The 144,179-nt window shown below is 44.8% G+C and overlaps 1 pseudogene; it reads left to right on the top strand.

Moving 5' to 3' along the window:
* Positions 1-32,399: 32,399 nt before the first annotated feature.
* Positions 32,400-137,825, top strand: LOC144820073 (uncharacterized; annotated as a pseudogene).
* Positions 137,826-144,179: the final 6,354 nt, after the last annotated feature.

The following is a 144,179-nucleotide window of genomic DNA, read 5'->3' as shown; positions in this document are numbered from 1 at the left end:
TTTTACCCCTCCAGTAAAACGAGGCATGGAATGGAATGGAATGAGAATTTGTAGAGCGCGATGGCTACCCAGGGGCGTCCCAGCGCTATAGAAAACTGGTTAGTTGAGCAGAGGAGGGGGGAGTGTGGGGAGCGTGGGGAGCAGAAGGGATTAAGTGGGGGTTTTATTTGAAGAGACAAGTTTTTAGCAGTTTTCGAAAGGTAAGCAAGTTGGGTTCTGATCTGATTGAGAGGGGGAGGGAATTCCAGATCTTAGCCAGGTTGTAGGAGAGCGAGCGGCCTCCACATTTAGCTCTTCTTATGCGTGGTACAAAGGTGAGGTAAGAGGTCGCGGATCTGAGGGGCCGAGAAGGATGATAGGCTACTACCAGATGCTGGTTTATGGCGGGGCCCGTTCCCCAGTAGGAGCGGTGTGCAACGCACATGCTCTTGAAATCTATCCTAGCTCGCACAGGGAGCCAATGGAGGTCCTTCAATCTGGCTTTGACTGAGGAGCGGCGGGGGAGGTTCAGCAGGATTCTTGCCGCGCAGTTTTGAACGACTTGTAATTTGGTGAGGGTGGACTGTGGGGCACCAAGATATAGGGCGTTGCCGCAGTCGAGACCTGACAAGATTAGTCCTTGGACCATAATCCATCTTGAGTGAAACGGGAGAAGGGGGAGAATCTTTGGAAGTAATCTCATCAGCCCAAAGCAGGTGGCGGCAAGTTTGGTGGCTTGATGGTTGACGGTGAGGTTTTGATCGAGCCAGATGCCTAGGCTCTTAATTTGGTCTTTGGGTTGAGGGGGGCTGCCTAAACAGAGGGGCCAGATGGTATCAATGGATTTTGTGATGTTATTTCCAAGTAGCATTACCTCTGTTTTATCCCCGTTAAGTTTTAAACAGGAGTCTGACATCCAGGTCGCGACAGCTTTCAGGCATTTATGTAGGCTGTGGTGAGAGTTGAGAGGGGGGTCCAGCGCCACCACCAGCTGGGTGTCGTCCGCGTAGGTGACAATTTTCACCCCGAAGGGGGGGACGACATCAGCTAGAGGACGGAGGTAAACATTAAAAAGGGTTGGACTCAGGGAGGAACCCTGAGGCACTCCACAATTAAGCAGTTTACTCGAGGAGGTGAACTCTTTTCCGAATACCCGGAAGGATCTATCTGTGAGGAATGATTCTATCCAGGTAAGCGCTGTTCCTGACACTCCTATCATAGCAAGCCGGTGGAGTAGAATGCTATGATTTACAGTGTCGAAGGCGGCACTCAGGTCAAGTAGGACGATGGCCGTGGAGCTGCCACCGTCCAGGATCCTTCTTGCCTCCTCCGTCACTGCGATCAGGGCAGTCTCAGTTCCATGGCGAGGCCTAAAGCCCGTCTGGGTAGGGTCCAGTATATTGTTAGTTTCTAGGAAGTCTGTTAAAACTGAGTTGACGTGATTCTCAAGAAGTTTGCTGAGCCAAGGCAAGAGGGAGATGGGACGGTAATTGGAAGGGTTGGACTGGTCGAGGTTGTTTTTTTTTTAATAGAGCTTTGACCATAGCTCTCTTCCATAGGAGCGGGACAATGCCAGTATCGAGGGAGGAATTGAGCAAGTCTCGAATGGTGGGTGATATCTGGTTAATTATTTGAGTGAGAGCCCTAGGAGGAGCTGGGTCAACAGGTGATCCTGATTTGACTAGTCTCATTAGCTTTTCTAGGGTGGTTTTGTCAAGACCTGGAAAGTTATTAAGGGCACTAAGTGGGACTGTCGTAGGATCTGTGATGGTGAGGTCACTGGGCGAGATGGCAGAGGGGGGAAAGGAGGCGCAGATGATTTCTATTTTATGATGGAAAAACTTTGCTATGTCCTCACAATGAGTCTGAGTGTTATTGTGAGCATTGGGACTCCAGAGAGTTGCAGGAGAGATTTAGCAATGCGGTAAATCTCTTTGGGTTTAGACGCTGCATTACTTATCTTTTGTTCAAAGTATGTGGCTTGAGTTCGTTTGATATCTGCTTTGTAATTTTTAATAGCTGCTCTATAACTAACTTGATCTGCTAGGCAGTAGTCAAGGCGCCATTTTCTCTCCAAACGTTTGCAGGCACGTTTTTTCTCCCGGAGATCGTTTGTGTACCATGGGGATGTTGGATTGCCCCGCTTGGGATGGATGTTTCTCAGTGGGAGCACGAGGTCCAGGGAATTGGTGATCCATCTGTTGTAATTATCGTTACCCTGAATAGGGTTGGATAAGTTGGGAGGTATTGTGCACTGTAGGGAGGTTTGCCATTCCGGTAGGGGAATTTTTTGCCAGTTTCGTGACTGCTGAGTCGCCGGGAGTTTGGGGTAGGAGTGATTGGGAAGGGTCCAGGTAAATGGGATAAGAAAATGGTCAGACCAGGGCAATGGGGAAGGGTTTTTGGCGAGAAGGTTGGGGCAGTTACTGAAAATGGGGTCTAGAAGATGTCCTTTTTGGTGTGTGGGCCCGAGGACAAGTTGGTGTAAATCCAGGGCTTGTAGGCCAGATATAAGTTCTCTAGCGGAGGGGTCGGTCTGATCATCCAAGTGGATGTTAATGTCGCCCAGAATTGTATAGTTGGCTGAGCTGAGTGCCAGGTTTGCGACTGTCAGCGCAAGATTTGAGAGAAATAGGCCTTGGGGTCCTGGCGGGCGGTATATGAGCATACCGGAAAAAGTATGAGTGGGGCTGAATTTTATAGAAAAGGGAAGACATTCACTGTCTGGGAGATGCACCGGGGTACTAGTTACATCATAGTCTGCTTTATGAATTACTGCAAGGCCACCTCCAATTCCTTTTTTCCGGTCGAGGCGGAGTATTTGATATCCAGGCGTAAGAGCTTGCACCAGATCAGGTCCTGAGTGCTCCTGCAGCCACGTCTCTGTGGCAAAGAGGATATCTGGGTTAGTTTCCTCTAGTAATATATGTATTTCTGTGGAGTGTTTGGGAAGTGAACGGCAATTGAGCAGAAGCATGGAGTAAGTTGTGGGTTTCATAGGGTGGTGAGGGGCGAGATGAAAGCCACAGCTGCTGCATGCAGAATGATTTATTGTAGGATCCCATGCGAGGAGGCAGGGTGGCTGGAGTTGGTTCCTTTGCCGTAGGGAGTGCGAGCTATAGACGATAGGCTGGCTCGGTGGCTGGGCAGGGGAGATGGCCCCTGGCCACGTGCGGTCGCGGACGGGCGCAGACGGGCTTCCCTTTGGCGCGCCTTCGGCGCGCAAACGTCGCGCCCGCTGCGCTTCCGGAAAATGCTCATATTTTATGCAGCCTCGGGTGGGGGTTGTGGGGGCGTGGCCTCGAAAGTGGGCGTGGCCTCCGGTCTTTGGCGAGGTGGCGCCAAGAAGTGTTGAGAATAGCGGACTGCAACAGCGTCAACTCGGCTGCTTAGGACCCTCGTTCCCAGATGAGTAAGCATTTAAAAACACAAGTATAAGTGACACAGAAATATTTTTTTTAAATAGAGCACGCTCCTGGCTTCCGCCTCAGGAGCACAACAACCAGCATCAGGAAGAAGAGGAGAAGTCACTATGTGGCCATTCTGTTTTTAAATAGGCGTTAGAGCCCCCCAGAATGCAGAGTTACGGCCAGCAGGTGATGCTAGAGGATGACAATGTGTCTGCGAAATGGCATGGTCAAGGAGAGATGATATGGAGCCATTTACCATCTATGTTATGGCAACTAAGTGGGAGAGTAGGAACAGATGTGATCACATATGACTCTAATTCACATAGAAAAATGGAGTTGTTAAAATCAAAAAGGTATAGAATGAATGTCATATAGACATGGCTACTGCTCAGTATAGTGTGGAGAGGACCATGAAAAACAACTTTTACCAAGGAGCACAATAAATTAGATCAAGATATGTAAAGTTGTGTAAGGTGCACAACATTGGGGTTGTAAGCTATATGGATGTTGCACACACATTGACCATATGCACCTCTTACTATCAGGAAACAGAATTTACCTAATTAAAGTGATGGTACTGCTGGAGCAGTAGTGAGGAAGAATTGTGGACAAATTGGGGGTATAGAAAGAACACCTAAGTAGAGGGTTTTCTGGTGGCAGAAATAATTCCTCAGTATAAGGCAGGAAGAAAAATAGGACTGTGTAAGAAGGTGGAGTATTAGGAAGTGATGCTGGTTAAACTTCACTATGCAATACTCTCATTGGTTTCACAATAATTAATCCTTAGCTTAACCTTGGAAGGGGGGCAAAGAGCAGTCAGGCTTTACTAGAGGAACATGATTTAAGGATCTCAGAGTAATAACATGGATGATAAGCAATTGGCTCAACCTGAAAGAAATTCAACATCAATTTAAAAAAATATATATATATAGTGTAAATTAAGACACCAAGGCAAAGTTACTCATATAAGTATAATGGAAAGCATGGATTTTAGAAGCAATATTGAATCAGTGCAAATCAGTACTGCACTAGTGACAATAGGTCACTTATAGGTCAATTTGTTTTGAGTGTAAATGTGACATGGGTCCCAGGACTAACCCAATAATGGCAGTTCAATTTTAGCTGGCTTGAGAATCCCAGGGTGCAGAGTTGTCCTGACTTTCTTTGAAGTTGAAGATGTAGCTGTAGCAAAAGCTAGTTTTAATGCTAACAAGGTGCTCGTGGATAACAGGATGCAAAATATTAACAACAAAGCCATTGCTGATGTCAGCTTAAGGTTTTGTGGAGTTCCTGTGAGATGCAGCATTGAGTAAAGGTGGTTGTTATCATTAAAGTGACCAAAAACCTTGCCTGCAGTAAGGACCACAGAAAATTATTTTGATATCTGGAGGTCCAGGGGAACAAAGTATCCACCTGACATTTCATGGAGGTCAGGACTACATTTCCTACAAATCACTGGACCATATACATTGGAGTGATCACTCGGAGGGCCCGATGCCCAATGATTCTTTGGTTTCAGCATGTTAATTTTACCTCCTTTTGCAGGGTTCTAGTGCCTCTAGTACAGGGCAGTCTAGTGATGCCATTGCCTCTGTCTTGAGTAACCAAGCTTTGATCCAGGACAAGTCATGGTTGTGCAGTTCCAGGAAAACAGCCTCCGCCGCGGCCATCTTTTATGCTAAGGTACTGGGTCCACCCGTTATCCCAGAGATCTTTCATATATAATCATTTAGCTTCAGTAGAAGGGGTTAGGCAACTCTGTCTTTTAACATGATAGGGTTTTTCATGGTATATGGTTATTGACCTTGCTCTTTGACCGAACCACAGCACCTTTGGTGAGACAGCTATTTCCCTCCACCTCCCCCAGCACCTTGAGACCCTTATGTGTGAGTAGTTTACAAGACACCTGATTGATTGATATCTAGTTTCAATATTCCCAAACACAAGAGAGAAAGCATGCAGTGTCTGCATCCCATAAACACATGCATCATCACAACATAGTGATCATGCAGCCTTCTTGTTAAATGGTGCATATCCCACAATGCACAAATTCAGCACAGTTGAGTCAAAATGTGATATCATACCACAAGCAGGGGGGACATGCCTTCAACAGTACAGTGCATGGACTGCGCATATCAGGAATGTGTCACCATAATGTTGTGCTACATGTCTTGTCTATGTACCATACTCACAGAAGTAAAAAGTCCCTGTAAAGAAGTATGACAAGTCAAGTATGAAACCAAGTTAAAATAGCAATTTAGCACCAAACAATGTCTAATTGATAGATGGCACCATCAACCCTTAGCTCAAAATGCACTCCTTTACTCTCAAGTGCACACATGTATCCTTCCTAAAACTGCATTCTACATTAGTCCTGGTATGACCTGCCTTTTACACATTAATGTGCATGTAAACAAGCATGTTGTAAAAGTAAAAAGTGTCAGTGAACAAATATGCAGCCATGTCTATTATCTTCTACACACAAACCCCAGCAGCAAAAAATCTGAAATAGGACAGCATGTATCATCCATGGGAGCATCTGCGTGCAATATACCCAAACACACATCACTCTGCCAATCGCACATAATGTGATGTGGGGCTGGGGTGATAGGGCCTGAGTAACACTATTAAGTATGTGGAAATCCACAGTCCTGAAATCTAGGCCCACTTACACACTACACATGGTGTCAACAACGAGGGTAATATGTGTTGTTACTGTCTGTTCAGCCTGCAACAGCAATAGAAAGTCACGCTGTACCAGTCTCACTACAGTTAAGCCAACAGGAGGGCAGTAAGCAATGCATGCATGGAACAACATGCCCAAAGCCATGCACACAAAAGAAATCGCAATAGCCAACGTAATTTGGGTGTACATGTGAACTGCATTGAGCAGCACACATACAAACAGCATTTGGCCAATCATTGCAAATGTGCCTGAAGGGGTCCCTCCTCATACATAAACATTCTTACACTAAACTCATGCACATGTGTACTACCCAGCAAAGCTGCCTTTCTGTGAGCCAAACTGACAAGGCAAGTGACAGCGCATGATGAAATGTATGCCTGCATCATAAACATGTTAACACGGTGCAGTCCACAGTCACTGAAGTGGCTGAGTGTGGAGTTCACCCTCAGAGGAGCAGCTCACACACTGTCACTTCCTTGTGTTCATACAACCTCTGGTGTAAGAAATACATCTGCTGGCCAACAATGCACTAGTGTCCCAACTGTGACCAAGGCTCATATTTCCTCAAGATTGCAACATCTCAGTATTTGAAATGCACATAAGTGAAAGCATCACTGGGTGAAAGGGATAAGTGGTAGTAAAACCAAAGCTGTACCATACCTGCAACACAACATGCATCCATTACGATTTCATCACTCATGGCAAATAAGGCATACTTCCCTGCCCATATCATGTGACACGTCACATCAACCCAGATCACACCAGTGGGATAGCTGTAATCGTGGCACAACAACAATCATGTTGCATTGCCAACAGCAAGGTGTGGAACTACCTTGACCACTTACTGTGAAAAGCGGGGAGACGACTAACACCGGAACGAATATCTGTAATTACTAACATGTCTGTACCTCGTACTCAACGTGATGTTCGTGCTTTTCTTGGCATAACCTCTTACTGTCGCCAATGGATTCCTAACTATTCACTTCTCTCTAAACCCTTGTTGTATTTGACCACCAAAGATGTGCATGAACCCCTACCCTGGACGGATGAATGTCAAGAAGCCTTTAATTCTTTGAAATCTGCTTTGTGTTCTGCACCTGTCCTAGGTACCCCAGATTACCGAAAACCTTTTACGCTCTACGTGCACAAGGTATACGGTTGCTCCCTTTCAGTATTAACACAGGATTTCGGTGGGAAATAGAGACCATGTGCTTTCTTTTCATCAGTATTAGACATGGTTGCCCAAGCCCTTCCCAGTTGTCTGAGGGCCACTGCGGCAGTAGCGGTGGCCATCCGGCAATCTGAGGGTATTGTTTTAAATACGGAACTTACAGTCCTGGTACCACATGCAGTAGACATTCTGTTAAATAGAACTAAGACCCAGCACTTTACGAGTGCTCGCTTGACAGGATATGAATTAACATTGTTTGCACCACACATTACAATCAAAAGATGTGCTACATTGAATCCAGCCACACTATTGCCTCTCCCTTCCGACGCTGAAACAAATGATGTTCACGACTGTATATTTAGAACTGAGGAAGAAACTAAAGGTCGCGTAGACCTTACTGACACCCCCTTACCAGAACCCCAGGGAGAATTGTATGTGGATGGTTCTTGCTTTAAATTACCAGATGGTACGGCCACAGCTGCATATGCATTACAACCTTAAAAACGGTGGTAGAAACCGCTAGGATTTCACATCACTCAGCCCAGGTAGCTGAACAAATAGTACTACTACGAGCCTGTGAGATTAGTAATGGTTTAAAGGTAAATATTTACACAGACAGCCAGTATGCCTTTGATGTCGCCCATAGCTTTGGGAGGCTGTGGAGGGAGAGGGGTTTCTTTACTACACATGGCCAGAAAATTCAACATGGTCCTTTAATCGATCGCTTATTGCATGCCCTGACTTTACCAGATAAGGTTGCCATTATTAAATGTAGCGCTCATAAAAAAATCATTGATTCTGCAGGAAAGGGAAATGCATATGTTGACTCGGTAGCAAAAGAAACCGCACAAACTAAAATGACTCCCATGTTCCCTAGTGACTCAGCCCGGTGGGTGGCAGAAACATCTGTGTTTGATAATACCATTGAGAGCATGAAAGAATTGCAGAAGGAAGCCACGATAGATGAGACACAGAAGTGGGAACAAGAAGTGGGACAATTGGATAAAAAAGAATGTTGGGTAGATCGAACAGAGAAACAGCGTTGGTTACTCCCCAATGCATTGGTATATGCTGTAGTGACCATGGCCCATGGTCCAGCACACATAGGAGCGAAAGGTATTTGTGCAGTGTTGGATCCAGTCTGGAATAATCCCAACATTCCTAAAACAGCAGTACATGTGGTCAAGTACTGCACAGTGTGTTTACGTTATAATTTGGGTGGTAGAGAGACTGTCCTGAGTGGAAACTTTGCCCCCCCATCTTTACCCTTTGAAGTGCTTCAGTTTGATTATATAGAGATGGAACGAGTAAATAATCTAAAATATGTACTAGTGGTGGTTTGTGCATTCAGTAAATGGGTCAAAGCCTACCCCACTAAGGAAGCCACCGCAGTGGCTACTGCTAAGGCTCTGATTAAGGAGTATTTTCCCCGCTTTTGTTTGCCCCAAATTATCTGGTCTGATAATGGCTCACACTTCAATGCTTCCCTGGTCCGGAGTGTTTGTGATGGATTACAAATCAGGCAGAAGTTTCATGCAGCCAGACATCCTCAGTCGGCAGGCCTAGTTGAAAAATATAATGGCATACTGAGGCTAAAAATGGCTAAGATCTGTGCTAGTACAGGATTAAAATGGCCCGATGCCCTACCCTTGGCTCTGTTGTCTGTAAGAACCACCCCACACACACGAACCAGTTTATCCCCTTATGAGGTGGTTTTTGGTAGACCTGCCAATGTGTGGGGAGTCCCAAGGCCCAGATCCTTGAGAGATATTGACTATCCTTTGATGACAGATAATCTATATGCATTGACTAAAGATTTACGTTTGATTCATCAACAGGTATCCAAAACATTGCGGCCGCTACCAGAGGGTCCAGGTCATCGGTTGGAACCCGGCCAGTGGGTCCTAGTGAGGAACTATCAACGGAAATCAAGTTTGGAACCGAAATGGTCTGACCCCTACCAGATCATACTGGCTACGAGGTCGGCGGTGACGGTGCATGGGCGCAAACACTGGATTCATGTGTCCCATCTGAGGCGCCTTCCGCTTCCTTTACCTTTTGATTTGCAAAACCGTGAAGGAATTCCTAGCCAAGAAGGAGAGTCGCTACAGAGCTTTGTGCCCTTTTCTGAAGCTCGAGAGAAGAGGCAGGCAAGCGAAGCATTGCCCACAGGTGACCTGGTGGCGGCTCGAACGGCGGAGGTCGTTGTTTCTGATATATCATTGGGATCAAACGCATCTCATGTTCCTGCAGCTGAGTTGTTTTCTGACCAGGAGCAACCTGGCCGTTGTAGGTACGACCTGCGGCCCCGAAAACAGTGCGGTACCCCAGTTTTCCGTGGGAAAAGATAGGGAAAGACTTCGTTTGGAAAACATTAGATAGTTCTACTGGGGTACTGAGCGAGACACTGGACTGAACTCGTTGAGAGCTTGGAACACTGTGCTGAGTAGCTCTGTTCAGAAAGAAGGACTGAGTTGGGGGCCGCGGTTGTTCTCTCAGACAAAGGAGATACTTTTCTTTTTCCATCTGACGAATGAAGAGAGTCTGCCCGTGAGGCTCCGGAACGGACACGGGAGGAAGATCTCCTCTGGTGGCGTCGGTGCTTTGTGGATACAAGGTAGTTGTTGGACTTGTAGAGAGGGACCGAGTTATATCTGGACTTATAGAGAGTATGTTTCCTTTTGCTCGATTTGCGATGGAGGATGAAAGGCCTTTGGCCCCTCGTCGATATGTGGATAATATGCATTTATTTTCTGGATGGTCCACCAGAGTGAAGGTGGCATTCGTTGTTTTTATTGTTATTATTATAATTATTATGATGTGTATATTCGTATACTTAGAATTTCAGCACCCAGCACAGAAATTGTTAGGAACTACTGTTGCCCCGGAAGAGCATCTTTTCTATACTTTGCCCCCTCACAAGGCTCGTCACAGAGAAACACATATAAAAAATGCCTTTATAGAAATGTTGCATCAGACACACACTACTACGAACAAAACGAATTGTTGGGTGTGTGGGTTACTCCCTTCTGTTATGCATCAGCATGAATTGTTTATCTCTCTACTGGTGTGTTATTTAGCGAGTTGTGAAGCCTGGTTCCAGTTGTTATCCTTAATGTATTCACATTATGTAGCTGAACCGAAAATTTATACTGAAAAAGATTATGAAGCCATTTTAAAGTACATAGAAAAACATCAAGGATTTGATGCAGCAGGAAATGGGGTAGAGGGTTCTTTGGACCCTAATGCTTGCATGAACGTGTGTACAGATTACAAGAATGTTACATGGCTAATGGAAGAAATGCAGGATTTTGAACTCTTTAATGAAACCATGTATAAGGCCTTACCGATTCCCATTATTAATACTACTTCACCCTTTTGTATACAGGGGAGGGGACATATTAAGGTAGGAAAGAGCAAATGTAATTACACCTACACTTTACAGATATATAGTACCCCACCTATGATCACTCCACCCGATGTATATTTCGTTTGTGGGGAGAATGCATATACATGGCTTCCCTGGGGATGGGCCGGAAGTTGCTATCTTTCATTTCTCTACCCCCCATGTACATTGCTCCGCCCGATTATTGTCAAACTCATGAGTTAGTGCACTAAGAAGCAGTAGTTAGCCGAAATGTTTGAAGCTACGACACTGATAGTACTGACCAAACAGATACCTACCTACAACAATTCGAAGACTTTAGTAAGGGCCTTGTCCCTTTCTGGGGACCTATATTTAATAGCCGCAGCATTCGACGCTTGTCTCGAATAGTCGAGAATGTGGTTCAGACCACTACTGGGATTTTGACTAATATCACTGTAGAGCTTGCTGCGACGAGGCTTGTTTCGCTCCAGAACCGGATGGTTCTTGACGTCATCCTCGCAGATAGGGGAGGAGCCTGTCGAGTGATCGGCAGCTCTTGCTGCGTGTTTATTCCAGATTCGGCCCCTACCATTTATTTAGCTATACAGAAACTACATCGTTTAGCAAGTCAAGCCCATGTGGATAGCGGTACCTGGTCCCATAGTAGCTGGTTTTGGGGTCTGTTAGCCACCTGGGGTTGGAAATTATTCATAGTCCTAGCCGGAGCTTTTGGAGTAATATTCACGTGCTGCCTATGTCTTCAGTGTGGCCCGGCTTTCTGCTCGTTTTGTGCAGACAGAATGACATCTGCTTTAAATTTTAAGTAAAGGTCGAGAAGCAGATGATCCGAAAGGAAGTATCAGATCTCATGCAGATTGATGAGGGAATTTTTGTAGAATAGTATTGGCTATAGTAGGCCAAAAGGGCCGTCTGATGGGATTTAATTTTCGATACCATGCATTATTGGCCTAATATATCCAATGTAACCTCGTAATTATATAATCACGTAGAAAGATACATTATAAACCGTAATTGCACTTTTGATTCGCTTGTTCCTATTGATATAACTAGAGCCAGTTTGTTTCGTTTCCTTGTGTGCCCGTGCTGTTTCTCTGAAATCACGTGATCACCCTTGCTGCTCGAAACCATGATGGCGGCTAGGCCGATTACTATGATTGTTAGCTGGTAGCTCAGGGAGACTCAAGGTCACATCTGCCTTTCTTGTGGGATGCGCACATTCTAGCAGAGCCCGTTCCTGTACTCCCCAGGCTACAGATAGACACGGAGGCACCTCATTGACCTGCCCCCGGAATAGCTTAGGCCCAGGCTACTAGCAATCAATTGTGCCTAATATGGGTATTCCTCTTGGCTTACTGACAAATTGTATCTTTCCTTGTAGGGTGTCATCTTGAACACATGAAACGTATATATGCTTTGTGTTTTGAACATGTAGTCAGTCTCCTCTGCGCACCTCCGAGGGTCCTGTAGACTGAGGCTCCCCTGCCAGGGCTTGTATTTTCTGAATAAACGATTGAACCTGCTCAATTGCCGACTGAATTATTAATACTAATATATGTATGCGGGCTATTGGTAAGTATAGTCCACTGGGATTAATTTTGGATCCTTCAGTACATAAAAAAAACTTTTTTTTTTAAATTACATGTTGTAACTTTCATGTGTGCTGCATGAGGTCCCGCCCCTCTCGCCACCGCAACTTCACAATAGGTGATGTTGTGGTGGCAATCGGGACAAACGTTGTTTAACCCACATTTTATACTCCGCTATATATCTTAAAAAGCAGGGCTGTACACCACAAACAGTTACAACACATTCCCCAAAGTAAGGCCCCTTAAAGTAAGAATAGTAATTGTGTTTTAATGGGGAATGAGTAGTAACAAATAGCAGTGTTAAGCACCCTCCACCCCCCAGAGTCCCTGGGGACCCGCAACAGGCCCCCAATGTCAAACACTGCATGCCGTTCCGTGGCAGTATTGCCATCACAGAAAGGCATGTCCCTGCCTGCATAGTAATACGGATGGCGGTGTCCAACAGACACCACCACCATATTAAACCCATTTCCGCCTGGTCAACTCGTTGACCGGGCGGAAAAGCGGCGGACTGACTTTTCATCTGCCGCAGTCCTCCCCACCATAGTCATATGGCCGAGGGAATTGGCTGGCGGGCGGGGTAGGATCACAGGAGGATTGCCACCGCCATGTGGGCAGTGGCGATCCGCCTGTGATCCTAATGGGCCCCTTAGTTGGGGCCATCTTTGCTAGGTGGTGGTGAATGCGCCATTTGTATCCTTGGCTTAAAGCTATGCCCTGGAAATTTTGGAAAGCTGGTATTTAGCAGACATATAATAGTACTGTGCTGACCTGTGTCTGATCCCGCACAGCCTGAACAACACTACGTCCTTGTGCATGATCTGGCCCACTTGCACAGTCATCTCAGTTAAGGATGTACATGCAGTCCATGTCTGGTCATATTCATCACCAACACCACTCACATGTCTCCTCTCCTGTCTGTATGCTGTGGAATCCCTATGCATGTGCTGTAGTGACAGAACACATTGATATTTCTTGCATGGGTATTCCTGACTGGGGATGTGCAAAGTTACATCAGGAAGACATATGCATTATTCCATCTTCACTTACTAATTTGTACACCCTTCACACTTCCACGAAACACCATCTCACTGGAGTCAAGGTACATCTAATACACACCCATACTGCATACTTCTAAGTACATGATTTGAGCCAGACATTCATCACATCTCACATTGACAATATTCAATGGGTGAACTCACCAGTGGTGTGTGGGTCCCTGAAGGTGTCAATATCCCCCTGTGTTATGAGTGGTCTTCCAGCTGTGAGACATAAAACAAAACGTGTGTTGGTAACAGACGAAAATTCACACATGCATTCATCACCAGCAATGCCATGCTTTATAACTGTACTGTTGCAGTTCATGTTGCATTCATTATTGTGTCTAGTTTGCCTGTTATTCCCACAAGACATGATAATGCAGAGTTAGGCCAAACAAGATAATCAGGCTTGCACATTCACATATTTTGCACAGACGACTTGTGTGACACATTCCCAAGGCACCGTTTCTCCAAACAACATTGTGTTCTCCATGTTCTTTTGACAATAGCATAGCTGGAGATCACACATGGGTGTGCCACAACTATTGATGGTGTATGACACTCTGGAGATGTCCTATGATAAAAGTAGAAATGTTCATATCTAACATAACGTTACTTTAAATCTAGGTACAAGTGCAGCATATATAGGAGGCAGCACCAATAGTAAAGGTCAGGGAAAACCTGATCCTAACCTGGCAAAACCAGGAATAAAAGCATTATTCCTCATCCTTTTTAGGTCTCATGCCTAGCGGTGAAGTGCGCAGCAGTGCACGCACAGAGCGAGACATTTAGTAGGTGAAAAACAGGGTTTCAGCACTGATCTAGGAATCGCACAAGCTTGTGCCTGTGCTTTTCCTTTTGTGCGACGCGATTGGCCTTTTTGCATGCGTGTTTTTTATCAACAGAGCACGCAATAGGCCAAAGGCAGGCACATTGCTCCGCCTACCGCCTATTGGTGTCTGTTACGTGCACCGGCCATCGTGTGATTTCAATTATCGTGGCAAGACACGGACGCGACAATTGAAACCACATGGCTCGCATTGGCGCGTGTGCGTGCACCACTAGCGGGCTTCTTTTTTGGATCTATTATATACGGAAGCAACGAAATTAAAGAATGAAAGAGAGGTGGGCTGCTCGCACACACCACTTGTTTCCTTTAGCTGTTGCTAATTATTTTTTGGTATGGTATAGTGTTTGACGTTTCCAAGCTCATCCGCATTCCGTGCTGAATTACGCAGTGTGTCTTGGGAAGAGAGGGGTGCATCGCACAGGTACCAGGGCAATGTTATCAGTACTTGGCTTTCGCTTTAGAACAGGATTCTGGGAGTTATAATCCATGTAGGTTAAAGAGAAGCGATGGCACAGACTGGCCTGAAAACAAGGGTTTCGGAAAGTAAAGCGGACAGTGCCCTGGAAGGGGTGAGAGCTGATCATTGAAACCTGAGAGGCTGAGTGACCCCGGAAGTGGGGCTCAGGGTTGCGGCATTAACAGCATGCATTGAGCCTAGAGGCAAACAAATCATAGGAGTTGGCATCTTACCTGGGACAGTGTCAGCCTCTTCTCTGGGGAGTTCTGGATCACCAGCGCGATCATGGCCAGGTAGGAGTATGGGGGCTTGGCATGGCGCCGGTATTTCTTCTTCCGTTTGACCTGCACCCCCGGGGGTGTCCCTTTAAGCATCCTCTCCCCCTCTCCCCGGGTCTCCTCGGTATCCAGGAACTCCATTGGTGCCTGGTCCACTCCATTGCACAAGGTGTGGGGGGAGCCCCGGGCCTCTGGGGGGAAGGGAAGTCCGGGATAGGTCCCCTTGGGCACGCTGGGGTCCCTGCCCTGGGCTGCTACTGCCCCATGATACCCGGATGCTGCTGGCGCCCGGGCGTACTTCTGGGCCCAGGGCGCTAGGCCTCTGCTGGGCTCTTGATGCAGTTCTGGGCCCAGGAAACTATAGTCCCGATTCGGCCAGGATGCCAGGGACCGGTGCTGTTGCTTGCGCTAGGATGCTAGGTGTTACGCCTCTCATGGCTTCATGGCACTATGCATCTGCTACAATTTGCTACAATTTGCTGCAGGGTGCTGGGTTACTGTTTGCTCCAGGGTGTCACGTCTTTGCAGGTCCCCGTGCTGCTGGCTTCATGTCGCTAACCTTCTGCAACTACTGCTTTATCCAGGGTGCGGCGCCACTGCAGGTCCCGGTGCTGCTGGCTTCATGGTGCTAGCTATCTGCTACTGTTTTCTCCATGGTGAGTGGTCACAACGTGGTGCGGGGTGCTAATCCCCTGCAGGGTCGAAGGGATGCTTGTAACACTGCTGCTTAGTCCAGGACCGAGCCCTTGCTGCTGAGGCCAGGCCTGTGCTGCTCCATGTTGCTGGGGCGCTTGATAGCGCTGCTGCTGAGTCCAGTGCTAAGCTTTTGCCGCTGGCATTTCAAGCTAGGCTTCAGCTGCTGGTAATCCGGGTTGCCTGGCCCCTACTATGGTTGGCCTCTCAGTCGTCCAGGCTGCTCGAGACCTGTTTCAGGTCTCGGTCCTGCCTCACCGAAGGTTGGGTGGTGCTTGCTAAGGATGTTGGGATATGTTAAAGGAAGCTCCCTCATGCTGCTGCACCCCCAGGGCTTTGTTATGCTAATGACCCCACAACTGGAATCATAGATTGGTCACAAGAAGGGGTGGGGGGCTTGTTGGAAAAACAACGCCTTTGGATCTGGAAAGCGCCGTGATGGCCAGGTTAAGCGCCGGGCATCATGCGTCTTGATTGGAGGAGGGGTGGAGCAGCTCAGACAGATGCTCCAGGCCTCTCTGTGGACAGGGCAAACACCAAGGGAAACAACACACACTGTTTGTGTCGAGGTAGAACAACATGAAAATAAAGGCAAACAAAGGGTGCAGGCAGCAGATTACACCACAAATCCGGGATCTGGGGGGATTTTCCCAGGGATTTGGGAAGGGGGTGCAAATACATGAAGGGGTGCCCTGCAGGGGGTCTCCATCTTGTTTTTGCTGGCATTAGCATGACCTTCTCTTAGTAGAAAGGACTCTGCCTCTCATCAGAAGTCAGGCTAGGCCTGGGGGTGCCTGGAAACCCTCCCTGGAAGAAAGAACCCCTGGGTGGGGGTGGTGAGGAGGCACAGTAACCTGGCATAAATGGAGAGGGCGGTCAAGAAACCTCTGAATAGATCTACAATAATCATGAATACTTAGTGGTTCCGTGAAGATAAACTTTAGTTTAGGTTTCTGACCTACTTTTATTTGCCACATCGATGTATTCTGGGACTTGTAATTTATTCACAGCCATTAGAGTTTCAGACCTGCATGCAGTGAGTTGTGGCAGCAGCGACTTCGTGACATGGAATTAACCTACAGTGCCCTGAAACCCCTACTAGAACGTAGGCACTATCTAAACAGATTGAGTAAGAATGCTGCAGGACATGTTTATCAGCAGTGTCCTAATATCAAAATAATTCCCCCTGAACACCACATACAAAGTGTCATTCATTGCTTGTAACATTTTCAAAATGCAATTGTATAAAATCCCGTATTGCACTGCGAACTGTGAAACATGGTTCACTGCACAATACTGCTTTCAACGTCATAATGACAGGCCTAAAACCACTTTACAGGGGTTTTCCGTTACCTGTGCTTCTCGAATTATGCTGCACGGAATACAAAATACACCTGCAAACGCAATACAAAAAACAAACAGAAGGAAAAAAGCTGGGTTCATTATCTGACCCGTGGCTTGTAAAATACAGTAAAGGCCGGGCAAGTCACAGAGGGTCACTGCAGCGATTCGGGACCCAGGGCCAGCAGCTGTCACCCCTAAATCCTGAACAAATGGGCGCTGTGTTATCTGGAAAAGGCGACAGCTCTCGAGAAATGTCACACTGCAGCGTCGAGGGAGGCTGGCGAGAGGGAGGCTGACAGGGGTGACTGATGGAATGAAGGAGGGAGAAGAGGCGGTAATTAATTATACCACTCTCCTGCAGGTCACTGTCCTTCCTAAAATTACCACTACTTTACAATGCTCATTTACAATAAACCTTATTTCTGCATTTAAATTGAATGGATGATTCCAAAGTCGATACACTGGCACGAAGTAATTTAATACCGTAAAAACCATTAAATAAAGCGCTTTAAAAAACAAATGATGGTCCAAATTGCTGTATAAACCACTTTTTATATTGTTTGTGGTTACCTTTCTTCAAGTAGCTGCTGTGTGTAATATCTTACTAACTGGCACACGGTAGTGACATAGCGGTGACGTGTATATATTTAAATTCATGTAGGTCATCTTGGTTGGTCAACTGAGGTGCCCCAAAGCAGGGTGTCGCACCTTATACAAGCCCCGTTTCTTACCCAGCAGCATGCTGTGATTCTTATGCCATACTTCTAGCTGTAAAGATAAAACTACGATTCCCAGAATGCTGTTTGCTAATAGCCAGTAATGGCGGGCGGTGTTTCATCAGACTGCTGAGTGCCTCATGTTGTGACAGATGTGATTAAGATCCTGGGGGGCCCCATGTCCTACCATCGTTCCTCAAAACATTATTTTGAGAGCTTAGCACATGACAAACTGGCTCTAAGCAGGTGCTGCGATCCAAAGGCTGACCGTTGACCTTTTCGGTTCAACTGGATGTATATGTCCAGCAACATTTTCTGCATTGTTAGAACAACTCAACAGCATGACTAGCAATTAAACAAGTATTTGCAATGCAATAGGTCTCGTTTAGTATTAGCACACTTTTTTTTTGCTAGTGTAGGCAACTTCCGGACCATCTGAAGAGTTATCAGTGGCCGGGCACCTTACAATTTCATCTCAATAAAAGATGCACACATTTTATTTTTCAAACAAGATGGCACTGCGTATTTCAAACAAGATGGCACTGCGTATTGAGTAGTTACATCTAGGTAGATGCGTCACTTTGTAAACCCCTGCGCCACATTATACCTGCGCCAGGTAAAATGTATGCAAGGGGGGCGTATTGACGCAAGGAAGGGTCGTAGAAGTGAAGCAGTGAAATCTATGAGATTTCACTGCATCACTTTTAGGACGCCGTTGCGTCAAAATCTTGCACCTGCCTCACAGCAGGCGTAAGACTGACGCAGGCCCCATGTGAAAGGACGCATTGCTGGAGTCGCGTCACTTTTGTGATACACTCCAGAAATGCGTCACTTTTGCGCTTACAGATACGTCAGAAATACTGTCGTATCTGTAACTCCTTGCGATATGATGCGTCATACATTAAATATGACGCATCAGGAATATCGCAAGGGGTGCGCACTGAGAAGTGACGCATCGCTGCTTTCACACAGTGATGCGTCATTTCTCATAAATGAGGCCCCTGGTATTTTGTGACATTCTTTAGGTGTGCCCGGTTGCTGAGTAATGTGTCAGCAGTATTGAGCTTGGGCGTTGTGATTTACATGGAAGTATTGGTGTGAGTTCGGCAGTGTGGGCATGTGTTTGCATGTGTGATGTGCTATGTGTGACTGTGGTGCTGGCTGAGGTAGTGGTGTTATGTGGGGAGGCAATATCACTGGTTTGCAATGGTGGAAGTGATTGTGTGTGTGTCAATGGGTACCATGAGTGCTTATGTAACTTGTGCTCTGTGTGACAGTGGGACTGTGTGAGGCAGTGATGCTGTGTGGGGGATTGAGTGGCAGTGGTGGAGGTAGATCTCTGTGTGTTTTTGTCAATGGTGCAGTGTACGACAGTGGTAGTGCGGTGGCAGTGGTGGAAGTGGCTCTGGGTGTGGCTTCAGCTCGCTTGTCTCCTAGGCTGACTCATTCTCATCCTCTCCCCTGCTTCTTATTTGACGGAGCGTGCCTTTTAACTCTCCTGCTGGCTTGTCTTCTTCGGTGCCTGCTCCTTTGCCCTGCTTATTATTCTGGTGAATGTGCTTTTTAACAACTTCGAGAAGGGCTTGCACACAGCTGCGGCTCGCTCGTCTCCTTGGGTGGCTCCTCTCAGTATGACCAGCATAAAGGAGCAAACTAGCTTGATGCCATGTGACTTCTTATATATTTGTAGCACTCGTGAAATTGTACGCTTGGCATTTTGGCAATAATTTGGAAGTGAGATGGGAGTTCGAGTATGTAACAGGTAGCAGCGGTGCAAGCTTCGTTCTCGTGCGCGCGAGGACACCGAAGAGGAAATAGCATTGTAAGCATTGCACGCGCACACAGAACAAGTCGGTCACACACAGCTACAATGCAAACACCTCTTCACCCTACCCCCCACACACAGCTAAAATGCAAATACCTGTTCACCCCACCCCCCACGATAATGCGTACAGCACATCTAACAGCAGTAGTGAAAGCTTCAGAGCCACTGATGCACTAGCTACAACTAAGGCAGCAGCAAAGGTGTTGCAAGCTTCACCTTCTAACACAGATTAAGTACAGCACGAATAACTGCAGTGCAATCACTCAACCGCACTTCAATCATTCCTCCCCTAACATACAGGATAACGTGCAGTATAGATACAGCGCCAGCGTCATTCACACAGAGGTAGTTGTGCAGCGCGCAGCTCTCTCAATAGAGGGGCTTAATTTGACCCTGTGTTAGCCGGTACGCTAATAAATAAAACATATAGAAGTATAATAAAATGCGGGTAATAAACACAGCAGAGCTGGTCTGAATTCCCAAAAAGTTAGAAGCACAGATGTTTTGATACCAAATTCTGCTTTTTTAATCCCTCGCGTATTACAGAGACATCTTCAGTAGACCCCCAGTACCCTCCACCAAGGCATGCACACCAAAATCCCAGCTGCCAGTCCGACCATGTTTTCCGGTGGTGGTGATGCTGTTTTTGAAGTAGATCACCGATGAGCAGTGAGTGTTTGGACACAAGTGGCGATGCTGTTTTACAGAGAGTAAGAAGGAGCATGTGGGTATGTTTTTAAAAAAATGTATTAGCGGTGTGCTTTATTGTTTTTTCTCCACTCTAATTCATTTAAATTCTGATGGTGCATAATTGCTAATATATACTGTATACTTTTTAGAAAATAAAAACATTATAAAAAAGTATTTCATTTACAATAATAATAGCTCTAAACATTGTTACTGCAAGACCTATTGCATTGTAAATGCGTGTTGTTTTTTCCAGGTGTGCTGCCTTGTGCGGCACACAAGGAATAAGCAAGATGCCTTGGATTGTTTATGTAAAGTAAGGTTACCCTTCATGTACATGAACAATCTTTGCCCTACACACTGACAACCTTGCACTATGGTGCAAGTTTGCCAGCGTTAGCACTACACTGCCACATACTGCGCCAGCGCTGGTAGAAACGCAAGCCTTCACCATGTGCTGGTAAACATGGTGCAGCGTTTTGATTCTGAAGTGGAAAAGTTAGGTGTGAAGACATGACATCTATTGCTTCTCTCCGCCACTTTCTTGTACACATTCCCCATTGTGTTACAGACAGCATTTTTTATTTGTAACAAAAGTTTTCATTGAACTATTTAGAGGTTGTACTTACCACCTTGGTGGTCCAACATGTCACCCTCACGGCCAACGCAATCCTGCCATCAATGCCTCTATTGTCGGACAGTCCTCTCCACACCAAAGACCCACAGCATCTGGCCCCTCACATGATCCCACCTCACATTCCTCACATGTACCTCATAGCCCTGCAGGACCCGACCCCACTTTCAATCATCAAGGGCAGGTAGTACTTCAGGAGCCAGAGGGAGCCCCCCCAATCCACCTCCGACATCCTGCCCTCTTTATCTACACCCACCATTTCCTAGCACACACCTAAACCCATCCTAAAAAATAAAACCCAAATATGTACACCAACAAATATTAAGAATGTAACACACCCCTTGGATAAACACCCGACAAGATTTAGTACAATACGCAAAAAACACATAAGGACAAGTACAATGGACTTCACAGGGACATCAAGGACAGTTCACAGGACACAACCACACTCTCAAATCCAAATTCAGTAGCACAGAACACCAAACACCTCCAACACTCTCCACAGTCACATGAAGTATACTCAAAAGAGAAAGTGAAAGTGCATACTACTCCTCCAGGCAAGAGGATGCATCATGACATCACTTCCTGTGTGTTTGTGGCTAGTTTTTTAGGTCGAGCCTGTCCCATTCCACAGGAATGGATAGGGGAGAATTTTAGTATTGCATCAGGAAAGCTAAACCAGCCGGCGGATTTCCACAAGTGCCTGTGATCGTGAACGCACATCCGCCTGCTGGTTTAGCTTTCCTAGTGCAACTCCGTCACTTCAAAGGGATCCGCTCCACCCCCTGCTGCACGCGCTTTCCATCCAGCGCGGCATTACGGCCACTTATCAAAGCCGGCATTCTTCCCTGCAGCGACCATCTGGCTCGCCTCTCGACTCCTCCCTCCTGGCTCCTGCGCATCTTCATTTATTACCTCTCAGTAAACAAGCTTCAAAGGGGCTGCTATCATCATTCACACCTCCCGTGCTTAGCAGGCAGAACGGTGCCCATTTTCCTTGCATACCACGCTAAATTGATAAAAGAAACGCTTTATAATGAGCTGTTTACTTTCGTTTCATGGTGGAACAAAGCCAGGTGAGCCGTATCATACTATCATACTATCAAACTACCTCAAATTTTGGAGGGGAGTCAAGGCTTGGCTTTTTAATCAGTAGCATCCACAATATTTTAATCTTCCTAGTTCAGTCAAATAGATCCAAGGCACCGGGAAACCCTCAGGGTAGCTGTTGCGCTATATAAATGTAATAAATAAATAAATAAAAATATCATACCTCACTGATAACTATCGTCTATTATAGCGAACAACACCAGGTTCAACTTGTGACTTCAGGCGCTACACGCATCTTTGCAGGGTGTGTGCACAACCTAACGCTATTTTTTGTAGCTACCATTACGAGTATTATTGGGTATTACGACCCTGTCTACGTGCCTTGAAGTAGCATCCTGATGGCTTAAGGCGCTTGCTCACAAGTCCGCACTCAATTCACTCTCTTATCTTCTCCTTCCTGCTGCCCAGGCTCCGCATTTCACCCATTGAAATAACTTTAGAGCAGCATAAAAGGGTATACAAACAAAGTAATCAAACTAAACAGAACATAAATTCTTAACTAAATGTGGCATATACATGGATAATATATGGAACGTATGTAAGCATAACATACCATATGTAGAGTGCAGAGTGCAGATTTAGAGTGCAGAGTGCAGATTCAGTGTGCAGAGTGCAGATTCAGAGTGCAGAGTGCAGATTCAGAGTGCAGAGTGCAGATTCAGAGTTCAAAGTGCAGAGTGCAGAATGCAGATTCAGAGTGCAGAGTGCAGATTCAGAGTACAGATTCAGAGTACAGAGTGCAGATTCAGAGTGCAGATTGTGAGTGCAGATTCAGAGTGCAGAGTGCAGATTCAGAGTGCAGGTGCAGAGTGCAAGTGCAGATTCAGAGTGCAGATTCAGAGTGCAGAGTGCAGATTCAGAGTGCAGAGTGCAGATTCAGAGTGCAGAGTGCAGATTCAGAGTGCAGATTCAGAGTGCAGAGTGAAGATTCAGAGTGCAGAGTGCAGAGTGCAGATTCAGAGTGCAGAGTTAGAGTGCAGAGTGCAGATTTAGAGTGCAGATTGTGAGTGCAGAGTGCAGATTGTGAGTGCAGAGTGCAGATTGTCAGTGCAGATTGCAGATTGTGAGCGCAGAGTGTAGAGTGCAGATTGGGAGTGCAGAGTGCAGATTGTGAGTGCAGATTGTGAGTGCAGAGTGCAGATTGTGAGTGCAGATTGTGAGTGCAGATTGTGAGTGTAGAGTGTGAGTGCAGAGTGCAGATTGTGAGTGCAGAGTGCAGATTGTGAGTGCAGAGTGCAGATTCAGAGTGCAGATCCAGAGTGCAGATTGTGAGTGCAGAGTGCAGATTGTGAGTGCAGAGAGCAGATTCAGAGTGCAGAGTGCAGATTCAGAGTGCAGAGTGCAGATTCAGAGTGCAGAGTGCAGATTCAGAGTGCAGATTCAGAGTGCAGAGTGCAGATTCAGAGTGCAGAGTGCAGATTCAGAGTGCAGATTCAGAGTGCAATGCAGAATGCAGATTCAGAGTGCAGAGGTAGAGTGCAGAGTGCAGATTTAGAGTGCAGATTGTGAGTTCAGAGTGCAGATTTAGAGTGCAGATTTAGAGTGCAGATTGTGAGTGCAGAGTGCTGATTTAGACTGCAGATTCAGAGTGCAGATTCAGAGTGCAAGTGCAGAGTGCGGATTCAGAGTGCAGAGTTAGAGTGCAGATTTAGAGAGCAGATTGTGGGTGTAGAGTGCAGCGTGCAGATTTAGAGTGCAGATTGTGAGTGCAGAGTGCAGATTCAGAGTGCAAAGTGCAGAATCAGAGAGCAGAGTGCAGATTCAGAGTGCAGAGTGCAGATTCAGAGTGCAGATTCAGAGTGCAGAGTGCAGATTCAGAGTGCAGAGTGCAGATTCAGAGTGCAGATTCAGAGTGCAAGTGCAGATTCAGAGTGCAGAGTTAGAGTGCAGAGTGCAGATTGTGAGTGCAGAGTGCAGATTTAGAGTGCAGATTGTGAGTCCAGAGTGCTGATTTAGAGTGGAGAGTGCAGATTCAGAGTGCAGATTCAGAGTGCAAGTGCAGAGTGCAGGTTCAGAGTGCAGAGTTAGAGTGCAATTTTAGAGTGCAGAGTGCAGCGTGCAGATTTAGAGTGCAGATTGTGAGTGCAGAGTGCAGATTTAGAGTGCAGAGTGCAGATTCATAGTGCAGAGTACAGATTCAGAGTACAGATTCAGAGTGCAGAGTGAAGATTCAGAGTGCAGAGTGCAGATTCAGAGTGCAGGTGCAAAGTGCAAGTGCAGATTCAGAGTGCAGATTCAGAGTGCAGAGTGCAGATTCAGAGTGCAGAGTGCAGATTCAGAGTGCAGAGTGCAGATTCAGAGTGCAGATTCAGAGTGCAGAGTGAAGATTCAGAGTGCAGAGTGCAGAGTGCAGATTCAGAGTGCAGAGTTAGAGTGCAGAGTGCAGATTTAGAGTGCAGATTGTGAGTGCAGAGTGCAGATTGTGAGTGCAGAGTGCAGATTGTCAGTGCAGATTGCAGATTGTGAGTGCAGAGTGTAGAGTGCAGATTGTGAGTGCAGAGTGCAGATTGTGAGTGCAGATTGTGAGTGCAGAGTGCAGATTGTGAGTGCAGATTGTGAGTGCAGATTGTGAGTGTAGAGTGTGAGTGCAGAGTGCAGAGTGCAGATTGTGAGTGCAGATTCAGAGTGCAGATTCAGAGTGCAGATTGTGAGTGCAGAGTGCAGATTGTGAGTGCAGAGTGCAGATTCAGAGTGCAGAGTGCAGATTCAGAGTGCAGATTGTGAGTGCAGAGTGCAAATTGTGAGTGCAGAGTGCAGATTCAGAGTGCAAAGTGCAGAATCAGAGAGCAGAGTGCAGATTCAGAGTGCAGAGTGCAGATTCAGAGTGCAGATTCAGAGTGCAGAGTGCAGATTCAGAGTGCAGAGTGCAGATTCAGAGTGCAGATTCAGAGTGCAAGTGCAGATTCAGAGTGCAGAGTTAGAGTGCAGAGTGCAGATTGTGAGTGCAGAGTGCAGATTTAGAGTGCAGATTGTGAGTCCAGAGTGCTGATTTAGAGTGGAGAGTGCAGATTCAGAGTGCAGATTCAGAGTGCAAGTGCAGAGTGCAGGTTCAGAGTGCAGAGTTAGAGTGCAATTTTAGAGTGCAGAGTGCAGCGTGCAGATTTAGAGTGCAGATTGTGAGTGCAGAGTGCAGATTTAGAGTGCAGAGTGCAGATTCATAGTGCAGAGTACAGATTCAGAGTACAGATTCAGAGTGCAGAGTGAAGATTCAGAGTGCAGAGTGCAGATTCAGAGTGCAGGTGCAAAGTGCAAGTGCAGATTCAGAGTGCAGATTCAGAGTGCAGAGTGCAGATTCAGAGTGCAGAGTGCAGATTCAGAGTGCAGAGTGCAGATTCAGAGTGCAGATTCAGAGTGCAGAGTGAAGATTCAGAGTGCAGAGTGCAGAGTGCAGATTCAGAGTGCAGAGTTAGAGTGCAGAGTGCAGATTTAGAGTGCAGATTGTGAGTGCAGAGTGCAGATTGTGAGTGCAGAGTGCAGATTGTCAGTGCAGATTGCAGATTGTGAGTGCAGAGTGTAGAGTGCAGATTGTGAGTGCAGAGTGCAGATTGTGAGTGCAGATTGTGAGTGCAGAGTGCAGATTGTGAGTGCAGATTGTGAGTGCAGATTGTGAGTGTAGAGTGTGAGTGCAGAGTGCAGAGTGCAGATTGTGAGTGCAGATTCAGAGTGCAGATTCAGAGTGCAGATTGTGAGTGCAGAGTGCAGATTGTGAGTGCAGAGTGCAGATTCAGAGTGCAGAGTGCAGATTCAGAGTGCAGATTGTGAGTGCAGAGTGCAAATTGTGAGTGCAGAGTGCAGATTCAGAGTGCAGAGTGCAGATTCAGAGTGCAGATTCAGAGTGCAGAGTGCAGATTCAGAGTGCAGGGTGCAGATTCAGAGTGCAGATTCAGAGTGCAAGTGCAGAGTGCAGATTCAGAGTGCAGAGGTAGAGTGCAGAGTGCAGATTTAGAGTGCAGATTGTGAGTTCAGAGTGCAGATTTAGAGTGCAGATTTAGAGTGCAGATTGTGAGTGCAGAGTGCTGATTTAGACTGCAGATTCAGAGTGCAGATTCAGAGTGCAAGTGCAGAGTGCAGATTCAGAGTGCAGAGTTAGAGTGCAGATTTAGAGAGCAGATTGTGAGTGCAGAGTGCAGCGTGCAGATTTAGAGTGCAGATTGTGAGTGCAGAGTGCAGATTCAAAGTGCAAAGTGCAGAATCAGAGTGCAGAGTGCAGATTCAGAGTGCAGAGTGCAGATTCAGAGTGCAGATTCAGAGTGCAGAGTGCAGATTCAGAGTGCAGAGTGCAGATTCAGAGTGCAAGTGCAGATTCAGAGTGCAGAGTTAGAGTGCAGAGTGCAGATTGTGAGTGCAGAGTGCAGAGTGCAGATTGTGAGTGCAGAGTGCAGATTCAGAGTGCAGATTGTGAGTGCGGAGTGCAGATTGTGAGTGCAGAGTGCAGATTCAGAGTGCAGAGTGCAGATTCAGAGTGCAGAGTGCAGATTCAGAGTGCAGATTCAGAGTGCAAGTGCAGAGTGCAGATTCAGAGTGCAGAGGTAGAGTGCAGAGTGCAGATTTAGAGTGCAGATTGTGAGTTCAGAGTGCAGATTTAGAGTGCAGATTTAGAGTGCAGATTGTGAGTGCAGAGTGCTGATTTAGACTGCAGATTCAGAGTGCAGATTCAGAGTGCATATTCAGAGTGCAGAGTTAGAGTGCAGATTTAGAGAGCAGATTGTGAGTGCAGAGTGCAGCGTGCAGATTTAGAGTGCAGATTGTGAGTGCAAAGTGCAGATTCAAAGTGCAAAGTGCAGAATCAGAGTGCAGAGTGCAGATTCAGAGTGCAGAGTGCAGATTCAGAGTGCAGATTCAGAGTGCAAGTGCAGAGTGCAGATTCAGAGTGCAGAGGTAGAGTGCAGAGTGCAGATTTAGAGTGCAGATTGTGAGTTCAGAGTGCAGATTTAGAGTGCAGATTGTGAGTGCAGAGTGCTGATTTAGACTGCAGATTCAGAGTGCAGATTCAGAGTGCAAGTGCAGAGTGCAGATTCAGAGTGCAGAGTTAGAGTGCAGATTTAGAGAGCAGATTGTGAGTGCAGAGTGCAGCGTGCAGATTTAGAGTGCAGATTGTGAGTGCAGAGTGCAGATTCAAAGTGCAAAGTGCAGAATCAGAGTGCAGAGTGCAGATTCAGAGTGCAGATTCAGAGTGCAGAGTGCAGATTCAGAGTGCAGAGTGCAGATTCAGAGTGCAAGTGCAGATTCAGAGTGCAGAGTTAGAGTGCAGAGTGCAGATTGTGAGTGCAGAGTGCAGAGTGCAGATTGTGAGTGCAGAGTGCAGATTCAGAGTGCAGATTGTGAGTGCGGAGTGCAGATTGTGAGTGCAGAGTGCAGATTCAGAGTGCAGAGTGCAGATTCCGAGTGCAGAGTGCAGATTCAGAGTGCAGAGTGCAGATTCAGAGTGCAGATTCAGAGTGCAAGTGCAGAGTGCAGATTCAGAGTGCAGAGGTAGAGTGCAGAGTGCAGATTTAGAGTGCAGATTGTGAGTTCAGAGTGCAGATTTAGAGTGCAGATTTAGAGTGCAGATTATGAGTGCAGAGTGCTGATTTAGACTGCAGATTCAGAGTGCAGATTCAGAGTGCATATTCAGAGTGCAGAGTTAGAGTGCAGATTTAGAGAGCAGATTGTGAGTGCAGAGTGCAGCGTGCAGATTTAGAGTGCAGAGTGTGAGTGCAAAGTGTAGATTCAAAGTGCAAAGTGCAGAATCAGAGTGCAGAGTGCAGATTCAGAGTGCAGAGTGCAGATTCAGAGTGCAGATTCAGAGTGCAGAGTGCAGATTCAGAGTGTAGAGTGCAGATTCAGAGTGCAGATTCAGAGTGCAAGTGCAGATTCAGAGTGCAGAGTTAGAGTGCAGAGTGCAGATTGGGAGTGCAGAGTGCAGATTTAGAGTGCAGATTGTGAGTCCAGAGTGCTGATTTAGAGTGGAGAGTGCAGATTCAGAGTGTAGATTCAGAGTGCAAGTGCAGAGTGCAGGTTCAGAGTGCAGAGTTAGAGTGCAATTTTAGAGTGCAGAGTGCAGCGTGCAGATTTAGAGTGCAGATTGTGAGTGCAGAGTGCAGATTTAGAGTGCTGAGTGCAGATTCAGAGTGCAAAGTGCAGATTCAGAGTGCAGAGTGCAGATTCAGAGTGCAGAGTACAGATTCAGAGTGCAGATTCAGAGTGCAGAGTGAAGATTCAGAGTGCAGAGTGCAGATTCAGAGTGCAGATTCAGAGTGCAGAGTGCAGATTCAGAGTGCAGATTCAGAGTGCAGATACAGAGTGCAGATTCAGAGTGCAGAGTGCACTTTCAGAGTGCAGAATCAGAGTGCAGATTCAGAATGCAGAGTGCAGATTCAGAGTGCAGAGGGCAGAGTGCAGATTCAGAGTGCAGAGTGCAGATTCAGAGTGCAGAGTGCAGAGTGCAGAGTGCAGAGTGCAGAGTGCAGATTCCGAGTGTTGAGTGCAGATTCAGAGTGCAGAGTGCAAATTCAGAGTGCAGAGTGCAGATTGTGAGTGCAGATTGTGAGTGCAGAGTGCAGATTGTGAGTGCAGAGTGCAGATTGTGAGTGCAGAGTGCAGATTCAGAGTGCAGAGTGCAGATTCAGAGTGCAGATTCAGAGTGCAGTTTCAGAGTGCAGTTTCAGAGTGCAGATTCAGAGTGCAGTTGCAGAGTGCAGTTGCAGAGTGCAGTTGCAGAGTGCACTCAGCACCACCACAGCATCACTCAGCACCACCACAGCATCAATCAGCACCACCACAGCATCACTCAGCACCACCACAGCATCACTCAGCACCACCACAGGATCACTCAGCACCAGCACAGCATCACTCAGCACCACCACAGTATCACTCAGCACCACCACAGGATCACTCAGCACCAGCACAGCACCACTCAGCCCCACCACAACATCAACAAGCGCCATCACAACATCACTCCGCGACATCACAGCATCAATCTGTGCAACCATTCAACAACAACTGGTTCAATTATGTTCTCTCAATGTTTCAAGCTTTATTACAAATGTCACAAAAAGATGTTATTTCACTTCTGTTCTTGGATTTTCATCACAATAAAATACACTGAACAAAATCTTCACAAAAGAGTTTTACAAAAGTTTAAGCTATTGCCATTATAAATGACAATCACTTTTATTTAAGTATTAATTATGTAAAAAAAATTAAAAGCCGTTGTTATTTGTAATATCAATACATCTAAGTCACGTAAATACAAAACATGTTGCATTGCAAATGCTATAGGCGTCACATTTGCGAAAGTTATAACTATTGGCATTGAAAATGACAAAGCTATTAATTTAGCTATATTCAAAACCAACACATAAATAAAAAAATTGTCATTTACAAGACCAATAGCTCGAACTTTCATAATGCGAGACCTATTGCATTGCAAATGCTTGTTGACTTTGCAGTCACATTCTGCACGCAAGTTGGCCTTTGCAGTAATATTCGTGTTGTGCTATATTTTTCAGTCGCAGTTATGAAAAAATTATCACACTAGCGTTAATGTGGCAACAATTTGGACTCTAAGTGCAAGTTGTTCCTCAGATGAACAGTATTTGCTGAAATTTCCTGAGACTAAAATACACCGTAACAATCATCTATGACCCGAAAACACAACCTGCAAATCATCTCTAAACACAAAACACACCCTAAAATTCATCTTTGACCACAAAACACATACCCAACCACAAACATTCAATTCACCATTACTAACAGCACAATGTTTAACATTCACTTGTCAGACAGATGTACTTATGCAGAGAATGGACATGCACACAAGGTTTTTGTGTTGTGATGTTTTATTGCACTTACTATGTGTATGTGCAATTTGCTTAGAAAAGAAAAAAAGGGATGTCATATTTTGATGTGATTATGTGAAGAATTTATTAATAATTCTGTCCCTTTCTGCTCTTCCTGCAGATGAGGCAGGGGTGTGTGAAGCATCAGCCTTGTCTTCTTTGTCATCCTCAGGATTGTCTGATTCATCTGGCCCTGAGCATACACGCCTTGGAAATCTGGAACATCTGGGACACATTATCACGCATCATCACCTTCTTTACAGACACTTGGACCACCACCTTCTATGCCCTTGACATCGCCCTCGGTATCCTGGACAGATACAAGATCCAGTGGGAGAACCGCCCCAACCACCCGGGAGGAATCCTTGCCATGGCGCACAAAAGCACCCTATGCCGGTATACACCCGTTACAACGCATCTTTTACTCCGCACTACCATTACAACGCGACTTTTACTCCGCATACCATTACAACGCATTGCGCTGGGGGGCGCTCTAGGATAGGGAATAAGTATAATTTACTATCCAACACCTTCCCTAGGGTCCATGGGGACTGGAGTTAGAATAGTAAATTATACTTACCACTATCCAGCGCCCCAAGGCGCTATGCGTTGTAACGGTATGCGGAGTAAAAGTCGCGTTGTAATGGTCTGCGGAGTAATAGTATGCGTTATAACGTCATACATCCCCCTATGCCTCTTCACCTCCAGCGACACTTTATCTGCCGCCAAAGACCGGCACTTTCAGGTCCAGACCAGCCCCAACTCCACTCTCTGCTGCACACTTGCCTACAGACCACCTGGACTGCTTGGCCAACACCATTACTGACCTCATCGCACTCCATGCCATCTCCTCCATGGACTACATTCTCATCAGTGACCAGGACTTCCACCTCAACAACACCAATGACCCCAACATCATTACCTTCCGGATGAAAAGCTTGCCAGCATTGGATTAAAACAACTCTTCACCACACCGACTCACCTTCACAGGAGAAAACAGTGTACACTTCAGCTACACCACGCAACACCCATGGACCAACCACAACTGCGTACACTTCCTCAGCGATAAACCCAAGCCAGCCAAACCCGAACCACGCGCCCCGCAAAGGAACTGGAGCAGAGTCACAGAGGAGCAGCTGAAATCCACCTTCAACTGCAAAACCTCCACTACTGTAGCCGACACCAACCACGCTGCCAGGGAATTCCACACATGGATATCCAACTGTGCAGACAAACTCACCCAGCTACACAACTACGACAGGTAGCGAACCAGAAAAGCAGCCTTGTTCTCCACGATCTCAAAAAATCCAGACGAACCTGCAGACCCCCGGAGAAGAACAGAAGAAACAGCAAGACACCCGTAAACTTCACCACCTACAAGAACGCCATGACAAAATACCACCAAAGCATCTGTACAAATATAAAGACCTTCATCCACAACAAAATTGTCGCCTGCTCCACCAACTCCAAAGACATGTTCAACGCCATCCAGGAATTCACCAAACCCCCAGCTAAGCCAAGGATAATGCCACCCTGGACCCATCTCAATCTGGATTCCGCAGCAACCACACCACTGAGACAGCGCTACTTGCCGCCACTGATGACATCCGCATCCTCCTCGACCAAGTCCACACCGCAGCCCTGATTCTACTTGACCTGTCAGCAGCATTCCACCCCATCTATCACCACACACTAGCGGGCAGTATACATGACGCCAGCATACAAGGAACCATCCTTGACTGGATCCGATCATTCCTCACCGACAGAAGCCGAAGGATCAGACTGCCACCCTTCCTAAAACACAAAAACTAACTGCGGAGTGCCCCAAGGATAATCATTCAGCCCAACCCTCTTCAACATCCACATGGCCCCCATCGCCACCAGTGTCCAACAGCATAGCCTCAGCAAAGTATCCTATGCCGGGGACACCCAGCTCATACTCTCCCTCACCAAGGAACCCAACACCACCAGACTCAACTTCCAGGAAGAAATGCAGGAATTCACGATCTGGATGACCAACAGCTGCATGAAACTCTACAGAGAGGGAATATAAGTCCTCATCTTCATAACCACCCACTGGCATGGAAAAAAACCTAGTGGCTGACTGCCCTCGACAGCCTTCCTGCCCCCATGGACCACACCAGCTACTGCTATGAGAGAATATAAAACAGCTATCTTAATCGCTTAAGCTGCTGACTTCTCCAGAATTCTGAATTCTAATAACAGATCCAAAGAAATCTTCGCTATTGTAAATGAACTGTCCAACCCGGGTAGAGTTTTAATAAAACCCACACCCACTCAAGCACTCTGCGATTCCTTGAACAACTTCTTTATCGAAAATATTTCCACCATCAAAGCTAGCATTCCTACAAGCACCTCCCACGAGATATTCCATTTTATTACTGGAAATCCTTGCTCTCTCTAACACATCCCGGCCATTAGCATACAGGCATTCCAGGACCTAAAATCTGCCCTCTCTCTTCTGAATGAGTCCTTATCCCAGGGTTGTGTCCCCAAGGCTTTTAAAGAGGCAATTGTGGTTCTCCTTCTTAAGAAACCAGGAGCTGACCTCCATAACCTGTCAAAAGACCATCCAAACTCCTTGCTCCCATACCTGTCTAAGGTACTGGAGGACCATGTGGCTAAGTGCCTGTCCAACTTCATTGAACAATCCAACTATCTCCATTCACACCAAGCTGGGTTCTGCCCTGCCCACTCAACTGATATGGTAATACTGTCGGTTGTAGACTCCGTGCGAGAGAAGACGAACAGGGGCATCCCTCAGTCCCTGGTGCTAATGGATCTCTCTGCTGCCATTGACATGGGTGATAAAGGTATCTTGGTGGACCATGTCAAAGAGACAGGCATCCAGGGATCAGCCCTCAGTTGAATCAATTCCTTTCTAGAGGATCACTCCCAGTCAGTCAGCACAGCCCAGTTCACGGAACCAACATTAAAAACCACTTGCGGGATCCCACAGGGTTCCTCGCTATCCCCCCATCTTTTTATTTTTAAATTCCTTTTTATTGAGCATCAAATAAGACATAACAGAGAGGGTAATAACCTCAAGCGCACCAGAGAGTATGCAGGGTCTGGGGTGGCGATACATTCGGCTATGATGGGTTCAGCTTCACACGTTCCCACGGCCACTACCTCCGTGTGCAGAACAAATGACGCTATTTTAAAGAACATAGAACACCCCCCCAAAAAAAACAATCCCCCCACCCCCAACCGGTGGTGACTAAATTATAAAGAAAAAAGAGCAAGACATTAATACATAGGAGGCAAGTCTTGACTTGGCATATTGACTAGTGCAGAGGTTAAGGTAGACCCAAGATATAACTTAAGGGCCGTAGGGTGACACCATGATAAAAGGCAAACCTATAATTGGAAAAGGTGCATGGCCCGCATTGTCGGAGGATAAACCGCACAAGGCAAACCCTGAGACAGGAAGACCACCAGAGGACCCCATCTGAGCACAAAATCTTCATAAGTGTCCCGAAAAATGTCCACCAGACGTTTCATGGAAAGTATCCTCCACTGTCGGGCATGCCACAGCGAGGTTGCTGGAGTCTCTGTCTTTTTCCAAGCAGCTGGAATAGTGAGCTTGGCAGCTCCCAAACACGTCCACATAATCACTTTGTCAGACTTAGTTTGCCTGATTAAGGTGGGTTCTTTAATCCCAAGGAGAGCAAAGTCAATGGAAGCCGGAATCGGATAACCCAATATGTATTTGATGTGAGATAAAATCTCATCCCAGAATGGGTGAATCTTAGGGCAGTCCCACCAAATAAGCCTGAAGTCCCCCTGAAACCCACATCCCCTCCAACAGAGATCTGAGGTGTCTGCCGTAAGAGCCACAAATTTCTCAGTTTCCGTAAGATCTCTAGTAGCCACCTCTCTAATGGGAGGTGTCGTGACACTAAGGTAATGGTAATATTCACTCTGCGGGAGCGCAAATTCCTTCCTACATTCATTAAACGTCAAGACCTCCCCATAACGCAACAGGTCTGATATTTTTAGGCAGTCCCCCTCCCTCCAACGGTCAAAGGTACCCTCATGTAGCGCCGGGGGGAATTCTGGATTAAAATGAATAGGCATGTAAGGAGGAGGGGAATGAACTCCAACCCTCCCTTTTTGTAACCTTATCCCAAATAGTCAGAGTTGTGCGGGTGGGGGTGCTAAGATATGCATTGGGAGGATGATCTCTCCTGGGCTTCCACAGCACATCCCAGATATAACGCCCTATGACTGAGCAATCCATATGGAGCCCGTGCTTGTCGGATTCCCTGGCCGACCACTCAACGGAGACTCGCAATTGAGCAGCTTGGTAATATAAAGTAAAGTCAGGTATGGCCAATCCGCCGTTATCACGAGGGCGTCAGAGCACATGATAGGGCAGGCTTGCCCTCCCTCCTTGCCAGATGAATTTAGTGATCAAAGTGTGGAGGCTTGGTAACATAGTACTCTCCAATTCTATAGGAAGGGCCTGGAATAAATACAAAAATGTAGGTAGAACCGTCATTTTTATCGCACTATTTCGCCCCAGCCAAGAAATGTAGAGGGGCGACCAATGTTTAAGGTCCTGTTTGAGCTGGGTTATCAGAGGAGGGTAGTTCGCTTTATACAGTTCACCCAGCCTAGCCGTGAGATGCACTCCCACATAGAGTAAGGAGCGTTTAGCCCATTGAAAAGAAGTCAGGAGTTTCAAGCGAAGCACCTCCGTAGGAGGAAGGGTAAGATTAAGTATGAAGGATTTCGTGAAATTTATCTTAAACCCTGCTACCTGTTCAAAGCTGCATAGTTCTTTTTGGACCACCGGTAATGAATTCACCGGGTCTGAAATTGAAAGGAGGATGTCATCAGCGAAAAAAAGGTCTTATGCTCAAAGCCGCCAAAGGTAATGTCCCGGATCTCATCATTGGCCTGAAACCTGACCGCTAAGGGTTTGATACTAAGGGCAGACAAGAGGGGCATAAGGAGGCACCCCTGCCTGGTGCCTCTGCTCAAACTAAAAGGGACGGTAGAGCAACCATTTACCATCACTCGGGAGGTGGGATGGTAATAGTTGGCCTTCAACATATTAAGAAACGTGTCGCCAAACCCGAATTTCCGCATAGTTAAGAAGAGGAAGGCTCAGTCCAACCAATCAAAGGCTTTTTCCACATCCAGACCCACTGGTACTGTGGGGATCTTAAACCTAGAAGCTTTCTCGATCAGATGGAATGTACGCTTGATGTTATCATGTGTTTGCCTTCCTTTTATAAAACCAGATTGGTTGGGATGGATTAATTCCGGCATCAGAGTATCCAATCGCGCTGCTAAGATTACGGAATAAAGCTTAGCATCCAAATTAAGAAGCACAATGGGTCTGTAAGAGCCGCAGAGTTGTGGGTTCTCACCAGGCTTGGGGATTACCGCAATCACCTCCTCCACCATTGAGCCGGAGACCTGGGAGTCGGAGGCAATGGCTTGAAATGGGCCGTAAGATGAGGAATGAGCTCTGTCGAAAAGCACCGGTAGAAATTAGCTATAAGGCCATCAAGTCCCGGGGATTTATGCAATTTAACTCTCGAGATAGCCTCTCGAACCACCTCTGGCATTATGGGGGAATCCAACAATTCAGCGGATGCCCTGTTAATCTGCGGGAGGGCAAGGGAGTCTAAAAATTGTTGTTGGCGCGTAGTGTCTAGAGTAGTGCCCTGATAGAGTTGACCATAAAAATCCCCAAAAGGTTTGCTTTAGCGGAGTCGGAGTGTGTGAGGTGTCCCTGACGATCTAGAATCCCCCTGAGCGCACCTTATTGCCCTGCGCGTAAGAAGCTGCTGAATTTTTAGCAGAGTGAAATCCGGCCGATTGAAATATATATGGCCCTTAGTTTACCCCTGAGAGCGGTGAGCTGTCTCTGAAGAACTCGGGTTGGATTGGCTTTATGTGCTTGCTCTACATTCTCCAATTCCTTCTTAAGAGCCTCCCTTTCCCTCGCCCTTTGTTTGTTCAATGTCAAATTAAGTTGAATGCATTTCCCACGGATCACGGCCTTAAAGGCATCCCAAGTGTTCTGTGGGGATGTGTCATGCAGATCATTATGCACAAAAAAAGTCAGCGATAGCCGCTCTTATGGCCTCTCTGGCCACTGAGTCTCAAGTGAGAGCTAATGGGAAATACCACCGAAGAGACCAATGAGAGGCCCAGGGTGATCAAACTATGGTCTGAGATTGTTATCGGAAGAATCCGAGCAGCCTGAAGGGCCCCTACAAGGGATTGGCTAATAAAAATATAATCAGTTCTGGAGTACGTCCTATGTACATGTGATAAATGTCTGTAATCTTTGGTATTTGGGTGTAAGGAACGCCAAGCAGAAAGTAACCCCAGGTCGGTGATTTTCTGCCACACCCTGCTAGAAAAGGTGTTAGTGGAAGCCTTATTAGTACTAGAACTATCGAGAGACCCCTGTCACGTAAGATTAAAATCCCCCATGAGCACAATTGGACCTTTGGCAAACCCCCCTATTTGATCAAGAGTGTGTGAAAGGAAGACAGAGAGTCCCGAGTTAGGAGCGTACAATGAAACAAAGGTGCAAAGCTTGCCTCTCAGTCGACCTTCAACTACAATCTCCCCTCCCTGTCATGCTTGACAGCCTCTAATTGGAAATTTGCCGAGACATGAAAGAGCAAGGCCACCCCATTGTGTTTTGTTGCCGCAGAGGAGGTATACATCAATGGATAGCTCCAGTGACGCAGTCTAGGGACCTCTGCTCTCTTGAGATGAGTCTCTTGCAATGCTACCTCCTCAAATTTGTGGTCATTCAAGTATTTCCAAATTTTTTGGCACTTCTGTGCGGAATTCAATCCCTTAACATTCCAATTGGCAATGTTAACCATCAAAAAGTGCAACCCCCCTCTCCACACCGCCCCACTAACCATCGCCCCACTGAACAAAGCAGTTTACACTGATTACATGACCAACCTTCCCAACAGGGCCCCCTGCCTACCCCCCTAAGCAACATAAGGACATAAGCCCGTTTCTCAAAAAAGAAAAGATCAAGAATACAAAGCCACCTCCCACAGTCACCACCGGGTACCATCCCCCCCAAAACCCGCCCTCAAATTAATCCTAAAACTCAAAATCGTAGGATCCATAGGTCCACGGCCCAAAAACCCCCCAGACCTAAAAGGAAGTATACTGGGTAACACAGACAAGACCCGCTCCTTCCGATTGCTAAATCTTGAAAACTAGGGAACAACATAATATCAAATAAACAAGAAAAATAAAAACCTCGGTGTCCTTGGTATACCAATTTGTGCAGCCAATGGAGCCCCAGCGTCCCCTTCCGCCAGGGAGCCCAACAGCGGCGCCGTCATTATCCAGTCTAACTTGAAAAGTCTAAAGAGCTCCTGATGAGCAGGCAGGAGGGTAGAAATATCCAAAGGGGAAGGGAAGCGTCAGTGAGTCCTCACGGCCATGTGTCCAGAAATGGGATCCTTCCTAAATCTCCATCAACGATGTCTAAGCGGAAACCTCATCTAGCAAGGGCAATCCCAGGAATAAAAACATCAAAGGCCATGAAGGATGAAACCAGTGTCCCCCGTTACCCTTGAGGCTCCACGCAACGGACCATCCATCCATAAAACCTCCAACTTCGGCCTCCACATGGAAATACCACCAAACAGAAAGCATGAAACTCTGCGGCCAGGAACACCCCCGTAGGACAAAGAAGACTCAACAATGCCTCGTGACCATCTGCCAAGGGTTGGGGCTGACTCTTGATGGTGCTCTGCCGCTAATGAAAACTCTGAGGAGGGCGACTCTTCTGGATGGGGAAATACGCACCCCCTCCGAAAGTTCGGAGATGTGGTGAGTTTTGTTGCCATGTTCAAAGATGAGGCCAAAGGGAAAGGACCACCTGTAGCTCATTTTATCTTTTTGCAACTTAGCGGTGATTGGTCTCAACTTTGCCAGTGGGCGAGGGTTGCGTAGGCCAGGTCTTGGAAGAGAGAGCAGCTATGGCCCTGAAAGGACACTTCTTTCTGTTTCCTTGCAGCCGAGAGGGTGGCTTCTTTCACCCAGAAAGAATGGAGCTTGACCAACACATCTCGAGGACGCTTGCGACTTCCTGCCGATAACATACCCACGCAGTGGTCTAATTTGATTTTGATTTGTCTAGGTACAAGTAGTTCAGCAAAGAGACCAGTGACAAATGCTTCCAAATCCGGGCCTTCCACCCCCTCCTCCAGATTCTTGATCCGAATATTCTCAATCCGGGTTCTATTCTCCAAATCCTCTGCTTTAAGCATAACTTGCTGAATCTAGGCTTGTAGGACCTGCTGTGTATCTTGCATTTTGGTTTGAGCCGCCACCAGATTCTGCGCTTGCCCTTCCACCTCCAGGATTTGGGTACACACTGCATCCACATCCTGCAGGAGAGTTGTAAGCTATTCAGTGAGGTCAGCCTTCAGTTGGTCCACAGATGACCGACGTTCCTGTTGGAACTCTAGACATAATTTCACCTTGAAGTCCCAGAGGGTAGCCACCAAGTCCTCACGCGTAAGCGCCATCTCCGTCATGTTAGAGGTGACCTCTGGTGAGGGTGTCTTTTCCGAGGCCTTAAAGTACTGGGATACTTTGGTAGTGTGTTTCTTAGGAGGCATATGGTCCCTTCCGCAAACCTGTGCACTTCTCAGGGAACACCAAATCCTGGCAAGGGACTAGATGACTGGAGCTCCGTGTCTCAAGGAGTGCCCCTGATGACCAAGAAGATCCAACCCCCGTTGGAAACACCGGATTGAGTGCACAGGGCTGGCAGGACCGTGGGGTCACCCCCAGGGAAGGTACAACCAGCTGAAGATCCCTCTAAAGCCACAGACTGCTTCCAGACCAACAATCAATTCTCCTGATAGAGTCGCCTCCTCACCGCTCTACACCATTTACTGTCCAGTTGTGCTCCCTGTCTTCATGCCACCACCAGCACCGGACCCAGAACCGCCGCCATCTTGAAGTCAGGCACGCTAAGCTGTAGTGCTTATCTCTTCATGCAGAACATCTTGCTGCACTGAACGCACCAATGTTAGTGCATTTTATTACTCCTAGCTTGTGGCTTGGAAACATCTTGCTGTCTTCTGCGGGGAACGCTGGGGACCCAGCCACACAGCCTCACAAGATCCCGGGACGTCTCCGCCTCCGCCCTGCTAGGAAAGCGCCACCACAACACGTTACCACATCAGTGGTGCCCTCACCGGAGTGCGTCCCTCCGCCTGGATCCTTGCTCACCGCCCGACGCCAAACTCCAATGCGACCTGTCCCTGCCACAGCGCCCCATCGGGGAGCCCTTCCATGACCAGACGGGCCCTCTCCTGAGCACCCCGGCGCTCTGGAACGGACTCGATGCTCCCGGCTCAGGCACCTCTAAAATGGCACCCGGAGCCCGGGAACCCCGCTAGATCTCCTCTCAATCCAGGCCCGTCCCACAGGGCCGCAGACATCATCTGCCGGCCAGAGAGCTCCCAGCTCTCAGTGCGGACACTGAGGAGGCGAAAATCACCGTCCCCAGACACCAGGTAAAGGCATAGCACGATCCTTAAGGTGTGGAGCTGAGCATGATCACGACCGCTCCGCCATCTTACTTGGCCACGCCCCCATCTTTTTAATATCTACTTTCTGCCTCTGATCCGGTCTCTTAAGGAAAGGAAAGTTGCCACAATCAATTACGCTGATGATCTACGACTAATGTCCACCATCGACAACTCACCTCAATCAGCCTTTGAATTTCAGTTTACCAAGCTGCACATCTGCCATTGGATGGACTGTAACCATTCAAAGATTAACCCAGGGAAGACCAAACTGGTCCTGACAGATAGGCCACAACTTCTGGCGACAACACTTTTGGCCAACGGAACGAGGACCCTCCCCCACCCCTTCTCCTGCTGCAAAATGTCTTGGTGTCACAATAAATAATGACCTGTCACTAAAAACCCAAGTTGGCTCTGTGATTTCAACCTGCTTCTTCCAATTACGGAAGATTAGAAGGATCAGCAGACTTCTCACACAGGCGGCATTGAAACAGGTTGTAATAGCCACAATTATATCCCACTTAGACTACGCAAACTCAGTCTACCTTGGTATGCCACTATTCTTAACCTGAAGTTTTCAGTTGGTGTAGAATCGAGTGGCCAGTCTGATCCACCAGCAACCTAGATGGCAATATGTCTCCCCACTACTGAGGAATCTGCACTGGCTTCCAATCGCCCAGTACTGCGCCTTTAAAGTAGGATGTCTGGTCTTTAAATCGCTACATGGACGGATCCCCAAATTCAGCAATAGTTTTATTCAAAGGTCCACTACCTAACGTAACCTACGCTTGGCTCACCTTTATCTCATGGCAACTCCCTCCTTCAAGCTGAAGCAACAAGGGGGCTGTAGGTTTGCAACTCAGGCACCCAGATTTTGGAATTCCTTTCACCTGGAAATCAGATCATGCACTGACCTGCTGGGCTTCAGAAAATCTCTTAACCGCATCACCGCAGTGCTAATTCCCCCGCGGCGCGGGGGGAGGGGGCCGCGCACGGCACCGGGGTGCTGATTACGAGTTCGGCTCGTCATGCAGCATGGTGGCACTGTGCTGATGTCGAGCGGAGCTTGTCATGCCCACGCCCGCTCAATGGAACGCCGAGCACAGCGGGAGAATGATCCCCGCGTGGGCATTCCGCGGAGGCCATGACGAGCTCAGTTCTTCATCAGCACAGCGCCACCGTGCTGCATGACAAGCTCAGCTCGTCATCAGCACGGAAAAGGTTATGACATGGTTAGAATTTTATAACAGAACATAACTCCCTCTGCATCCTCTGTAAGATCTTCAAATGGATCCCCACAAGTCAAAAAAGACTGGGCTATGGAAACGTCCTCTATGCCGGCATGAAAAAGTATCTGCTCTACAAGCTCTAAAATATGCAGAACACCGCCTCCAGAGTCAGGCTTATGTTCAGACTTTCCTCATGGGTCCGGACCCTTTGTCACACCAACTTTGTTCACACCTCTCCCAGCATTTGCAGTTGTGTGACAGAGGGGCAGGACCTTTGAGGAAAGTTTGTCTACAAGGCTACCCCCTGTGACCGCAGACTCTTTGTCCTTGTGTATGGTAGGTGGGCATGTTAAAAGGCATGTTGTATGACATTTGCTACATGTGCATTCTCACATTTGTGAGCTACATGATTGTGGATCTCTGACCCTGGTCTGAGACCTGCTCTTCTCCCCAGCAGCTCCGCTGTGCCCTGCTCCGACTCAGATCCTCTTGACCCAACTCAGGTAGGGTTCAAAACCACTGAGTGCTGAGGGCCCACCCCACTGGCATCCTGTAATTGAGCTTGTCCCTTCCTGTAAGAATCATCACTGTAGCTTTTTCAAACTGTTGTTCTTGCATTCTGCTAAATAATTGTTATTACTCCGTCAGTAATTGTGCTCATCCATTGATTCTGTGCCCATCCGTTGTTTTTGTTGTATCTGTGTACTTTTTCCTGTTGTTACCCCCCACTTCCGTCTCCCAGCTGCACAGTCCCTCCCCTCCCCTTCCTAATGGCCGCTGCTGCGGGGGAGCGTGAGCAAGTCCTGTGACCCTGGTCTGAGGCCTGCTAATCTCCGCAGCGGCTCCACTGTGCCATGCACCACCACAGATCCTCTTGGCCCAACCCTGGTAGGGTTCGAGACCACAGTGTGCTGAGTGCCCACCTTGCTGGCATCCAGTAATTGCGCTTTGTATCATCACTGCAGCTTTTTCCCACTTGTGCTTGCACTATTGCTCTTGCATTCTGCTCAATTATTGTTACTTCTCCCTCTGTAATTGTGCCCGTCCGTTGTTTCTGTACCCATCTGTTGGTTTTGTTGTGCCTGTGTACTTTTTTTCCGCAGTTACAGCCCCGGCATCCACTTACCACCTGCACGTTCCCTCCCCCTCCCTTACTTAATGGTGGCTGCTGCGGGGAAGCAGGAGCAAGACCTTTCATCCCGATCTTAGGCCTGCTCTTCTCCCAAGCAGCTCCCGCTGTGCGCTCCTCTGCCTCAGATCCTTTTGGCCCGACCCAGGTAGAATTCGAGCAATCCGTGCCCTGCGGAGGATGCCTATTGCCAGGACACCACACAAGACTAGTGTGGTACTCCACTAACTGGCTCAAGTTGCTGAGATCGGCCATTGTTGGCAGCGGGAGCCAAGGGCACGAGGGCCAGTTTGGGCTCAGGCCCATCGGTATGCCGCTTGATCTATTGTTAGTCACTTGGGAACTATGGAACATGGAATCTGGTTGCCACAGTTAGATTAGAAGAGGAAACCGGGTGGTGCTGCCTTTCCTCTCTCCCTGGTAGTGAGCTCTTGTTTGTACAGGGGAGTATCCCTTAGTGGACCACTCCTTTCCCAGAACGCAGTGCCGTCTGGTAGCTGCTGCTGCTGTCCCCATCTGCTGCTGATGCCCAAAGGTAAGATGTTTGAGGCCCTCTTCCTCTTGGAGGCTCCTGCCTGCACATCATCGTTGATGGTCCAGTGGTAGAGCGTCACTGCTCTGCTGCTTGACTACCCTCCTGTCCCTCTTTTCTGCTCTTCGTGTTGCTCTTTCAGCTCTTCTCCATTGCTTTTTACCTTTGGCTTTGTATTTTTTTCCTTACTTTGTTTGGCTTTGGCTTTCATGTGCTTTTGTACAATTCTTTTTTCCACCTTCCCTCCCTCGTTGATGCTGCGATGCCCCCAGCCACACCCCCTCCAGTGTCCTTTCCAGTGTTTGCTGCTTCCCAGCTGTCTAGGCACCCCACATCACTACTTAATGGCGGCCACTGTGCAGCCATGTGAGGCGGGTGTGCCACTGGTGCGTCAAATGTGTGCCAAAGGCAAGCTCATCTGCACTGTCCGTGCATGGACCACGTCCACTGCCAGGCACCCTCCTCACCCTCAACCCTGGACACCACGCTGCCTGCCTTCTAGCATCACAAAAGAATACAGTTGCACCATTGGCCTGCCGAAACTGAAAAACACCTTCTGCCACATCAACACACCAGGGCCTCTTGCTGCCCACCCGACCAACAGCTCACTCAACCTGGCTCAATTTGATCCTCCTCAATTTTTGATCCCTCCAAAAACATGCCACAGAAATCTGGACCAACCAGCTACAACATCACCCACAAGGACCATCCTGACTGCCCAGGTGGAGACATTGCCATCATCTACAATAGCACAGTCCTACTGACCACGCACTCTAATGGGCAAATGGCACACTTCCACTTCCAGATCCGGACCAGGCCCAATACCACCCTCAGCAGGTACCCTCATCTACAGGCCCCTTGGACCTGACCCCCATTCACTGATGCTACTGTAGACCTCATCATACCCCAGGCTCTCCGATCCACTGACTACATCCTACTTGGAGATTTCAACTTCCAACTGGACAACCCGAGTGACCAGACATAAAAACACCCTCCCGGAGAACCTCGCCAATACCAGGCTCAAGCAGCTAGTCACCACACCAACCCACATAGCCAGACACACGCTAGACCCCGTCTCTTCTGCCAGTGGGTACATTCAACTAGAGCCACACCACCAAACTCTCCTGGACCGTCCATCATTGTATACATCATGCCTTCACCATGCCCACCGTACACCACCACCATAATTTCCCTTCCCTGTCGCAGCTGGATCAAGGCCACAGAAGAACTTCTTGTCAACTACCTCAGCACCACCCCTCTGCCAACGCTTACAGACACCAATACCGCAGTGCACAACGTCCACCAATGGATGTCTCGCTGCACCAACGCCCTGGCACCCATCAAGAAGAAACCGGGTAAACAACCCTTCAAGAAGGAAAATTAGTTCACTCCTGCCCTACTCTAGTTCAGACACACCTGCAGACGTCTCGAGACGAGCTGGAGCCACAACATCAATCAACTCCGCAACACAGTCATCCGTGCACCATAGCACAAGCGTGCCTGTGTTGGCCCATGGCATCCATTGTGCGCCATCATAGGGGAAACAAACAGAGCTCCTTCTGACAGGTTAATGCCACTGGTGCATCATTTTCTTGACGTAATTGCAGCGAGAATCTTGAACCACGTTGCGCCGTTTTTAAAAAGTGACGCATCTTGGCATATGTGTGACCTTCTGAAGCCCTAGGCCAATATATACAAAAAAATAAAATTAAAACATAAATGTATTAATTTTATTTCCTACCATATAACACCACACCAATAAAAAAACAATTCAACATTTTATTACATTTATTTACATAATTAACAGGGTGTTGCACTTTGGGAAAATAATCAATATCTAGGAATGCACAAAACCATTGTTTATTATAGTTCAGCGCTAACACATTTCAGCATGTACAATATAAGTGCTTTACTTACAAGAAGGCAACATTTGACTTAAGAGTCTTTGTAGACACAAAGTAGCCCTTGTACTCATAATCTCCAAAGGAACATACACATTCAAGCAGTGATGAAGCTCGACCTGTGGTCTGATGACACTACGTGGTCTCAAACAACCTCAGTGATTGCAATATATAGAAAGGGCCCACAAACACAACTTCATTTAATATTCTTTACTCTTTCCATTGTGGAGTATAAAATGTCTTCCAAAGTATACTCATTATTTTATAACAGTAAATGTTTCCTCCCTTTTCATGGAGGCCGTCCGAGGTACAAGATTCCCCTTAATTTTTTCAGGGTTGAAAACAACAGATACCAATAGAATTATAAAATCCGCTCTAGTACCACTTATCTCATTAATTTTACACAGTGAGTTAGGCTGCTGAAACCTCCATGTGAAAGTCTAGGAAAAATGAGGAATTACCAGCAAAATCCAACTAAGAATTATTGACTCTCATTGTAATTACTTATTTATTAACGAACTCCAAGGTTCCTATTAATTATTGCTGGTAAGTTGATTATTGGTGTTAGTAAGTATTGACTTGCCACTAGAAATAGGGCCACAAACACAATAAGAGGGTCAGTCTCGGTCTCAATATATTATTACCTTGCTCAACCCTTGGTAAATGGAAAGATCAGAAAGGCGCAACTTAGGAGACAGATTTGTAAAACATTTGGAAACACCAATGCACTTAATAGGTAAGACATGTTGAAAAAACAACACCAGTTTATAAATAATATAATAGGTTATAGTTTCATAAATTAATAGAAACCAAAATGATCAAAAGTCCAATGTAGGGACCCATAGATATGAGTTGTAAAAGATTAAAATTAAAACTAGCACTTAAAAGCAAATAGCACACAAAGGTTTAAAAAAGGTGGAGCAGGACAAGGACAAAGTCTAAAGTTTACACTTACTTCCAGAAATGTTTCTTGATGCAGGAAAGTGGTCCACAGCACAAGCCAAGGGTTCAGAGGCTCTGGTTTTCCTCTTAGTGTCTGGGACTGCTACTACCACAATGCACCTGTTCAACTTATTGAGCTTTTTACAAAGGTTGCTCCATACAGCCTAACCTTCTTCCAGAGGGTCTCCTCGATATTTCAAAGTATCCAAAATACCAATCTAAGGATCTGAAATCTCCTAGATGGTGCTTGGGACGTGTGAACTACAATTCCAACAATGCACCAGGCCAAATCCGTGAAAGTCCACTGGTCGCACTACAGGATGGGAACTCTTGGTGGAGATGATGCCGGTGGGTTCTGTTAACCTGTTGCTTGCAGTGAGTTCACTGCTTTATCCTTCTTGAAGCAAGGCAAAGGCTATAGTACCAGATTGTGCAGCAGGTGCTGTCTTCAGAGTTCAACCCCTTGTAGTGCTGTTACAGAATCCAGAAGGACAGTCCTTATTCTCCTAGCAGCAGATCTTAGGTGCAATGGAACTCTTCTATACTTATCCAGTTTTCCTGGGCATCAAGCGGTGAGGGGCTGACCAATGAGTCACAGAGTACCATCCAGGTATATGATCATTTCCTCCATTTTCTTGTACCAGAAAGCACTATTCTCTCAAAATCTGAAATGGGGAAAGCCTCTCCACAGGAGCTGGATCATGCTTACCTAACCTGCTGGTGTGGTTATGTTTTCTAAACGCTCTACTTCCACACCTCACCCTAATCAAATTACAGGGTTCCTGTGTGAGTGGGTTGGCAGTATGTGGGGGTCATTCTTTCTTTGAAGACCAGTCTGGCTAGCCCTCACCCCTTCCTGCCATCTGCTCTGTAGTTTGTACTTCTTCCACAGTAAACCCATTATCTGTGTAGCAGGGGTTTTCACACCTCATTAGAGCAGCCTGTTCAGCCTGGACAGAGGCTCGCCAACCAGGAGAAAGCATCTGAAAGAACATTTAATAACATTTTCTCTCACTGCTATTAGAAGTCTAACAATGGCAAATTGCTGGATATTTCTTAACTATTAATGTGATACCTTGAACTATAATTTTTCAATAAGTGTACTTAGGTAAAATATTACAATGTTAGCCTATGGAACCATTCATTACAAGGAGGAAAAGCAAAATTGGCAGTTGTTTTCCCTCACCACGGCATATAAAACATATTTTATAATGTCCCTGTTTAAAGTTACAAGGCAGCTTATCCGTGGGGCACCTAGGAGAGACCTTAGGGGTGACACATATGTGACAGTAAGGCAGATTAATACTTTGGAAGTACCTTAAAATCCAAAGCCGTATTTGCACATAACTTCAAATTAAAAGCAGCCTGCAAGGCAGGCCTGGCTTTTAAAATGCCAGTTGGCGCCACAGTAGTGCACACTCCAGTGCAGGAATTCTACTGGGCCTCTAAACCTCCCTGCCATATTATATACTAGAGACTTATTGAATGATTAAAACCCCCTTGTCTTATTATATACTAGAGACTTTCGTGGGTCTGTAATTGGCAATTGTAATTTTACCAAATTACCATTTACTTTTTTCACAGAGTAAAAACCAGCACCTAGAAGTCAAAATGGGGGCAGAAAGTGGGGGCACACTGTAAACAGTTCCTGATTTCTCACAATTACAGACTGCATTTTCATCACCATCTGAGTTACTGTCACACTTTTATCAGTTACTTGTGAGGAAATACCAGCCCGTTTTCGGGACATTTCATGATGAGAGGCTACATTTGGGGTACTGCTAAAGCTGATGGCTTTCAGACAATGCTTATTAATGTGTGTCAGATCTAGTATTATCCTCTGTTGCTCTGGAATATATTGTGTGAGGACTATCCTGCACTATGTCTAGTATATCCATGTCTGGTATTACTAGGTACATGTGCCGTATGTCCATGTCTGGTTTCACTAGGTACATAAGTAGCATGTCTATTTATGGTATCACTAGGTACATATGTAGTATTTCCATGTCTGGTATCACCAGGTTCATGTGTATTATGCCCATGTCTGGTATTACCAGGTGAATCTGTAGTATGTACATGTATGATACCACCAGGTGCATGTGTACTATGTCCATGTCTGGTATCACTAGGTACATATGTGGTATGACCATGTCTGATTTCACCAGGTAAACGTATCTTATGTCCATGTCTGGTACCACCAGGTACATGTGTGTATGTCCATGTATGATTTCACCATGTTCATGTGTAGTATGTCCATGGCTGATATCACCAGGTAAGAGGTAGTATGTCCATGTGTGGTGTCACATGTTACATATGTAGCATGTCTACTTCTGGTAGCACCAGGTACATATGTACTATGTACATGTCTTATGTCACTAGGAGCCTTGTTTACATATATTTTGGTATGATCAGAATATATATTTGATTTGCTCAGAGAATTACACTTTTGCACATGGACATAATTTCTTCCTTCTTAAGCTCACAAAACTTTGAACTAGATGACCTGGGCCACTTTGCAGTTTCCCGGGTATGATTGAGGTGAACATGTGTGCATTTCTATTTGCTCCTGTGAGTTGTCATTTCCATTGGAGTATTTGTAAACAGTGTACGACTAGCCCAGGACAAAAGTCAACTCCTTCATGCAATTGCATAGTTTTCTTTATGTTTTTACCTTCGGAAATCAGTTACCTGACACCCCACACATTATTGGGGTGTTTCTATATCCTTCTCATCCTGGAAAGAAGTTTGGGGCATATTATCTAGATGTGCGTTAAAAAACGCACATCGCACATTTTCATATCATTTTTTGCGCCGTGATAGCACGTAATTATCAACGTGCATCACGTAGGCGAAATCAAATCCGGCGATAGTCGGCGATATGGAACATTAGCGCATGAAAACAAGCTTTGCTTTCACGCGCTAATGTGTGCCTTGATAATATGGGGGGTGGCTTCAGCTTTATGATCCACACCCACATGTTATCTATGCCTAACACCTGATCAAAGCAGGCATTGGGAGACCTGCAATAAACGAGTTTATCGCAGGTCTCCTTCTCCCAACGCCTGCCTTGATGATAGGGTGTTAACACCTTCAACCACATTTTACATGTGGTTGGACGTGGGAACGCCCACCCTGCATCCCATTAGCGTTATCTATCGCCCCCAGTCCGGGGCAATAGATAACGTCAAGAATATGTCTCTAACTCAGGTTAGAGATGTACTGGGAATAGTGCGAATTGAAAATAAATGTGTTAGCGACTTTAAAAAGTTGCTAACGCATTTATCGAGGGCTTGGTAATATGCCCCTTTATTCTTGCCTCTGAAAAGAGAAAATCTCCAAACAATGTTAGCATTGAAAAGGGTCGGAGGAGAGCAGGCATTGGCCACAATCTTAGATATATATGGACATTAATAAACATTCAATATTGACCAAGCCTTGAACCTCTCACTCCCCACTCCTGCAAAACATTGCACCATCATGGGGTAATATCACAAGATATCTACAAGATTTATGCAACATCAATTTGAGTGAAATAAAGTGACCTGCTAATCATGATACTATGCGCCTAAATCTTTTTTACAAGTTGCAAATAGTTTTGGAAATAGGGATCAGTATGTCTACTCTTCCTATGCATGTTTATTATATGTGGTATTTCTATATCTAATATGCCTGTATGGACTGGTAGTTTTTCCTTGTCTACAATGTATCTGTTTACTCTTAGTATGGCCATGTCTACTCTCTCTTTGACACTATAATGACTTCATAGTCTACTATTTCCTAAAGGCAGGATCTCACCTTCACTGCTAAAATAACGGGTGACTGGGTTACTGTTACTTTTTCCAGTACTCCTGTCTTTTAGTCATGTCATAAACAATCATGTAATAAGGTGTCAAAGAGAGATCAGCCACTCGACAGAATGGGCCCTTGTGTCACCCGGAAAAGATTGCACACTCTGCCATCTCCATTGTTACATGTAAGACTAATGGATCACTCTAGATAGTTATGTTATATGAAAGATATATGTGTATCTCCCAATCGCCCGTGGTTTCTTGCTACCACAGAATTGACAGTAATGTTTAGATTTATCCCAAATCAGAAGTTGGGCCTTGTTCTAGCAGCCCTAATGTGAAGTCTGGTTTTGTGAGAGAGATTACCTGAGCAGCAGGGGTTAAAGGTTACATATATTGGGGTTACCTGTCAGAATTAATGTGTTCACCCCTCCAACTGAGCATATATCCCTCCAGATTGTTGTTGTTAGCACTTAAAATCTCTCATTCCCATAACGTTATTCTGAAACTGTTCTCGCTAGGGCGCAAGAGGGAAGCTGACTGTAAATCAACAGCTGCTAATCTCAAAGAAGCAGTGAAGAGTTTTACCAAAGACCAGGACATAAGGGCAGAATCTGAGCTGATTATGAAACCGTAAGCTAACTGGAAAGAGTTCCTGATGCCAGCCCCCATCTCCATTGCCATTTTAGGAGAGCTGGCAGCCATTTCATCAGCCAGTGGGGACTTCTCTATCAACCTGAATCCACCAGCAAGTGGTTACCAGCACATGCAATACCCAGAGTCCTTTTCTGCCACCCTAATGCAGATTTCCAACAAAGCCTGGAATTCCTTCAAAACAGCAAACAAAAGCATGAATCAGATCAGGCTCCTCACAGGTTCCTTGCCACGTGACCTTAAATAATTAGGCACGATTCTGTTCCATCCCACTGCCACTGTTAATGCCATGCTCCCACAGCACCTAAGCTCTCTTCTCAAGACTTCCAGGGATTGCACATCCTTGGCTCAGGCTGTAAAGACAAGTTTTAATAACACCATTCTCTTAATCCAAGAGGTGCTTGAAGCTTGTGTGAACTCCAAGAGGGGCTACGAGAAGAAGTTGTACGATGTGAAGTTCGCCCTGGAACAGCTCACCGTTATAGAAGCATCTGCAAAAGATGCTGTAAAAATGGCAGAAGAGTACAGGAAGATGACCGAGACTCAATGTAAGGATGCTGCAGATTCCTACAAGGATGCTCTGAAGAAAGTGCCCTCTGCGTGGGAAAACATGACTGCTAATTTTGTGAGTGGCATTCTTGACACTGACTTCCTCTGCAAAGTCACTGATGAGCAAGGAGCTTTGCACACATATTGCTGCAGGTGAGAATGTGGGTACTGTTGATGCAAGTGACGTAAAGTCCAATCAGGCAACTAAGACAATCTGCTCCAAGTCCAATCAGATGTCAGCTATCACAGACGGCCTTCAGAAAGTCATAGACAGTAATGGGAAAACCATTAACATGACGATGGTTTATAATGAGAGAAATAATACAGTGACAACAAACTATCCAAAAGATCTGTCAATGAGATTGAAAAAGGAGATAGAGGAGGAAGCTGAGTGTAAAGCATGAACACAAATGGATAATGTTCTACTATCTGTTGTTGAAATATCTGAAGACTTGGGAAGAGTTGCTTTGGCTAAGACACCAGATGAGAGTTTCCAGCAAGCAAGTGTTCAAAGGATAAACTCATTAATTAGCAGGGCAATAAAAGTTGATTTATATTGTAAATTAGAGACTAATGCTCAACCCTTGAAGACAGCTCCACCGAATGCAGCCAGCACCCAAGGCCCTGTCAGCGTAAGCACTCACTCTGCACAAATGGCACAGACACGAGTGGATCAAGCCATAGTTCAATACAAAAATATCAGGTATTGTACAAGGAATCCTTCGAGAAGGTCCAAAAAGAAAATAAGGAACTAACAACGATCCTGGTTGAAATGAAAAGCTATTCAATGGAGGAGATTGATTTTGAGACAGCCAAAAAGATGCTCATTAAGGCCTAGATTGCCTAGGGAGAGTGAAAAAGCAGTGGGAGAAAAGGATCCTCTTCTTCCAGATGATCTCCAACTTCATCCAATCATGTTTAGATAACAATGTCAATGAGTTAGTGCAGTCTGCCAGATCAGTGCAGAAAATCCCCAACTATTCCACTGATACCTTTGTGAAGGACCTGATGTACAACTGAGCATTTGCATGCAGCAGTGTTTCCCAGTTAGTCAACATGATCTCTTCTACCTACTGCGAGGTTTCCACGCGCTACCTGATGGACGGCGTGAGCTCTGATCATCATGTCTCCCACAGACCCACAGTTCAAGATTGAGCGTGAGAAGCTACAAAGTGGTTGTGAAGAGGCTCAAAATTCAATCCAAAGAAAAACCAAAGGTGGTGATGGACGGAGCGTTGACAATACAAACACTCACCCCCAGTCAACTGATCTGGGTTTAATCCATCACCGTTCTTTAGCTCACTCCACCACCCCAGGTCAGACATGGCCATATGCAAATCAGTGTGACCCTGTGCCTCATGGGAACAGTCCAGCCCGAACTGCCAAGCCATGTCTTCCCTGGACCGGAATCAAGCTTCGCAAGACCGGTTTCTGGCATTACAGCCGTCTTCAGCCGGGCTTGCTTGACTCCAGTGGCAAAGTGAGCAAGGGACTCACGTCTGAGCATACCCTGCCCACTTAGGGCGAACAAAGAAAAACCAAAGGTGGTGATGGACGGAGAATTGACAATACAAACACTCACCCCCAGTCAACTGATCTGGGTTTAATCCATCACCGTTCTTTAGCTCACTCCGCCACCCCAGTTCAGACATGGCCATATGCAAATCAGTCTGACCCTGTGCCTCATGGGAACAGTCCAGCCCGAACTGCCAAGCCATGTCTTCCCTGGACCGGAATCAAGCTTCCCAGGACCGGTTTCAGGCATTACAGCCGTCTTCAGCCGGGCTTGCTTGACTCCAGTGGCAAAGTGAGCAAGGGACTCACATCTGAGCATACCCTGCCAACTTAGGGCGAACAAAGAAAAACCAAAGGTGGTGATGGACGGAGCGTTGACAATACAAACACTCACCCCCAGTCAACTGATCTGGGTTTAATCCATCACCGTTCTTTAGCTCACTCCGCCACCCCAGTTCAGACATGGCCATATGCAAATCAGTCTGACCCTGTGCCTCATGGGAACAGTCCAGCCCGAACTGCCAAGCCATGTCTTCCCTGGACCGGAATCAAACTTCCCAGGACCGGTTTCTGGCATTACAGCCGTCTTCAGCCGGGCTTGCTTGTCTCCAGTGGCAAAGTGAGCAAGGGACTCACGTCTGAGCATACCCTGCCAACTTAGGGCGAGCAAAGAAAAACCAAAGGTGGTGATGGACGGAGCGTTGACAATACAAACACTCACCCCCAGTCAACTGATCTGGGTTTAATCCATCACTGTTCTTTAGCTCACTCCGCCACCCCAGTTCAGACATGGCCATATGCAAATCAGTCTGACCCTGTGCCTCATGGGAACAGTCCAGCCCGAACTGCCAAGCCATGTCTTCCCTGGACCGGAATCAAGCTTTCCAGGACCGGTTTCTGTCATTACAGCCGTCTTCAGCCGGGCTTGCTTGACTCCAGTGGCAAAGTGAGCAAGGGACTCACGTTTGAGCATACCCTGCCAACTTAGGGCGAACAAAGAAAAACCAAAGGTTGTGATGGACGGAGCATTGACAATACAAACACTTACCCCCAGTCAACTGATCTGGGTTGATTCCATCACTGTTCTTTAGCTCACTCCGCCATCCCAGTTCAGACATGGCCATATGCAAATCAGTCTGACCCTGTGCCTCATGGGAACAGTCCAGCCCAAACTGCCAAGCCATGTCTTCCCTGGACCGGAATCAAGCTTCCCAGGACCGTTTTGAGGCATTACAGCGTCTTCAGCCGGGCTTGCTTGACTCCAGTGGCAAAGTGAGCAAGGGACTCACATCTGAGCATACCCTGCCAACTTAGGGCGAACAAAGAAAAACCAAAGGTGGTGATGGACGGAGCGTTGACAATACAAACACTCACCCCCAGTCAACTGATCTGGGTTTAATCCATCACCGTTCTTTAGCTCACTCCGCCACCCCAGTTCAGACATGGCCATATGCAAAGCAGTCTGACCCTGTGCCTCATGGGACAGTCCAGCCCGAACTGCCAAGCCATGTCTTCCCTGGACGCGAATCAAGCTTCCCAGGACCGGTTTCTGGCATTAAAGCCGTCTTCAACCGGGCTTGCTTGACTCCAGTGGCAAAGTGAGCAAGGGACTCACGTCTGAGCATACCCTGCCAACTTAGGGCAAACAAAGAAAAACCAAAGGTGGTGATGGACGGAGCGTTGAAAATACAAACACTCACCCCCAGTCAACTGATCTGGGTTTAATCCATCACCGTTCTTTAGCTCACTCCGCAACCCCAGTTCAGACATGGCCATATGCAAATCAGTCTGACCCTGTGCCTCATGGGAACAGTCCAGCCCGAACTGCCAAGCCATGTCTTCACTGGACCGGAATCAAGCTTCCCAGGACCGGTTTCTGGCATTATAGCCGTCTTCAGCCGGGCTTGCTTGACTCCAGGCAAATTCAATCCAAGCCTTGGTGATTTCCAAATAAGAAGAGTTTGACATGAGTATTGAGGAGAGAGTTATTGAAATCAATTGCGAGCTGGGACAAGCCATCCCATCCCTCACAGAAGCCGAAAAGAAACGCATGCAGGAGTATGTAAATGCAGGGGCAAACGCAATTGGTTTCTAAAAATATCTATCTTTTCCTGAGAGGGCCAGCATATTCTGTTTAACTCAAGTTTACCTCCTTCAGCTTTGCTTAGACAATAATCAATTGCAGTCAGTGGGCGGAAGATGTTTCCCTTCCAATGGGTGTGGGTGATGGGCACTTTACATTTAATATATCACATGTTTTGCTCTAGATATATGTTGTCCATTAGTTTGAAATATTGCCTCATATGCCATTCTTTAGAAATGTATCAACCATGAGATATCAAGCAATGCTAGCTCAATTATGTGCACTGCTATGTCAGATAACTCTGTGTGTGAACTCAAGGTCATGACAAATACCTCTGCCTTGAAATCAAAGCACTGTTACATATCTCGTTCCATGAACTATAGGGGGTAGAAAATACACTACTCAAGAAATAAACTGCTGCAAGATCCACCTGTGCTTTACATTTTATGCATGAGCATCGTTTGCTGTTTTTCTTAGACTCATTGGAGACTCCCATATTCAGACCTTTGAACTCAAAGTACCTCTGAATTCCATGCCTTGCTTTCTCCAAGAATTCATGATTTAAAACACCCCTGCTTGAGAACATGTTCTTGCACAGTAGATGGGTCCCAGTGTAGTGGTGAGCCTCAGCAAGGCCTACCAGTGCAAGAGATTCACCCTTATCTGCACAGAGTCCTCAGACCAATAGAAAGAAGTTGGCACAGAAGCTGGAATAGAAAAGACAGAGTTTATTTAACCTCATGAGGTGGAACAACATTCACATAACACCCTTTGGTAGTGTGTGAGGTAGCACACTGACTGGAAGCAGCTTGGTCCTTTTATACCCACACAGGGGCTCAAATGAAGGTGGTACAAAGTACAGAATGCTGGTTTCAAATACATATAAGGTCATACAGAGAGTGTGCTGGCAACAAGTGGGAGGGGCTGACAGTTAGCTAATTCTGGTGGACACATCCTGACAGTTACAAGTTGGGGACAGCTGTAAGCTCAACTGAGCATGTGCGAAACAGGAGAGACTAAATATATCTCGTCTCTAGGCAAATTTCAAGAGCAGTTAACAGAAAGGTAGTACAGAGCACATGGTTAGCACATGGCAAACAATAGAAATACAAAATGGATTCCACAAAATGGACAAGATAGTCTCTAAAGAAGAGATGTCTTCTGCTAATGCTTAACCTAATCACTGCTAAATTACAACAGACGACCCTTTCAGCATTAGATGAAGACATTCATTTATCTGGGGTAATCTAGATATGCATCCTGTACTTTGATGTTCATCATCTCAGTAATTTCATTATTTAACATTTGTTGTGCTTTTATGTTTGCAATATTTCTTTTGGCAGGTGCACAAGCAGTGATGCACATGGAGCAAAGCATAGGACCACATTGTATACAAGTACCGCATGTAAATAGTATCACCAGTCGTATACATAGAATAGTCAGTAGCTTCCAGCCCCAAGTAACAAAGAGTGTCCATATCCAGTTCGAAAATGTCCATATACCAGTCTCTGGGTGAATTTCTGCCGCAATCTTATGCAGTTTAGAGATTGCATCATAGACTGAAGTTGAGTGATCAGGTATAAAAACACGACAACTGCTACCGATGATGCAAAATGCACCACCTCGATCAGCCAAAATCACGTCAAGAACCAGCCTATTTTGGAGTGCTGCAATTCTTGCAATTTGCAGTTCTCTAATGTTCCCAAGTGCCATAGATTTCTGATTGTTGACAGCCTCCACAACACAAGTCAATCAGCTGATCTTTCTGCTATTCAATGCAGCACCCAGAATGAAGAACAAACCCAAATTGAAATCAACATATTGTTGCAAAGTGGTATCTGTCTTGTCAACTTCATCTGTACTTATTGTTCGTTTGTATCTATTCTTGGAAATATCATTGTACGACTTGAGGTCAAGGTGATATGACGCAGGTTCTAAAAACACAGGGGGTAACAAAAATGATATGTAACATACCCAGGACTACCCAACAGGCAATTGATAGTATTACCACAAACAAAGTATGTATTGTGCGACAATGTAAAACTACTGGTATTGGCACCTTCAATAGTTAATGTTGAAATACATTCACTCCGACCTAGGGAATTCTCCCAGCACTGCCAATACATACATCTGTTTAAGCTCTGGTTACAGAAATCACGAAGGGTCCAATGTTTTTGATTGTTCTCATATTTGTGAAGACATATGGTGTCGAAATATTGTCCGGTTGGTACTCTTCCCATTCCCATTTAGTCCATTTAGCTTGAGGATAACCATCTTCATCTTGGTAGCATTCTTTATTCAACCGAAAGATGATTCCACCTACTGAGGGCTTTACAGAAGCAAACAAAAGGGCATACCAAGCTTGACATGAACCATTGTGGAAAAAAGGAAGAGGAATAAAAGATGTTCCTCCTTTCTTTTGGTGTGCAGGTATCATCCCACACACCCAACAATTGGTAGTATTCATGGCATTATGCGTATGATGCAACATCTGGATGAATGTGTTATTTAGGCAGGATTGTCGATGCTTCTGCTCATGATAGGGAAGCGTTTAGTAATGGTGTTCCACTGGAGCTGGAGTAGTGGCAACAAAAAGCTGTCGAGCAGGAGCAAATTTTTCAACAAACCAGGTGAATATTGCCATAACCACCAGGGCTGCAACAAACCCTACAGAACAAATGATTCTTTTGTTATTCATTTCATCAACAGTGATGATTGGTCTTTTTAAAAACTTGTTGAAAACAATCGTTGGAGCTCTTCTCCCTAGGCAGCCGTTGATTTCTTCACCACAGGCCAAGAAGGGTGTCACTACACTAATGCAGGGCTGATCCCCCCACTTGCCACATCGACTCTCCATTTCACAAACCCAGGGCGGTAGCTCAACCAGTCTTGTTCAACACTGCAGATTCTTTCCTAGATCTCAAGTGGTATCGCGATGCTCCAGGAATCGTGTGGTCAGGGAAGTCTTCCGCAGATTCGTCAGGTGAGATAGCTTGACCTTTCTCTGTCTCCAGAATCTCTCGATGGTCGGTCAGCGCAACAGGTTCCACCAAGGCAGGCGACACACGCTTGCAATGCGTGCTGTGGATCCAGTTCTTTTTGTTTGTCACTCGAACTGCTGTCCTTGTAGCCAAAAGCACCTGCTCCAGACCTCGCCACCTCAAGTCCAAGCTGATCGATCTGTCGAAGACCTTGACCATCACGTAGTCGCTGGGACGGAGTTCATGGGCCTCGCCTGCAGATCTGTCAGGAAGCGCTTCTCGAAGCTGTTGATGAATAGAGATCAAACTGTTGGTTAACTGTGCCAAATAATCATTCAACAGAACACAAGGTACATCATGTATGGGGCGTGGCTTAGGTACTCCCCAAATATTCATTGGTCTCCCAAATACCACGTCATACTGTGAGAGGCCTGACCGTGAGTGTGGCACGGATCTTATGGATAACTATGCCAAAGGTAGTGCATCTGGCCACTTTAGGGACGTGGAAGCCAGTATTTTTGCCAGCTTCAATTTTAAAGTAGCGTTATACCTTTCCACCAATCCTGCTGATTGCGGGTGGAAGACTGTATGGAATTTCTGTTTGATCCCTAACCCTTTCAGGACATGCTCAACAACTTACCCAATAAAATGAGGTCTGTTGTCACTCCACAAAGGCTTACAAACACCATGTCTAGGGAAAAACTCCTTCCGAAGCACCTTTGCTGTGGTAAGAGCAGTATTATCCTTTGTAGGGTATGCCTCTATCCATTTACTGAAGGCACATACAACCACTAGGACATATTTCAGGATTATTGCAGCGTTCAATGTGGATATAATCTATCTGCAAGACGTAAAAAGGAGCGGTTGGTGTAGCAAACCCTCCTGTAGGAGTCTGTGTCTCTTTTCCATGATTATACTGTCAACAGATCAAACAGGACTGTACTATTCTTTTAGCTATGCAGGCAATTTCAGGATGCTCCCAGACTTGTGTAAGCAATTTAGTTATTGCTAGAGCTCCAACATGTGCCTGCCCATGTGCCATTTCAACCATAGGTTGTAAATTGGCTGCAGACAATTTCCATGTATTCATTTCTTTGTTACGCCAACAACCCTCATCGTCTAACATTTCTTCTTCAGACCATTGCTCAAGTTCTTCCACAGAGGCAGATCTCTGTATATCCAATTCTTATCTCTAGCATCATGCCAACGCTCAGCTTGTGATATCACTATGTACATGGCTGTAGTGCTTCACTGCATCGCAGTCTCATTGGCTACGCGGTCTGCGAAGGCATTGCCTTGTCCTATTTTGTCAATGATTTTCTTGTGTGCGCTACACTTCATAATGGCATCTTTCTTCGGGTATGTAAGTGCAGTCAAGAGATTATGCACTAATTTTCCATGCATTATCAGCATCCCGTGGGATGTAAGAAAGCCTCTTACCTTCCAGAGTATGCCAAAATCATGAACCACTCCAAAAGCATAGCGGCTCTCCCTATAAATGTTCACACACAAGTCAGTGCTGAGCTCACACGCTCGTGTCAAAGCTATTAGTTCAGCTGCTTGAGCTGACTTCTGAGGTAGGCCAGCTGTTTCCACTACTGTCTCAAGTGTCGTGATTGCAGATGCGGCTGAGGTTGTGCCATCTGGTAACTTGAAACAGGATCCATCAACCCACAGGTCCCCATCTACATCTGGAAGGGGCGTATCTTGTAAGTCGATGCAACCCTTTCTCTGTTCCTCAGTAAGGAATAAACAATCGTGAGGCTCCTTTGACTGGGACTGAGTCGCAGGACATGGCAACAAGGTGGCTGGGTTCAGTGTTGCGCATCTCTTCAATGTAATATGAGGTGCTAACAGTGTCAATTCGTATTCTGTCAGGCGAGCACTAGTTAAATGTTGTGTCTTGGTTTGATTCAAAAGGGTATCTACTGCATGGGGTACTAGCACCAAGAGTTTGTGTGACAATACTATCCCTTCGCTCTGACTTATGGACACTGCTGTAACGGCAACTGAACCGAACCATCCAGGCAACGCACAAGCAACAAGATCAGGAAATGCAGAAAAATATGCACAGGGACGCTGTTTGTCACCATGTGTCTGTACTAAAACTGACAATGCACATCCATCTTTCTTGGGTACATAGAGTGTAAAGGCCTTCGTGTAACCTGGTGTGCCTAACACTGGTGCAGAGCAAAGTGCTTTTTTTAAACTGACAAAAAGCATTTTGACATTCATCTGTCCATGGAAGGGGAATCAGCGTGTTATTAGTCAAGAGTGCTAGCTGAGGTTTAACAATGTGTGAAAAACCCAATATCCATTGCCTACAAAACGAAGTTAAACCAATGAATGCACGGACATCTTTCTGTGTGGAAGGTACTGGAGTGTCTAAAATTGCTAGAATGCAATCTGGTGTCAGTGCACAGCCCTCCTTAGACAGAAGGTGTCCTAAATAGGTCACCTTCGGTCTACAGTATTGCAAATTCTTCCGTGATATTTTATGGTGGTGTGTAGCAAGAAAAGAAAGCAAGGACAAAGTACATTTTTCACACTGCTCAGGTGTATCAGCTGCCACCAAGATGTCATCGACATATTGTATGTGGGCCTCTCCTTCAGACAAAGTAAAGGAATCAAGTTGTCGTTTTAAGGCTTGACTATAAATACTCGGACTCTCAGTGTACCCTTGAGGAACTCTACAAAATCTGTATGATCTATTATTCAAAGTGAAACTGAACAAATATCGGCTATCAGGATCAATAGGAATGGAGAAGAAAGCATTCTTCAAATCAATTACAGAGAATGTAGTTGCTGTCGGAGGTACCAAGGTAAGCAATGTCGTTATGTCAGATACTACAGGGTACTGCGGTACTATAATCGTGTTGACTTCTCTCAAATCGATGATAAATCTATAAATCGTAGTGTCAGTATCTTTTTTCATAATGGGAAGAATTGGACTATTGCAAACATTGTAAGCAACTTCTTCCACAACTCCCACCTTAATCCAATCCTGTACAATACGTGTAAGTGCTTCTTCTCCTTCTTGAGTAATTTTATACTGAGGCAGTCTTGGCAATGAAATACCCTCCTTGACACTAATATGCACTTGTGGAATAACCATTTGTCCTACATCGGTGTCTGAAGTAGCCCACAAGGTACTAGGGAGTGAAGCTAATGCAAAGTCCTCTTTAACAATACAGGATCTCTCAATCATGGGATAGTTGTCATTTAAAATAACCTGTACTCCTTCCGGAGAACATCGTATTGTAGCTCTGAAATGTTTGAGCATGTCAAGACCCACAGAATTGTCTGGTGTGTTTGGAGAAAGCAAAAACAGACATGGAGCAGTAAACTTATCAACATGGAGTGCAAGTGGCTGTGACAATGGGCTAAGGGAAGGTGTTCCATCAAAACTTATCGATGTAATAGTTAAGCCAGACAGGGGAGCCCTAGGAACCAGGTGTTTAGACAAGGCGCTACGAGTGGCTCCTGTATCAACCAGAAACTGATCAGTAGAAACCAAAACATGTGCTGTAACATAGGGACCCCTCTGATCTACTGGAACTTTAATTGATTCCTTACCCCATCCTAGACAATCCTATGCATAAGCAGAATCTTGCAAATCAGACGGCACTTAGTCGGACATTTGATATTGGTTCCGTCTATCAAAAGTGTTAGACCCATCTTGTCCACGTGTATTAGCATCAAACCTAGCACGATCATTTTTGCTTCCTCTAGGCCCTCAATATCCTGAACGATTTCTCATTTGTCCCCAACCACGTGAACCCTGCTGAGCACGCAGTACTGAACAGTCAGAAAGCCAATGTCCAAATTTCTTGCAGTATGCACACTGATCAACAGACAAATTCGAACGAGTATAGGGAGGAAAAGACGAACCATAAGATCCACGTCCACCTCTGCCATTACCTCTAGAAGGCGGGCCATAAGCCTGAGCCATCATAACCTTTGTTTTTAACTCTTTAGACTTTTTATCCTCATTACTTTTAGCTTCTAATACTTGTCGTTCATAATACTGAGCCATGGTTAAGAGAGAAACCAGAGACGAGGTAGTCCATGAACTTTCACTGGCTTTTAAGCGACTAGCTATTCCTGGCAAAATGTTTGCGACATATTTATCGACAAACAGATGCCTACCCTTGTCATCTGTCAATGATTGGCCACTAAAGTCATGGAATGCTTCCTTAAAACGTGTGAAGAAGTCAGAGACTGATTCATCTACCTTTTGCTTGCAAGCCGCTAACACAGTCCAATCTATCTTTTTAGGGGGGATAATCATCTTTAACTTAACCAATATAGCTGCAGGAAGATCTAAAATTAACTGAAACGGTTTCTGTGCAGGTTCACTATCTTTGTCTAACCGTTCTAATTCTTTCTAAAATGCTCCAAATGCCACTTGATCATCAGCTTTGCACACAGTTCTCCACATATCAGGCGGTAATATCAGTCCAAAAAACAAATTAATATCAGGCAAAGTCATAGTACAAGAGCTAATGCCACCCTCAACTTCCTCATAAAAGGCTGCTGGATTCTATAGCGGATCAGGCAATGCATTTTTAAGGGCCATTACATCTGCTCTATTCCAAGGAGTGTAAACCCAATTATAAATAAAGTACCCTTTCGCATCGGTAGAAGTCTTATCATCATCTGTACCCGTTCCTTTAGGAGGAACATCTAAAGGCGCAGCTTTCCGCATGGGTTTCACATTAATTACAACACTCTTATCTGTTCCAGGAGTAGAAGTTCATGCCATGCTGATCCGAAACGTTGGTGCAACTGCATCTGCTGCCTTTTTCTGCTCTCGCAGACGGGCTGCTTCAACACGCAGTTTAACCAAGCGTCTGATCGTGTCAGCCACCTGGGAGAAGACAAAAAGACCGTCACGTAATTGTTTACAATCAGCTGCTACATCATCGGACTCTATTTCCTCAGAATATTTCCTATATTATTCACCATCCTCTGCGGCAAATATCTTGGTAAAATATTTTTGTTCCTTTTCCGACCAATCTTAAATACTATCTAGAAGTTCAGAAGTAGTGTTAGTACTACGAATGGCTTTACGCGCCGCAGATCTAATCTCAGATGAACTTCCAGTAGTTAACATCGAGCTAGTTTCTCAGACTTTATCCTGGTCTGTAGGAGAGTCCTCATATGACTCATAAGGAGCATAAGGAAGAGTATACGGAGGTGGACAACGATCTAATAAGAGAGAATCATCTGGGGGTTTATTAAGAATAGGATAAAGAGGCCTACGAACAGTGTATTGGCCATTTACCTGTAACTGACCCTCCCTATCTTCCCTCTCTTCAATTTCTTTCTATTCTTTATTTTTTATTTCAAATGTTTTTGCATGAATACTCTTATGTTATTCTCTCTCAATCAAAGCCTGCTCACGCTTCATTCGCTCACGCACTTCTTTCTCCCACATAAATACGCAGTCAAACATATCTTGCCTAGCCTTTCGCTTAAACATTTGTTGCTCCACATACTGAATCTTTTGTAAATCAAATGACCCATGCATAGGCCAACGCAACTCAGGATATTTACAAGTGTATTTGTTCCATAACGTGCTGTACATTATGGACGAAATACCATACTTAATATACATGTCCCTATTAGGCGTCCCATCTGGGGGGCTGGTTGTGCTTCGTCGAGTCTCTAATTGGTACCACTACAAAAGCAACCACATCCTACGAAGTGTGCTGGAAACAGGCATGCCAAAAATAGTGCAAAATATGCAGTATTATAATCAAAAATAGCGCTTAAGGTACTCTTCGTACGTTGTGCCGTTCAAACAAATTTAAATAGAGAAAAAATCTCCTAATTACCTGCCTATATGTATTTCAACACATATATATTTGTCAAACAAAATTCAATATTGACCAATCATACAAAAAAAGCTGCAGTAAGTGTTACTAAACTACCTTACCAGTCAAAGGCATCAAACCAACAGCAAGTGCTGCAAAACGGCTCTTACCAATCAAATGGTGTCCAGGTTCCAACTGCCAAGTTCTCAAATCGACCAAATGGTTACTGCACGGTGAATCAACAGAAGATATCTCAGTTGAGGAGCGGCACCACCTGGATGGTCAGATCAGAAAGAAAGGAAAAACGCCGTGGGTGCCAAGACTCGGGTCTCCTCAGGCAGCGATCGTGTCCAAAAGCGAGATTCCAATCTTTCGTCTCGACCAGCCCTTCGGGCATCCGAGTCGCCGATGAGCCCCACGTTGGAAGCGCCAATTTGTAGTGGTGAGCCTCAGCAAGGCCTACCAGTGCAAGGGATTCACCCTTCTCTGCACAGAGTCCTCAGACCAATAGAAAGAATTTGGCACAGAAGCTGGAATAGAAAAGACAGAGTTTATTAAACCTCATGAGGTGGAACTACATTCACACAACACCCTTCGTTAGTGTATGAGGTAGCACACTGACTGAAAGGAGCTTGGTCCTTTTATACCCACACAGGGACTCAAATGAAGGCGGTACAAAGTAAAGAATGCTGGTTTCAAATACATATAAGGTCATACAGAGAGTGTGCTGGCAACAAGTGGGAGGGTTGACAGTTAGCTAATTCTTGTGGACACATCCTGACAGTTACAAGTTGGAGACAGCTGAAGCTCAACTGAGCATGTGCGAAACAGGAGAGACCAAATATATCTAGTCTATAGGCAGTTTTCAAGAGCAGTTAACAGAAAGGTAGGACTGAGCACATGGCGAGCACATGGCAAACAAAATGGCTGACAGAAATACAAAATGGATTCCGCAAAATGGACAAGATAGTCTTTAAATACAAGATGTCTTCTGCTAATGCTTAACCTAATCACTACTAAATTACAACACCAGATCAAGACCTCTGCAGATCTAATGTGTTAGATAGGAGTTACACATTGTACTTTGGGTATGAGCTAAACATGACATAGTCTTCACATAGGCTGCCCACCTACAAGAATTTTATTATTGTTCAGAAATTAGCTAACACGTGCGCACCAATTTCTTTGCTTTGTATCCTAAATCATGCATTGGCTTTGTTTCTCGCCATTGTAATCTGTAACACAATAAAGTTTACTTCATAAGATATATATACAGTTTACTGTTCCATTTATTTGGTCGGTACGTTTTCTTATTTGCACATGTGTAGCCACATAATTATTCAATCAATCAATCAATCAAAGTATTTGTATAGCGCGCTACTCACCCGAGGGTCTCAAGGTGCTTGGGGAGGGGGGATCCGCTACTGCTCGAACAGCCAGGTCTTGAGCTGCTTCCTGAAGGCGAGGTGGTCCTGGGTCAGGCGGAGGTGAGTCGGGAGGGAGTTCCAGGTCTTGGCGGCGAGGTAGGAGAAGGACCTTCCCCCTGTGGTAGCTCTTCGGATGCGGGGGACAGCGGCGAGGGCGTTGGCCGGTCGATCGAAGCTGGCTTTTGGGAGCGTAGAAATTGAGGCGGCTGTTGAGGTATCCTGGTCCTTGGTTGTGCAGGGCTTTGTGTGGGTGGGTGAGGAGACGGAAGGTGATTCTCTTGTTGACCAGGAGCCAGTGCAGGTCTCGCAGGTGTACGGAGATGAGGTTGCGATGGGGGATGTCCAGGATGAGTCTTGCTGAGGCGTTCTGGATCCGCTGGAGTCTCTTCTGGAGTTTGGCGGTAATTCCGGCGTAGAGGGAGTTGCCGTAGTCCAGCCGGCTGGTGACGAGGGCCTGGGTGACCGTCTTCCTGGTCTCGGTGGGGATCCACCGGAAGATCTTGCGTAGCATGCGTAGGATGTTGAAGCACGACGAGGAGACGGCGTTGACTTGTCTGGTCATGGAGAGGGATGAGTCCAGGATGAAGCCCAGGTTGCGTGCGTGGTCTGTTGGTTTGGGTGCGCTGCCTAGGGCGGGGGGCCATCAGGAGTCGTCCCAGGCGGAGGGTGAGGATCCCAGGATGAGGACTTCCGTCTTGTCCGAGTTCAGTTTCAGGCAGCTGTTCTTCATCCATTCGGCTACCTCCTTCATCCCTTCGTGTAGGTTGGCTCTGGCGGTGGTGGGGTCATTGGTGAAGGAGAGGATCAGCTGGGTGTCGTCGGCGTAGGAGATGATGTTGAGGTTGTGCTGTCGTGCGATGGCTGCGAGGGGACTCATGTAGACATTGAAGAGGGTTGGGCTGAGCAAGGAGCCTTGAGGGACGCCGCAGATAACTTCGGTGGCTTCTGATCTGAACGGGGGGAGGCGGACTCTCTGTGTCCTTCCGGCGAGGAAGGAGCTGGTCCACTGCAGTGCCTTCTCCCGGATTCCGACGTTGCTGAGGCGCTGTACTAGGGTACGGTGGCAGACGGTGTCGAAGGCCGCGGAGAGGTCTAGGAGGATGAGGGCCGCTGTTTCTCCGTTGTCGAGCAGAGCTCGGATGTCATCGGTGGCTGCGATCAGGGCGGTTTCGGTGCTGTAGTTGGCCCTGAAGCCGGACTGCGAGAGGTCGAGGGATCTGTTTGTCTCGAGGAAGGCGGCCAGCTGCTTGTTGACGGTCTTCTCGATGACTTTTGCGGGGAACGGGAGCAGCAAGATTGGTCGGTAGTTCTTGAGGTCGGAGGGGTCAGCTGATGGCTTCTTTAGTAGGGCGCTGAGTTCGGCGTGCTTCCAGTTCTCCGGGAAGGTGGCAGTGTTGAAGGAGGTGTTGATGATGTCCCATAGGTGGGGTGCGATGACAGCATCGGCCTTGTTGAAGACGTGGTGAGGGCAAGGGTCGGTCGGAGATCCGGAGTGGATGGTGTTCATCGTGCTGATGGTGTCTTCGGTGCTGATCGGGGTCGAGGCGCGGAGGGTGGTGGTGGGGGACGGTGGTTCGGTCGTGGCGTGCGTCGGTTGAGTGCTGAAGCTGTTGTGTATGTCCGCGATCTTGTTGTGGAAGTAGGAGGCGAGCGAGTTGCAGAGGTCTTGCGAAGGGGTGATGTCGTTGTTTCCGGCGTTGGGGTTGGAGAGCTCTTTACCGATGTTGAAGAGTTCCTTGCTGTTGTGTGCGTTGTTGTCCAGTCGTGCCTTGAATGCAATTTTCTTAGTGGCGTGGATCAGTTGGTGGTGTCTTCGGGTGGCGACCTTGAGGGCATTCATGTTGTCCGGTGTTGGGTCTCTGCGCCAGGCTTTCTCGAGGGCTCTGCAGTTCTTCTTCGAGTTCTTGAGTTCGTCGGTGAACCATGGGGCTTTCTTGCTGCCGGGTCTGCTAGGCGGGGTCCTCAGAGGGGCGAGGTCGTCTGGGCAGTCGCTGATCCACTTCGTGAGGTTGGTGGCCGCTTGGCTGGAGTTCGATGCGCTGGTGGGTGGGTTCTTGCTCAGGGAGGTTGCAAACTGGTCGGCTGTGATCTTGTTCCAGCTTCTGCGTGCAACTTGTTGCTGGTGGTGGTGGATCGTGGTCCTTTTGAAGCTGAAGTGGACACAGCTGTGGTCCGTCCAGTGGAGTCCGGTGGCGTGGCTGAAGGCGATGTCCTTGCTGGAGGAGAAGACGGGGTCGAGAGTGTGTCTGGCGTAGTGGGTGGGGGTGGTCACCAGTTGCTTGAGTCCGAGGTTGGCGAGGTTGTCCAGCAGGGTGGTGGTGTTGCAGTCGTTGTTGTTCTCCAGGTGGAAGTTGAGGTCCCCAAGGAGGATGTAGTCAATGGAGGGGAGGGCATGCGGGCTGACGAAGTCGGCGATGTCCTCGCTGAATTGTGTGCGTGGTCCCGGGGGTCTATAGATGAGGGTGCCTCTGAGGGTGGTCCTGGGGTTGATGTGGATCTGGAAGTGCAGGTGCTCGGCGGGTGCGAGGGTGTCGTCGGTGTTGGTCGTGATGCGGATGGAGTTCCTGTGGATGATGGCGATGCCTCCTCCTGTCTGGTTGGTGCGGTCTCTCCGGATGATCTTGTAGCCGTCCGGGATGGCGATGGCGATATCGGGCGCTGAGGAGGCGTTCATCCAGGTTTCCGTGAGGAAGGCGATGTCTGGGGCTGTGGTGTCGAGCAGGTTCCAGAGCTCGATGGCGTGTCTGTGGACGGAGCGGGTGTTGAGCAGGATGCACTTCAGGTGGCTGCTGCTGTTGCTCGTCGAGGTCTTGGGCACTGATGGAGTGGTGCAGGTCCGGATGCAGGTGAACTTGCAGGCGTTGCAGCAGAAGGGTCCGTGGGTGCGTCTCGGGGTGGCTCAGTAGCAGCCCGGGAGTCTGCCGGCGTTGAGTGTGTAGAGATCGGTGGCGGCGTAGGTCCGGCGGGAGGGCTGGTGACTGCGGGAGCCAGGGGTCCTGGCACTGGGCGCGGTCCAGGCGCGGACGGGCGCAGACGGGCTTACCTTTGGCGCACCTTCGGCGCTCATTCGGTGCTCCCGCTGCGCGCGTCCGCTGCGCGGTCGCTCTGGGGGCGTCATAAGAAGGGATCGAGTAGGGAGTGTCTGCGGGGAGGCGGGAGCGGGTTAGCCAATCGGCTGGCAGGGGGGCGGGGCCGCGGGCTGGTAGCGGCGGGAAAATTGAGTGCGGGCTTGGCGGGCGGCCCTGCGGCGGCTGGGGTGCTGGCGGAGGGAGGAGGGAGCAGGCGGCGTCGGCGGCTGCGGCGGCAGGCGCAGGAGCAGGTAGGCAGGTAGGAGCGGGATACAGGCGGAGCGTGGGGGCGACCAGGCCGGGAGAGGCGCGGTGGTCGCTCCCTGGCTGGCGTCTGGGTCCCCTTAAGAAGGGATCCGGTAGGGAGGGTCTGCGGGGAGGCGGGAGCGGGTTAGCCAATCGGCTGGCGGGGGGGCGGGGCCGCGGGCTGGCAGCGGCGGGAAAATTGAGTGCGGGCTTGGCGGGCGGCTCTGCGGCAGCTGGGGCGCTGGCGGAGGGAGGAGGGAGCAGGCGGCGTCGGCGGCTGCGGCGGCAGGCACAGGAGCAGGTAGGCAGGTAGGAGCGGGATACTGGCGGAGCGTGGGGGCGACCAGGCCGGTAGAGGCGCGGTGGTCGCTCCCTGGCTGGCGTCTGGGTCCCCTTAAGAAGGGATCCGGTAGGGAGGGTCTGCGGGGAGGCGGGAGCAGGTTAGCCAATCGGCTGGCGGGGGGCGGGGCCGCGCGTTGGCAGCGGCGGGAAAATTGAGTGCGGGCTTGGCGGGCAGCCCTGCGGCAGCTGGGGCGCTGACGGAGGGAGGAGGGAGCAGGCGGCGTCGGCGGCTGCGGCGGCAGGCACAGGAGCAGGTAGGCAGGTAGGAGCGGGATACAGGCGGAGCGTGGGGGCGACCAGGCCGGTAGAGGCTAAACATTTAGTGCTTGTTGATTTTGAGGCATCAGGGACTGGATGTTAAACAAATTCCAAGAGAAGCAAACTGACACTAAAAAAGCAAAACATCTTGGGAGACGTCTCCCAAGATGTAAATGTATTGTCTCATCACTAAATACAAAAAGGTTTTTCAGAAATATAACTTACTCTCTCCGTGTGTTTTTTTTCCTGGCTTTGATTGATTCTAGTCAATGATAAAGTGTGATATTCTGTTGATACACTTGAGTCTCTTACACATGTACGACTCATAACTAAGATTCTCTGTTTCAAAAACAAGTCCCTTGTAGCATACTGTGACTTTAAAAATACAACCATGGCATGGCAGGTTAAAACTTACCTATTTAGTATAGCTCTACTGTGCCATCTACTAGTGTGACAAGACAAACATGACTCCAGGCCTACCACTGTTGCCTGGCTGCTGCATTTTTGAAACTGCAGCCTGGCCTTGCAAAATTACCTTTTTGCCAAAAGAAAGCCTCCCATTTACAAAAATAAATGCCCACTTCCAGCCCACAAAGCAGGTAGCTTGGGGTTTAAAATGGAGCATTTAAATTTAAAGTGACTGGCACCCAAAAGCTATTATCAGTCAATCAATCAATCAATCAATCAATCAATCAGGGGTTTCTAAAGCACACTACTCAGGCGAGAGAGCCTCAAGGCGAGGAAGGGACGGGCAGGTGCAGCCCTGGCTCAGCCAAAAAGCTAGGTCTTGGAGCTCTTCCTGAAGGTGTACAGGGTAGGGAAGCTCATTACAGGCCTTTGCCATGACGTAGGAGAAGGCTCTTCTGCCTGCTCTGGTTCTGTGGATGTTTGGGGTCTCTTCTGGGGTGAGGTCGGCGGAGCTAAGGTTTCTTTTGGGTATGTTGAATGAGACTCATTTGTTGAGGTATTTAGGTCCGATGTTGTGGAGGGATTTGTATGCATGAGTGAGTAGCGTGAAAGTCACTCTCTTCTGGACGGGGAGCCAGTGGAGGTCTCGCAGGTGCTGGTTCATGTGCTCATTTTGTGGGGTTCCAAGGACATGTCTGGTGGTGGTGTTCTGGATGGTCTGGAGTTTTAGTAGCAAGGATTTGTTGATACCGGCATAGAGGGTTATTCCATAGTCTAATCAGCTGGTAATGAGTGCTTTGGTGATCGTAATTCTGACTTTGGGTGGTCCTCTTGAAGGTCTTGTGGAGAATGCAGAGGGAGTTGAAGCAGGTGGAGGCAACGGCATTTATATGGCATGTCATGGTGAGGGAGGAATGTAGAATGATGCTGAGGTTCCTCTGTCTTCTCCGAGTTGAGCTTTAGGCAACTGTTGCTCATCCAGACTGCAACTTCTTTCCTTCCTTCCTGGAAGCTGAATCTTGTGTCTTTGGGATTCTTTGTGAGGGAGAGGATGAGCTAGGTGTCGTTGGCATAGGATACTATACTGATCCCATGATGTCTGACAATGGCGGTGAGGGGGGCCTTGTAGATGTTGGAGAGTGTGGGGCTGAGTGAAGATCCTTGGGGTACTCAGCAGTTGATCTAAGTGGGATCAGAGAGGAAGGGTGGGAGCCTGGTCCTTTGGGTTCTACCGGTAATGAAGGAGCAAAGCCAATCGAGGGTGGTTCCCCGTATGCTGCAAGAGTACAATGGGAGAAGGTTCCATAGGCTGTGGGGAGGTCCAAATGGAAGAGGGCCATGGTGTGGCCCTGGTAGCGTAGCAGGCGGAGGTTGTCTGTGGTGGTGAGGAGGGTGGTTTTGGTGGTGTAGTTACAGCGGAACCTGGACTGAGAGGAGTCGAGAATGATGTTCTGTTCGATGAAGGTAGTCAGCTGGATGTTGACAAATTTTTCAGTGACTTTGGCTGCAAATGGAAGTAGAGAGATGGGTTGGTAGTTTTTCAGGCCTGTCGGTTCAGCCAAGGGTTTCTTGAGGAGGGGCTTTAACTCTGCCCGCTTCCAATCATCGGGGAAGGTGCCGGATTCCAAGAAGGTTTTGATGGTGCAGCATAATTCAAGGCTATGGTGGTGGCCACTCTTTGGAAAATGTGTGGCAGGGAAGAGTCCATGGGTACTCTTGAGTGTGTGCTCTTTATGGTCATAGTGGTATCTTCGTTGGTGACCGGTGTCTAGGTGGATATGTTGGGCTGACTGTCATTGTAGGGTGGTTTCTGGAGTCAATTCGCTGAAGTTGTCGTAGAGGGCCTTGAGTTTCAGGTGGGAGTAGGAGCTAAGCTTGTTGCAGAGGTCCTGGGAAAGCGTGACGTCTGTGGCTTCACTGGGGGGTTTGGTGAGCTGCTGGATGATGTTGATGAGTTATTTTGAGTTGCTGGCATTGGTGAGAATTCTGTTTTGAATGAAGGTTCTCTTGGTGGCTCTGATGAGTTGATGTTATTCTGTTTTGGCATTCTTGTGGGTGTTCTGGTCAACAGTGGTTTTGCTATTTCTCCAGGAGTAGCACGTTTTTTGGAGTTTGGTGGTGAAAAAGGTGACATTCAGTATGCGATGTCTTTGGGGTGTGGGCTTGTCTGCTCTATTTTGAGCCCGACGCTTTTTAACGTCTACATGACACCCTTGGCGAGAGTAATTAGAGCGTTCGGTTTTGAGGTTTTATCATACGCCGATGACACCTAAATCCTAGTCACCTTAGGCCCGGACCTTAACGAAACTAAACTGCGCTTCAAAAACTGCATGGTCGAGGTTAAGAATTGGATGAGCACTAATCACCTGCAGCTCAATGGCGACAAAACCGAGATCATGCTTTTTGGGAAAGCTGCTGAATACTGGGCCCATGACTGGTGGCTGGAACAGCTGGGCTACCACCCCATCCCTAAAAAATCCGTACGGAATTTGGGTTTTTACATGGACAATAAGTTGTCCATGAAAACCCAAACAAACCATATCGTGGGAACCTGTTTCGGACTCATGCGCAGTTTGCGCAAAGTCTTTAAGTGGTTTCCAGTGGAGGCACGAAAACCCCTAATACAGGGTCTAATTATAAATAGGCTGGACTACGGGAACTCGCTCCTCCTGGTAATAAATGAACACCACTTGAGAAGACTGCAGGTTCTCAAGAGATCTCCGTCTGCCCCATGTCTCAGAGGCCTTCATTGGCTTCCGGTCAAGAAGCGAATCATATTCAAGACCATATGCTTGGTTCACAAGCACATGTACGGCAGCGGCCCAAAATATTGGTCTCAGAAGCTGACGTGGTACACACCCCTAAACAAACTTAGATCTAGCTCTGCGTCACTTCTTACCCCTCTGAGAATACAAACTTGCAGAAATGGGGGTCGAGCTTTTTCCTTTCTTGCCCCCTCCTTTTGGAACAAGATGCCCCTGCATCTGCGCACCACTCCAGGACATCACTGCTTCCGTGAGAAGTTAAAGACCTGGCTCTTTCCAAACTAAGTTGTCTTCTCATATTAGAGCCGTCTGCAAGCGCGGTGAAACTCTTTGGAGTGATATGTGCGCGATACAAATGCACCTGACTTGACTGACTTGACTCTGCGAGATCCAGAAGTTTAGTTCCTTGGCTGTGGAGTTGGCATCTGTTTTGGCGGAGGGGGTGTCATAAATGAGGGTGGAGTTGAGGTACTTCTCTTTGACCTTGATCCAGTTCCTTCATGGTGGGCACGGGCAGGATTGTGTGCGGGGGTGGTGTTGAATGTGAAACCTACTCAATGGTGGTCTGTCTGGAGGGGCTGCAAGGTGTGGCTGTGAAGATGGGGTCAAGGATGTGTCTGGCTTTGTGGGTGGGGGTGGTGATGAGCTGCTTCAATCTGAGATTGACAAGGTTGTACAGCAGTGGTCGCTGCTGTAGTTGAGGTGAAAGTTCAGGTCTCTGATGACTATGTAGTCAGTGGAAGCAATGGCGTGGGGTGTGATGAGGTCAGCAATGATGAGAGCGAAAGTGGCACCAGGCCCAAAGTGTCTGTAAGTGAGGGTGCTATGAAGTGTGTTTCTGGAGCTGGTCTGGATCTAGAAGTGGAGGTGTTCAGTGTTCGATATGGAGTCGCTCGAGGTGCAGCTGGATAGTCAGTGGCAGCTCTTGAGTGTGATGGCAAGTCCTCCTCTGTATCTTGTATCCGGCTGCAATGGTGGTGGCTATGTTGGGGTTGGAGGCAGCGTTTCTCCAAGTTTCCGTGAAGAAGGCGACGTCTGGCCAGAGTGTGTCAAGGAGGTCCCAGATCTCTACTGCGTGCATGTGTAGGGAGCAGATGTTGAGGAGGATGCACTTGCAGGTTTTGGTGGTGCGGGCATCCAGCGTGGGTGAGGCAGTCGTGGGGGTGCTTTGGATGGCGAAAGATTGTCTGCAGTGTCGGCAGGAGAACTGCCCATAGGTGGTGTTTAATGTCGACTGCTGGTCCTCGTCGGGTCACGGACAGGGGTAGACGCGCTTGCCTTTGGTATGCCTTCAGCATGCCAGTGGCATGCCCGATGTATGCGCAGCAGCTGCCATTAAATAGGCAAGGGGGAAGGAGCAGGCATTCGTAGTGGGGAGGGGCCATGGGAGGTCTGCGGCAAGAAAGCGTTGCGAAAATAAAAATACAAGGAGGTGTTACAATAAGGCACAATGAGCACAACTGGAGTCAAATAAGGCAACTGGGAAAAAATAAGGCACGTACAATAAGACATAATGAGTACAATACTGCAGTAGGCACGCAGCGAGTGAGACGCAGGCAGAGAGCAGGATGGCCTTGGACACCTAACAGGAGGAAGTGTTCGGGAGGTGTTGGGGGCAGTGGCAGGCGAAAGCCCAGCAGAGCTATTGGGGCAGAGAGTGGGACTCTGGCCCGTAGGAAGGACAACTGGCCCATAGAGAAGCACTGGGAAGACATATTCTATTGCGTCAGGCCAGGAACCATCTAGAAAAATGATTATAAGAATATGTTTTAATACTTATTTAAATCACTATAATGTATTGTATTATAAGGAAAACAGACATACTAAACGTTTCCCTTTTGCTTCCTGAACCTCTTTGAGGATAACTTGCATGTCTCCCAGATGATCACTAGCTCTATTAAGTCATGAAAAGTGCCCTCTGGGCCGAGACAATGGTGTGGGTGTGCAGAGGTGTTTTTTGTTTTTCTGACAGGAGGGTCAATTGGAGTATACCCAAGAATTTAATTTACTTCAAGGCACCCTCCCATGTCATAAGCAGATATAAGTTATATCATATAACATAGCACCTAAATAGGCTCTTTTCTTTCTGCTCCATGTCAGGCAGGAACCAAAGTTCCTGTCACTTTTCCCATTGGGGAAAAGCTACCGCCTGAACTGGTTTGGAGTGACCACAGAGGATATACTGTGTATTGCCGTAGCCACACCTCAAAGTATGCACACAGTCTCTTTGTAAAGGGAAATGGGGTTCTTCATCTTGGGTTTAGTAAGTGAGGGGCAGTTTAAAATTATTTTCACATGGGCTCACAAGAAATTCTGCAAGAGTTGGTAGGGCTAGCAGTGGCAAACTTTACCTTATTGTCATTAAGCCTGTGGTACGTTTGATTTTTTTTCAAAATAATTGTTTGTTCCAATTTGTGGACCGCAAGTCTCAGGGAGTTGCATCTGGCTGCTATCACCATTATGGAGATGAAGGCCCTATGCAAGAAAATGACACTGCAGATGGGCCTGAATGCCAGGAAGGCAGACTACAAAAAGGTCCTCAGAGAATAGGAAAATATTTTACAACCTCAAATCTCCTCTTAGGCTAAAGAGAGTGATGAAACACTAGAAGAAGAAGTTGCAGGAGAAAGCCTGTTCCATAATGTATTTTCTTGTGCCCGTCCCTGGAGCTGGAAGTGATGCAGGCTTCTCCAGCATAAGTTCTTCAGAGCTGCTTATCTGCCAGATGGACATCAGTGAAAAGAAATCAGCAAGGATGTACAGGGCAAACTGGCACCCATACAACCAGAGGAAAATAAACTTGCACTTGAAGAACATAAACTGGCTTTGTGTGAAAAGAATGTCAGCCTAGGACTCTGTAGGTCCAAGGAAGATGGTTGGCAGTAATGCTGAGGTATCTTCAAGGGGATTATACACCCCTTTCTTTGCCAATATTATCAAGTATAGCTTTGTGGTGGTAGACAACATTGACAAGTGTTTTTAACCCGATGAAAGGGCATAAAGAATGGACAGGGTAGGCCAACATCACCAGGGTGTCCTATTGTGGACAGTAGTACATATACCAGTGGGGTTTACACTATTGATTCTATAGGAGGAGTAGATGATCCCGGGGAACGTAGATGTCTGGCCAAATATTCCTCTTAACATTACACACTTAGGGGTAGAATATGGTATTAGCAATAGCAAGGGGGGGAAATCACCTGGGCCGGACGGTGTGCCGGTCGACTTGTACAAAGCCAACCCAGCCCTTTGGGCCCCTGTGCTGACCAGGTGCTTTAATGCGGCAGTATTGGAAGGTACACCGTCAACCTGGGGGCGAGTCGACAATTATCCCCATATTCAAAAAAGGAAATAGATCCGAGGCTAAAAACTATCGGCCAATCTCCCTCCTGGATTCATCAGTCAAGATCATGAGCCAGGTCTTGTTAGTCAGGTTGGAGGAGTGGGCGGAGGACAACAGTATTTTGGCTCAGTCACAATATGGGTTTAGGAGGGGGAGAGGAACTCTGGAACAATGCATTAACTTAGATCTACTAACAGGGAAATACACGTGTGCAAAGCAAGGATCACTCTACCTTTGCTTTGCAGATCTAAGTAATGCATTTGATCTAGTAGACCATGCTCTTCTGTGGCCAGTTTTACTGGGCATTGGTGCGCCAGGACCAATTATTTTCTTTTTGGCTAGGCTTTATGCCAAACTATCCTCCTGTGTACGCTACGGACAAGCCGGAGAATGCACTACTAAATTTAAGGTAAACTTAGGCATCAGGCAAGGCTGTGTGCTAGCGCCTCTCCTTTTCACTCTTTTTATTAATGCTATCGACTCTGAACTTAAAATGGTTAAATGCGATGCGCCGCAGGCTGAGGGTCTTGAGGTACCAGTGCTGTTATACGCAGACGATGTGGTACTTCTCTCAAGGACACCTCTAGGACTTCAGAGACTAATGGATACATTTGCAGATTTTATTAGAGGTAGGAAACTGCAGATCAATGAAAGTAAAACATATGCCTTGATCTGCGGTCATAGCGCAGGAAATAAGAAATCATTTTATTTAGACCACCAAAAAATCTCGCTAGTCGAGAAATTCTGCTATTTGGGCGTAACTTTTACCAGCAATGGAATGTGATCGCTGGAGGTAATGAACGTTAGGGCCAAATTGGCCAGAAGTGCATATGGGGTTTTTAAATTTGCTGCTAAATTTGGGGATCGTCGTATCCACGATATGCTACATATTTATCAAACTAGATGTGTCTCGATAGCACTCTATGGAGCCGGGGTTTGGGGTCACTGTCGCCATGTAGAACTTCAAAAAGAGGAAAATAGTTTTTTTTAAAAACTACTTTGTTTACCGATGTCAGCTTCCTCTGACCTCATACACAATGAAGTGGGGATAGAATACTTGACAGATCTAATTGGGCTAAGACCGTTGATGGTCTGGAGATCTATATGGGTTAAGGATGAGACTACTTTTTAATAGGAGTATAATTAAAGACTGTCTCCATCTGGACATATGCTTACAGATACCGTGGCTCAAATATGTAGTAACAACATTTAAGGACATTTTTAATATTGACATTATGGAAAATCCTAGTAGTGTATCTGAAATCCCTAAGAGCGAAATCAAACACATATATTTGAGGAAGAAAGCCTCAGACCGCAAATGTATAAGTGGTTCGTACTCACTAGAATGAGACTGAGTATTGTCCACCATTTGGTGGCCTTCCCATGTGTTAGAAAATATCCACCTGCACCATGTCCATGTGATGGAGTCACAAAACAGAGCACAATGCACTTTCTCCTCATTTGTGATTTATATTTGTACCTCCGTATTGCCTTTCTTAAACCTCTTTTTAAAACATATGGCATTTCAACTGTAAATACTGCTATAAATACTGCTGTTTTTACTACAAGAATCGGATATCTGTTATTTCACTGCAACTTACATCCTTAAATCTATTGCTGCTAGAAAGAGTATGACATTTTAATATTTGTTAACTTGACTGTTTCTACATTGCCCAATATACAGTAAATTGTACCCCAAAATATATGGCCGCTAGGAAGAATAGGACATTTTAACAATGTTACCTTGATTGCTGCTAAACGTATAATGTATGTCTATGTTTTAAACTGCCTGTGCTTTTATGATTGTTTTTAATAACCGAATAAAGCTTACAGAACTGAACTGAACTGAGTAGATGACTCTTACACTCACATGAAGGATGATCTATTGCAGCAGTTTGGGCTTATACCTGATTAGTATTGGAAGATGTTTTTGGACACAAACAATGATTCACAAGAATTCAAGGATAATTTGTAGATGTCTCAGTGACAAGCACTGGAGGGCTAGGTGAAAGTCAGTCAACACACATGATCAGAATTCAATGGATTCAAAGCTGTCTGACCAGAGACAGCTTCACAAGGCAGCTGACATGTGGGTGCCTACTAGGGTGATTAAGAAGTACCAGGGGTTGATCCCAAAAAAGCAGTTCTATTCCTCTGAGGGAAGAAAATGGACCTAGACTTTCACAACCTGGGACAAAAGAATGGTCATTCTATTGGTTCCAAGAAGCCACCCACTGTTACGCAGTCTGAAAGGATTGAAAGGTTAGGGATTTAAATCAAAGTTTGCCCAAGATTAAGCAGAGGATAGACTACAGTCAGCCTCAGAGCCTGGTTTGCTGCACTTGAACTTTCTCGATGATCCCTGATGCTGAAGTAGAGGATGGGGCTACACTGGACAACAAGAGCAGGATAGCTACAAAAACCCAAAGGCATCCTGCAGTGCGAGACCCTCAGAGCCTGGTATGCTGTACTTGCACTTTCTTCCTGATCCCTGACCCTGGTGGAGATAGGGGGGCTGCACTGTACTATGAGCGCAGGAGTGCTACAAAAATACCTGAGGCGTCCCGCAGTCTAGACCCTCAGAGATTGGTGTGCCTCACTTGCACAAACTCCCTGATCCCTGACCCCGATGGACACAGGCGAGGCTACGCCTGACCACGAGCGCAGGATAGCTAAAAAAACACCAGAGGCATCCCGCAGTGTGGAACCCTCAGAGCCTGGTTTGCTGCACTTGCTCTCCCTCCCCAATCCCTTACCCTGGTGGAGAGAGGTGGGGCTAAGCCAGACCACGAGTGCAGGAGTGCAACAAAAACACCAGAAATGTCTTGCAGAGCAGGATACGTGCGGGCATGCCTGGGCTCGGCCCGGGCTAAGACTAGCCCGTCTTGGCCCGTCATAGCCCATTAGAGGCCGTGTTGGGCCCCCTTCCTTGGTTTTTCGGGAGTACTCGTCCTTCGTCGGCAGTGAGTACATAAAAGAGGAGAGTGTTGTAAATCTAGCTGCAACAATTTTAGGGATTAAGTCAAAAACCTGCACCACTATTAGAATACCATCACTAAGTCAAGGTGGAAGGTGCTAGAACCAGGAACATAATCCCTATACGAACCTAACAGGGAAAGTAGAAAACTCTACTCCCTTGACATAATACACCTAGAATTTGGACTGCACCCTTCAAAGTTTCATTCCTTATTTCAGGTAAAGAACAAAATATATCATATTAACATTCTTAAGTAAGTATGCAAATGTGGAGATTATTTTCCCAAAGAAACAACAAAGCGGAGAGTCTTTCCTTCAATTTCAGTCCTTTATTCAATTTTCCTTTTTTGAAATTGCTGAAAGCCAGATAGCCAACGCGTTTCATCCGTTACTGGACTTCTTCAGGGCTGAATAGAGAGTGTCACGATCACTTTCACGTTTAACTCATACCATTGATAGTTTATTTGATTTAATAGTGTTTGTTTTGATGTTTGTAGAAAAATAGAAGTTTCCAATTATATGTTGGTCACTTTGACATTAATCTTATCAGGCAAATAGTAATGCCAAAAAATCGCGAGGTCCTGGGTCATAATGTGGTTGTCTGGTTCGTAAATCTGACTATTTGGCTATTATTAACCACTTATGTGTCCGCCGGACCTGCTCTTTATTTGATTACAAGCCGCCGCACCACCTCAAGACATTTAGCTGTATAAAGCAAAAAAACTATTAAAAACGTTTGCATCGGAGACTCTACTTAGTATGAACTATGGGGAAAATAAAGGTAGAAAGTAAGAAGAAGACAACCATATTGACCACACCCAAACCGACAGCGGGTTTGCGCTTTTATTGATGAATTATTTGACTGGGGCGATGGGGCAATAGAAAAAACTGATAACATCCATGGAGGTGGTTTAAAATGCAGAAATTCGGAGGCAGAGATAATTCCAAGTAATGGGTCCTAACATCAGTAGCTATTGAACCCTAACAGTTCACTAACAGCTGTGTGCACAATGTTTCAGATCACGTATGGGTTAGTGACCATAAAACCTGAGATATCCAACCCTTGTCAAAGTGCCCTAGAAATCCAGGGGAAGATATAAAGGCTGTGGATGACTGCCATATAGGATCAAACATTTTAAGCAAAATAGAGTATACAAATCCAACTAAGTGGGGAAAAATATCAGTGCCATATGACACAGGTTCTGGTGGGAAACTACCAGCACATACTCAGTCTTACAACACAAAGGATGACATGAGAAAACTATCCACAAAGTTAGATGGGTTAGAGAACATTTTAAAAGAAGCTTTAGCTAAACCAACAGAGAGATTGACATCAATTGAAGTGTCCCTAAATAGACATCTAGGAAATACTATACGTTGTAGTGATAATAACGCAAAAGATTACAGAGAAACAGGGATAAGGGGGCACAATATATGTCAGTTCCAGAAACACTACCTATATTGGAAAAGAAGGGAATCAAGCAGGGACAAACCCTGAGAATCATGCAGAAATACTCAGGCTGGAAATTCTCCCAGTAAGGCTCCCTCACAATCATGGCTTGAGAGACACAGATAACATAATTCTGGAGTTGGATTCAAATGCTCAGTTTCCTCTATTGAGCCAACCTGACCACGATCACTCTACAATCACCCAATTACAATCTAGATACCAGTCGGAGCAGCTCTCCCTAGATTTGCTTGAGGCCGCTCCCTATACGATAGTCATGGATAACATGACTTCACTCCCCACCACCTATATGAACCCAGGCCTGCCCTGAGGAACAAATCATTACACTGGTTAAATACTAGACCTGAATAAACTGAAGTACTTTTTTCCAAATTTAAAATGGTCAGAAGTGTAGGATGCGTAGGTAAAGCTTGTATAACCCTTGCAGGTGATTGCGTGGTCCTAACATGTAGATCCCCTCATTTGGTGCAGACCATGCTTGAAAGAGCAGAGAACCACTTTATTTTGTCCCAGCGAGTTAATATCGTACATTTAGGATATTTTTTATCAACCACCAAAGGTACAGCAGAGCAGACCTACGAATAGGAACTTCTCTGACATGATGCTCCATAGATATAGTGTCCCAGTTAGTAATAACTTTGATAGCCTTAAGATTTTGGAAGAAATAAACTAACTAAATAAAGAACTAGAATCACAGCCCACAAAAAAGGAAGACCCTGACAGAAATTAGCCTAGTAAACTAAGTATATACACAATCGCTGCAGCTCCTACTGGGAGATCCGCCCATTGTTCAGTGGCGCGACATGACGGTGGAGCTAAACCAGCATCACAATGCCAGAAAAGCTACAATGATTTGCACTCTCCAGTTCCGTTTTGAAAGGAAAGATTTATTGCTCTTTCCTTTCAAAACAGAACCTGAGAGTGCAATTTATTGTTGCTTTTCTAGGTAAAATAAGTATGTGCAGAACTGTCCCTGACCATTCACACATTACAAGAAAAAAGCCTGTTCAGCCACTAACTCAGTCTAATCAGAGCTGCAAGTTGTCAGGTATCATATATCCTGTAGAGGGGACTAAACTTATCCAAGGCACAAGTTCGAATCAGACGCAACCCATTAATTCTGTGTTAACTCCAAATAACGCTATTGCCGTGAAAACCACAAGTTACAATAATAGCGATCAATGGGGCATATTATCAAGACAGGCAATAAAATGTATAATATGCTCTATGGAATTCCAATTGAAGCCCATGTTAGATGTGAAGGACATCTAACATGGGCTTCAATTGGAATTTAATAGAGCATATTATCAAGCCCATTATTGCTGCTTTAGCAGCAGTTTTCTGCCGCTAAAAAGGCGATCATTTTAATGTCTGTCTTGATAATATGCCCCTATGTCCCCTTCTTTAACCTTATTTTCTGGAGTATTTCAGGCACATGATCAAAGGTAGCCAACCCACTGTGGGGTGACTTCATATATTGAAGTCCAATATAATGTGTTTATAAGAAACATTGGCAAAGGGTTCACATTAAAGGATACAGAATTTTCCCTAAAGCAGCTCTCGCAGTCGTCCATGGGAGGGCAAAGGGAGGGTTGTCAACGTACGTATCCAACACGGTGAACATGAGAAAAATAGAGATGAAAACAGAAGAAATATATTACCAACTGATTGTTCTTCATATTGATAAGAAGTATTGCATCACCTTGATTAAACTTCTATAAGATTGTGCCCTCTGAACAGATTGGGATGGTTCTGAAGAAACTAGGAAATTATTTTAAATCTATTCACAGCAATAGTGTAAAAGACATGATCATAATATAGGGGGACTTTAATTCTACCCTATAGGAGGGGAGCACATGGGTTCACAAATAAGGATGGGAAAAGCTACCCACATACTAAAGTTGGGGAACTAATAAATGAAGTAATGTTCAGTCTTGATCTGGGGTTCACAATTGAGCTGTTTGTATCACCTGTCCCCTTCAGACACACTTTTAATGGTAGAGGATGCTTCACGGTGAAAGATTACATACTCAAATAGAGATAAATCCTTTACTACACATAATATCATCCCGAGTGACCACTTTCCACTGAGCATCTTTTTACACTATTGAAACAACAGGCAGGCTCCGGGGACAAACTTGCACATATTGCACAGTGCCGAGCTATAACCAGAGTAAATGGCTACTCCCTGCGCTGGTCGATGGTGGATCCCTTAGAAATTATAAAGAATGTAGTAATTCAGTGCAAACTTGCTTTTACAGCCTGCTTGTATGAAACAACCACACTCGACTATGTCTTGACCTAATTTCCGCAGATTTCAGCAGCCATAAAAGAGGCTTTATTTGTGTAGAACAGGAAAACATGCAGGAAAAAACAAGGGTGGATATACACCAAATGTACACAGGCTCATGCTAAATTAAAATGTGAAATTCATAAAACACCTAGAAACCCGCATGACATTAGACAGGCCAGAGGGGCTTATAAATGTGTACTTAAGAAGTGCAGAGCAACACCGAGAAATGACGCATGGACGGCTCTGCATGATGCTTCTCTATCCAAAGACAGCTCAGCTTTTTGAAAAGCAGAAAAAACTCCTTTCCTGGATTTTGGGGATTGAGCACTTCACCAACATTAGAATTATTGTGGGTGGGATAATTATTCAGGAACTCAATAAACAGGTGAAGTTGCTCTGGCACCTTTGTCATACTGTACCGATCTCCAGTGTAACTCTGGAAGAAGTCAATTGTGCTATTACGGCAAGCATGGGTGGAATGGCCCCTGGGCCTGATGGGGTCCCTGCAGATCTATATAAATCCAATGTGATGCTATGGGGGTCCGCTGTTAACTCCTATTTTCTAAAAAGCTGGTCTGAATCAATTTTAATTCCTATTTTTAAAAAAGGGGATCATCAGGATCCCAGTTGCCATTGGCCAATTTCATTATTAGATTCCTTGGTAAAGGTTGTGGAGCAAATTACTCTTAAAAGATTACAGGACTGGGCTGATGACAGCAAGGTTATCTGCAGTTTGACTTCTGTGAGGGCCTAGGAACATTTGAACAAAGCCTACATTTTAACATCATTATTAGGAAGTACACCCTTGCTAAGAAGGGAAGGATGTTCTTAGCATTTGTAGACATCACAGCAGCCTTTGACTGTGTTAGGCATGATATGCTCTTGAGGCTTCTTGAGGACTTAGGAGTAGAACTCACAATTATTCACTTTTTAAGACAACTCTATAGTGAAGCAAAGGTTAGGGTATGGTACGGTGTCATTGGATAATGCACATACGTGTTCCAAATAAAGAGAGGGCTAAGGCAAGGATGCAGGTTGACCCCCTTTTTATTCAATCTTTATATAAACGGACTAGGCCAAGGGCTGGTAAATGAATGCCAAGACCTCCCACAGATTGATGGGCGACGCATACCCGCCCTATTGTATGCGGATGACTCTGTTTTGATGTCACGCACTCAAGTGGGATTACACAGGGTAATGAATAGATTTTCTTACGGTAAATACATCAAAAACTTTTGTTATGAGATGTGGTACTGGCAGTCATAAGTTCAGAGACATGATAAGCAGAAGATTGAGTTCATAAAACGATTCTCATACCTGGGCCTTCTCTTTGACCAAAATGGCACCTAGACCCAGGCTGTGCAAGCCAGAAAATGTATACTATATTTATGAAAGCCACCGCTGCCCTAGCTAACTTTGTGACAAACCTGGGTAGGAGACTGCTGACTGAGCTTTTACAGATCTATAAGTTCAAGTGTGCTTCTATGGCTATTTATGGCGCTGGGGTTTGGGGCCTTGTTGATGCGCACGCACTACAAATAGTGTAACATGTGTTTTTAAAATATATTCTGGCAGTCCCGAGCAGCACATCATCAGACATTCGTCATTCTGAATTGGGGTTACCATATGTTGTAGAGCCTATAAAAATGGAACCCATTCTATTATGGCATAGGATATGGTCATCATCTAAAACCACTCTTAACCAGGACATTTTAAACAATAGTATTATATTGGAAAGGGAATCAACTACTCCATTGTTAAGGTACGTTCGGGATGGGGCATTCAGAGTTTTACACCAAGCCTAGCACTATTAACGCATATCAAGAATATTGACATCTGACTATTTGCACTGTTTGCACTGATTGTTATCTTCTTTGGTGCTTGCCTCCCCCTTGTTGTTTTCCTTTTTTCGCCATGCACTTTTTCCCCCCGCCGCCCTCACCCGCCTTTTTTTCCACCGCTCTTTCCCACTGCTGCGTCTCTGCAGCCCTGCCCCCCTGCTGCCCATTCGCTGCCCCGCTCCTGCCTCCCAGCTGCTCCTCCCTCCCACCTACCCCTACTACGTCCAGCGCCAGAACACCTGGCCCCCATGAACGCCACGACGCCCGTCTCCGCTATGACCCCAGCATCCTCCACGCACTCAACACCGGATGATCACGCACCTGCTGCCTGGCCAGCCCGTAGCACAGCCAAGGACCCTTCTCCTGCCAGAACTGCAACTTCGCCAGCATCCTGCCCGCCAACACCCCTATCAAAGAACCCAACCACCTCAGATGCAATCTCCTCAACACCCTCTCCTCACGCAAACATGCTATAGAACTCTGGGACATCTGGACTTCGACACCCCAGATGTCGCCTTCCTGACGGAGATCTGGCTGAACCCCCCCCTCGGCACCTGACATCGCCATAGCCATCCCAGAAGGCTATAAGATCACCTGCAGGGACAGCACCAATGGAGTAGGAGGAGGAATCGCCATCGTCCACAGGAATACTCTCAAAGTCTCAACCAACACCAACAACACCTTCAGCACCACCGAACACCTGCACTTCCAGATTCACACCAACCCTAACAGCACCCTCAGAGGAACCCTCATCTACAGATACCCCGGACCCCGAGCACAGTTCAGCAACTCCATCACCGTCCTCCTCAGCTCACATGCCCTCGCCTCCATGGACTACATCTTCCTGGGGGACCTGAACTTCCACCTCGAGAACAACAACAACACCAACTCCACCACCCTGATAGACAACCTAGCCAGCCTCGGACTCAGACAACTCGTCACTACACCCACCCACCCACTCCACCAGCTACACGCTTGACCCCATCTATTCCGCAAGGTCCACGTCTCCTTCAACCAAACCACTGGACCGATCACTGCTGCATCCACTTCACCTTCCGGAAACCCACCACACACCACTGCACCCAACAGATACCGCTGCAGGAGCAAAGTCACCAATAACCAGCTTTCCATCACCCTCGTCCGCAGCCTGCCCGTAGACTTGATCGACCCCAACACCGCCGCTCACAACCTCAGACAGTGGATCAGCGACTGTGCCAACACCCTCACCCCGCTCAAGAAGCCCTCCAACACCCACACCAGCAAGAAAGCCAGCTGGCTCACCGAATACCTCCAGACCTCTAAGCGAACCTGCCGAAAACTCGAAAAAAACTGGACACGTGAACGAACTCGAGAATGCTACACAGCTCACAAGAACGCTACCTGCAAACACCACCACCTCATCAGATCCGCCAAAAGGACCTCCTTCAAAGACCGGCTAGAAAACAACACACACAACACCAAAGAGCTCTTCAACATCGTGAAGGAAATCTCCAACCCAAGCTCCAACACCAACGACATGTTATGTTATGTTAATAGTTTTTTGTAAAGCGCGCGGACAGCCATGGGTTTCATGGCGCTAACCAACAGAGCACCCCAATGGAAGAGGGAGAGTGCCTAAGCCGATGAGAAGAGCCAGGTCTTAAGCTGTTTCCTGAATGCCCGGAGGTCGGTGCAGGAACGCATCCCCAGAGGAAGGGAATTTCAAAGTCCGGATGCAAGAGTAGCAAACCTGCGTCCGCCCTGGCGTTGCAGCTTGAATGTTGTTGTTACCAGAAGATGAAGATTAGCAGACCAAAGTTTATGGGAAGGAATATACCTGGGCAGGAGGATGTTAATAAATTGAGGGCTACGGACATGGAGGGATTTAAAGACCATACAGGCTGTTTTGAATTTTACTCACTGAGCAAGAGGAAGCCAGTGGAGTTGTTTTAGCAGGGGCCTAGCTGACTGCCAGCGGGGCTGCCGGTGGATCAGTCTGGCAGCCTGGTTCTGAGCCAGTTGGAGACGTTTACCCAGGTAAAGAGGGAGGCCCAGATAGATGGCATTGGCATAATCCAGGTGGGACAGTACGAGTGCTATCACCACCTGGATCAGGGCCGACTGGGTCAACATCCGGCTGATTTTCCTTATTCTGCGGAGTTGGTAAAAGCAGGAAGATACCACCAAGCTCACCTGGGCCTTCAATGACAACTCGCTGTCAATGGGGAGAGGGGTTGGCCTAACGGCTAAGGCGCTCGACCTCGGACCTGGGGATCTGGGTTCGAGTCTCAGTAACAACGCCAAAAACCCCCTGTGATTCTGGGCAAATCACTTAATCTCCCCGTGCCTAAAATGAAAGTGTGTCCTCATGTAACGTAACTAGTGCTATGTAAAGCGCTCTGATAACTGATTCGGTTCGGTTCTAGTTCGCGCTATATAAAACTCTGCAAAAAAAAAAAAATGATTACTCCCAGGCTCTTAACCGATGCGGAGGGAGTGGGCGGGAGACCTAATTCAGGGGGCCAATAATGTGGGCCCCAGAATATTTGGCTTTTACCTTTAAGGATGATTTCTGTCTTGCCCGGATTCAGTTTTAAATGATTCAAGTCCATCCAGCGACAGATATGTAGCATGGTGTCTTGAAAATCCCTGACAGAATCGGGAGAGCCATCCATAGTGAAGATGAGCTGTAGATCGTCCGCATAGTTGAATGTAGCGGCCTTAAATTTCCTCAAGGACTGGATCAGAGGGACTGAATAAAGATTAAACAGAATAGGGGACAGAGAGGAGCCCTGAGGAACCCCACAAGTAATCGTGAGTCTAGGGGCAATGAAAGGAGCCAAGTGGACCGCTTGAGTGCGGTCACTGAGGAAAGAGCTGATCCAACTGTACGCTGAGCCCCAGACGCCAGCTTGTGCGACACAGTCGAGCAGGATGGTATGGTCGACTGTGTCGAACGCGGCAGACAAGTCTAATAAAACCAGGGCCTGAAGCATTGCTTTGTCTGCATTAGCATGTAGATAGTCCATGACGGCGGTTTTGACAGTCTCGGTGGAATGAGCAGGCCGGAACCCAGCCTGATGGGGATCCAGATGATTAGATTGTTCAATAAAGTTGGAAAGGTGGCTAGTGACATGAGCTTCAAGAATTTTGGCAAAGTAAGGAAGAAGAGAAATTGGCCTGTAATTAGAGAGGACTGAGGAGTCTACACCTGTTTTTTTTAAAAAGGGGTACAACCACTTTGAAGGCTTTGGGGACCATGCCCTGTGAGAGGGAAGCATTAAGAAGGGTCAAGAAAGGGGCAGGAATGGCCGAAAGAATTTCTTTTTCAATATATGGGGGGCAGCAATCACTAGGGGAGCCAGATTTTACCGTTGTGGTTAAGGTACGCAAGGAGTCGACATTGAGGTGTGGGAAATGGTCAAAAATGTGAACATTAGGCCTCAAGGGGATAGCCTTCAATTTAGGGCCAGTAGCTGGAATGCTGTCATTTATTGCAGAGATTTTATCCCGAAAGAATAAATTAAGGGAGTTGCATAAATCTTGAGTCACAGTAGGTTTTTTTGATAATTTGTTGACAATGGAGAAGATGTCTTGGACTTATTTCCAGAATGAGTTATTATGTCGGAGAAATAAGATGCCTTGGATTGGATAATAGCTTGCTTGTGGACAGTGCGGGCAGCAATGTAGATGGTTCTTGCATGGGGATGATAATTGCTCCTCCATTTACGTTCCTTTTGGCGGGTGTCGAGTTTTTTTGCCCTCAAGTCCTCAGAGAACCATTTCTCAGAGTCCGGATGGCGGCTAATTTTAAATTTCTTCAATGGGGCATGTAAGTTGCTTGCTGCTAAAAGCCAGTTAGAGGTGTTTATTTCAGCCTCGATCCCAGCCTCAAGATCTAGATTATCGGCTGGGATCGTGCTCGCTAAGCTGTCTAAAAAGGTTAGTTTATAAAGGGTGCTGCATTTCCGGATGAGATCTCCTGCCATTGCAGAGGGTTTACTGTCCGTTACAATGGAAATGGTGAATTTTATCAAAAAGTGGTCTGACCATACGCAGGGGCTTATGGTGGGATTGGAGATGGTAAGATAAGTTACTCCACACCTGATCAAGACTATGTCCCTTGACATGCATAGCAGATGTAATGTGACGGCAGAAATTAAGGCCAGATAGAAGTTCCATGAGTTTGGAGGCCTGCGGGCCACCTAGCTCATCGTTACTCCAAGCAGGAGTATTTTAGTGTAGTCTGTGACTATGGTAGCCAATTGTTCACACAGGGACAAGGGGAAGGAAGCCATGTATTGAGGTTGTCTGTAAACTAAGACGCAAATAAGTGGACCAGGTTTAGATTCAAGATTGATTATTATATCAAGTCAAGTCAAGTCAATCTTTATTTCGTTGCTTAGCAACGTAAAAGAATACAATAAAAAGTACTATTCACAGTGCCAAAATCAGTAAACATTGATGCTATTCATCGTAATTGGACACATTAATGTAATTGGGATTGCCACAGGAATTTGAATAAATATATTTAAAAATATAATATACACTATACAAATTTAAAAAGCATTAAATTGAATTCATAACAGCCAGGCAAATAATTAAAAAAATGTTAACACCTAAAAAAAAAAAAAAGAAAGGAGAGGAGAAAAAAAAAAAAAGAAGAAACAACACATTAAAAATTGTAGTTTAAATTTAAAGAGGAAGAGACATTTTTGATCTAATAAAATTTACAGCCAAAAGAAATTTACTAATTCCGAACACCATTACTTGGCTAGTGTCCGTGTTTAGGATTCTACCGGCTTCCTTATGAGAGGTAACACCAATGTTATAGCACAGTGGCACTATCCACTTTTTCCTTGCAATGCCATAGCTGGGACAAAAGAACAGTATGTGTAATGTGTCCTCCCTTGAGTTATTTGTGCATAGTGTGCAGTGGTCACTTTTTATCTTCCCCCAGCTTTTCTCAGTAGCTTTGGTTCTCAGAGTTCCGTACCTGTATTTTAAATACAGTGTTTTGGCCAATGGTGGCTGAATCTCGTCGAGAAATGGTTCAAAATTAGCCATGTTTTTGGACATTAGAAATTTTTCGGTTAAGGGGCCATGCACTCTTGTGTACACAGACTCATGGCTCACATAAGACCAGAAAGACATTTTGACTATTTTCTTGGCGGCCGTACTTAGGGACTCTGGGTTGCTCCAAAAATGGGTTAATCCTAGTTTGGTTAACCAAGCTCTTACGTGCTTGAACCAAAAGATTTTATTACCACTATCTAGGTCCAGCACTTCTTTCACACCATTTTTGTAGTCAATCAATTCAGGAGTTGTCCATAGTCTGACCCATAGTAATAGAGGTCTCAACATTACATGGTGGTCAGTATGTTTAATATTTAAATCTAAAAATAATGGTATCAGTGGGGTGTTATCAGGTACTTTTAACAACCCCCTAATGAACTTATTCTCCTGAGTTTCAAAGGTCTTCCTGCATACTGGGCCCCAGAGTTCTGCCCCATACAAAGCAGCTGATTGAACTTTGTACCTAAAAATCTCAATTGCTGGAGTAACTGCCTTGTTTGCACATTTATTGTGTCTTTTCAATATTGGAAGGCAATTTTGTTTAAACACTACTTTTGATTTTTCTAACTGTGGTCTCCATCCCATTGATGAGTCTAGTAAAACCCCAAAATAGGTGAAACTCTGTTCATAATCGAGTTTTTGGCTGTTTAACGTTAGGTTCCTTTTAAAACTTTAATGCGGGTTTAGTGCCATGTATTTTGTTTTTTTTACATTAATTTCTAACCCTTTTAGATTACAGTATTGCTGAAACCTGTCTAGTAAGGTCTGAAGGCCCCGAGGGGTTAGCGAAATAAGGATCGTATCGTCCGCGAAAAGGAGGGACGCTACTCGTTCCCCTCCTAATCGTGGCGAATCATTGGCACAGTTCTCCATATAGGCTGCAATATCATTACCGAAGAGGGAGAAAAGGGTGGGGGCTAATACGCATCCCTGGCGTACTCCCCTTTTTATGGGGATTTTATCTGTGAGTTCCCCGTTTGGGCCCCACCTAACCTTAGCATAGTTCTCCTGGTGCAAGCCTTTCACCAATTTCAACAGTTCTCCAGGGAGCCCTTGCCCTTCCAGAGATCTCCAAAGTAAGTCACAAGGGATTAGGTCAAATGCTGCTCGTAGATCTACGAAGGTCACATACAAATGACCCTTACGAATAATAACATATTTCCAGTACAAGCAGCATAGCCTTAGTACCTGATCTATGGTCCCAGTTTTTTTCCTAAACCCCGCCTGATATTTTGATAAAACTGATTCTTCCTCCAACCACATATTTATTCGATTTAATATATGCCTGGCATATATCTTATGGGTTATATCTAAAAGGCTAATGGGGCGATAGTTGGCTGGATCGCCTCGATCCCCCTTTTTAAAAATAGTAATAATTTCTGCGCCATCCCATGTGTCCGGAATTTGGTCACCGGCCGCAATAATATTAAAAAAATGATTCAAATAGGGTGCCCAAACGTCAGCATTATGCAGATAAAGATCCCCTGGAATTTTATCAAGTCCAGGGGCCTTCCCTTGTTTTACTGAGGCTATTGCTAGCTCCGTTTCTTGTAAATCAAAAACTACCAATGGATGAGTTTTCTCAAGCTGGGTGAAAGTGAGTTCATCCATAAAGGATTGTTTATTATATTATCTACTCCCGGAAGGGTTAGGGCGGACAGAGAGGTAAAGACATGCTCATTTTTTGATAATTACGGCTACTCCACCACCCGTCTTTCCTGGAGCCCGATCGACATGTAAGATATAATATGAACATGGAAGGGCGGCCAGGATGTCCGGGGGGGGGAGTCGGTGCTGAGCCAAGTTTCCGTGATGAAAAATATGTCTGGTTTATCATCAAGGAGAAGAAAAAAGACGTCCAATTGGTGTTTGGCCAAGGAGCGGGTGTTAAGATACAAGATGTGAAGTTCTCGGTTGGAAGCCGTGGTGGATGTGAACCTATGGCTGTGGCGGGGAATAGCAGGCAAAGGCTCAAGTATATTAGAAGAATCGCGAAGGATATCTAGCTGATTTAGGTGATCCGAAATGATAGGACAGAGTGGAAATCTTGCCTGGTATAATGTTTGAATGTCCTCCGAGGAGTACGTGATCATTTGGGCAGGGGGACAGGCCCCAGGGCCCATCCAGGCGCAGACGGGCTTGCCTTTGGCGTGCCGCCGGCGCTTCTGGGAGGGCGTGGCCATTTTATGCCAATGAGTGCGGGAGGGCCGAGCAACTGGTCCGCTCGCCCTCTTCCTCACCTAAGATGAAGGCTGAGGAAACCCCAGGACAGCGCCTAATCGGCTGTGGTGGTGATGAGGAGCATACAATGAGTGCAAGTGGCTTTTAAAGAATGCAGGTCAGTGCCAAATAGAACAAGATAAAAAAGTACAAATTTTTAAGAAATAATGGTGACGCTATGTAGCATTCCCGGCTTCCGCCTCAGGAATGATCGCACTCTCTGTTGGTCTGCGAGGGGAAAGCGCGGCTTTTATGCCAATGAGTGCGGGAAGGCCGAGCAACTGGTCCGCTTGCCCTCTTCTTCACCTAAGATGGCGGCTGAGGAAACCCCAGGACAGCACCTAATCGGCTGCGGTGGGGACGAGGAGCATAGAATGACTGCAAGTGGCTTTTAAAGAATGCCGTCAGTGCCAAGTAGAACAAGATAAAAAGTAAAAAAAATTTTTAAATAATGGTGACGCTATGTAGCATTCCCGGCTTCCGCCTCAGGAATGATCGCACTCTCTGTTGGTCTGCGCGCATAGGGGAAAGCGCGGCTTTTATGCCAATGAGTGCAGGAAGGCCGAGCAACTGGTCCGCTTGCCCTCTTCTTCACCTAAGATGGCGGCTGAGGAAACCCCAGGACAGCACCTAATCGGCTGCGGTGGGGACGAGGAGCATAGAATGACTGCAAGTGGCTTTTAAAGAATGCCGTCAGTGCCAAGTAGAACAAGATAAAAAGTACAATTTTTTTTTAAATAATGGTGACGCTATGTAGCATTCCCGGCTTCCGCCTCAGGAATGATCGCGCTCTCTGTTGGTCTGCGTGCGTAGGGGAAAGCGCGGCTTTTATGCCAATGAGTGCGGGAAGGCCGAGCAACTGGTCCGCTCACCCTCTTCCTCACCTAAGATGGCGGCTGAGGAAACCCCAGGACAGCGCCTAACCGGCTGCGGTGGGGACGAGGAGCATACAATGAGTGCAAGTGGCTTTTAAAGAATGCAGGTCAGTGCCATGTAGAACAAGATAAAAAGTACACATTTTTAAAAAATAATGGTGACGCTATGTAGCATTCCCGGCTTCCGCCTCAGGAATGATCGCGCTCTCTGTTGGTCATCCCACGCTCAAAAGACCTGTGCGACTCGCTTGCCACCTTCTCCAGTGCAAGATCGCAGACGTCCATGACAGCTTCAATGCCACCCTGGCAACCACGGAGACCCCCGCTCCCAAGACCACCACCGCACCAACCGCCTGCTCGCCTGAACCAACATCAACGACGACGACACCATCAAGATCATGAACACAGTCCACTCCAGATCCCCGGAAGACACCTGCCCACTCCCCATCTTCAACAAAGCCAGCAGCACCATTGCACCCCATCACCGGAAAACCATCAACATCTCCTTCAAGACAGCGACCTTCCCGCCTTACTCAAGAAATCCAAGGCGGATCCCAAGGATCTCAAGAACTTCCAACCCATCTCCCTGCTCCCGTTCCCGGCGAAGGTCATCGAAAAGGCTGTCAACAAACAATTGACAAGCTTCCTCGAGGTGAACAGCATCCTGGACCAGTCCAAGTCTGGGATTTGCAGCAACCACAGCACCGAAATTGCCCTCATCGCCGCCACTGATGACATCAGGACCCTCTTGGACAACGGAGAAACCGCAGCCCTCATCCTCCAGCCGCCTACGACATGGTCTGCTTCCGCACACTACGAACAAACCTCTTCGACACCAGAAGCCAAGAAAAGGCCCTGGACTGGACCTTCTCCTTCCTCCCCGGCAGAACACAGAGCGTCAACCTCCCCCCCTTCTGCTCCGAAGCCACCGGGACCATCTGCAGCATACCCCAAGTCTCATCCCTCAGTCCAACATTGTTCAATGTCTACAGGGCACCGCTCGCCCACGTCACACGATGGCACAACCTCAACATTATCTCCTACACCGACGACACCTGCTGATCCTCTCCCTCATCAAGAACCCCCACACCGCCAAAACCAACCTCCATGAAGGTATGAAGGCCATCGCGGACTGGATAAGGAACAGCCAACTGAAGCTGAACTCGGACAAGACAGAGGTCCTCATCCTCAGATCCACCCCTTCAGCCTGGGACGACACCTGGTGGCCAACTGCACTAGGAACACCCCCAACACCAACCGACCATACATGCGACCTGGGGGGTCATCCTCTACTCTACCCTCTCCATGAGGAAGCCGGTCAATACTGTCTCCTCCTGCTTCAACACCCTCCGCATGCTTCGCAGGATCTTCAAGTGGATTCCCACCGAAACGAGAAGAACGGTTACCAAGGACCTCGTCAGCAGCAGACTGGACTATGGAAAGGCACTCTACGCAGGAGACCCAGCCAAATTCCTGAAATGGCTCCAACACATCTAGAATGCCTCTGCACGCCTGATCCTTGACATCCCGCGCTGCAGCCACATCACACCCCACCTGAGAGACCAGCACTAACTCCCTGTCAACAAGAGGATAACCTTCAAACTCCTCACCCACGCATATAAGGCACTCAACAACACAGGACCAGCGTACCTCAACAGCCAACTCAGACTCTACACCCCCACCCGCAAGCTTCGCTCCGCAGACTGCGCCCTCGCCGCCGTCCCCCACATCTGAAGATTGACTGCCCGCGGCAGATCATTCTCTCACCTTGCCGCCAAGACAGGGAACACACTCCCCATCCACCTGCGGCAGACCTTCTGACCTTCAGAAGACTCCTCAAAACCTGGCTCTTCGAACTGTAGAAGCTCTCCCCCCAGCACCTTGAGACGCTCACGGGTATGTACTGTAGCCCACCACTGATGACATGCATCGTGCCAGGAGGCGCATAAGTACAGGCGGGGGCCCGCATCACGCGGGACCCACGTGGGTGCACCCAGGTAAAGCTCGGGCCAAGGGTGGGCCCGTCTGCACGCGTCCACGCCAGACCGTGGAAGGACAGGACCACATTATTGAATAATTGAACACCGCGCCTATTTGAATCCATTAGTCAAGCTCCGAAGGGCAATTTGTTACCAGACTTTGCAGGAACTGCCGGAAGCTATAAAAAAACAGTGAGTGGTGAGACGCTTTGAATTGCAACTGTGCCCTACCCTAATTTTGTGCTTTCCCAACCGTTTGTGGCACTGGTGCAGTTTGCAGATTTTAAGACTTTTCCTTCTTTTTGGACATTTTAATTTTTTTATAATCCTTTCTACTTGACCTTTATGCCCTGTGGGAGTAACCAAGGAACGAGGTATTTGTGTTAGTACTTATGTGTGTTGTTTTTTATATAATATATAGTCCTACATTCTTGTTATATAATATAGACCTATATTCTTGTTTCCAGTAGCCACATTTAGCCACATCAACCCACAATATTAAACGCTCTAAGTCCCTTGGCAGCTTATATATTTGGTCCAGCGTTGGGTGACTTATTAGCCATTTAGGCGGTAGGATGTCAAAACGCAAACTATTGAAAACCCCTAAAAATAAGGATCTCCATGGTTCAACTATCGATGACTATTTAGTTAAAGTAGTTAGCACCATTAATGTCAAAATTATTAGGGCAGAACGCCGCCTATCTCTTGGAGTGGGCAATGGTTCAGAGAACATATCTGCCATGGAGGTAGATGTCACCTCGAATAATGTCCAAGAACCTATCCTTTTGGCGTGCTTAGAGACCCCTACTCACCCTCAAGATTTATCCTTGCAAACTGTGGTACCCCAATCACCACTTTCTAGTGGGTCCCCAACACCCAAAAGGAAAAGGAATTGTAGGAAAGATCAAATTAAACAAGGGAACACTGGTAAAACTAAAAAAGGGCCATCTTCTGGTGTTATAAGTAAGGTACCTGAGAAAATCTCTGCTCCAAATTTGATGTCTGATGAACAAGTTAATTTTATCTTATCGATTATAACACAAAAAAATGAATTAACCATCAAACCATTGGTTAATAAAATAAGCAACCTAAATGTAGAGGTCATTAAACTTGGTAATATTTTAAAAGATGTTAGTGGACCTTTAAGGATAAAGGCGATTGATCCCCAAGGCGAGCGTAATTTAAATCCAACACTAACTACAGTTACAGCTAATACATCCGCTAGTGATACAGCTAAATCACACAATCCCATTAGGAGTACTGTTGATATAGGGACCATTAATCACACACCGATGGCTGCTAACACTTTGACTCTAAGTGTGGATAGACAGACAGGGCCACAGAATAGATAGCTGCACCCCTATAGAGGGCACACAGTTGTAAATAAAAACGTAATACACTCCCCGAATAAACTACAGGAGAGGGAAGAGCATGCAGGACCAGTAGAGACATCTATTAATTTACCGCCTGAATGTAGCCCATATGTGGCAGTTATGGTTAATGTACCACCGCTAGAGGCAGAACAAAAAGAAAATTACGGTACCTTAAAAAATAAGGTGGTGCACTGGCTGCAACAAAACTGCGATTTCCTAGTGGGTCATGCTGACCAGGTACTCTTAACTAGAAGGGTGAACTGGATAGGGCCCTCTAGCAAGCCTCTGCAAGGGGACTGTATTATTATTAATTTCAAGAACCCCTCTTGGGCACGGATGTCCCTTGAAAGAGCAGCTACTAGCCCGCATATAGAACGTATTGCTTTGCTCTATCCCCTTGGTTATTTTTGTAGACACCTAAGCTACCCATTGATTGGGGGCAGAAATCCAATATTAAGTAGATCTAACACAGTAGCTAATCCACAGTTATACCCTGTTTTGCCTACATCCAATAGATTCCATATTCTAAGCACATTAGATTCTAACAATTGACTGGACACAGCATGTATATCCTGTAGGCGGGGGCGCGGCGATATTAGGCTTTTAGATCCAGGTACACCACTAAGAAGTAGGTTCATTAAAGATTCTGATGCTATCACCATGCCTAACTGTTTACCAAGTGTCAATACTGAAATTGTACATCAAGGAGAGTATAAAGCCACAAAAAAGGGGACTAAAGTAGATGTGAGTAATGAGCTTGGAAAAGCAGTGAACACATCCTCCCATGTATTGTTAGAAGATTGTAGCAAGGCTATTAGTGAAGTTGCTATCAGTGTTCCCAACAGCCCAGGAACTGCCCTTTCTACATTTCATCAAGGAACCCCCTTTGCTGAGGGATACACTATTGTCACTTGGAATATAGCTGGAATCGCAAGTAAGATCGATCTGTTAGGATGGAAGGAGTTTATTTGTTCACACAATATAGTGTGTTTGCAGGAAACTTGGAGTACCGTAAATGTTTATTTCGATGGCTTTACTACATATAATTTACCCGCAACTCCATCACCTTCTGGTAGAGCAAAGTGGGGACTGTTAATCCTTCTAAAAAAGAATTTACCTGTGAAAGTCAAAAAAGAAGTATTAATATAGGGCATCATTCGCAGTTACTTTGGATACACCTGAAGGGATGGCCGTGATGTCCTACTGATTAACTTTCATAATAATGTATTTGATTCTACTCGTCATAGCGTAGTTATAGAATTGAAACATGAATTAGACAAAATGGCTAGTGTGGATACCAATAATTTGATTATTGTTTGGCTTGGTGATTTTAATGTTTATATTTGCCCCCTGACGATGACAAAAGTTTGTTGGTTCCAAAATGATGAAGGCAATGACTATTTACACTTCCCACATACCTCCTACGGTAACACCCTACATGCAGTCCTGACAGAATTTGATCTGAATATTTTGCAGTGTGCAAAGGATGGGAGCGGGCAGGTCAGCACACAGTAGTATTGACCATGTTATTGTTTCTGCCAACATTGTGAAACTATGCTCTACCCCGCAGATTGTTGATTTGTTAATGAGTGATAACAACTCAATTATAATGAGACTGCACTCATGGGGGCATAAGATAGCTGAACCATGTACTGTTATGTATAACATTGCTCCATCCTGCCCCGATGATACTAGAATTAAATGGAAGAGTGCCAAGTCCTGTGAAATGTTAAAAAAATGTGTACAGGCCTGTGGTAATGAAATAGAAGATAGCCTATTGGTCAGGACCGAACCAATTAAGATCCTGACCAATTTCCTTACTATCAATGAATCTATCTCTAAATTATTTACTGCATCGTCATCCATGAAACAAACACAGGCCAGGGGTTGGTTCAACCATTCATGTACTGTCTCTTTGAATCGCCTGAAAACAGCACTTTCGAACAAACCAAGGATAGTGCAGTAGTTTATGCCCTATGAGCAGAATATAATTTTAACTTAAAACGAAGGACGAAGGAGCTTCAACAGGAGGCATGGGACAACCTTGCACTTGCTGCAGAAACCTCCAACAACAAAATATTCTGGGATACGGTTAATTCTAAACTTCTCAAAAATGATTCCGCCCCAGAACTATTAATTCATGTTAGTTGCGAGGAATGGGTGGCCTATTTTTCCAGTATTTTTAACGCTAGTCATACATCCCTGGCATATCTAACAATTCAATATAATTGGCCAATTACCCCGCTTGATATCACTCTGGATGAAGTTTTGATGGGTATAGGTAACAGTAAAGGGGGGAAAGCACCAGGTGCTGATGGTGTCCCTATCGATGTATGCAAATCCATACCAGAATTGTGGGGGCCTATACTTACAAGAGTTTAAAATGCTGCAGTAACTGAGGGTTGCCCGTCCTCATGGGGGGAATCTGTTAATATTCCCATTTACAAAAGGGTGACAAATCTGAAGCGAAAAACTATCGACCCATCTCCCTACTCGACTCTTCAGTCAAGATTATGTGTAGAGTTTTATTGTTAAGATTGGAGGAATGGGTTTTGGATAATGATATTTTGGCCCAGGCACAATATGGTTTTAGAAAAGGGCTAGGTACATTAGAACAGAGTATTAAAATAGAGCTTTTAGTAGGAAAATATACAAAAGTTAAACAGGGTCTGATTTTTTTATGCTTCGTAGATTTTGGCAGCGCATTTGATTTGGTGGATCATGGTGTTTTATGGCCTGTCTTACTCAACTTTACTCAACCTTGGCACTCCGAAACCCATCATTTATTTTTTAGCTAGACTATACGAAAACCTATCAACCAAAGTACGGTATGGCCAGAAGGGTAAATATACCCCCAAATTTAATGTAAAACGCCGTATCCCCAAGGCTGTGTTTTAGCCCCACTACTTTTTACCTTGGTTAATAATGAAGTTGATGCAGCACTTAAAATGATACAGGCGGACTCCCCATTAGTGGAGGGCAAGGAAGTGCCAGTCCTGCTTTATGCTGACGATGTTGTGCTTTTATCTAGAACACCGGTAGGCCTCCAGAGGTTAATTGATGGGTTTGCTGCTTTTATTAATAAGAGGAAGTTGTTGATAAATAAGACCAAAACTTTCACAATGGTAAGCGGCCCGAAATATAAATGTCTGAAACCCTTCTTTATTGAAGGTAACAAAGTACAAAATGTGGACAACTTTTGTTATTTAGGTATTTCCTTTTCTTCGGATGGGAAATGGAATCATGAAATGTCCCATGTTCGGGCAAAATTGAGGAAAAGCATATATGGTGTTTTTAAATTTGCTACTAATTTGGGGAACCGCCGCATTAAAGACATGATTGACATCTATAAAGCTAGCTGTACATCAGTTGCACTTTATGGGGCAGGGGTTTGGGGATACCAACCAGGCTGTGATTTACAATCGGAAGAGAACTCTTTTATAAAGAAGCTTTTATGTCTCCCTGTCTCAGCCTCCTCTGAACTTATTCACTGCGAGGTTGGTCTTAATTATCTGATGGATTTAATAGCCGTGAGACCGCTTCCGTTATGGAGATCGCTATGGTCAAAGGAGGAGACTATTTTTACCAAGTCTATTATAAATGATTACTTGTGTTTGGATTACTATTTAAAGATACCCTGGCTCAATTAATTAGCTAAATCTTATGGGGACATATTTGATCTTACTATTCTGGGAAACCACAATGTACCATCTGCTTTGTCAAAACAGGAGTTAAAGAGTACCTTCCTGTCCCATAAGAATGAACGCAGGATGGAAATAGCAAGGAAACAAACCAGGTATCGGCTTTAACATCTGCATATTGATACAGTGTGCTTCCAAGCATATCTTTCATTTGTCACGAGACCTTCACATCGCTAACTAGAATGAGGTTAGGCCTTGCGCATCACTTGGTTGCGTTCCTCAGGATGAAACAGCACCCCGTTTCCTCATGCCCCTGCGCCGGGATTACAAAACAGAGCATCTTCCAATTTTTACTCCTATGTGACTTGTTTCTGCCTTTTAGAATTGTTTATCTTAAGTGGTGTGGAGTGGTGTGGCTCACTGGTTAGAGGCGGCAGACCCAGGAGCAGAGGACGGCCCGGGACCAGGGTTCAATTCCCGAAGGAGCAGGGTCTTGGACCAGGGTCAACGGACTCGATAATTCTCGCCTCGGTGCCTACTCTAACTGGGGATCAAACTCGGCAACTCTGGGCATTAGCTTGCCTCATCTCCACAACGGCCCCCCACATACGCCGGGGATGCCTGGTTTCACCTTGGAGATACCCAGTAGGTACCTCTCACAGGGAAAGCCAGGACGGGTTCCCCAGCGGTCTACAGCGCAGAGATACTCCTTCGGGAGTCGATTCTAGCCCTTTAGAAAGCCACAATTAATTAATTAATTAAACCATTTTATTAAAAGTACGTAGTCAAAACCACTAATGCTCCTATGACCCTACGTTTTGCACTTAAAGAACCTGAGATTTTTTTTATACCACTACGTTTATTTTAAGTTCAATTAAGGCTAGAAAGAGTATGTTGTTCTAATGTAAATTATCAACACCATAATGTTTGGGGGAGGATCTATCAATAAAGCACCTTCCACTTTATATTTTGCACTTCTGAAGCCTATGTGACCTGGTCTTTTGTTATCATAATTATGTAATGTTGCTATGAGCCTATTGTTTACATTAGGAGTTATGTCGTAATTTACGCACTTTATATTGCACTCTCTGAAGCCTCGAGTTTTGGATTTCTGTAACCAAATTTTGTAAAGCTGCTATATGTTTACTGTTTACATTAAGAGTATTGATGCAATGTACCATGTCTAATGAAATCAGTATTTGTACGCCTTTTTTTTTATATGGATGCCGAATTTTTATTAACTGTTTTTAACTTGTTATGTGTATAAATATTGTGCTTTTATTGTTGTATGTCCCAACCAAATAAAGCTTATTTTGAATTGAATTGAATCGATTGATCAATTGATTGATTGATTTTACTTATTTTAGCATCAAATGTAATATTTTAAATCTATTTTATTCATGTGGTATTTATTATTCGTGGAATAGATACCGACCATAACTGAATTAATTAAGTGCTGGAACATCTCCGCTGGTTCTCCATTGTAACAATGTTAATTAATTGAAACGATAAAATGTATTTCATTTCATTTCAAGTAGTTAGGATATGATGTGGAATGCAGGTTTAGAGGCCCCATCAATTTAATGCAGTGGAAAAATAATTTTTTAATTTCTATTGTTTTATGTCATTTTGTGTTGATACCCATATTGATTAATTTTCATGTTGTTTTTGTGTACAGTGATGTTTTGATTGTACTTGATGAATATGGTTGATATAAAGAGAATGGCAAATAAGTATGAAATACATTTGGGATAAATACTGAAGCACACAGGATTGATGTGAATGTTGTGTTTTTTTCAAACTGATGTTGATTAATGACCGAGTGGGGACTCTGAGTCTCCTTGTGTTTTAAGCACCGGAAAGCATATTTTTACATGTAATCTTAAAAAAAGTCATATCTCCGTTCCCCACATTGTATTTTGTAATTTTTTTGTCATCTTAATCATAAAAATATTTCCTATTTTTCTGAATTGTTATTTCCTGTCTTGGTGATACTAAATTCTGTACACACCTGCCTCCTAAATTTAGCCTGACTGCTGGTCAACCAAGCTACTAATGGTTGAGTGAGGATTATTTTTTTTTAAATTTGACTGGACCTGATTTTCGATTGTGGTGTTATTACTAGTTATAGGTACCTATCTCCATCTACTAATAAACCACCTTCCAACACTTCATCAGGGTGACAGATTAATTTACTCCATCACCCTGGTGGAGAAAGAGGGATCAATGGGGTCCATTAACATGGTGGTAAATCCGCGACCGGAGGGCCGGCGGTCTGGACCAATGGCCCGGCGTTAGCTGATTTACTGCTATCACCCTTAAAATTCCCACCGCCAAATTAGGATGACGGTGGGAAGGGGAAGGTACCTCGGCGGACAGAAAGACCGTCCGATGTGGTCCCGCAAGGCGGGCCTTTTCCATCCACCTTGAGGGACCAGGTACAAGGGGGCAATGGAGGGGGTGCTGTGCAGGCACCGCTGTCGGCATTAGGATGGCTGCCTATTGCCGCAGAGTTTCTGCCGCAAAAAGACAGGCGGAAAATGAATTCGGGGGCGCTTTGCGGGCCCCCAGGTGGGTGGGGTTGGGGTGCTGCACGTGGGGGGTACCTATGGTACCCCCCTAGATTTGCATGCCACGTTGCATGCCACGTTGCCACGTTGTACATGCAAATGTGAAACATGTATTTTTACATTGTGGCGGGTGCTGCCACTCGCCACAATGTAAACATACAGGATGCGCCCGCAAGTGTGGCGGGCGCATCCTAATTTGTTTTGTGGGAACGCCGCACCTATAACGGGTGGTCCCTTTTGCACCAACGATACGCCCGCCATCGTAATCGGCCCCAATGTTAGGCCCTATCTTTGACATCCAGTACTGACCAATTTCCCTGACTGAGAGTGCTATAGAGAGATCAGCACTCCCAACTCATAAGAGACATTTCCAAAGCAAATTTGTTAGCAGGGTGCTGTCTTGGCTGGAGAACGGTAGTATCATATGTTCTGATGATATTGCAGTCTTTAGCTCACTTAGAAGGAACACTTGACTCACCTTAGCAAAATGCTTCATTCCATACGACAAGTGGGACTAACTGTCAAGGCCAGCATATAACAAATAGGGTAGGGTGACTGGGGTGAACCAGGGCCATCTATTTAATAAGGGGTATGCTCATCTTATCCAGCATACAATCCAGATTAGCCTGGCGAGAGAGCATCGCTAATGCAATTTTAGACCAAATCTTTCCTGGGCATGACAGGGTGTTACAGGAAGTTTATGAAGCGATATGCCAGAGATGAAATCTTTGAAAAAGCTCAAGACGGTCACATGTAGAGAGGAGTATCAGAACACGAATGTATGATGTTATTAAGTGAGCAAATACCACGAGGTTGGTTACAACGCAGTCGTTACAACGACTGCATTGTTACCACGCGTGGCTTTACATCACAAATATCTATGACTTGCTCTAGATGGCGTGCTGGACTTAGGAAAAATATAAATTCCTATTCCTACTCCAGTTAGCGCAACAGCAGGGACTGTGTGGGACTTCAAATCCAACACATTCTCTGGTGTTGCACACCACCTAGCGCAAGTTGTAAAAATTGCTTGCGATGTAAGAACACCCGTGGTAACAATGTGGTCAATGTAACAACCGGATTGTTACCTACTTGCGTGGTAACAACAGCGTTGGTGGAGGTGTTGTGCACAAAGACAAATGATTTGTGGTATGAACATATGCCTTGGAACATGGTATTGAGGCAGTGTTAAAAAGGTTGAATGATGATGATTATTTTCAGCCCCTTAACTTTATCAGCAGGTGATTATTCCCTAGAGAGCTCTATTGGAGTGCAATCAAGAGAGCATTTGCTGTGTTTTTTTCACTGAAGAAGTGGAGACTTTACCTGTTCAGAACTAACTTCTGTGTACAAATCAACAACTGGGCTCTCAGATTACTCATTTGGATAAGAGGCGAGAGAGAGCCCAAACATTTGAGGTGGTTCTTTTCTCTACAAGGTATGGACTTTACAGTGGAGCACAGGCCTAGAACTGACCACGCCAGTATAAATGGCCTTACCACTTTCTTGCACTTGGAAAATAAAAACTGTAATGAAATGGATGAGTTGCTCCCCACCTTTCATCTGGGGAAAACATGTGAGAAAGTGTATTTTATGCACGGTCTCCCCATTTTTTGTGGACTGACACTGCTGGTGTTTTTAACTCTGACCACTGGTACATTTCTTACCAAGCCATACTACATATACACTGACCTGAATTGCTTCAATTGTCATATTTATGTTTCCTATAATGACATAGTTTCCATTCCAGGGAAAGTCAAATGTCACCTATGGACGGACTGTAGCACAGCTATGCTATCCACCAGTTTGACAAGACTTACAGTGACTAGCACATTAAAAATATTTTCCCTATAGGAAGGCTGATTGGCCCAAATCCAAATGCAGGGAAGCAACATGCCAAAGGTTTTCTGCTTTATGTGGTCTGGGATAGATACAAAAATGAGTAAAGAACTATATTTGATATTTATTAAAATGCCCAATCGAAGATGAGGTCAGAATTTTAAAACATTTTAAGGAAATCAAAATGTTTGGAATGTTAGCCTTTCCCTCCCTTAAGCTACTGGAAGTTTGTTTGCATTAGCCTTCCATTTAACAATCAGCTGGTGAGTAGCCCTGAGGAATTATGAGAACTGGTATCAGAGCAAGACACCTCTGCAGAACATGTTTGAGATCCAACATCTCCAGAGTTACAGGACAAACCTGTTAAATCAATCTGTCTAAGGCACAGCCTCAGTGGCTGAAGAAACAGATTTTTGCTGTTCACAATCATACCATGGCAGACGGTTTTTATTTAGCAACATCATGGTAAGAAGGTATCCTGAATTATAGTGTTTTTGATGAGCACAGTCAGCACCCTTACCCAGTGAAGAGAAAATAGTGTGGGTCTCTGAACGTATTTTTGTTCCTCCTTCAGGAAGACTGTCCTGGCTTTGCCCAGGAGCCTAATTTACTTGAAAAAAAGAAACAGCCTCATCTGCTGTTTTCCTAATTAGGCAGACAACAAACCCAGTGGGGCAAAACCTACCCCCAGAACTGGTTTGGAGTGACCACAGGGGAGGGGATTATCTTTACCCTCAACATACCACTGACAGGCACACTGGTTTTGCAGAAAGTGAAAAAGGTCTCTCCATCTAGGATTTAGTGAGTGAGTGGCACTGTGTGAGTATTTTCAGTTATGCACAAATTAACTGCTGCAAAAGTGGGTAGGGTAACCCAATGACATCTTTGCCATGTTTGTCGGGCAGGGTGCAGGAGTCAACCCCACCCACATATTGTGCAAGGCATTAATGTGACACCCCAGGGCACCTTCTTTATAAAACACTGTAACTATGGAAGAATACAAGTAGAACTGCATTGGCAGTTTGGGATCATTGAGGAGAGCAATTGGCCAGCCATGCTCTGACTCATGACTAGGACAAATAAGTGGATCCAAGGCTCTGGTGGATGACCTCCATTACAGCCAAGAGACACAACAAACTGCTAGAGCCCTTTTTCCTCAAGTGTCTAGTTAACCACTCCCATCCACTTCCAACTTTCCTCATGTGTCTAGCTAACCATTTCCAACTGGACCTTACCTGACCCTGCTGGTGGCCTCTGCTGGAGAGAGTCTTTATCCCCAAGTGCTGTTCCTGAGGGCCTGGAAATATGTGTTGAATTTAATTGGAATTCTCCTATCATCTGGAACTGTTTAAGCTCCAAGCCCTCCCAAGGAATAGGACAAATCTACCAAGCCACTTCATGTAGGGCTTGCTGTGATGAATAACCAGACCTACCCCCCTAGAGTTTCTCTGCAGCAGCAACCCTATTCAGCAGGACCTCAACTAAAATGTATCCAGCCTTGTGGATCCCTTGTCAGACAAAGCCGGCAGCCTTACTCTGTTGGAGGAGACTGAGCCCCTAATTTTTTAGATTTTGCTATAGGGTGGCGCAGCAAGGCAGGAAATGTATGAATGCCCTATATGTATGCAATACGGTGTATTCCTAAGCGGTCACTGTTTCAGCAGCCTAGCACCCTTGGACAATGGCGCACGAGTGTCTCTGTTGCACACAGAATTGTTTATATGCAGGAAGGGGCACCTTCCTTTACAAAACCAATCATAAGAGGCATTTTCCTATTTCTCTGTGTGCTGCAGAATCAAAGTCAGTGTGCTCCTTCATCTGATGACGTGGGGAGCAATGAAGTCTGAGATGACAGAATTCCAATCATGGGTGTGGGGGATGGTAGGCTAGGTTTCCTTAAGGGTGGCGTTATAGTCTATTCATATGTTTAAGTGGAGGACCTCCATGAGATTGATGTCTGAGTCAATGGAGGAGGCGCAGTCTACCTAGACTTGAACCTATGTAAAAGTATACCATTCCCAGTTGACTCCATTGCTGCTTAGTATTTTGTGGCACTATTTTTAATCTTCTAAAAAGCAAATCACCAGCTGCCTTTAAATGAATTTTTGTTGTTTTTGTTGTCATTCTGTTCAGTTCATCAGACTCCCACTGTGAGGGTCTGGCCTCTTTTTTCCTCGAGAAGGTGCTAGCCATATATTGTTCCTTCCCGACGGCCTCGTCTAATCTAGAGCGAGACAGCTGTATGGTGGGAGATAGTGAGTGTCTCGTCACCTTGCCTTCTATGACAAGGGAGGCTTTTGATCACTTGAGCCATAAAATCAAGTCGGGCTCTCCTGCAGATCCGCTTAAACCGGCTCAGCTTAGGACCATGCTGCCGTTTTGCAGCAATCCGGTGTTGTCCCTGATTAATTTGTCACTATCCTCAGGGGTAGTACCTATCAGGTGGAAGCAGGCCGTAGTCACACCCATACTGAAGAAGGCTAACCTCGATCCTCTCAAACCAGAGAACTATCGTCCGATCTCCCTGCTTCCCTGGGCCACAAAAGTTGCTGAGGCCCATGTGAACAGTATCCTGGCTGACCATCTGACCAGAGCTAACATCCTAGACCCAACCCAGAATGGGTTTCGTGCGGGCCACAGCACGGAGACGGCCCTACTTTCCATGGCATTCTGTGCTTGATGCAGGTCGGACAGCGGCGCTACTACTATTAGACCTTAGCGCCGCGTTCGATACTGTATCGCACAGGATCTTACTTCAGCGACTGGAGGAAGTAGGAGTCAAGGGCTCTGCCCTATGCTGGTTCCAATCTTTTCTCACAGATAGATCGTTCCAGGTTGCGATTCCACCTGGCAAGTCCAAACCCTACCCGCTGTCCCTGGGGGTCCCACAGGGGTCTTCGTTGAGTCCCACTCTTTTTAATCTGGATGTGAGACCGCTGGCTGCGGTCGTCAAGCAGTGGGGCCTGACGATGGTCTCATATGCTGATGACACGCAGCTGGCGGTCACGTTGAGTGGAGACTCTGATGTGGAGGCCCTCAGGTTCAGGGATGGTTTGCGGGCAGTGGCCAATTGGATGAACTCTAACTGTCTTCAGCTGAACACCAAGAAGACAGAGGTCATGGTGGTCGGCAAACAAGTGGGACTGTGGGGTGACGACTGGTGGCCTTCTGAACTGGGTGTGACCCCTTCTCCGGCTTCGGAGATAAAAAATCTTGGGGTTTGGCTGGATCCAACACTTAGTTTTACTTGCCACACCAAGAGGGTGGCGGCCTCTTGCTATGGCATCATTAGAGGTCTTAGGCTTCGGAGATAAAAAATCTTGGGGTTTGGCTGGATCCAACACTTAGTTTTACTTGCCACACCAAGAGGGTGGCGGCCTCTTGCTATGGCATCATTAGAGGTCTTAGGCCCATACTGAAATTCTTCGATGCCCCCACCAGACAGCTGGTGGTTCAGGCATCAGTACTGTCCCGGCTGGACTATGCCAGCTCACTCCTGGCCGGGCTAAATCAGTCGGAACTTACCCGGCTGCAGCGAGTGCAAAACGCTGCAGCCAGAGTAGTGGTAGGTTTGCCTAGGCGGTGCTCAGTAGCAAAAACGCTGCACTCGCTTCACTGGCTCCCTGTCAAGCAGAGGATTAAATTTAAGGTCCTCTGCCTGGCATTTAAAATTTTCAAAGGCTTGTCTCCCCAAATTCTGGCGAATCTTTTAACTCCTTATGTCCCTTTGAGAGCGTTGAGATCTTTAGGCCAGAATTTAGTAGTGGTTCCCCGCTTCAGGCTGAGCAGAACTGGCGGCCGCTCCTTTCGACTGTTAGCTGCGAAGTGGTGGAATCTTCTTCCCTGTGAGATCCGGGCTATGGACGATCTTCTCCAGTTCAGGCGCGCCATCAAAACGTTTCTGTTTGCTTAAACGCTAGGTTTCTATCTGTACCCTTCTCTCCTTGATGTTGTGTTGTGTTTTGCTTTCTCTTAGCGCCAGGACGCCCCTTTGCTGGGGCAGCTGTGCACTGTATAAATAAAAATAACATAACATAACATTTTATTATTCTCTTTTTTCCAAACTTGAGTGGAATATTTATGAAGTTGTAGTTTTGGGATTGGTAAATGCTTTGCACATTTTCTGTAAGTTAAGTCTGTGTGCTCTATGCCACAGTTGACAGGGCCTGCGATCAGGTTTAAATTACAGAAACTTTTATTTTGGCCGAGCAAGATATTGATCATAGTAATTGTGTTGGACTACTATTCAGCCAATTGATAATTCACTTGATCACCGTGCATAGATATGGTAAACTTGCATTCCACTGTAAAGTCACAAATATCCACCACCTAATCTAATGAGTAGAAATTGCAACTACTCGACCTTACATGACTTGAGCAACATGTAATATCTAAAATACATCTTCTTTGCCTACTTTATCTCCTCGGTGCTATCAGCTAACAACTGCATCTGCACTTTTTGGTTTATCATTTTCAGCACCTAAATTGAACGGTACGGTGTTAAAATATTGAATAATTAGAGCAAAACATTGTTGGCTCTATGATGGTTCTTCACTGTTGTCACCTCCCCTGTCATCATCCTTCTCACATTTCATTGTCATCTGCCCTCATTCTCCATGGCTTTGTTGCACTTTGCTTCCCTTTTATTTCTGCTTATTTTTGTCCAGTGCTTCTGGCTTCCTGTGCACAATGTGACATTTGCAAATTAATCAATGTACAAAAAGATAGGCCTCAAACAGTAGGTGTTAAATGTGCATTGACTTTTATTAAACCTTCTTTTCATTTAACTAAGCAAACGATGTCTTAGGTTGTGTCACAAAATGTCCAGTTGTTGTGGGTTGTATATTGACCTACCTAATAAATAATAAATAAGCATTGGCTAATATTTGTGACCCCATATGGTGGGCCGTGTCCACAAAATTTGTGGCTTGCAAGGAACAGTATATTTGGACAAACTATTGAGTTACAATTATTAATACAGAAATATCATAAAAAATAATGTACAACAAAAATATTGTGATCCAGTTGAAAATATAATTTTTTTAAATATTGTTTTCATCAATATTGTTGTAAAAAATATGTGTAGTTATTTAACCTGTTTTAGTTAATATATTCATTTTAGGTGATAGTATTGTATGTTATGAAGTTATATATTTTGAGTATTTTCTTTAACGTATCTAGAACTCCTAATGTAAGTAGCAGGTTGTTGAGTTTATAGGGAAATAAGGTGGCATGGTTTTTCCAGCACCACAATGAGTTTAAATATACTAGTACTTTATTTAGGTTTTCATTGAATCTTATTTATGTGAATTTCTTAATTGGTAGTTTCTATATTGTAATTTATTATGTTAATTTATTATATGTTTAACTGTTATCAAAATTATTAATACTAATAATAATATTATGTTTGTAGGGGAATAGGGCATGAAGTCAATTCATTTATTATTATTAAAATTTACGGTTAAGATTTTGTATCATACATTTATTATATAATTAGGTATTACTCATGTTCATTGTTTAATTGATAGCTTATATTTTGTTATTTAGTTATGTTTATTTTAATGTGTATTATTAATAATATGTTATGTTTTAGTAATGGCCTTTCTGAGTTAGTAGGGCTATAGGGCATGAAGTTAAATACAATAATTGTATTTTAATGGTAAAAATGTAGTTATTGGTATTTAATCATCAAATGTATTATTATTTATGTGAATTGTGTGTGAAATTTTATTTAAAAGTATATTTTGGTTATGTAAATGTATATTTTAGTAATTTTTTAATCAATTTTTATATTTTATTTGATCCTTTATTTTATTTCAATCTTTCTTAATTAAAATAGTATTATTGTTTTCAATGTAATAATACATATTAAGATTTATTTTGTATTAAAATAATTGTAATAAATTATATTTTTATATGTAATACTTTTAAAATGCAATACCCACTGTTGCTTTGACTAGAGTGAGAATAGTACATCTGACTCCTCTGTGCCTAAAGTTTTTGCTGCTGTTACTTTGATTGTAGTGAGAATCGTAAATTTAACCCACCTCGCTAAACTCCAGCATTTTCCCTCCATGATTTTGCGATTTTGTGATTTTGCGGCAAACCACGAAATCGGCACTTTTGTACAAATGCTGCGATTATTACAAAAGTGCCCACAAAATCGGCACTTTTGTAAAAAGTCCACGATTTTTACAAAAGTGCCCTGGAATGCAGGGACTTTCAAAGGGCATAAAAGCTGATGTGACCATCGAACCATTTCATCTGAGGACATTTATGGTCTCAACGAAAGAGATGCTTATGTCAAAGTGAAGCAGTAGAAAGGCAAAGGCCACTGTGTAAGGGGGAAACTCTCACACCAACCATGTGACACGTCTTTTTTTTAACTTACGATCCAAAATACTCTGGGGCATATTACCAAGGGCCATTATCGCCACATTAGCGGGACTTTTTGCCGCTGATGCGGCAATAATTTTATCGGCCTATTACCAAGCTGTCGCTAACACCAGTTAGCGACAGCTTGTAGGCGATAGCGGGCATTTAGGGTCCCACTTTGCATGTCAGCGCTAATGACATGCAAAGTGGGCGTGCCAAGATGTTAGCGAATGAGAACAGTCGCTAACATCCCTATCTCCTATGATCAACACAGGCGTTGTTTTGAAAATATTCGCGCTAAGCGCGAATATCTCCAAAAGCTAACGCCTGCCCTGACCAGTTCTTAGCCATGTTATCCAATGAGAGGTGGATAACATGGCTAAGAGCATTGTCACTGTAATGCCTGAATATTGCTGCATTGACAGCGATATTCACGCATTTCGCCTGTTTTTTATCGCTCCTGAGATAAACCTTGCTAATAGCAAGGTATCTCAGCGATAAAAACAGGTGAAGGGCGGCGATAGTAATATTGCTGCTTAGCCAACACAGCGATAATTATCGCTAGTTGTTGGTAATGTGCCCCTCTGGGTTTTTAAATCGGGAGAACAAAATAAAAAATTTAAAAGGAATATGCAGTGCCACAGGTAAATAATAAAAGTTATGGCTAGGGTAAATTGTGGTGCCTCGGAAGTGTTAGGGTGGACAAAATAGAGGAAGCTTAAGGGAAGAGATCACAGAGGACATCCCAAGTAAGCAAAACAAAGAAAAGAGAAGCAAGACATGGATTACCTTAAAAATGAGAGAAACATCTAACAAAGAAAACGGTCAGAGCCTGAGATTATCCACGCTCGACTTATACTCAGCGTGAATAACGGGAACTCCAGCACAGAACATGACTCATCTCTAAAAAATGTTTCCTCAGCGCATAGGTGCAAGTGACAGTTTCATCATATAGGTGCAATATAGGAAAGTAGCCTCAACAGGTTGATTGAGAACAAGACTGAAGGCAAAAACACGCAGTAACTGCAGTTACGAAATGCGACTAAAAAGTGACCAGCAGGGTTAGATTTTAATAGTTTCTGTGTCAATTTACATACATGTGCTGTCGGTGTATAAGCTGCCAGGCCATTCCTACTGGTGTAGCCTCCTTTTGCATCAGACCCATTGTTCATAGGATCATTAGATCCTGTAAGACTGTTGACAGACTCCAGCGAGTGCATAAGGCAGGCAGCTCTTCGGTTCCACTCAGCTGCAGACACTTGCCGCATACAGCACACATCTTCTAAGGTGACCGGTGGGCCTTATGTGAGATCTCATATCCAGTTAAATGAAACTCAAATGATGCACCATGCACAACACGGCCTGCGTGCCTGGTATCAGAGGTGGGGGACTTTCAAGGCAACGGGAGCATATACTTGAAACCACGGCATAGATTTAGATTCTGCTGAGGCCACTGAACAGAACCCTGGACATGCTCCCTCTCAAAAGCAGTGTCTACAATCAGAGCCGAACGTACCACATCTATGTGGGTCAGACTGGACTCGTCCATGTGCTTCTCCAATTTTAGTGACCAAACTCCGCTCTAGCAGTCTGCGTGTGGCCACCCTCACAGGGTCTGAACAGGCAGTGGGACCTTCTTTTCTCTGGCTGTCAACCTTTGGAACTCCCTTCCCTTGGTCATCTTGTAGGTAACAGTCAAGACACCAAAGGCTTTCCACCCTAAATACACTGTGGATATGCTTAGGTGGACTTTTAGGGGTAAGAAGATCCTGCTCCCTTCCTCCCTAACCCATGTGAGGGAGAATGACATCATGATATAAACAGACATATGGACACAAATGAAAAGAGATTTCATTTATGAAGCATTTATCATTTGCAGAGACCGTTTAGCTGCACAGGAAGACAAAGTTAAACAAAATAATCAAAGGCCACTGGGAACATGTATTCACCTAGCTGCTTAAAAAGGACAAAGAATACTCAAACAACATCAAGCTGGAACACGATACAATTTAGAAAGACAGACTGGAAGACAATTTCCGGCAAGGAATAAGATGTAGAAAGCAGGCATTTGGCGATAGCTCATTGGATCAGAAATGGGCGGGAATGGATAGCTCATGACCACTGACCAGCTGGACAGAATGGGAACAGCCACAGGTCCCAGCTTTTGGTATAGGGCACGGGTCATAGGCACCATGTTGGTGGAAGCCCTTGGGATCACAGTGGAAGGGTAGTTCACAAACTCAGAAATGGGATAATAAGGGTCAGGTGTATGCTTGCCTCAGCGGCGGATATCTGGAACTAGAAAAGGTAAAGTCAGGGCTGCCCAAAGGCTGCAAATGAAGGAGATCAAATCAATTCAGGAGATTGGATTGGGGTTATACTTTCCCTCATTTTCAGGGTGGGGGAAGAGACCAATGCCTGGATATTCAAAAAGGAAAGTTCATACATAGTGGACAACGAAACAGATGAAAAGGTGGCATAAGGCACTTGTTGTGTAAAAACAACAGGTATCCAGAGGTGGTCTGGGAGGAAGCCATGACGCTTCATGTGCCATGCGTGGTTGGTGTTCTCCATCTTTCTTGGATGGCCCAAGGGCCACTCACGATGTGCTAGTCATAACAGGAACAGAATAAACATCCGCAGCTGGAGATTTTTATGGAGATTCATGGATCACTTCACTTCAAAGAGGCTTTATTCGAGTAATTCTCATAAAAGCAGATTACATACATAGATATAAAAACATCATTAAATAAATACCTTGTTCGAATGAAAATCAATTACAAGACATAAAAATCATGGTTAAAAAAGTTACAGATAGTTAAAAATTTACACAATTACTCAAATGAATACAATAGAATAATCCCTATATGGGTAGTCTCTCAGCTATAGCTCTCTGCCTAATAGACCATGCCCATCCCAGATATTTAGCTGTTGCTATAGCTAGGGGAAAAAAAGTGCTAGTGCAGATGATTCTCAGAGCTACTGAGCTACTAGAGGTGCCTACATTTTTACACACTGGTGTTAGCCAGATTCGCCTTGGATCAACATAGGCCCTACAAGAAAATAGAAAGTGCCCAATGGTTTCCTTTGGGGTACCACAGACGGGGCAGATAGTGTTAGATGAACCCCTCCACCTGCCTGTTAGGGACCTGAGAGGGAGAGCACCTGCCCTGATTTGAAAAAGGAGCTTCCTATCCCCTGGCTTGGTTATATCGTCCCAATAAAGTTCTAGGCTAGGGAAGATTTTGGCTTCTAGAAAGCGACCAGTCATAGATTCATCGTCGGTTTTTCTCCAATCCTGCGTGGCCACATAATCCCAATATAGCTCCTTTATTGTTTTTTTACAAGGAAAAAGGACTCCTGACGGAATGTCCCAAAGGAATTTGAGGCCAAGCACACATAACGTGGTTCTAAGATCTTTTAGCCATCCTATCCTGTGGAACACATCAGCTTCAATCATTGCTAGAAACCCCTCAGCATAGTGTTTAAGCTCCAGAGTGTTCCAGAGCCGTCTCCAATATAGAATCGGGCGAAGCCTCGCCAAATCACCTACAACCTTCCTACCCAGTTCGCATCTAAGGGGGAGCAATGGGGTACTTTTGGGAAGACCAGTGATTGCCCTAAAAAACTTGTTTTCGGACTTCTGCATTAAATGAAGCTGTCCAAATCCCCACACCTCGGCCCCATATAATGCAGAGCCAATGGCTTTAGCTTCCTATACCTGAAGTACTGGCTTGATAGGTTTAGACTTTGATTTTCTATGCTCTGCCCCAAGAGCTCCAGCTAATTGTCTGTGCCTTAATACCGCTAGATCGATATGCTGAGACCATCTTAAATCATTGGTTACATAAATACCAAGATAGGTTAAAGCTTTAACTACCTCTAAAGGGCGATGGTTCATGAACACCTTGGATTGGAAACTACGATGGGGATTAAAAATCATTAACTTGGTTTTGGCCACGTTGACTTCTAAACCGTGCTCCCCACAAAATTCATCAAAAATAAAAAGAGCAAGTTGCAGGTCTTTGATAAAATCAGGGTGTCGTCGGCGAACATTAAAATCGGTACCTTAATGCCCACCAGCGAGGGTGCATCTACATTAGCAGACAGCATTCTAGCTACTACGCCATTGATAAATAATGAAAAAAGCAAGGGGGCCATTGCACACCCTTGCCGAACTCCCCGCTCCACCGGGAAGTCGGCGGTGACCTCACCCTGCCTACCCCACTGGATCTTGGCGAAATTCGCCTCATGCAACCTCATAACCATGGTCAGTAGTTCCTCCGGAAGTCCCAGGCTCCTCAATACCGACCACAGCTTTGTCCTAGAGACCACGTCGAAGGCAGCCCGCAGATCAACAAAAGCTGAATACCGGCTGCCCTCGCCTAGCACCACAGTTCGCCACCGTAGTAAGGTAAAGCGGAACACCTGATCCACCGTACTAGTGTTCTTCTGAAACCCGGCTTGGTGAGGGGATAAAGCGTTGTGCTCATCAACCCAATCCATAAGCTGTTGACCACCATTCTCCTTACCACCTTTTGAATAGTAGCAATCAAGCTTATGGGTCTGTAATTACCCGGCAACCCCCGATCACTTTTCTTGTATACGGGTATGATAATTGCACCCTTCCAGGATGACTGTACCAATGCTCCCTGGGCAACAGCATTGACAAAAAGAAAAATATATTTACCCCAGCATTCCCTGTCATCCATGAAAACATCCGCAGGCACCCCATCCAATCCAGGTGCTCTGCCCCTAGACACTGCACTAAAGGCCAACGATACCTCCTTGTGACTAAAGAAGTTATCTTTAGGCTACACAGCAGTAAACCCATCCGTCTCACTGCCCCACAAAATTTCGGCATATTGTGGCTTGAAATAATTGACCCAATCCTCCTCCTGGACATTATTATCGGGGCAGTCAGATACACCACCTCTACCCCATTTAACAATGCTCCAGAAAAGCCTGGAATCTTTAGTCCTACATGCTTCCCTTAGCTCACTCCAATGCAGCTCATCCCACATTTTCTTTGCTGTAGCTATACTATCTTTGTAGTTCTTTCTGGCTCTACAAATAGCCTCCTGTTCCCTGCTCTTGATAGCAGTGCCTAGAGCTAGCCTGGCGTTCCTACACTGGACATTATACCACTTCACTGGCCTAATAGATACCCTATTAGTTTTCCTAACTGGTTTCTGGAAGTGGGACTTAATAGCGGAAAAGAGATTATCATGAATAGCTGTTACTTCATTTGACCCTGGCGTTACTGTATTAACCTGCTCCAGGGCATTTATCGCCCTGTCCACCTCAATATTTATACTAGTCATAGACTGTTGATTAGCTAAAACACATGGCCATTTTAAGCGTCGCATTTCGTTAGTGGGAACAGGCAAGGGGACTCCATCCCACTCTACAGTTGGGTTCCCTTTTAGAGATGTCCACCATTTGTGCTCAACGCACAGAGGATTATGATCACTTTTGATCCTCCGCTTGACTTCCATGTCACAGACTAGCTTCCATAATTTCAGGCTACACAAAACATAATCTATCCTGCTCCTATTTCGTCTATTGTCAAAGGTGCAAGCCCCCCCCCCCGTCGGTCTTTGTTCTCCCATTTAAAGCCCTGAGGCCCCATTGTAAGACAGATGGCATTTAGGCAAATGATGTCCTCAGACCAACGTTTAACAGGGTCTAAATCTATTTTGGGAACTCCCCAGTGCCTATCCTCTTCCGCCCCAGCAAGATCATCACAAATATCCAGGGGCTCAAACGTGCGATTTAGATCACCGGCAATAATAATGTTATTATTCAGGGAATGGGTTTCAAGTAGGGTAACCAAAGCCGCTAAAACTACTGACTTCCCTCCCTTGTTACCCCTAGCATATACATTGTATATGTCAAAACGCCCTGATAGGCCCATATACAATTTGATAAGTTGGATGTTCTTGCTACCTAATTCAACCATCTTGACAGAAAGAGGCAAACTTTGCCATACCCAGATAGTCAAGCCTCCCATAGGGCGGCCCTTTTGACCTTTAGTTGCAGGAACCGAATAGTTCAAATACCCCCGGAGAAAGGAAGGTTCACATAACCATGTCTCTTGGAATATACACACATCTCAACTATTAACAAAATCTACCCAGTCTTGAGACTCCTGTCAATGACGCATGCCAGCTATATTCCAAGACACCAGTCTTCCCACATCATCCCTGCGATTATTTGCTGATTCCCTTGGAGGGCCTGCCAGAGGTGTATCTGGATCAATAGCATTGCCAACAACAACTAATGGGTTAATATTACCCTTCATTGTAGACACCCGATTAAGAGGGTGGTCAGGGGGAGATTAGAGTCATACTCCAAATTGCAGCCAACTTGGTTAGGACCAAGTTAGTCGCAATCATTGAGCCCTGACAGAACATTGAATCTATTTGTAACTACAACCTCACCTCTGTCCCTTAGGTCTCCTCTAGACCAGGGTCCAGTTGGTGTCATATAAGTTGTGTGCCACCTCCCCTGTCCTGCTATAGGGCGAGTTTGTTTGTTGGGATTCCTCGATGTGGGGATCCTAAGTGTAGGTGCTCCCTGGGTACCAGGTGTATAGAAAAACCCAAGGGGCAAAATGTCAATGCTCTGTCCCCTCACTAGTGAATTCTGTTCAGTCTCCCAAAGGATCGTAGCAACTAAATTTGGGTTATTAAAATGTATGACTACACAGTCACCCTCTCTAGTCTTCCTTGAGCGACCCACCCATGTTACTCTGCTGGCCATGAGTATATTGCGTCCTACCTAATGGCCTTCCTCCAGATTCTTTGAGAACCAATAATGAATAACCTTGTTCTTTAATTGATAATAGTCCTCTGTTAGACCAGCACGAAGAGGGAGAACATTAGCCATAACCACCACTAGAGAAGCACTTTGGGGGGGTAAATCTAGTATAGATTGGTTACCTGTGCCGAGGTCCAATTTTACAGGGGGCAGGAGCCCAGATGCCAATCTCGATGGTTCTGCACGGACCTCTTGGTGTAATTGCGAAGCCCCTTTGTAGCCCTCATTAATCTCATAACATGTATTTTTGCCCCCTAGATCAGTCGGTCTTACGTCGTTGCGAAACGCTAGTTTTTTAACATTCTGAGATGGGGATTTACAAATAGTGGGTAGTTGTACACCCCCAATGTCTACCTGTTTGGAAGTGACAATATGATCTGGTCCCTTCCTCTTTTCACTGACTAAAGAGTGTAACTTTTTAGAGTTGTCCTTAGCGACTATTTCCAATTTATCCAAGCTAGCAGAGACTACTCTCAGTCTCTCAATTATGGGGAGTATTAGGGAACTAATCAATTGTTCAACCTGCCCCACCAGAAACCTATCACCCTGCGTAACAGATGGATGTTTTGCCGTGGAGTTGGACTGCGCTGAATTGTCAGTCTCAGTATGAATCCCCACACCCACCGGGTTGGCCCTCTTTTGCATTAGCTTTGGAATCTTAGCTCTTTTACACTTTGACCCGCCCCCTCTTCTTTTCCTTTTCCCTGTCCCTCTGTTACTTGAGGTCAATGATTCATCTATAAGACAGACAGGAGTTTGTTGGGGAGATGACGTACTTGCGGGAATTTCCACTAGATCAACACTAGTTATCTCTATGTCTGGTGAATCATTTCCCTCAAGGATATTAGCAAGAGAGTCTAGTTCAAAACTTGACTCACGCAGTCCCAAGTCACTTAACCGTTGACTAATACGGTTCTCAGGCGTGGTACAATGCTGGATCGGCCCCAGAGAGGACCTTTTGGAGAATATTTCGGTTGATAATCTTTTCTCAACGTCACTTATCTGGGGATCCAATGCCACTGAGACCCCCGTAATGTAATTATCCAGTGTTCCCATAAAACGTCCGGTAATGGATTTCAATCCGACCTTTCCCCCCTTGACCAACTGTACTGTCATGATACCTGTTAAAAGGGATAACTTTAGTAAACAGAGAACGAACCAAAGTAAAACCCTTATAGATCTATATTACAATAGACAGACGAGATAAGAACTAAGGGGGATGGCCCAGCCCAACCTCAGCCGGCCTCGGACGGCCACAGACGGCCCGCCCTTTGCCCGGGCTTCGCCCCGGTCTTCGTCCCGTGCGCGTCCCGCGTAACGCGGGAGTGACCAATGTTATATAGAAGACAAGGGGGCGGGAAGAGGGCCCAGGTGCGCTGGATGATGGTGCGCAGAGACTGCTGGTCCTCGCAGTCCCACTCCTCAAGCCCAATCCCCGAGTCAATGAAGTTCCAGCAAGTTACGGCAAGTCTTGGCCCCAAATCGGCAGAAAGACGAATGAAATGTCCTTTTTAAAATAATGCAACCACTCAGTAAAAGCGGCGGCAAGAGATCACGGCCGATCTTTGATGGGCTTCTCAGAACCTATACTAAAGCAAATGGAGGATTGCATTTCCAAGGAATAACAGCCTTCACCTGTGGGCTGCTTCCTCTATTCCATATCCGAGGTTGCCTATTTCAAAGCGGAATACTCTGCTAAAACAGATTCCATTGATATAAGGCTGAAATAAATGACTATGAGTAAAATGAAGTGCCGCAAAAATGCCACTAAATTGCCATATTTGTGCAGGTAAATTACCATATTTGTGCCGCTAAATTTGCTATTTCATGCCGCTACATCCTGGGGGGTCTGCATATTGTTGCTCTGATTGGAGAGGGAACAAACAGCATTAAAAAGTACATTATGATTACCGGGACCAAACCATAGATAAAATTCATCTTTTTCGCAGAAGGACAAAAGTTGACTGAAACTTCTACATTTTGCTATTTGGGAATACTTTTTGATAACAAGAACTTGTGGGCTCAAAGGATACTCAACAGATGTGCACAAATAGGGAAGGCCAGAAATAGTCTATGCTAATTTACAAAGGAATTAGGTTTGAAAGCGATGAGGAAACGTCCTCAAATATATATATGCTGGGTTGTGGCTGCGGCCTCATATGGTGCAGGTATATGGGGAATTGCCAACATGCAAAACAAGCAAAGAATTGAGGACTCACTTTTTAAGTCTATCCTCTCCATTCCCTCCAGCACCCCAAACTATGTAGCCTATGCAGAATTGGGCATGGCGTTTATTTCTGAAAGACTGAAGATATCCCCCATGATGAGGACAAGGGCTTGAACAAATTGATAATTAATAATGCTATGAACCTAAATTACGAAATGAACATCCCGTGGTTGGGATATATTAACACATTGCATGCTCATGACGAGCTGGACTCGTCATGGCACAAAGTGCTTGTGTGCTCATGATGAGTTCAGTTCAACCTGAAACATCACTTTTGAAATCTCTCTGGTGCGGCCTCCAGAGGGATTCCCTTTTTGCCAAAAGAGCCTCAGGAGCGCACGTTGCGCTGACGTCATTTCAGTGAAACCGAAACTGAAATGAGGCTCATTTCAGTTTCAGTTCCTACTTGCTTAGGGGGCTATCCCAGCCATGGCCAGACTGACTACCGGGCAGTTTTGAATGCTGCTGAGTTGGGGGCCGATTTCACAGGGGTGTGGGCTGATTTCGTTCATGGAGACCTGCGTGTGCTTCGAAATAATTAATGCAAAACGAATTTCGTTTAGCACACGCAGGTCTCCATGAACGAAATCACCCCCCAGCTCAGCAGCATTCCAAACTGCCCGGTAGCTAGTCCGGCCCTGATCCCAGCCCCCTGAGCAAGTAAAACTCAGGATAGGTATTGTTGAAAAGAGGAGAATCTCCTCTTTCCAATGGTACCCCTAGTGGATCCCTGCTTGGGGATCACCCCAGGAGGGCGATCCCCAAGCAGGGATCCACCCACTAGTCCCCAGGGAGGGGGGAGCAGTCCCTTAGGCAAGGGCCTTTGCTCCCCCATGGCATTTTTGGCATATTTAGTCTTTCTGCCCCCCAGGGGAGTGTATGGGGGAATTAGCCCCCAATCTGCCCCCCACGGGGGGTAGAAAGCCCACTAGAGACCAGGGTTTTTTAATAGGATATTTATAAGGAGTGGGAGCTGGCCAAAACGGGCATGCTGATGCCCCCCACCATTGGCCACAACATTACAGTCTTTCTGCCCCCCTGGGGGGGCAGATGGGCAGGAGCCCCCAATCTGTCCCCCCGGGGGGCAGAAAGCCCACTAAATGCCAGGGTTTTTGTTTTTGCACAATTTGTGTTTTAGGGTGGGGGCTGCCTGAAACAGGTATGCCAATGCCCCACCCCCGCCACAATTACAGCCTTTCTGCCCCTCCTGGGGGGAAGATGTGGCAGTAGCCCTCAATCTGCCCCCCTGTGCCGCAGAAAGCCCACTTAATGACAGGGATTTTGTTTTTGCACCATTTTTTTGGGTGGGGGCTGCCCGAAACGGGCATGCCAATGCCCCCACCCCACCACCATTACAGCCTTTCTGGTTCCCCAGGGGGGCATATGGGGGCAGTAGCCCCCAATCTGGCCCTCTGGGAGAGTAAAAAGCCCATAGACGTCAGGGTTATTTTGGGACATATCTGAATTAGTGTGGGGGCTGCCCAAAATGGCATGCCCCACGTCCTCCCCTGCAAACATTACAGCCTTCCTTCCTGCACCCCCTGGGGGGAAGATGGGGCTAGAGCCCCCAATCTGCCCCCCGGTTGAGCAAAAAGCCCTCTATACACCAGGGTTTTTTGTGTGCAAAGTTTTATTAGGGTGGGGCACTGGCATGCCTTTTTTTAGCAACCCCCACCCTAATTAAAATGTGCTCAAAAAAATCCCTGGCACCTAGTAGGCTTGATGCTCCCCCTGGGGGGGCAGATGGGGGCATTAGCCCCCAATATGCACCCATAGGGGGCAAAAAGCCCACTAGTCGCTAGGGATTTTTTTTAGGCAAAGTTGAATTAGGGTGACCCCACCCCCTCCCTCACAACAATTACAGCCTTCCTGCCCCTAGCCCCCAATCTGCCCCGCTGGGGGGCAAAAAGCCCTGTAGACCCCGAGGTTCTTTTGGGGACAAATTTGAACTAGAGTGGGGTAGAACAAAATGGGCATGCCCATGCCACCACCCCCTCCTCATCTGCAGCTGTTTCCTCTGCTCCAACACATACATGTTTGTAGTACTCATTGTTTTTTACCAAATACAACGTTGCCTTTTTGACTTTCCTAACATCCACTAAATCTTTCCAGATTTTCTTACTCTTTGTCGGAACCCCATTAACTAGAATAACCAGAGGTTCCTCTTCCACTTTCTCTACACCAAATGTATCAATATTTTTCTTGAAATCTAGAGGCAAATAAACAACTCTTCCCTTTAATCCTCTCTGTAAATCTGAAGGAGGCAATTTTCCAATCTTAGGCTCCATGCGAACAATTGCCTGAAAAGGATGGACAAATTGAATCATTTTGAATCAAAATACACTCATATGTATTTAAATCCATCAATTCAGGAGGAATGTCTACCAACTCAAGATTATTATGAACAGCTCTAGTAGGCATTCTGTTTTGATTTAATGTATCATAACAATATTTACAAAAACGCTGATCAGAACTCAAATCAAAAGAATTCTCCACCCACAAATAAATTTCACTCATAAATATTTATCTTTTCACTTTTTACGTATAAATCAACTAATCTAGTTTGATTCTTATAATGAGTTCGTCGACAACACACACAAGTAAAATTCGGCCTTTCACTTGATTTCACCTTAAACCTGATAATTTCCTGGTCAAACTTTTCTGTACTTGAAATCTGTACATTGTCTTCCACATTACCTTGAATTTCTGTGTCAATTTCTACACTGTCCTCTTTTTCACTAAAATAACAAATCTCAATTTCTTCACAAATCATCTTCACATCTAATTCAGTTCCATGCAAAAGAGCACTGTTTAATTGTTTAAGCTAAAGTGCTGGACTTTTTGCATAATACAACCTTCTCACTAATTTCCTCATTTTGTTATGATGCACTGCTAACATCCTAAAATGATGAAAAAGACTCTGACATACTTTTCTTGAAAGACAAGCCAGTGAATGGCCTTGCAAACCTGTCTTTTCTCTCACTCTGCAAGGATCTAAGTCTTGCAACATTTTCATTTTCTGTTTTAGAGTTTTCTTACTATAAATACGTAAGAAGTTACAAAACAAATCGATTGATTCCTGTCGCAGACTACAAATACTACTATACTTCCAAGTTTACACTGGACCCTTAGTACGTCTCCCTAAAACTTCATCAGCTAACACCTCTTCTGGTTCTCTTGGCACAAGTTTCTCTTTTTCAATCGGATAACCGTCTTTTACCTCATATGCTCGACCACTGGTGTCAACTGCATGCACTAAATCATTCTCCTGAAAGTAACTCTTCTCATTAACCCCTTCGACGCTCATGACGAGCTGGGCTCGTCATGAGGTAGCCTCCTCGCACGCTCATGACGAGCCCAGCTCGTCATGAAACATGGGAATGAGTAAATCCCAGCGTACGGGCGGAATTCCGCCCGCACGCATGCGGTTAAAAAATGGCTCACAACTTGAACTGTGCATCCATTCTCCAGAAAAAACTTTACAAAAATTAGTCAGATTAATTACTCTTTTCCATTTACTGTTTGATTTGAAAACATATATTGTCTTGTTAAGTGTCCTAATTCTATTGATTATTAAAAGAAATAATTTTTTCTTAACTTCAAAAGCATGATCCACAACCTTCTCTACACTTTTCTTTTTCTTATAAAAAGCAGATCTCTGTTTACCTTTTTTAATATTTTTTAACAAATTTAAAACCACCCTATTGCGAAACATTCGTTTACGAATGTCCAAAAATTGATTTTGCCTTCTATTCCTATACATATTATTGTCTCCTGCTGCAGTAGTAACATTTTTTTGGAATCTATCCTTCCTCTTCAAAATTGCTCTCTCCTTTCTCTTTTTCTACATACTGTCCAACATTTTTTTGGGATCTACATATGTTCCGTAAGAAAGACTTAGTTGTCTTACCAGGAGCTTTTTTCCTGTTTTTTGAAGTATTTGTTGTAGGAGACTGCTTTAATTCCGTTGCTGTTTTTGATTTTTTCCGCTTACAATCTTTTCGTCTCCTTTCCCTTGAGGGCATTTTTTCTTATTTTTGAAATCTTGATTTAAATCTGTGCAAAACAAAAATAAAAATAAAAAAATCATTATAGACCCCTATTACCAAACAACAAAACAATGACAATAAGCAAACAATATAAACACTATAATACTTCTACATATTACCTTATCTCTGTTTTTTAAATATAATTCTAAAAAAATATTTCGGGCACATGAATTACTTTTACATTTTTAACAAGGATTAGATAGTATCTGCATGTTTAAAAAAATATATTTGCACATTTCACAATCATATCACCTGTGTTTCCTCAGATTAGTAAGCAGATTGTACACATGAGGTAAGGACTGTCCTGGGGAACATAGGTGGTGAGGCCGGTGTCTAAGAGTCCACTGGACTGCACTTCATGAAGCCTATCCCCCACTATACTCTTAGACACAGCCCTCACTTCCTTTCCACCTCTGGACAGACCTCTCTTCCACTACACTCCTCAACACAGGCATCACCTCCTATGCACCCATGGACAATCCTCACCTTATCTGCAACCCAGAATAGACCTCAACTCATCTGCACCATTAGACAGGCCCCAGTTCATTTACACCCCTGAACACGCCTCATCTCATCTCCACCCTGTTACCATCAATTATACTCAATGTATTGAGGCCTGTCGAAGGGCCACATATTACATAATGTTTGTCTACGGGTCAGAGGAGGTAAGTCCTCTCAATTGCACTCATGGACACAGGCCTCGACTCTTTTGCGCCCTTGGACATGCCTCACCTCATCTGTACAATCCACTTCCTAATTTGAGGAAACACAGGTAACATACATTTCCTCTCTCTTGCAAACATTCCTACCAAGCATTACCATAAAAATGACACAAACCAGCAGCAAACAAGCTCAGTCTGCTTCCTAATCTGAGGTAACACAGGTGACATGATTGTGAAAGGTTCAAATATTTTTTATGTAATCATGCACACACTATGTATTCCTTCTCAAAAATGTAAAAGCAATTCATTTGCCCAAAATTGTTTTTTGAATAACATTTTAGAAACAGAGCACAGGTCCTATGTACAAGCATTCAACTTCACTACTGAAACCTCACTATTTCACAAAATAAAAATCCTCTATCTTGCAAATGTAGATACCAAGCATTATCAAAAAGCATGACACAAACCAACAGCAAAAAAGCTCAGAGCCTAATTTATGAGGCCCTGCATTAGTTTTCCGCTGGTGATGCGTCACTTTTTGTGACGCATCGGCAGCATAAAACATGTGCCTTGTTGCGCCATATTTAAAAAATGACACATGTAGGTAGATGCGTCACTTTTTAAACCCTCTGCCACATTATACCTGCGTCAGGTATAATGTATGCAGAAGGGGCGTTTCCCCGTAAAAAACCTTGTAATAGTGACGCAGTGAAATCTATGAGATTTCACTGCGTCACTTTTAGGATACTGTTATGTCAAAATCTTTTACCTGCCTCACAGCAGGCGTAAGACTGACGCAAACCCTTTCACATGGGACTTTCCCCATTTGAAAAGACGCATTGCTGGAGTTGCGTCACTTTTGTGACACACTCCAGCAATGCGTCACTTTTGCGCTTACAGAACGTCAGAAATACTGACTTATCTGTAACTCTTTGCGACATGATGCATCATAAATTAAATATGAAGCATCATTGGTGTCGCAAGGAGTGCACAGTGAAAACTGATGCATCGCTGTTTTCATAAATAAGGCCCTCAGTGTCCTTCCTAATCCGAGGTAACACAAGTGACATGATTGTGAAAGATTCAAATATTGTTATGTAATCATGCACACACTATTTATTCCTTCTCAAAAATGTAAAACCATTGATTTGCCCCCAAATCGTTTTTCGAATAACATTTTAGAAACACAGCACAGGTCCTATGTACAAGCATTCCATTTCAGTACTGAAAACTCACTATTTTACAAAATACATTTCCTCTCTATTGCAAACATTCCTACCAGGCATTACCCAAAAAATGTCACAAACCAACAGCAAAGAAGCTCATTCTGCTTCCTAATCTGAGGTAACACAGGTGATTAATTGTGAATGGTTCAAATATTTGTATGTAATCATGCACACACTATTTATTCCTTCTCAAAATTCTAAAACCATTGATTTACCCCAAAATCGTTTTTTGAATAACATTTTAGAAACACAGCGCAGGTCCTATGTACAAGCATTCCATTTCAGTTCTGAAAACTCACTATTTTACAAAATACATTTCCTCTCTATTGCAAACATTCCAACCAGGCATTACCCAAAAAATGTCACAAACCAACAGCAAACAAGCTCATTCTGCTTCCTAATCTGAGGTAACACAAGTGACATGATTGTGAAAGGTTCAAATATTTTTATGTAATCATGCACACACTATTTATTCCTTCTCAAAAATGTAAAACCATTGATTTGCCCCAAAATCGTTTTTTGAATAACATTTTAGAAACACAGCGCAAGTCCTATGTAAAAGCATTCCATTTCAGTTCTGAAAACTCACTATTTTACAAAATACATTTATTCTCTATTGCAAACATTCCTGCCAGGCATTACCCAAAAAATGTCACAAACCAACAGCAAAGAAGCTCATTCTGCTTCCTAATCTGAGGTAACACAAGTGACATGATTGTGAAAGGTTCAAATATTTTTATGTAATCATGCACACACTATTTATTCCTTCTCAAAAATGTAAAACCATTGATTTGCCCCAAAATCGTTTTTTGAATAACATTTTAGAAACACAGCACAGGTCCTATGTACAAGCATTCCATTTCAGTACTGAAAACTCGCTATTTTACAAAATACATTTCCTCTCTATTGCAAATATTCCTACCAGGCATTACCCAAAAAATGTCACAAACCAACAGCAAAGAAGCTCATTCTGCTTGCTAATCTGAGGTAACACAGGTGATATGATTGTGAAATGTTCAAATATTTTTATGTAATCATGCACACACTATTTATTCCTTCTCAAAAATGTAAAACCATTGATTTGCCCCAAAATCATTTTTTGAATAACATTTTAGAAACACAGCGCAGGTCCTATGTACAAGAATTCCATTTCAGTTCTCAAAACTCACTATTTTACAAAATACATTTCCTCTCTATTGCACATATTGATACCATGCATTTTCAAAAAGCATCACACAAACCAACAGCAAAGAATCTCAATGTGCTTCTTAATCTGAACTCTCTATCTATAGTGAATGAATCATAACTCACCTTTACAAATGCTTTGGGAGATTGAGAACAGTGTCAGATACACACACTAATATTTCTTTAGCAGAGCAAAAGGTATGTACTCCAGGCACTGCAACCATGAATGGCACAGAAAACCTCTAATTCTACACACATATTCCTCATGGTAACCAATCAAAACTCTTCCCTCTCTATTTTCAAATCAACACCCTTCCCCCCCTCAGCCCTTTCTACCTGTTACCATAGCAACTCCCTCCTCACTGAGCTCTCAGGGTTAAAAGTTTATTCTACAATGTTGCACATGAACTCAGCAAGCATGTTTGACCTATCAATAAACCAGCTTATCAGGTGCAATCTTTCTTTTTGTGACTTTTTCTTGACCATTCAAATGACTTCTTTCACAGAACCCAACCATGCACCCTAACTTTCACTTTTCAACTATCTGAATCCACCAATCATTGCTTGTGATTCAAGAGCACTGAAACTCCACAGGTTTTTTTTTGCAAACTCCTACTGTTCCAACTGCCATTTCATTCCTACACTTTATCTGACTGCACCAGAACCTCCTCTCACCATGTAGTCTGTCTGGATTATTGGACATAGCTACAATCACTGGGCTCAAAGGTATGCAGCTATCAGAAATTTTCACAACCTTGATTTACCAAATGTGCACATAAAATGGATTGGCCAAAGAGGATTGAGATGTCATCAATTGATACCATTGGTGGAAACCTTTCACCATCTGCCACACCCTGACCGTATAATTTTGCACTGAGGTGGAAATGACCTAGGCACTTTGACTGGGGTAGGTCTGGAAATGGTTTTAAAGGACACCTTTGGGCAATTGATGACACTTTTTCCACAAACTGCCTTGGTATATTCCAATATATGCCAAAGACAGAAATGGAAGTGGTCCAACCAATTTTGTCCACAGATTGAGAAAGCAAGGAAACATGTGAATAAATCTGTTTCTACTTATTTGAGGGACTATGGAATGGGTTCAATATACAACAACAACTTGCGTTACAACATGCAAGATATCTACAGAGGAGATGGTGTGCACTTCTCAGATAAGGGGAATAGAATATTCCTCCTGAATTTAAGATTGTGCATTGGAACCTACTTGTAGGTACCTAAATCAGCCCCAGAACCCAAAAGCTCTTTTCAGGGCTACCCTACATCTGATCACTCACAATGATTATTTTACTCTAACTTTTTTCACTAATTTTCACCAAAGTACGCTCCCCGGTACGCTCCCCGGTGCGCGTACTGGGCGCTCCCCCCGCAAATTTTTAAAAAATATATATTTTTTGGGGCCTATATGGGCCTCCTAAGCCCCCCTCAGAAAACCTAGGGGGTCAGGGGGTGCCTACCGTGCCCCCTTATACCCATTCCCAATGTTGTTTGTCCTCCATCTTGTGTCTCAAATCTACCGAAACACAAGATGGAGGACTCCCGTTGCGCTGCCGGTACGCGTTTTTAAAAGTTAATTTACATAAAAACCTCTGTAGAGAAGTTCACCAAATATAGAATAGGACATACAACATACCAGTCCCTACCATTTTCCCAAATTTGATGGAATTCCATTGAGCCATTTGGCCTGTAGCCCTCTCTAAATATCCTGAGGTAAATTACATGACAAAAACACATCTGAAGTGTTAGAATTTACAACCAATTAAAATGTTACTTTCAATTTCTAGTATTATTTCCTGACATTTGATTGGTTATGTACATGAATATAAATGAAAAAAGAGGGAAACACAGCCATTTTGACTAAAACTACCTGAGGTACATCTTGAAAGGATTTTCACATTTTTTCTTCTTCACCTCTCTCAAAAGTAAGTTGTTAATTTGTAATGAGCCCTTTAAATTAATTAGTAAAAACGTTTTCTGATAGTTATTTATTGTCCCTCTGTTATAGTTATAGCTTGAGATACGCTTCTCTATTATATTTATGGATTAAGTTAGGCTTCTCTAGTATAATTATGATTTTAATTAGTCTTCATCACATGCACTTTTTAATAGTTCTACTTCCTGCCTGATACCATACACTGCCCAAACATAACTTCACTGTTAAAAACTCAGAAGTACCTGTCTGAACTTAAACCTAACAGTGCCCTATCTCTACTGATATATTTATTTTTTATACAATTTACAGCAACAAAATGGAAGGAGAACAAAAGAAATTTAATATTTCATTCGAAATTGATCTCGAGAACAACCCAGAGGAAGAGATTAATGATTTAGACTTCTTGGATCAGTCTCTTGATGAAGAGCATCTTAAATATGTGGAAGAAATGGAATCATGTAATCCAAATGAGAACATTCCTGATGAAATAATGTTGGAAGTATTATTACATTTTGAAAAATCAGAGCAATTCATTTTTTTTAAAAATGGTTCCAGACATTATTCTTTTTTATATGTAATTCATAAAATAGTACCAAAATGAATATAATATAATGTGAGACTTATAGTATACTGTGCAACTTTTTTATGTTACATAGTAAATTTCCTCATAGTTACTTCCTTTCTCCCACTATATTATCTCCAATGTTTATTTGACATCTCTTTTTCATCTCCTGCCTCCATGTTGTTTCTGCTTTCCTGACAGACTATAGTATAGATTCCATATACCACAATAACTTCTGTAACAACATGCAAATTATCTACAGAGTACAAAGTCTACATTGAATTTAAAACTCTGCATTGGTACCTACATGCTGGTACTTATATCACCCACACAACACAACAACTCTATGCAGAGCTACCCTACCTCTAAGCACTTTAAATTATTATTTTACTGTTTCACTGGGGTTTCCCCATGTGTGGGGGGGTGAGGTGTGTGTGGGGTGTGTCTGTGAGGTGTGTGTCTGTGGGATTGGGGTGTGGTGTGTGTGTAAATTACTCAAAATCCACTGGAGCAAATATCTTGAGACATAGCAAAGGCACATCGGGCTACCAGTCCCTACAATTTTGCCAAGTTTGGTGAAAATCCATTCAGCCATTCGAGCTAAAAGTGAGTCCAACCGCCCTATGGAAATTAACATGGGGAAAACACGTTTTGGGACCCCCCTTTTATCTCGGCCCCCGATTGACGAATCCCCCCCAAACTTTCAGGGAAGGAGCGGAGAGCCGCAAGGCAAATTTGAGGAAAATTTATTCCCAATAGAATGTTGCGATTTCCCTATGGAAAACAATCCTAACTATAACTACCTACTGGCGATCGCCAGTAGGTAATATATATATAATATATATATTACCTACTGGCGGTCGCCAGTAGGTATATATAGTTAGGATTTTTTCTCTATGGGTTTTTTGAAAATTCTATGTCTAATAACTTGGGCGTTTGTGGACGGAATTGGCTGACATTTTCAGGAAAATGGCACATTTTGTTTCTGAGCAGCCCCTGAAAATTTTGGGGGGGTTCGTCAAGGGGGGGCCGAGAAAAAAGGGGGGTCCCAAAACGCGTTTTTCCCATGTTAATTTCCATAGGGCGGTTGGCCTCACTTTTAGCCCGAACGGCTGAATGGATTTGCACGAAACTTGGCAAAATTGTAGGGACTGGTAGCCCGATGTGCCTTTTGTAGGTCTCAATATATGTGCTCCAGTGGATTTTGAGAAATTAACGTTTAAAAAAAGATATATATCTGTAACAGCGGACCGGGCAGCGCTCTGGTTCGCGGACTTTTCGCGCAACGGAGCTTTGTGAAGCGAAGCTGATTGGTTCTCCGGCGTCTGTCAACATTCCAAACAGTCCGTAGCGGCCGCCATCTTGTCTCTCGGTAGGATCGAGAGACAAGAGGAGGCGAAAGCGAAGGGGCAAATGACCATAAGGGGGAATAGTAGATCCTCGCTGACCCCCTAGGTTTGATGTGGAGGTTTTAAAAGGGCCCCGCGGGGCAAAAAAAAAAAAATAATAATAATAATCGAATGGCTGAATGGATTTGCACGAAACTTGGTAAAATATTAGGGACTGGTAGCCCGATGTGCCTTTGCTAGGTCTCAATATATGTGCTCCAGTGGATTTTGAGAAATTAACGTTCAAAAAAAGATATATATCTGTAACAGCGCTCCGCTTCGCGTACTTTTCGCGTTACGGAGCTTTGCGAAGCTGATTGGTTCTCCGGCGTCTGTCAACATTCCAAACAGTCCGTAGCGGCCGCCATCTTGTCTCTCGGTAGGATTGAGAGACAAGAGGAGGCCAAAGCGAAGGGGGAAATGACCATAAGGGGGCATAGTAGATCCTTCCTGACCTCTTAGGTTTGATGTACCATTTTGCCAAGTTTGGTGTAATTCCGTTCAGCCATTCAGGCTGTAGACGTATGTAAATGTCCTATGGAAAATTGCATGGGGAAAACACATTTGAAAGTGTTGAAATTTAGAACCAATTAAAATGTTACTTTGGTTTTGTATTTGTGTGTGATGAAAGTTAATTGGTTATGTATATATGTCAAATGAGAGGAAACCACAGCCATTTTGTGATACGACTGTCTGAGGTACATTTGTGAGGAATTTTTGGTGGTGAATTTCTGGTGTTTGATTTACACAGTACTAACACTTTTCCTACTTTTGAAAAGGTGAGTTGTTAATTTGTAAGGGGAACTATGTTGTACACTTGAAGATAATTTGAAAAATGTTTTCTGTTATTTATTTGCAGTCCTTCTGTTATACTAAATACTTGATAAAGTTAGTTTTATATTATGTATTACTAAAAACGATAAATGAAAGTGATTATTTTTTTCTGCAATTTACAGCAAGCAATTTCAAAATAAAATGGCTCACAATGAAGAGACCGTGGCAATTTCTTTTGAATCGTCCACTACATTGATTGAAATTGAGAGCACCAATAATGAAACATTGTCACAAGGAGGACATGACTTGTATGATTCCATTAGATTGATTGAAATGGACAGCACCAAGAATTAAATATTGTCACAAGGAGATGACTTGAATGATTCCACTACGTTGATTGAAATTGAGAGCAGCAATAATGAAATATTGTCACAAGGAGGAGATGACTTGTATGATTCCATTAGATTGATTGAAATGGACAGCACCAATAATGAAATATTGTCACAAGGAGGAGATGACTTGAATGATTCCACTACATTGATTGAAATTGAGAGCACCAATAATGAAATATTGTCACGAGGAGATGACTTGAATGATTCCACTACATTGATTGAAATTGACAGCACCAATAATGAAATATTGTCAGAAGGAGGAGATGACTTGAATGATTTTTTTGATCAATCTCTTGATGGCGAATTTATCGAGTGTTTGGAGACCATAGAGTTACAAGAATCATTATTGGAGACTTTTCATGAGGACATTGCTGATGAGGACATGTTACTAGTTCTTTCAAATTTAGAAAATTCTGAAGAATAAATTTATATTTAGAAATCAAAAATTGTTTGAGACATTATTCATTTTTATTTTTAATTTATGAGGTTGTAGCGAAGTGATTGTAGTATAAAATGAGACTTATAGTATAGAGTGCAACATTTTTATGTTACATGGTAAGTTTACTCATATTTACTTCCCTTCTGCCACTATATTATCTCCAATGTGTATTTGACATCTCTTCTTCATCTCCGGCCTCCTTTCTCTCACTGTGTGTCTCCGATGCATCTTATCGCTGCTATTTTGTGTAATTACAGAAGAGAGTAAAATAAAATAGTTCGGAACGTGAAAAGGGGGCAAAGTAGAGTACTCCTCACCCCCTAGGCCTTTTTAGGCGGTCCCAAAAGGATCAGTTTCTGCTTTCCTGAGAGATTATGGTATGAGTTCCATATACCACAATAACTTGCATTACAACATGCAAGATATCTATCTCCTATTACCAACTTTTGGAGATATTCGCGCTAAGCGCGAATATCTCCAAAAAGTAACACCTGCCCTGAGCAGTTCTTAGCCATGTTATCCAATGGGAGGTGGATAACATGGCTAAGAGCATTAGCTCGGTAATGTATGAATATCGCTGAGTTTTTAGCGATATTCATGCATTGCGGCCGTTTATTATCGCATTTGTGATAAACCTTGATAATAGCAAGGTTTATCTTCGATAATTTCTGATGATGCTTAGCGGTAAAAAATTCGTTGGTAAGCATCGTTAGCGATAAATATCGCTTAACTTTGGTAATATGCCCCAACGTCTGTTAACGTTCGATTCGAAGGAAATGAGGAAGTGTTGAAAAACATTGTCTGCGCCATCTTGCCTTTTTTGAAATGCCACACTTTTGTCGTGCACGGCAGCCATTTTAGATGTCTTGACCAGACCCACTCTCTGCACGCTGTCGATTCGTAGCATGGCTCCCCACCCTCGCAAGCATCTTCCCCAGGCACTGGTCACCCCCGCTCTCTGTCTTATGCATGGGCAATAAACCTCCCCCCCATCTGCGCTGCTCTTCCCTGAGAATCACACTGTGCCCGCCCGACACCTCCCTTTCGTCCTATTCACTACCGCACCCTCTGACACTCCTCTTCCTCTGTGTCCGATTGTCCAGGCTATCAGCTAGCCCTGCAGATGTAGTTTATGGCCCCAGCTGTAAAGAATCACCCCTCTTCAAAGGAGTTATAGTAGATCAAGGCCCACACCCGATGAGATCCGTCACACCACACGTGTTCCTACTATCTGAAAACCATCCTGTATTGTGATTGGGGAGGGGACCGAGCCTGAAGCGGAAGATTCCAGGAATCACTCTTTGTACATCAAAGTTTTTACAATTATGTGTCACATTAAAAATATATAGCACTCCAACAAAGTAGTAGGAATATAAAACTTTAATAACATATAAATATATACAACAAAACAAAAACAGTAAAAACATTTAAACAACGAAGAGACCGTGGCAATTTCTTTTGAATTATCCAATAGATTTATTGAAATTGACAGCACCAATAATGAAATATTCTTGTCAGTAGCGGTCTGTTGTGCGAATAGTTCCAAGGCAGCAGAATGCGCTGAAATCTAGATGGCACGAAAGTGATGTCTAGCAAGTTGCCGCCCAGCAAATAACGGCGTGGGGCGCCGCGGGGGTGAGTGAGTCCAGTAGGCACCACAGCTATTCTTACCGGCATTGCAGAATTACTGCTGGGGACAATGCCTGTGCTGTAGCAGGGTCACAGCAGAAACAAAAAGGATTCTGTTGAAGATGTTGTTGGTTTTCAATTTGAAAACAGTTCTGGTGTCAACTGCTATGTTATTGTAGTGGTTAATGTTTTGTTTTCTCTTGAAAATGTAAAAGAGGGGGAGGCAGTCCAAAGTTCCGTTAAAAGGGCAAAGGAAAGGATCGGTGGTTTGAACTATCAGTCAAAAAGGGGAGGGGGTGCAACAATTTTTCCTACCGGGTCACACTGTGCTTTCACCGGAAGTGAGGTCTGCAGGATTCTAGTAATTCAAAGTGAGGCTGGCGCCGACGTCCCGCGGATACAGTTTCGTCACTCCACGGGTGATCATGGCAGTCATTCCCCATCGGGGGTCGGAGACTCCCGCGGCTCCTCTAGAATCTTCAAGGTCGTGGAGGACTACGGTGGTGGAGTCAACCAGTGACCGGGCCATTTCTTTATGCTGGGCCCGCTCTTGCCAGGTCGACCGCCATTTTGAGAGTTCGGTAGCTACTGGCGATCGCGGGGTCAAATGAGCGGACGGGCTCCACCCTGCCGGGCGAGACGTTGCAGCATGGCCACAGTGGAAGAACCCTTTTCCGGGCGCCTGGAGCGCTGAGGGTGCAGCTGGGAAGCCTCCACCTGGGGAGGCGGGAGAGGCCTGTTCGCACCGTCTCTCCCTCCCAGTGCACCCCACGGCGTCTCGCTTGAGATTTGTTATGGCCGGACCAGGCGATGAGGACGAGGGGGGGGGGTAGGAGGCATGTGCAAGACATCCCCCCCCAGTGTTGTCGCAGCCATTATAAAAGAAAGAAGTGTCCCGTCCGTCTTCGGGCCGGGCTTCCGGTAGATGTCGGCCGGACGCCCCTGGCTCTGGCCCCATGAACGGGTTTCTTGGTTTATTGGATGCAGCCGGATCCCGTCGGCCTCGGCCCCCCGACCGTTGGTGGCCGGACCGGAAGAGCATGTGGCGGGACTACCTGCAACTCTCAAGGGCCACCGCGGCCGGACTGGGAGAGAGAGGGGAGGGTCGAGGAGACATTCCCCCCCCTGCAACTGTTCAGCGTTGTAAAGGCAATCCCCTGGCCGGGTCCCGCTGGTCTCGGCCTCTCCTCCGGCTACACCCTACGTTAGGATCTCCTGGCCGAGGCGTGGCAGCAGGACCTGCCTTATATGGGCTGCTCCCGGCTGGGCGTAGCCGGAACCCTGCCCCACCTTGGAAGTTTCCAGAGTGGGGGCGGATGTTCTACTGACTTGCATTTTCCCTAGTCTATCGATTTTTTTGGCGTGGCAGGCGGTGGGACAGCGAGGGGTGATTTGGTTTCTCTTACTGTTTTTCTGGTCTCTCACCACTGGCATATTTCGAACGTTTTCTTGTTTCTAGGACATTAATAGGTTTTATCATTACGTTATGTTATCGTTTCTTTGTTCGTTGTTTAATAAAAGTTCATGTTCATCAGTGGCCTACTGATTTTCGATTTCCTATTCTTTTCTTTCCAGGTTGTTTCATGCTAAAGTTTCTGTTAACAGGATACAGTGATCACTTCGTTATTATTGCATATGTCCTTTTCACTAGGGGTGCTCTCTGGTCGGGCCAGATGACGTATGTCTAGTAAATGGTCCGGGTGAAACAGGTGCATCAATCAGTGGGGAGTAGATAGGCATGACAGATTACAACGGGGGAGAAAGGTCCGCATTACGTACCCTTTCACTACTTGCAAAGATTTTCCTACGTTTATTTGCAAACAGAGAATACCTCCAAAAAGAACTAATTCCCAAACAGTCAATGTTCGGACAATCAATCAATCAATGAGGAATGAAATAGGTACGACGTGTTAAAGGCTTGCGTTACCTACCCTTCACTATCTGCAAAGGGAGAGAGAATATTCCTATTCTTCCTCGTTTGCAGGCAGAGAAGATCCTTAAGAGAACCAACTTCGAACAATTCAATGCTCGATTCAAACAATCAACAAGGGGTACTGTGAACACAAATGAACGCCGCTTATGTACATACGCATTGCTATTTTCAACAGGTTGTTCCTAATGTTTCTATTTTAGCGAGGTCAAAAAGAGATCCCATTAGTGGCCTACTGATTTTGCTCGATTCCTTTTGTTTTTTTACACGGTTTTTCGCTATCTGCAAAGACTAAACAGAGTATTTTGACTCTGTGCTTGTTTGTAAATAGAGAATGAACCAAAGAGAACAATCAATCAAATGGAGAGAGAAGCAGGCACGACGGATTACAAAGGGGGCAAAGGGCTGCGTTAACTACCCTTCACTATCTGCAAAGAGAGAGTACTCCTAATAGAAATGAGGGGTGGGGGGCAGCATTCAAAGCAGATCAGTGTGCATAAACACGAAAATGTTTTTACTTACCACGTACTTGACATTCGACAGCTTATGATATTTGCTATTAAAAAACCATTGAAATTCACTGAAAAAACCATAGGTTATAGACCATATATAGTTAGGAATTAGCATTTACAAAACCTTGAAAATTCACTGAAAAAACCATAGGTTATAGACCATATATAGTTAGGAATTAGCATTTAAAAAACCTTATTTTACTCACACAAAACCATTGAAATTCCATATATAGTTAGTTGCACTAACTATATATCGCGCACCCGCAATCCACTGCTGATGATGTCACATATTACATCATTCATGACATGGTCAGTGACATCACTGATGACATCACTGATGACATCTCAAATGACATCACTGATGACATCACACTTGACATCAATGATCACATCACTGATGATATCATTCATGTGATAATACAATGCATCTCCTCACACTGTAATATAACCTCCGTTACACCCAGTGTTAAATAGAGAGTATCATTTTTGAAACCATTGACACACCAATACTAGTTACTACATACGCACTCACTGATTCCTATGTCTACACACACATTCACTTATACAATCATTCATACATACAATCACTCATCTTTACAACACTATCATATGCACTCATACACTTATACAGACACTCACACTCTGCCACTCATTCATGGAGTTACTCACACACCTAGTCAGTCCTGAAAAGAATCAATCACACTTCCATTTTCTCATCTATACAGTTAAACACAGAACACCTTACATTTTTGAAACATATACTAACACATAGTTACTCTCTTATAGAATCACTGATACAAGTACACATTGATCTGCACAGAGTCACACACCTCCCAGCCAGCCATACACACACTCAGTCTCCCATACAAATACTTGTGCAACCAATCAATAACCCATATAGCTACTTATATAGCTACTGATCAACACATGCAGCAGCTTGCACAACAACAGACATACTGATGCACACTTTCAGACAGTTTAGTCACTAACCCGTGCATTCAGTAAGACGCATTTAATCACTCACTCATACAGTCAATCACGCACCTACTAAAACCTTCATTCAGACACTTATACATCCACTCATTCTTCAATATGTAAAACATATTTAAACTTTACAGAAACACATAATCACTGGATGTTGTCATCAGTGATGTCATCAGTGATGTCACTGACCATGTCATGAATGATGTAATATGTGACATCATCAGCAGTGGATTGCGGGTGCGCAATATATAGTTAGTGCAACTAACTATATATGGAATTTCAATGGTTTTGTGTGAGTAAAATAAGGTTTTTTAAATGCTAATTCCTAACTATATATGGTCTATAACCTATGGTTTTTTCAGTGAATATATATATATATATATATATATAAAATATATATATATATGTCAACTTCTGTAATTTCAGACAAAAACCCCTCAATAGGGCCCACCCATTGAGTTAAATAAGTACAACCATAAAAAATATGCGTGACATCAGCCTTCTCCATTGCAAACCTACAGCACTTCCCATCATTTTATCTCCCCACTTCATCATCCTCAACGGTTTATGATATAAATTAAATAATGTTTTGAAATTTTGGGCTTTCAGCTTGGTTGACACCAAGATTTTCCTCATAATGTCAATTGATTGATGCATATATACGCCTTCCTGTCCCAACCGTTATGAAAATGGGGTGACTCAATCGTCAGGGACCTGGGTGTAGGTAGGTATAGAAAACAATGGTCCTAGACCCGTTATTTGATGCACTTTGCACATGGTGTGTAAATAAAATATCTGTGAACTGACCTGTTGCTGTGCCGTGACTTCATCCATGGTAATTGTGGTGAGAAGAGACAAAGCAAAATTTGGCGCGAAAACTGGAACGCGCATCACGGGCACTCTTGGACGAGGTGAGACGGTCGGAGAAAAGGAATCCAGTGAGTACGAGTTGGAGAATGAACGACTGACACCTCTGCTGCAACTACCGGGGCCCCGCAATGGAAGGCGTTTTGAAGAATCGCTGTAAACAGAGATTGCGGAGGATTGAAACGGCGAGGAACCCGGCGGTGAGTGAACTGGCTGGGGGGTGTGTTTGGTTTTGCTTTGTCCTGTAGCGTGGCGAAGGCGGCGCTCAGGCGGTGTGAGACGGCAGCCTCCCGCTGGCAAACAAACCGGTGGGAACAGTAGCCGTGGTGCCAGTGGGAGTAAAAGCGGTTTCATGGCAACAGTCATTAATGTGACAACAAATTACCGCGAAGAAACCCAGTGCACTTGAAATCCAAACCACGGTATACGCACGTACAGTGCGGCTAATTGACAAGTCAAAATCACCCGGAAAGGAAATTGGAGAGAGGGGTGACAGCGTAACCCTCGGGGAGTTTTGGAATTCCTTAAAGGGATAGAGCAGCATTTCGAGAGCCGAATGACACAGAGTGTTTATTAGGAGCAACAGATACATGGGAAGTCAGCGAACCTTAGAAATCAAAGGAGCTTTCGATCCTAGAATTCATTAAAGAACACATCAGGCAAGAGTAAAAGAACATCAAGAAGAATCATTATAAACCAACCCTGCACACTTAATAATGGCAGACAAGTCTAGAAATCGCCAAATGAGGGCGAGCGAGTTATTAAATGATGACAATCCACCCACCACAGTCATGAGACCTAAAGGGAATGGTGGAGAACGGTTTTAACCATAGTAAGAGAGTTACAACAACAATGCATTCAAGAAGTCAATAAATGGTGGGAGAAAATCCACTCTTGAAAAATATATCGAATACAAGAGAATTCCAAGAGGACTGAGAATCCTTATAACCGATCCAAATGAATGTTCCTTTAAGTTAATGAGAACTTTGATCATCCATGCCGAAAGAAAACTTGAAAAGATCATGGGCATAGAAACTGAACTCGCGGATATCCCCGCATCGGAAGAAAACAAGGAAATCATTGAGAATATGGAAAAAAAGGTGAATAAACATGAAATGGAGGTAGAAAAACGTAAGGCCAACAAATTCACTAGAGATAGATTGGATTACATGAATGGGCGAATATATACGTTCACACGTAAATACGACACTATGAGGAGTCATATGGCAATGGACAAGAATACTGACACAGTCACTGAACCAACAGAAGAGGTGGATAGCTCTGAAGTGAGCTGCATTGAAGGAGAATCTATCAGTACACCACTGGATTTTCGGGGGGAAATACAGTTGGCACATATGGTCACGCGACAGAGAGGGAGAGGCAGACTCAATGCGTGGGGAAGAGAAAAAAAACCACCAAAGCAACCCCCGACAAACCAAGAACTGGAAGGGGTGGAAAAAGGAGCCAAATCAAAAAGAGGCAAAGGAAAGCAAAAGTAGCAATGAAGAAAATGATGATATCTGATAACATAGTTATAAATTTATCAAGCAGACATACAACTAAAACTTCTAAACAGAGGCCTTTCATATTGCCCTACGAAAAATATGAATGTACCAAACGCACGCATTGACTTATACAAATTTTGCCGTAAAGTGAAATTGAAAAAATACTTTGCCGAAAAAGACCCTAGAAAAACACATGCCCCCAAGACAAAAGTATCAATGTCTACTGTCATACAAAGTGACCTACCAGCTATGATAACCTTAACATCAATCAAAGAAACTCCTTCAGCAAGTCAAAAAGATAATACAATATCACCACAAATGAAGATTGAGTTCTGTGACACACTGGGAATACCTACAAATTTAGGAGGTGACAGTGGTTTGAAAAGAAGCTCAATATTCTGTCCACAACTAGCACCGGGCAACAAGGTGGATTTGTTCCATGAACTAATGGTAGAAGAAATAACGAAGATCGCGGGTAAATCGGCAAAGACTGTGAAAAAGAAACAAAATCTTTCACCACAGGAATACACAGCCATGTCAGAATTAAAAAACAATGCAACAATTATAATCAAATCATCTGATAAAGGTGGCAACCTAGTGGTACAAGATGTATCAGCTGACATTGAGGAGGCCAATAGACAACTTAACAACCAAGACCATTATGAACAGTTAACGAAAAGTCAAATGGAAGAATGGACTAATGAATACCACTCCTTATTATTAGGTTGGAAAGAAAGGGGCCTAATCGATTTTGATTTGTTATTTGAAGACAGAAAATCCAATTGTTGCTACGATATACTTTTTACCTAAAGTTCATAAATCCCTCGTGCGACCTCCAGGAAGACCAATTGTGAGCTCCATAGGGTCATTGCTAGAATCAACATCAAGATTCATAGACATATTTCTAATGAACTATGTGACAGCACTACCTTCTTTTCTAAGGGACACAATGGATTTCCTAAAGAGGATCTCAGAAAGTGAATGGAAACCAACTTATCTGATGGCAACTATTGATGTTGCCTCCCTTTACACTTCAATCCGCCATGAGGATGGCATGAAAACCATAAGGAATGTACTAGGAACACGCTCAGTGAGTTTGTGGGAACATACAGCAATGCTATTGCATATGCTTCACTACTGCCTAACACACAATGTTTTCCTCTTTTTGGGGAAAATGTATCTCCAAAGGCAGGGGACCGCAATGGGGACATCATTTGCGCCCACTTATGCGAACCTCCTGATGGGGACTTGGGAAAGTGAGGTGGTGAAGAAAGAAGATGAAAACAGAAATGGATCCAGAATAAAACGTTGGTGTCGTTTTATTGATGACTTGTTCATCATATGGGAAGGAGACAACAGCTCACTAGAACAATTTATTGAATCCCTGGAAGTAAATGATTAAAATCTACACTTCACCTCAAACATCAGTTCCACAAAACTCATCTTCTTAGATGTAGAGATATTTGTGAAGGATAAAAAACTGTGCTCCAAAATTCACAGGAAACCAACAGCGTGCAACAGCATCCTCCACGCGAATAGTGGACATCCTGTAAAATTAAAGTGGAGCATTCCATATGGCCAAATGCTTCGAGCAAAAAGAAACTGCTCTGAAGAAATAGATCTAGGGGAGGAAATAAACAAAATGAGTCTTCGATTTCTTGAGAGGGGATACCCTGAAGAAGTAATATCCTCTGCAAAACCAAGGATGACGATGAAAAATAGAGTGGATTTGCTTGTACCGAAAAATCAAAGGTCTGAAAACATCTTAGGCATGGGAAGTAATCATGGGAATGAAGTAACAAGACTAATCATGGATTTTGACAACCAAAGCAATGAAATGAAAAGGGCATTGCAAAAACATTGGAAAATCTTGCTCCTGGATGAAACCTTGAAAAATAATTTAACAACCCTTCCAAATAATGCTTACCGGAAAACTTCATCTTTAAGAGATATCTTAACACAGAGTCATCTTGAGTTAAGAGAACCGGACAAACAAACTTGGCTAATTGCTCCTGGATTTTGGAAGTGCCACAAGTGCAAAGCCTGTGATCATGGCGTGAACATCAAGGAGTACAAACTTCAAAACGGCAAAACGGAGAAAATAAGGGACCACATCACATGTGAATCTAAATGTGTGGTCTACAGACTCCAATGTCCCTGTGATAAATCTTACATCGGGAGCACGATTAACAAATTGAAATTGAGAATATTGCAACACCTAAGGGCAATTAAGAACAAAGACCCTAGCTACCCGATGGCCACACATTTTGCCAAATACCATCAGAGCAACCCTGCCTTATTGAAATATTCAGGAATAAAATTGAGCAAAATCTCAGAGAGAGGCGGATATCGAACTCTTCAACTTCGAAAACTGGAATCCAGAATGATATTGGGAACTGAGGTCCCATTTGGACATAATCTAGATGCCAAATTGTTTGTACATTTATAAAAGGAAGTGGCAGGGAAAATGAGAACTCTATTTAACAAAACATAGAAGTGTAAGAACAGTACAATTAATGTAAACAGATGTGAGGAAATTTGAAATTGAATATAACATATCAGCCAGAACCCACAAACCCCAAAAACTTTTTTCAGCATCCCATGATCTAAATAGAATTATTATGAATCATTGTGACTGAGGTAACGGACAACATTGGAACAACATAGAATGAATGGGTGTTCAGGATATGAACAAAGGGGATATATAATCTGTACTTTACATAAATCATGAATGTTCATTTGTGTCACCCAATCATAGAGTGCCAATTATACTGTTAACGAAGGAGTATGTACATCATTATGAAAAATTTGATAAATTTAATCATCAATATATAAATAATGTATATATATATATATATATATATATATATATATATATATATATATATATATATATATATATATATATATATATATAAACCAGTGGAACCAGAAATTAGCTTGAAAAGTATGTTAAAATACAAATTTGTCCGGGATTTTGGTTTGGTTTTGTAAGTGTACTTTACGGAATATAGTGAGAAACAATGTATTTACTAACTATCTGGTAACTGTACTTGGAAATAGAATTGGGATGCAGAAATTGTAAAATTGTAAAAATATCAATATGTACATATTTTAATTTGGTTTTGATAGGGTTGAACAAACAGAGTACTTTATGTTAAGGTGGCAATGTAAAATGGCTGTTTGAATATGCCGCTAATAAACTGTGCAGGGTTGTCGGTCTAGATGACCAAGGAAATGGAAAAGGGTACTTGCACTGAGCACTTTAAAATGAGGTCTAGATCAGAGGACTCTATGGTCCAGTAGAAGGCTAGGAGTAGCCGAAACGCGTAGGCCGTTATTTGATGCACTTTACTTTGCACATGGTGTGTAAATAAAATATCTGTGAACTGACCTGTTGCTGTGCCGTGACTTCATCCATGGTAATTGTGGTGGGAAGAGACAAAGCAATATATATATATATATATATATATATATATATATATATATATATATATATATATATATATATATATATATATATATATATATATATATATATATATATTCACTGAAAAAACCATAGGTTATAGACCATATATAGTTAGGAATTAGCATTTAAAAAACCTTATTTTACTCACACAAAACCATTGAAATTCCATATATAGTTAGTTGCACTAACTATATATCGCGCACCTGCAATCCACTGCTGATCATGTCACATATTACATCATTCATGACATGGTCAGTGACATCACTGATGACATCACTGATGACATCTCAAATGACATCACTGATGACATCACTGATGACAACATCCAGTGACTGTATGTTTCTGTAAAGTTAAAATATGTCTTACATATTGAAGAATGAGTGGATGTATAAGTGTCTGGATGAAGGATTTAGTAGGTGCGTGACTGACTGTATGAGTGAGTGATTAAATGTGTCTCACTGAATGCATGGGTTAGTGACTAAACTGTCTTAATTTGTGCATCATTATGTCTGTTGTTCTGTAAACTGCTGCATGTGTTGATCATTAGCTATACGAGAGGCTATATGTGTTATTAATTGGTTGCCCAAGTATTTCTATGGGAGATTGAGTTTGTGTGGGGGTGGCTGGAAGGTGTGTGACTCTATGCATAGATGTGTGAACAGTTTATTCACTAGGTGTATGAGTTCAAGAGTGCATGTGGAAACAGCTACATGGGCAGTTGACTGTGTGCATGAGTGTATTGATGAGTGAATGGATATCTCAATGCTACATGTCATAGTAAGTACATATGTAAAACACAGTACATGTGAGAGTTGGCATATATAAATAACTGCATGAGAGCCACTGAATGAGTGAGTGGTTGTATCGATCATTGTGAACTTGTATCAGGGATTGTATAAGAGAGTAAATATGTGTTAGTATATGTTTCAATAAGTAAGGTGTGTTTAACTGTATAGTTGAAGAAATGGAGATGAGATTGTTTCTTTGCATGACTGACTGGGTGTGTGAGTAACTCCATGGATGAGTGGCAGTGTGTGAGTGTCTGTATACACTGAGTGTATCTAAGGTTATATTAGAGTCTGAAGAGGTTTATCGTATTAGCACAAGAATGATGTCAAATGAGATGTCATCAGTGATGTCATCAGTGATGTCATTTGAGATGTCATCAGTGATGTCATCAGTGATGTCACTGACCATGTCATGAATGATGTAATATGTGACATGATCAGCAGTGGATTGCAGGTGCGCGATATATAGTTAGTGCAACTAACTATATATGGAATTTCAATGGTTTTGTGTGAGTAAAATAAGGTTTTTTAAATGCTAATTCCTAACTATATATGGTCTATAACCTATGGTTTTTTCAGTGAATTTTCAAGGTTTTGTAAATGCTAATTCCTAACTATATATGGTCTATAACCTATGGTTTTTTCAGTGAATTTCAATGGTTTTTTAATAGCAAATATCATAAGCTGTCGAATGTCAAGTACGTGGTAAGTGAAAACATTTTCGTGTTTATGCACACTGATCTGCTTTGAATGGTGCCCCCCCCCCTCATTTCTATTAGGAGTACTCTCTCTTTGCAGATAGTGAAAGGTAGTTAACGCAGGTCTTTGCCCCCATTGTAATCCGTCGTGCCTGCTTCTCTCTCCATTTGATTGATTGTTATCCAAGTATTTACTGTTTTAGAATTAGTTCTCTTTGGTTCATTCTCTATTTACAAACAAACACAGAGTCGCAATACTCTGTTTAGTCTTTGCAGATAACGAAAAATCGTGTAAAAAAAAAAGAAAAGGAATCGAGCAAAATCAGTAGGCCACTAATGGGATCTCTTTTTGACCTCGCTAAAATAGAAACATTAGGAACAACCCCTCTTGACAAATACAAAACTAGTGAGATGAACTGAACTCCACACAATGATGGCTGCAAAACAGCTCGGCTCCGCCACCCACCCCGTCCAAAATAACGATAAAGAACGGCTGCCATGATTGGTTGCGGAATGACCACGACGGAGCTACGAAATGGTGCTGCTCTCATGCTAACCCCAGCTTCAGTCTGAAACATCCAGAAACACTGTAGACTACCAATTCGATCAGTTCTGGTAGCGCCCCAATGTAACCCGGTAGAGAAGAACTAGCTCTCCCCTCTTTGACTGATGGTTCTTGTTGCCTGTCCCTTCTGTTGTCATTTAACAGAACTATTTAGCCTGCTGAAAGGGGTTGTGTTCCGACCGCTGGTTGGTGGAGACATTTTGACTATATTCTGTACCTGCGTTGTCGCGTAATGCGTCATATGACGCGCCGCGTTAGCGCATCCGGAAGTCATCCGGGGCGCGCAGCGCGTAACGTAAGCATAACAAGTCATGTGACTTGTTAATAAAACTTTTCATTGGTTCATTTTACTTTTCTTATTGTAATGATGAAAGGCTTGGTCATATGACCTAAAAATTACGCTTTTCATTACTTCCGAACATTATTTTTTCTTAAATATATGTTATAATGTTCCAGGCTAATGTACTTTCCCGGAAATTTTACAACTGTCCTGCAAGTAAAATATATTCTTTTTTCGAGAAAAAGAGCGTTTCTTCGTCCCATGACGGAGCCGTTGAGCAAAAGAGGGTCGACCTGCTGTCTTAGTCGCCGATACGCCTGAATATGAGATTCTTATCGATCACTTTATGTTGCAGGAATAGAAAACACAACAGCCCTTGACCATTTATCTTTACTGCGTTCCTTCGTATTATACCTTTTACCCTTCATGTAATTGGTCTGCTTTATTTCACTTGCCTTTTAATGATTCTAAAACAGTCACTATTATTAAAAACTTTACCAATGTATATACTACTACCATGTTTTCTTTTAAAAACCTTTATTGTG

Source organism: Lissotriton helveticus, chromosome 2_1 (genome assembly GCF_964261635.1).
Source record: "Lissotriton helveticus chromosome 2_1, aLisHel1.1, whole genome shotgun sequence".
Lineage (NCBI taxonomy): Eukaryota > Metazoa > Chordata > Amphibia > Caudata > Salamandridae > Lissotriton > Lissotriton helveticus.
Note: the sequence above shows the minus strand (reverse complement) of the source record. Positions and strands in the feature narration are given on the sequence as shown.